The 121,896-nt window shown below is 43.3% G+C and overlaps 5 protein-coding genes and 1 long non-coding RNA gene across 10 annotated transcripts in view; 3 read left to right on the forward strand and 3 right to left on the reverse strand.

Annotated features, from left to right (window-relative positions):
* Window positions 1-9,992, forward strand: part of LOC115144854 (zinc finger protein 160-like) — a 16,690-nt gene extending 6,698 nt beyond the window's left edge. Inside the window, exon 2 of the mRNA XM_029685953.2 lies at window positions 8,403-9,992. Within this exon, the coding sequence (XP_029541813.1) occupies window positions 8,403-9,505 (1,103 nt within the window). The 3' untranslated portion in view covers window positions 9,506-9,992. The remainder of the gene's footprint in view (window positions 1-8,402) is intronic.
* Window positions 9,993-22,636: 12,644 nt separating this feature from the next.
* Window positions 22,637-29,576, forward strand: LOC115144853 (oocyte zinc finger protein XlCOF8.4-like). The gene is made up of 2 exons (XM_029685952.1): window positions 22,637-22,915; window positions 27,646-29,576. Exons 1-2 carry the CDS (start codon window positions 22,738-22,740, stop codon window positions 28,884-28,886), a joined length of 1,419 nt encoding a protein of 472 aa, XP_029541812.1. The 5' UTR covers window positions 22,637-22,737; the 3' UTR covers window positions 28,887-29,576.
* Window positions 29,577-36,250: 6,674 nt separating this feature from the next.
* Window positions 36,251-45,995, reverse strand: LOC115144852 (zinc finger protein 875-like). The gene is made up of 2 exons (XM_029685951.2): window positions 45,747-45,995; window positions 36,251-41,155 (listed from the first exon to the last, which is right to left on the reverse strand). The coding sequence occupies exons 1-2, from the start codon at window positions 45,916-45,918 to the stop codon at window positions 39,891-39,893; spliced, it is 1,437 nt and encodes a 478-aa protein (XP_029541811.1). The 5' UTR covers window positions 45,919-45,995; the 3' UTR covers window positions 36,251-39,890.
* A 9,631-nt stretch (window positions 45,996-55,626) lies between these two features.
* LOC115144857 (zinc finger and SCAN domain-containing protein 2-like) lies at window positions 55,627-64,202 on the reverse strand. The gene is made up of 2 exons (XM_029685955.2): window positions 63,934-64,202; window positions 55,627-57,604 (listed from the first exon to the last, which is right to left on the reverse strand). Exons 1-2 carry the CDS (start codon window positions 64,130-64,132, stop codon window positions 56,589-56,591), a joined length of 1,215 nt encoding a protein of 404 aa, XP_029541815.1. The 5' UTR covers window positions 64,133-64,202; the 3' UTR covers window positions 55,627-56,588.
* Window positions 62,932-67,828, forward strand: LOC115144858 (uncharacterized). The gene is made up of 3 exons (XR_003865877.2): window positions 62,932-63,173; window positions 66,965-67,066; window positions 67,216-67,828. It is a non-coding gene; the product is annotated as an uncharacterized LOC115144858 (long non-coding RNA).
* Window positions 67,829-75,172: 7,344 nt separating this feature from the next.
* LOC115144876 (transcriptional enhancer factor TEF-3-like) lies at window positions 75,173-115,442 on the reverse strand. 5 transcript variants are annotated; one of them, XR_010459418.1, is made up of 12 exons: window positions 115,360-115,442; window positions 98,801-98,865; window positions 97,696-97,767; window positions 86,159-86,335; window positions 85,997-86,019; window positions 83,729-83,790; window positions 83,428-83,558; window positions 82,999-83,172; window positions 78,503-78,643; window positions 76,724-76,876; window positions 75,988-76,153; window positions 75,173-75,642 (listed from the first exon to the last, which is right to left on the reverse strand). XR_010459418.1 is itself a non-coding variant. In XM_065003049.1 (11 exons), the coding sequence occupies exons 1-11, from the start codon at window positions 115,364-115,366 to the stop codon at window positions 76,040-76,042; spliced, it is 1,050 nt and encodes a 349-aa protein (XP_064859121.1). In that variant the 5' UTR covers window positions 115,367-115,442; the 3' UTR covers window positions 75,173-76,039. The 5 variants fall into 5 exon arrangements, 4 of the variants coding, with proteins under 4 accessions (XP_064859121.1, XP_064859119.1, XP_064859120.1 ...); XM_065003049.1 differs by having other exon boundaries at window positions 75,173-76,153; window positions 86,159-86,275; window positions 97,705-97,767; XM_065003047.1 differs by having other exon boundaries at window positions 75,173-76,153; window positions 97,705-97,767.
* Between the last annotated feature and the right edge of the window lie 6,454 nt (window positions 115,443-121,896).

The following is a 121,896-nucleotide window of genomic DNA, read 5'->3' on the forward strand; positions in this document are numbered from 1 at the left end:
CATATTGCATTTTTACTTTCTTCTCCAACACTGTGTATTTGCATTATTTAAACCAAATTGAGCATGTTTCATTATTTATTTGAGACTAAATAGATTTTATTTCTGTATTATATTAAGTTAAAATAAGTGTTCATTCATAAGTGTTCATTCAGTATTGTTGTAATTGTCATTATTATAAATAAATATATATATATATATATATATACACACACACACACACACACACACACACACACACACATCGGCCAATTAATCGGTATTGGCTTTTTTTGGTCCTCCAATTATTGGTATCGTCGTTGAAAAATCATAATCGGTCGACCTCTAGTATCCACCAATCCAAAGAATGGAAAAGCGGGTTTGTGGACAACGACTCCCATTGTTAGGGCGGAGAGATGTATCTTTGCTATAACCCAAGATGTACTCTTAAAGGTGCTGCATAGTCAATCCGACGTCTGCATTGGCCGTGCAGCATTTACAGTGTCATGGCAAAAGTCAGGGCATTCATACTTCTTGCGCTTCACGGAGCAGTGCAGAGCTGTTGTGAAGGAAGTTGTCTTCTGTTACTTTGAGATTGGGTTGGCGGATCGCATCCATTCTTTTATGTGCATACACCACCGTCTACTGTACTGGAGTGTGAGGACAGTCATGGCCTACCTACATAAAATGTTCTTCATCAACAAGCCCTGTTCCTCTAAAAAGGTGAAATAGAGCCCTAAACACCACTCCCCTCGCCCCCCCCCCCCCAAACCCCAACCCCGTCCAGCCTCTCTAACCCTTTCACACAATCTCATACAGTTCACAAAATATCAACACATGTCCACCGTTTCCTCCACTAAACGCTCATCACACAGACCTGTTTAATGTCTCCCGATCATGGCATTCAAACATGTGTGCCCAAACCGTAGTCTAATCCACACAACTTCCTCTGTCCTACATCCCATACTCCTCACCTCTTCCTTTACTGACCGGTGCACGTCTACCCTTACTGCTGCGGCCCAGCAAGACCTGAATATTTACCCCCTCTTGCCTCACCGGACTCTTAGCCACCACACCAGCCTTCTCATTACCCTCTACACCTACATGGGCAGGAAACCAGCAAACGCTTATCACCACTTCCATCCTCTTCAATCCCATTAACAGCACCATCGTCTCTACAAACAAGTCTCCCCTATCCAACATGCCTGTCCTCACACTACTCAACACTGTAGCCCAATCAGAGCAGGTTACCATTCTGAGTAGTTTCAAGGAAGTTGTCACTGAAGTGAGTTTGTGTTTATACAGGACCTCCTGACTCCACCTACCGTCAACCAATCATGTCAATGCGGAGCAATAAGGAGCCCTCCACATTGTTACATTTGGGAGGCGCACAGCGATGCGGTACGGAGCTCAATTTGGCCTCTGCAGGCCTTCGGAGGCTCCGTAATTGCGAAAAACCCTCCATACGGAGCCTATAAATAGGATTTTAAGGAGCCAAACTTTACCTTTACTCTTTAAGGTCCATGGACCTTGTGTTATTTTCAGAGGTAGACTGACTCTGGCAGCCAAATCAGCCAAATACTCCATCTAAACGTGAATCGATTCTCTATTGCGAAACGGTTCTAGAAACATAAAGCCCTTTACTTTCATGTCACATCAAAATCATTTCACAAATGCAAAACTTACCCACTAACCTGCTTTATCACAGTTGTAGCCGATTTCTTCCATTACACACAGATGTTTGGAGCATGCTATAGATAGCTAAGTAGCGCAGGTGGTCCCTCTGTCTTCTGTAAACGCGCTGTAACATGGAGATATGGCCATGTGGGAACACCAACCCTAAACACATACACACCTTTATCAATTTAACTTTTTATGTTTTTTGAAAATGTTTTCTTGCTGTTATGAAAGATAAGGCCCTTATGCTTCCATAACCGTACCGCGAGCGTTGTTAATGTTCAGACCGAGCGCCAGGGCACTTAACAAAACTCCCCTGTACAGAAGACGCCTTCATCCAATGACTCTTATATGTAATCAGAGAGGAAGAGGCAAAGGGAGAGGGATAACTGGGCCCAAAATGGCTCACCAAGCGAGGAGTTTTATATGGAGGTCAATAAGAGTGTTGAATATGGTTCACGTAAAAATGTATGTCTTATTTGATCTAAAAGTTTCGTAAAGATTAGGTTGTTACAAGTGTACTGATATAAGTAGGACACGACATCCCAGCAACTTTGAGAGAAAACTCTTATCAGTAGTGTGCCTAGTCGTCACTAGTTACCACAGCCACAAAGTCATAAACCCCACCTATTTCAACAATGTATCTTCTTAAAATGTGATTTTAAACCGTACCTTAACCATACTGCTAACCTTATGCTTAACCATTTTGACTCTGTGACTGTGGTAAGTATTGGAAACAGTAGTGCCTGTTCATATGTGTATCTGCCCTCTCATTAGCTAGAATGGTCCCACCTGCTCTTGCCTCCTCCCGACTGCCTTCCGTTTTTGAATACATTTTTTTTCATTGTTAGAGCGGCCATTACAGTATCTGGTCAATATAATGGATAATCTGTGGTGTAAGAAACCGACGACGATGAGAGCTTATAAGGAGGAGGTCAGAGACAACGACCTCTCCCTCAAAATCAGCAAGACAAAGGAGCTGATCCTGGACTACAGGAAACAGAGGGCTGAGCAAACCCCATCGACAGTGCTGTTGTGGAACTTAAAGTTCCTCTGTGTCACTAAGGACCTATAATGGTCCAAATACACCAACACAGTCGCAAAGAGGGCACAACAACGCCTCTTCCCCCTCAGGAATATCCTCAAAAAGATATACAGCTTGACTGGTTGCATCACCGCTTGTTATGGCAACTGCTTGGCGTCCAACTGTAAGGCACTAAAGAGTGTAGTGCGTACGGCGCAGTACATCACTGGGGCCACGCTCCCTGCCTCCAGAACCTACAGTTGAAGTCAGAAGTTGACATACACCTTAGCCAAATACATCAGTTTTATACATCAGTTTTTCACAATTCCTGACATTTAATCCTAGTAAAAATTCCCTGTCTTAGGTCAGTTAGGATCACACCTTTTATTTTAAGAATGTGAAATGTCAGAATAATAGTAGAGAATGTTTTATTTCTTTCATCACATCCCCAGTGGGTCAGAAGTTTACATACACTCAATTAGTATTTGGTAGCATTGCCTTTAAATTGTTTAACTTGGGTCAAACATTTCGGGTAGCCTTCCACAAGCTTCCCACAATAAGTTGGGTGAATTTTGGCCCATTCCTCATGACAGAGCTGATGTAACTAAGTCAGGTTTGTAGGCCTCCTTGCTCGCACATGCTTTTTCAGTTCAGCCCACACATTTTCTATAGGATTGAGGTCAGGGCTTTGTGATGGTCACTCCAATACCTTGATTTTGTTGTCCTTAAGCCATTTTGCCACAACTTTGGAAGTATGCTTGGGGTCATTGTCAATTTGGAAGATTCCATTTGCGACCAAGCTTTAACTTCCTGACTGATGTCTTGAGATGTTGCTTCAATATATCCACGTAATTTTCTTTTCTCATGGTGCCATCTATTTTGTGAAGTGCACCAGTCCCTCCTGCAGCAAAGCACCCCCACAACATGCTTCCTCCACCCCCTGTCATGGTGTGCGCTACTGGTGGAGAAGTCAGGTGCAGGAGAGCAGAGTTGTGAACAGGCACACACTTTATTAAGGCAGAGGCAAACAAAACAGACAGACGCCACTGCGTCAAAACCTCCAGCCAAAGGTAAAAGTGCTATGCGCGAAACAGTCACAAAAATATAGCAAATGTTGTACAATAAACATCTCTCGTGAGAAGCCACGGAATAACGGGGAAAAACCCAGCCTGGCGCATACACACGAACATGTAACAAAAACAATTTCACACAAAGACATGGAGGGGAACAGAGGAATAAATACATGCAGTGTGATTAGGGAATGAAAACCAGGTGTGCAGGGAACAAGACAAAACAAATGGAACAATGGAGAAATGGAGCGGCGATGGCTAGAAAGCCGGTGACGTCGACCGCCGAACGCTGGCCGAACAAGGAAAGGAGACGACTTCGGCGGAACGTACCATGAACGCCTTCCAGACCTTCGACGTGAACTGCGGACCCCGATCAGACACTATATTCTCAGGCACCCCGTAGTGCCGGAAGACGTGTGTAAACAAGGCCTCCGCAGTCTGTAGGGCTGTAGGGAGACCGGGCAAAGGGAGGAGACGACAGGACTTAGAAAAATGATCCACAGCGACCAGGATTGCGGTGTTACCCTGTGAGGGAGGAAGATCGATCAGGAAATCTATCGACAGGTGCGACCTCGGGCCGTTTTGGAACGGGTAAGGGTTGTACCTCTGGGCAGGTGGTGCCTAGGAGCCTTGCACTGGGCGCACACCGAGCAGGAGGAAACATAAACGCTCACATTCTTTGCCAGGATGGGCCACCAATACTTCCCAGTCAGACAGAGCACCGTCCGACCAATCCCCGGATGACCAGAGGAGGGTGATGTGTGGGCCCAATAGATCAACTGGTCACGGACAGCAGACGGAACGTACAGATGCCCGACGGGACACTAGAGGGGAGCGGGCTCTGTACGTAACGCCTGCTCAATGTCCACGTCCAGCTCCCACACGACCGGCACTACCAGGCAGGAGGCCGGGAGTCTGATCCATGGGCCACTCCTCTCTGTCATACAGCCGGGACAGTGCGTCTGCCTTCATATTCTGGGAACCTGGTCTGTAGGACATGGTAAACACAAAACGGGTAAAGAACATGGCCCACCTTGCCTGACGAGTATTGAGTCCCCTCACTGCCCGGATCTACTCCAGGTTGCGGTGGTCAGTCCAGATGAGAAAAGGGTGTTTAGCCCCCTCAAGCCAATGTCTCCATGCCTTCAAAGCTTTAACCACAGCTCAACAGCTCCCGGTCCCCCACATCAGACATTATTATGAGCCGTCCTCCCCTCAGCAGCACACTGCTCAACTACCTCGTCCCCCTGCACATTGACTCGGTATCGGTACTCCTTGTATTTAGACTTTATTTGACCATTTTATTTTTATTTTAGCTAATTCTTATTCGTTTTTAATTCTTCATTCTTGGGAAGGGCTCTTAAGCATTTCACGGTAAAGTCTACACCTGTTGTATTCGGCGCATGTAAAATTTGATTTGATTTGTGTAATGGAACTGAGAGTCATGTTGCAGTTTTAAAGCAAATTTCCTGCAATTCTACACAGTTTGCCTTGAGGTAAAGAGAACGTTTTGCAGTTTTAAAGCTAATTTCTTTCAAGTTTACACATTTTGCCATGAAACAGAAATAGAATGTTGCCGTTTAAAAGCTCAAATTATAGTGCATGATGTTTAAAACAAAATTTGGGGGGAATAAAAGACGAATTGAGTTTACATTTTTTTTGTCATTGATGGAGTACTGTGGATACCAATATCCATGTGAGTCTCCCAGGCCCTAACTCATTCATCAACGCTAAATATGATAGTATCTTCTGGCCAGAGTTTTGTTAAGAGCCCCGACGCTTGTTCTGACCACTAAAACGCAGTACAGTTTTGGAAACATTAGTAACATATCTGTCATATCACAGAGAAATAGTAAAAAAATAAAAGTTTAATTACTACACACCTTTTTATAGGGTTAGGGTTCCCACACTGCCATTTTTCCATGTTACAGCGCTTGTTTACAGAAAACAGATAGAATAGAGAGGTGTACCTGTACTAAATTGCTATCTGTAAGTCCAAACACCTGTGTGTAAATGGAAGACAGACACCACCAGACACCAGTCCACCACAAAAGTCTTGTCACTGAAAAATACTGTTGGCTGAAACTGTGTTAAATCCAGTTAAAACAGTGTACAGTCTCAGTATATTTTGGATATGTAAAATTATTTTGATGTGATATGAAGGTAGGGGGCTTTATGTTTCTAGAACTATACCACAATTAAGAATCAAATCAAATTTGATTGGTCGCATATACATATATTGCAGATGTTATTGCAGGTGGCAGCGAAATGTTTGTTTCTAACACCAACAGTGCAGTAATACCTAACAATACAAAACAATACACGCAAATCAAACAAATGTAAATAAAGAAATTAAGAAATATCAGGACGAGTAATGTCATAGTCCGGAATATGAATATACATGTATATAATTTAGTGAATTACAGTATGGACAGTATATGAATAGAGCAGGTGTCTACAGCAGTAGTTATATAGGATGAGCCTTGAATAGAATACAGTATATACATATGAAGTGGGTAAAACAGTATGCATACATTATTAAACTGGCTATGTACATAGGGCAGCAGTCTCTACGGTGCAGGGTAGAGTACTGGGTGGTAGCCGGCTAGTAACAGTGACTGGGTGGAGGCTGGCTAGAAGTGACTATTTAAAAGTCAGATGGCCTGAAGATAGAAGCTGTTTTTCAATGTCTTGGTCCCAGCTTTGATGCACCTGTACGTACTGTCTGCCCCTTCTAGATGGTAGCAGGGTGAACATGCCGTGGCTCAGGTGGGTAAGGTCCTTGATGATCTTCTTGGCATTCCTGTGACACCGTGTGTTGTAGATGTCCTGGAGGGCAGGCAGTGTGCTGCGTTGGGTTGACCGCACAACCCACTGGAGAGCCCTGCTGTTGAGGATGGTGCAGTTGCTGTACCAAGCGGTGATACAGCCTGACAGGATGCTCTCAATGGTGCACCTGTAGAAGTCCGTACGGCTCTTAGGGGCCAAGCTTAATTTCTTTAAGCCTTCTGATGTTTAAGAGGCACTGTTGCACCTTGTTCGCCACACTGTCTGTTTGAAGGGACCATTTCAGGTTGTCAGTGATGTGCATGCAGTGGAACTTGAAGCTCCACTGCAGCTCCACCGATGTGGATGTGGGTGTGCTCTCTCTGCTGTCTCCTGTTGTCCCTGATCAGCTCCTTCATTTTGTTGACATTGAGGGAGACGTTATTTTCCTGGCACCACTCCAATAGGGCCCTCACCTCCTCCATGTTGGCTGTCTTGTCGTTATTGGTAATCTGCATGCTTGATGATTGAGTTGGAGATGCAGTCATGGGAGTACAGGAGGGGGCTGAGCAAGCACCATTGTGGGGCCCCCATGTTGAGGATCAGCGTAGCAGAGGTGCTGTTGCCTAACACCACCTAGGATCGGCCCTTTAAGAAGTCCAGTTGCACATGGTGGGGTTCAGACCCAGGGCCCCCGAGCTTGGAGGGCACTATGGTGTTGAAGGCTGAGCTGTAGTCGTTGAACAGAATTCTACCATAGGTATTCCTCTTGTCCAGATGGGATAGGGCAGTGTGATGGCGATTGTGTCGTCCGTCTATCTGTTGGGACAGTATGCAAATTGTAGTGGGTCTAGGGTAAGTTGGAGGGGATATGATCCTTAACTAGCCTCTCAAAGCACTTCATGATGACAGAAGTGAGTGCTACGGGGCAATAGTGATTTAGTTCAGTTCCCTTCGCTTTCTTGGGTACAAGGAACAATGGGTGGACCTCTTGAAGCAAGTGGGGACAACAGACTGGGATACGGAAAGATTGAATATGTTTGTAAACACTTCAGCCAGCAGGTCTGCGCATGCTCTGAGGACTGTTAACATTCTCTGTTTCACGAAATCATGGCTCTCTCCGGATATACTGTCCACATCCTTACTGCCAGGGGGAGTCTCCATACATTGGCACGGAAAAAGAAAGGTGGAGGTGTATGTTTCATGATTAACTACTCCTTGTGTGTTTATGGTTAACGTACAATAACTGAATTTTGTTTGTTCTCCCTATCTGGAATGCCTCACCATCAAATGCCGACCGCATTACCTCTCGAGAGAATTCTCTTCAGTCATTGTCACAACCATGTATTTTCACATTTAGATGGAATATTTGGCTGTTTTGGCGGCCTGAGCCAATTCGCCTCTAAGAGGAACATATAAGATCCTTGGACTATAAGGAGTAACGTTAGGCTCCTTTAGTTTATTATTGGGCTACCCAGGCCCATGTTGTGCATCTAAAGGTTAAGAACATAAATTGTGGATGTATTGTATTGTATTGTATTGCACCCTCAACTTTTTCCACTGATCCCTTCTCCAATATTCATGTAATCTGTTGTTGCTAGCGATATTCATAAAAAAGACAATTGTATTTATATTTTGAGATCTGGTTGCGGACTCCCTGCAGTGTCGGACCCACTTTGGGAACCCCCGGCTAACTCGTTAAGTTTGTCTAGCTCAACCTTCATTTTTTAAGGCATTGGATGTCAAAGGTAGTTATTTTTGTGACAAAGTTCAGGATTAAAGTTAATTTATTTTAGATTAGTAGATGTTAATTATTGCAGGCGTACCAGACAGGAGGTAGGTCTACATGTCATTGAGTTCTCTGTTTTATCCTTTCTCCTTTCCTCCAGACCTCCAGCAGCGTACTCTTTCTTTCTCTGAAGAGGAGGTTCAGGAGTGGAGCCCCAGTCTGGGACAGGAGGACCCAGAGCCCACACAGATTAAAGAAGAGCAGGAGGACCTCCGGAGCCGTCAGGAGGAAGTGCAGATTCAAGGGCTTGAGGCAGATGCCATAGAATTCATATTCAATCCTGTCTGTGTGAAAAGTGATCGTGATGAAGACCCAACTCAGCCCTCACATCTCTATCAAGCCCAAAACGAGGGAAACAGAGAGAGAGACACTCTACCCAGTACTACAACTGAAAATATCAAAACAGAACCTGATGGAGAGGACTATAGGGAATCAGAACCAACCAGTGTCTCTCAGCCTTTCTTTAGTGTAAATCCAGACTGTTCTGCAGCTCAGAGTGAAAACAGTCAAAGTGTCAGTGGTATGGAGACTGGAGAACCTCCTTCAGGTTTTAAGTCAGTCAAATCAAAAATAAAGATGATAAAAGGACAAATGTCCCACATCAAAACTAAGGGTAGGAAATCTACACAGTTGTCCCTCCTGAAATCACCCAGTCAAAGTCATGATACTCCTTGTTGTTGTAAGGTGTGTGGCAAGTCTTTTCATCACATGGGTACATTAATTAAACACGTGCAAATTCATACAAAGGATGAAGAAGGTATTTGTGGTGTGTGTGGAAAATGTTTTCAGTCTACAGAAAGTATGAAAGATCACTTCCAAACTCACATTGCAGATAGGTTTTGTTGTCATGTTTGTGGTAAAGGTTTCACCTTAAACAGTAATCTAAAAAGACACATGAGGAGCCACACAAGAGAGAAACCATATGGCTGTCATTATTGTGGCCAAGGATTCAGCACTGGCAGCACTCTGAATAGACACATTAGGATCCACACAGGGGAGAAGCCATTTTGTTGCCCTGATTGTGGCAAATCATTCACTCAGAGTGGACATCTAAAAATACACATGAGGACCCACACAGGGGAGAAACCACATAGCTGCCCTGATTGTGGCAAAGGATTCAGCATTGCCAGTAATCTGTCAGTGCACATGAAGATCCACACAGGAGAGAAAAGACAAAAGGATTCAGCACTGGCACCAATCTGAAAGTGCACATGAGAACTCAGGGGAGAGACCATACTGATGTCCTCATAGTAGAAATTTATTTTCCAATCAGGTACATTAAATAACAGACACACCAAGGAAGCACTTTAAATGTGTGGAACTGGCAGTATTTTTCTAAATGATAGAACTCTGATAAAGTAACATGAAGAACAATCACAAGAGGGAGAAAACATGACAGTGTGCTGTTTGGAGGTATGGAGACAGAAGATTGAGAGGCACATTGTACAGTGCCTTTAAAAAGTATTCATACCCCTTGACTTATTCAACATTTTGTTGTGTTATAGCCTGAATTTACAATGACTTAAATATTTTGTTTTCCATGTTTTGAAAAGCATTAAGAAAATTGTTGTGCTCAAGTGGACCCATTCATATACTGTAAATGAACCTTCTGAAACATGTGTTTTTTTAATATTCTAGGGATTGTACATTTTATCTGCCTTTGTATAACAGAATAAATGTTGATAACACATGTTCATTGTGAGGTGTCTTTACCTGCACATTTTTCTTTCCTCTGACTGTCCATTGCACTTTTATGAAACATTGGAGCCATTGAAATGCTTGACAGTTACAGTTCAGAAAGTATTCAGGCCCCTTGACTTTTTACACATTTTGTTACGTTACAGCCTTATTCTAAAATTGATTAAATTAAACAATTTCCTTATCAATCTAAACACAATACCCCATAATGACAAAGCGAAAACAGGTTTCTAGAAAATGTTTCACATTTATAAAACATAAATACCTTATTTACATAAGTATTCAGACCCTTTGCTACGAGATTCAAAATTGAGATCAGGTGCATCCTGTTTCCATTGATCATCCTTGAGATGTTTCTACAACTTGATTGGAGTCCACCTGTGGTAAATTCAATTGATTGGACATGATTTGGAAAGGCACACACCTGTCTATATAAGGTCCCACAATTGACAATGCATGTCAGAGCAAAAACCAAGCAATGAGGTCGAAGGAATTGTTTGTAGAGCTGCGAGACAAGATTGTGTCGAGGCACAGATCTGGGGAAGGGTACGAAAAAATGTCTGCAGCATTGAAGGTCCCCAAGAACACAGTAACCTCCATCATTCTTAAATGGAAGAAGTTAGGAACCATCAAGACTCTTCCTCGAGCTGGCCGCTCGGCCAAACTGAGAGATCGGGGGAGAAGGGCCTTGGTCAGGGAGGTGACCAAGAACCCGATGGTCACTCTGACAGAGCTCCAGAGTTCCTCTGTGGAGATGGGAGAAACTTACAGAAGGACAACCATCTCTGCAGCATTCCACCAATAAGGCTTTTATGGTAGAGTGGCTAGACGGAAGCCACACCTCAGTAAAAGGCACATGACAGCCCACTTGGAGTTTGCCTAAAGGCACCTAAAGGACTCTCAGACCATGAGAAACAAGATTCTCTGGTCTGATGAAACCAAGATTGAACTTTGGCCTGAATGCTAAGTGTCACGTCTGGAGGAAACCTGGCGTGGTGGTGGTAGCATCACGCTGTGGGGATGTTTTTCAGCTGCAGGGACTGGGAGGTTAATGAGGATTGAGGGAAGATGAACGGAGCAAAGTTCAGCGAGATCCTTGATGAAACCTGCTCCAGAGCGCTTGAGACCTCAGTCTGGGGCGAAGGTTCACCTTCCAACAGGACAATGACCCTAAGCACACAGCCAAGACAACGCAGGAGTGGCTTCGGAACAAGTCTCTGAATGTCCTTGAGTGGCATAGCCAGAGCCCGGACTTGAACCCGATCTAATATCTTTGGCGAGACCTGAAAATAGCTGTGCAGCGACGCTCCCCATCCAACCTGACAGAGCTTGAGAGGATCCACAGAGAACAATGGGAGAAACTCACCAAATACAGGTGTGCAAAGTTTGTAGTGTCATACCCAAGAAGACCCGAGGCTGTAAGTGCTGAGTAAAGGGTCTGAATACTTACAGTTGAAGTCGGAAGTTTACATTGACCTTAGCCAAATATATTTTAACTCAGTTTTTTCCCAATTCCTGATATTTAATCCTGATTTATTTCAGCTTTTATTTATTTCATCACATTCCCAGTGGGTTAGAAGTTTACATACACTCAATCAGTATTTGGTAGCATTGCCTTTAAATTGTTTAACTTGGGTCAAACATTTCGGGTAGCCTTCCACAAGCTTCCCACAATAAATTGGGTGAATTTTGGCCTATTTCTCCTGACAGAGCTGGTGTAATTGAGTCAGGTTTGTTGGCCTCCTTGGTTGCACACGCATTTTCAGTTCCGCCCACAAATTTTCTATAGGATTGAGGTCAGGGCTTTGTGATGGCCACTCCAATACCTTGACTTTGTTGTCCTTAAGCCGTTTTGCCACAACTTTGGAAGTATGTTTGGGGTCATTGTCATTTTGGAAGATCCATTTGCTACCAAGCTTTAACTTCCTGACTGATGTCTTGAGATGTTGCTTCAATATATCCACATCATTTTCCTACTTATGATGCCATCTATTTTGTGAAGTGCACCAGTCCCTCCTACAGCAAAGCACCCCCACAACATGCTGCTGCCACCCCTGTGCTTCACAGTTGGGATGGTGTTCTTCGGCTTGCAAGCCGCCCCATTTTTCCTCCAAACGATGGTCATTATGGTCAAACATTTATATTTTTGTTACATCAGACCAGAGGACATTTCTCCAAAAAGTACCATCTTTGTCCTCATGTGCAGTTGCAAACTGTAGTCTAGCTTTTTTATGGCGGTTTTGGAGCAGTGGCTTCTTCCTTGCTGAGCGGCCTTTCAGGTTATGTCGATATAGGACTCGTTTTTACCGTGGATATAGATACTTTTGTACGTGTTTCCTCCAGTGTCTTCACAAGGTCCTTTGCTGTTGTTCTGGGATTGATTTGCACTTTTTGCACCAAAGTATACGTTCATCTCTCGGAGACAGAATGCGAATTGACTTAAATGATGTCAATTAGCGTATCAGAAGCTTCTAAAGCCATGACATAATTTCTGGAATTTTCCAAGCTGTTGAAAGGCACAGTCAACTTAGTATATGTAATCTTCTGACCCACTGGAATTGTGATACAGTGAATTATAAGTGAAATAATCTGTCTGTAAACAATTGTTGGAAAAATGACTTGTGTCATGCACAAAGTAGATGTCCTAACCGACTTGCCAAAACTATAGTTTGTTAACAAGAAATTTGTGGAGTGGTTGAAAACAAGTTTTAATGACTCCAAGTGTATGTAAACATCCGACTTCAACTGTATTACTGCACTGTTGGAGGAACACAAGCACGTCACTACACCCGCAATAACATCTGCTAAATATGTGTATGTGACCAATAACATTTGATTTGATTTTAACAAAATGTGGAAAAAGTTAAGGGGTCTGAATACTTTCACGAATACACTGTACACTTCATCTTCATGTTCTGGTGCCGTTCGGGCAATTTAAAGTTTTGATTGGGGACTTATTTGTGGAGGAATGTAACTATTTTTCTGGGTGATTTGAAATTTTTTCCCACATTTTGTTACCTTACATACTTATTCTAAAATTGATTAAATCATTTTCATCAATCTACACACAACGCCCCATAATGACAAAGCAAAAACTGTTTTTTATTTTTTATAAACTAGCAAAAATCTAAGAACATTTTGGGATTTTTCTTTATCGGGTATTTTGTGTAGATTGCTGCAGATTTTGACATTTTGTATCCATTTTAGAATAAGGTTGTAACGTAACAAAATATGGAAAAAGTCAAGGGGTCTGAATACTTTCTGAAGGCACTGTATATATCGTACTTTAACAAAGACCTTTTCAAAGTCAGCTATGAATATCAGGCCTGGTTCCCCAGATGTTTCATAGTGTTCTATTGTTTCCAGTATTTATCTTATATTATCTCTGATTAGTGTGAGCGTACCAAGTAATTAGGCGTCACTCTAAAGCGGGAAGGTGGAATAAACGAGTCAGGAAAAAGGTTTTTCTGATTGAACACGGTTCTCTATTGAGAGTATTTTGTCAACAAAAACATTCAAACATAATCAATGAAAAATCTTCCAAGGAAAAACACACATCTTCTTCTCCAGATGAAACAAGAACACAATAGGATAATCTTTAAACTACAACAAACATAAATCACGGTTTTGTCACCGTCTTAGTGGTTCTTTCAGCACAGCTTCTCTCTCTCGGTGGCCATCTTCCAGAGATAGTTTCCCCCCCTCTCTTCTGGTTCCATTCTCTCTTTTATAGGGGAAGGAGAGTATCTCATTAGTACCGTCAGCTGTGCTTAATTGACTCTGGTTACCTTGTCTCCCAGGCTCTGTTGGGCAACTATCCATGAGCCCAGCCTGCCCTCTAGTGGTCCGTCCACATACCTTCCCCCAGGACCGAACCGGAGGGTCGGGCGCCAGACGCACCGTCTTGGTCGCGTCGGGACAGCGCGTCTGCATTCCCGTTCCTCGATCCGGCCCTGTGGATGACATGGAAAGAGAATGGTTGTAAAGACAAAAACCATCTGGCTATTCTGTTGTTATTGTTTCTCTTACCAGCCATCCACGTGAGGGGCGCATGGTCAGTAACTAATGCAAACCTCCGACCCAGTAGGTAGTACCGGAGATAATCGAGGGCCCACTTGATGGCTAAGGCCTCTTTCTCTACGGTCGCATACCTCTGTTCCCGATCGCTGAGTTTCCTACTAATGAAGAGAATCGGCTTCTCTGCTTCACCTTTACCCTGAGCTAGTACGGCCCCGAGCCCTGTATCCGAGGCGTCGACCTGCACAATGAACTCTTGTGAGAAGTCCGGAGCCTGTAGAACGGGATCAGAACACAGGCCATCTTTTAACAATTGAAAGGCCTCTTCCGTCTCGTCTTTCCACTCTACCTGGTTTGGCAGGTTTTTCCTGATGAGGTTTGTGAGGGGGTTGGCAATGGTTGCATATCCCGGGATAAAACGGCGATAATATCCTGTTATCCCTAAGAAGGCCCGAACGTTTCGCTTGGTCCGGGGTCGAGGCCAGTCACGAATTGCCCTGGTCTTCTCTGCCTGTGGGCGTATTTTCCCATTCCCCACGGTGTACCCCAGGTATTCCGCTTCGGACAAACCCAGGCAGCATTTATTTGGGTTGGCTGTCAACCCTGTGGCTTCCAAACTCACGAGCACTGCCCGTAATCGCAGGAGGTGACTATCCCAGTCCTCGCTGTGGATGACCACATCGTCTATGTACGCCGCTGCATACTCTTGATGGGGCCGTAGAATGGCATCCATGAGGCGTTGGAAGGTTGCAGCGGCACCGTGCAGTCCGAAGGGCATCCTCACATACTGGAAAAGCCCCTCTGGAGTGGCGAAGGCAGTCTTTGGGCGATCCTCCGGAGCCACCGGCACTTGCCAATATCCCTTCGTCAAATCCAGGGTAGTGATGAACTTGGCCTTTCCTAAGCGCTCCAAGAGTTCATCCACGCGGGGCATGGGATACGCATCGAATGTAGAGATGGCATTCACGCCCCTAAAGTCGTTGCAGAGTCTCATACTACCATCGGATTTGGGGACCAGGACTATGGGACTGGACCACTCACTCGTCGAGGGCTCGATCACGCCCATCCTCAACATCTCCCTCACCTCTTTCTTAGCGATGACTCTGCGAGCCTCAGGAATCCTGTAAGGGCGGATATGCACCTTCTTGCCGGGTTCAGTGTGGATATGGTGGAACAGGACATCTGTTTGTCCTGGGAATGGAGAGAATATTCGACCGAAGTTCATAATCAGCTTGTCTAGCTGTCTTGACTGCTCCGGTAGGAGAGTTTGGCCACGGCGCACCTGTGGTAGAGCCTCCTCTTTTCCTTTGCCCTCCAGGGCCATCAAAGCCACCTCCTCCTCTCGTCCATGGTATGTCTTCAGGAGGTTTATGTGATAGATTTGGACCTTCTTCCTCCTGTCAGGTTGCTTGATGAGGTAATTGACCGGTGAGACCCTTTTCATTACCTCGTAGGGCCCCTCCACTGCGCCAGCAAGCGATGTTCGGCCGTGGGCACAAGCACCATCACTTTCTCTCCCACGGTGAACTCACGGGGGTCGCAGACTTATCATAGGCCCGGCCTTGGGTCCTTTGGGCCTTCTCCATATGCTCCTTGACTATGGGCCACACTGCTGACAGGCGGTCTCTCATCAGGGTAACGTGTTCTATTGTGGATCGAAAGGGGCATGGTTGGGTCTCCCAGGTCTCCTTGGCTAAGTCGAGGATTCCTCGACAGGGTCTGCCATAGAGCAATTCAAACGGAGAGAATCCAGTGGATGCCTGGGGTACTTCTCGCAGGGCAAACATTAAGTGTGGGAGAAGCATGTCCCAGTTTTTCCCGTCTCGGGACACCACCCTTCTCAACATGCTTTTTATCGTTTTGTTCAAGCGTTCACACAACCCGTCTGTTTGAGGGTGGAATATGCTTGTACGTATCTGTTGAACCTGATATAACCGACACAAGTCCTTCATCAACCGGGACATGAACGGGTTCCTTGATCAGTCAAGATAGTCTTGGGGAGGCCCACACGAGAGAACATCAGGAATAACTCCTTGGCAATTCCCTTTGACGACATGTTACGCAGGGGTATGGCCTCCGGGAACTTGGTAGCGTAATCTATAACCACTAGGATGTACTCGTGTCCTCTGGCGGATTTTGGGAGGGGTCCTACGAGGTCCATAGCTATGCGTTCAAAGGGAGTCTCTATGATGGGGAGAGGAATCAAAGGGTTACGTAGGTGTGGCCGTGGGGCTGTACGTTGACATTGATCACACGTCCTACAATACCTGGCCACATCCCGGGTGACCCGGGGCCAATAGAATCTCTGCATGATTCTGTCAATAGTCTTGTCTCGTGCCAGGTGTCCTCCTAGGACGTGGGAATGGGCTAACTGTAGAACTGTATCTCTGTATGGCCTAGGCACCATTAGTAATTCCTGGTTTTCCCCCCTTCGTCGTACGACCCAGTATAAGAGACCCCGCCTGATTGCATAGTAAGGAAGAGGGGGCTCACCTGATCCGTCGACGTTCCTCCCGTCGATCACCTTCACCTTCCTCATGGCCTCCCTTAGGTCTGGGTCTCTATGCTGCGAGGTGCCGAACTGTCCCTTTAATTCCTGGGGCAGGTCGACCTCGGTAGAGGGATGTGGAGGTTGTTCCACATCCCCATCAGGGGTGACCGAGGAGAATCCCTTCCAGGTTCCCTCCTCGGATGGAGCTTCAAATATATCCCTTAGCGCCTGGTTGCTCCTTCCTTCCTGCGTTGTGTATAGCCCTTCACATGTGTCTTCATCGGTGGTTTCTTGGAATATCTGTCGTAAACGTTGGGTCGCTATTTCTTCCTCTGCTGCAGAGGACGAGGACGCGGCTACGTCTCCTTGTAGGACTACTACCTCGGGCTTGGATTTTCTCTTCTTTCCTGTCCCCCTTCTTCCCGTGCATACCGTCATCTGCCGAAGCTCCTTATATAAGGGACAGTCTCTCCCGATCAATAATGGCACCTTCAGCTGCGGCACTTTCCCGGCCCTGACTGTACACCTTCCTTTTGGAGTGAGAATAGGCAGATTCACAGTGGGGTAATAGTGGGTGTCTCCATGGATACAGGATACGGCTACTTTGTCTGGTAGCAGTGTTGCGGAGGTCACCATCCGCTCCTCTACTAACGTAACCATACTTCCCGAGTCGAGAATAGCTACCACATCTTGTCCTTCGACTTGCACCGGAATCTCTGAGGCTGGGGCTATCTCTGCTAACCAACAGTGTTGATCCTGCCCCCTCAAAATGGGATGTGTGGGGGTAGGCAGTGATGACTCCGTGACCATGGGCTCATCCTTGCTAGGACATTGTGGGGCATAATGGTTGGGAGACTGACATTTATAACACCGACCCTGCTGTGTGGTGGCTGACTTCTCCCACCTCCGGGAGGGGCTTGGACGTTTCGGTGGCGAGCGCCAGGGTGAGTCGTGGTACGGGATTGCAAGACTCCTTCCGTTCCTCCTTGTCACTTTTTAACAACTCCCCTGTAGACCGATATGTTTCCACCGCCTGGGCTATGTCGTCGGCTGACAACGGGTTGGCTTGCCCCACAACCCTTTTTAAGTCACTGGGTAATTCTCTCAATATCTTGTCCACTACGAGAGTCTCTATCACATGTCCTACTCCCTTTCCAGGTTCTAGCCACTGTTTCGTCAGTCGTATTAAGGCGAAGATCTGGGCACGGACGGGTTGATCAGCTGTATAGGTCCATTGATGGAACTTTACAGCCCTATCTCTGGCAGTCAGCTGGTACCGGGACAGGATCTCGGTTTTTAGTCGCCCATAGTCCGCAGCTTCGCGGGAATCCAGGTCAAAATAGGCTTCCTGAGCCACCCCGGTCAAAAGAGGGGCTAATGCGCTCGCCCATTCTGTGGGCGGCCACTCTTCCAAGGTGGCCGTCCTTTCGAAGGTCATGAGGAAGGCCTCAATATCATCCTCCTTGGAGAGACGAGGTAAGATGGCGTGAGCAGCCGCTCTTGGCTTAACTCTAGGTTCTTCTAGTCGGCTCAGCTGTTGTTGCAGGAGTTCTATGGTTGTCTGCTGTGCTGTGAACAATTGTTGTAGTAGGGCGTTATCCATCGTTCTTGAATGGTTCCTCCGGGTCTACTGGACGAATCTTGATTTACTCACTTATCCTTGTGTCACTCCTCCACCTAATGCCCGCATCCTCCACCAATGTGAGCGTACCAAGTAATTAGGCGTCACTCTAAAGCGGGAAGGTGGAATAAACGAGTCAGGAAAAAGGTTTTTCTGATTGAACACGGTTCTCTATTGAGAGTATTTTGTCAACAAAAACATTCAAACATAATCAATGAAAAATCTTCCAAGGAAAAACACACATCTTCTTCTCCAGATGAAACAAGAACACAATAGGATAATCTTTAAACTACAACAAACATAAATCACGGTTTTGTCACCGTCTTAGTGGTTCTTTCAGCACAGCTTCTCTCTCTCGGTGGCCATCTTCCAGAGATAGTTTCCCCCCCTCTCTTCTGGTTCCATTCTCTCTTTTATAGGGGAAGGAGAGTATCTCATTAGTACCGTCAGCTGTGCTTAATTGACTCTGGTTACCTTGTCTCCCAGGCTCTGTTGGGCAACTATCCATGAGCCCAGCCTGCCCTCTAGTGGTCCGTCCACATTAGGATGAATAACATACAACAACACCTTTTTAATTCTATGTGCTATGCATTTTGCTAGGATTTTGGCATCACAACACTGAAGTGTAAGGGGTCTCCAGTTTTTTAGTTGGACTGGATCTTTATATTTACCATCTGGGTCCTGTTTCAGTAATAGTGAAATCAGACCTTCCTGCTGAGTATCTGACAGTCTTACATTTTTATAGAAGTGGTTAAAACATGTTAATAACGGACCTTTGAGTACATTTTTTATATTTTTTATATATACAGTACCTTAACTGGTATGCCATCCAGCCCTGGAATTGTCCCAGACTTGAAGGCTTTAATTTAAGAATGATAGTAAAAAGCTTTGGGGCACCCTAAATTAAATTTTGGGGAAAAAGCCAGCTCGGCTCCATCATTCACTGAATCAGATGACTCAATCATCACAAAGCCCACTGATATTGTCAACTATTTTAATGACTTTTTCATTGGCAAGATAAGCAAATTTAAGGATGACATGCCAGCAACAAATGTTGGCACTACACATCCAAGTATATCGGACCAAGTTATGAAAAACAATAATTGTACTTTTGAATTCTGTAAAGTCAGTGTGGAAGAGGTGAAAAAAGTGTTGTTGTCTATCAACATTGACAAGCCACCAGGGTCTGACAATCTGGATGGAACATTTCTGAGGATAATAGCAGACGATATTGCCGCTCCTATTTGCCACATCTTCAATTTAAGCCTACTTGTTCCCTCAGGCCTAAAGTCATTCCGCTACCCAAGAATAGTAAAGCCCCCAATACTGGCTCAAATAGCTGACCAATCAGCCTGTTACCAACCCTTAGTAAACTTCTGGAAAAAAATTGTGTTTGACCAGATACAATGCTATTTCACAGTAAACAAATTGACAAACAGACTTTCAGCATGCTTATAGGGAGGACACTCAACAAGCACAGCACTTACACAAATGACTGATGATTGGCTGAGAGAAATTGATAATAAAATTATTGTGGGGGCTGTCTTGTTAGACTTCAGTGCAGCATTATCGATCATAGTCTGTTGCTGGACAAATGTATGTGTTATGGCTTTACACCCACTGCTAAAAGTGGATAAAGAGTTACTTGTCTAACAGAACACAGAGGGTGTTCTTTAATGGAAACCTCTCAAACATAATCCAGGTAGAATCAGGAATTCCCCATGTTAGCTCTTTAGGCCCCTTCCTTTTTACATTTTTTGTTACTAACGACATGCCACTGACTTTTAATAAAGCCAGAGTGTATATATATGCAGATCACTCAACACTATACACGTCAGCTACTACAGCGACTGAAATGACTGCAACAAGAGTTGCAGTTAGTTTTAGAGTGGATGGCAAGGAATAAATTAGCCATAAATATTTTTTAAACTAAAAGCATTTGCATTTGGGACAAAACATTCACTAAATCCCCTAAACCCTAAACCTCAACTAAATCTTGTAATAAATCATGTGTAAATTGAGCAAGTTGAGATGATTAAACTGCTTGGTGTAACCCTGGATTGTAAATCTTCATGGTCAAAACATATTGATACAATAGTAGTTAAGATGGGGAGAAGTATGTCCAAAATAAAGCACTGCTCTGCCTTCTTAACAACACTATCAACAAGGCAGGTCCTACAGGCCCTAGTTTTTAAAAATGTTTTTATTTCACCTTTATTTAACCAGGTAGACCAGTTGAGAACAAGTTCTCAATTACAACTGCGACCTGGCCAAGATAAAGCCAGGTGAGGTCTCCCATGTGTGAGGTGTGTGACAAAATAACTATCTAAGGCATGTTGAACTGGACTACCAGCTCTAAAGTGAAATAAAACAATAACTAACCAAAACAGCAGAAGACAAGGCATATTGACATTTGAGAGAGGCATATGTAGCCGAGTGATCATAGTGTCCAGTGAGCAGCAATAGGTTAGTCTGAGAGCCATTCGGTAGTCGCTACTATGCTCGGCGATCGGGAGGCACGGCGTTCAGAAAGCTAGCAGGCCGGGGATAGCGGATGGGTCTTCGGTGACATCGCAACGGAATAGCCTGTTGAAACCGCATGTGACGATTACGTCGGCAGACCAGTCATGATGGATCGGCAGTGCTCCGTGTCGGCAATAAAGGGTCCAGGCCAATTGGCAAAAGAGGTATTGTAGCCCACGAATTAGCGGGTATACCTCTTCGGCTAGTCGGGAGATGGGCCTAGCTCGAGGCTAGCTCAAGGCTAACTGATGCTTGCTTCGGGACAGAGACGTTAGCCAGCGGTAGCCACTCGGTTGCAGCTAGCTAGCTGGAATGATCCAGTGTAATGGCCCAGAGCTTGCGGCAGGAATCCGGTGATGTGGTAGAGAAAAGCAGTCCGATATGCTCTGGGTTGATATCGCGCTGTGCAGACTGGCAGGTATTGCCCGAGCTAAAGCTGGCTGGTGTCTGAGCTAAAGGTGAAGACCGCTAGCTGTGGTTAACAGTGACTACGAGCTAGTAGCTAGTTAGCTGGCTTGCTTCTGATGGAGGTTCCAGTTATAACGTATAGAAATCGCAGATCCATACCACATTGGGTGAGGCGGGTTGCAGGAAAGTATATTTAGATCATCGATGGAAAGTGAGATTAAATATATACGGAAAAAAACTATGAAACCGACTATTTACATGGGACAAAACAAACACACGTCCAACTGCTACGACAACCAAATGTTTTCTGTAGTTGCGGATCAGACCTGCACAATGGTCCGGAGGAATTTTGGACCATTCCTCTTTATAAAACTGTTTCTGTTCAGCAATATTCTTGATCTGCAACAACATAAAACGTTTGTTTGAGGTTATTGCTGCCAAAGGAGGGTCAACCAGTTATTAAATCCAAGGGTTCACATACTTTTTCCACCCTACACTGTGAATTTTTACATGGTGTGTTCAATAAAGATATTAACATGTAATTGTTTGTGTGTTATTAGTTTAAGCAGACTGTGTTTGTCTATTGTTGTGACTTAGATGAAGATCATATCAAATTGTATGACCAATTTATGCAGAAATCCAGGTAATTCCAAGGGTACACATAATTTTTATTGCTACTGTATGTGATAGTGGTGGAATAGGGGCCTGAGGGCACACAGTGTGTTGTGAAATCTGTGAATGTATTGTAATGTTTTTAAAATGGTATAAACTGCCTTAATTTTGCTGGACCCCAGGAAAAGCAGCTGCTGTCAATGCAGCAGCTAATGAGGATCGGTCAGAAATACAAATACAGAAATTGGTTCCTCCTTTGTAATTAGGCCTTCACATGAGTCTTTCTGTATAGCTGTTCAAATTACACTATTAATGTAAAACAATCCTTACAATGAACTTCAATTAGTGGAAATGGAGGAGGCTGAAATGAAAACATATAGTATCTATTACTCACACCACTCCTCTCAGGATCCCTCCCCCTTGACCCATCTTTCTCTACTTTTTCAGGAACCTCTCTCCGACACACTGCTGCCACATGCCCATAAGCTTGAGCGCTGTAATAACGTAATGTATTTGGCACAAAACCTCATTCAGGATAACTTATATAGCCTAACATCCCTTGGCAAATGCTATTGAGCAGCGTGCTTTGGCATTGATCAACCAATGATGTGTTAGATACCACCCACATACATTTACTTGACACCCCCTCATTTTCATATTGGAGAAAGAAATATAGAAATCAATAAATTAAGAAATAATATAAATGAATAAAATGAAAAAGTAGATTAATGATTAAATTAATGATGTATCTATTTATGTATGTATTCATTCATTCATTTATGTATGTATATATTTATGTGTGCATTTATTTATTTATTTTTAATTACAGTAGATTTGGTCCGCCATACATTTCCTCTCTTTGAAGGGAAATTAGGTCGAGGGGAGGTACTTCAAGAAGAGGAATTGTAGAAATAGGGGGGATTTAGCCATAATGAAGACTTTGTGGCTGTAGTAACTAGTGACGACCTTTCGCAACCGGATGCTTTTGTCGCTGATGCCGGACGTGATGAAAACAACACAACGCGCTATCTGTCTGGCAAACTACTTAACTTGCATTTTCTACAAATGTCTAAAATAAAATTATTGAGGGTTTTCCTCAACGAGAGATTAACAGCTGCTGCTGAGGAGATATTAGGGGTTGTTGAAAAAACTATTGCAGAGTATGAGGAGGAAGTGTTCCGTCTACAGAGTCTGCTCGACATTGACATTGTTCTTCAACCTGAGATAAACCTACACAGAGCAGGTAGGCCAACCCATTACGTTTGTCTAACTAACTCAACCTTCATTTTATAGGACATTGGAGCAAAGGTGGTTATTTTGTAGATGAAGTTTAGGATTAGTCAATCAAAAAGGGGACTTTTTTTGGCCGCACATTTTTTAATTTGAACGAAACTAAGTTAGCTACATGTTTGTCCATGGTAAAATGGTCAGAATGTGAATATTGGATCAGAATTATCAACCATTCGTTAGGTAAAGGCAAAGATTGTATTAACAGGCGCGGTCCTGGCCGTTCTGCGGACAAAAAATTGTTGCCCTCCTACAACCCCGGAAATGACAATGGGGAAGTGTTGTCTAGAGACTTCGAAGTTAATTTAAATTTCTTGATGAAATGTGAAAATACATTTTCTGGACGTTTAAAAAGCATATTTTCTGGACGTTGAACATCTATTTTCCGGAAGTTGAAATCGGGTTCATTTTTGGTTTTGAATGAACGTTGAAAATATGTAATTGCCGCACCAAATCTGAACCAAACATAGAGATGGAAATGTATATATGTCCATCCATGTAGTGGGCCTACCTTTAGTAAAACAGGCAGTTGCATTGGCTTTATTAGTCCGGATTCCTGTGACTAATCAATTTGGCTTTTTATTTTATTTAACCAGGTAGGCCAGTTGAGAACAAGTTCTCATTTACAACTGCGACCTGGCCAAGATAAAGCAAAGCAGTGCGACACAAACAACACATGGGATAAACAAACATACAGTCAATAACACAATAGAAAAATCTATATACAGTGTGTGCAAATTTAGTAAGATTAGGGAGGTAAGGCAGTAAATGGGCCATAGTGGCAAAATAATTACAATGTAGCAATTAAACTCGAGTGATAGATGTGCAGAAGATGAATGTGCAAGTAGAAATACTGGGGTAAAGGATCAGAAAAGTATAATAACAATATGGGGATGAGGTAGTTGGGTGGGCTATTTACAGATGGGCTGTGTACAGGTGCAATGATGTTAGGCTGCTCTGAGTGCTGATGCTTAAAGTTAGTGAAGGAGATATGACTCCAGCTTCAGTGACTTAAATTTGTATTTATTTATTTTGCAATTCGTTCCAGTCATTGGCAACAGAGAACTGGAAGGAAATGGCTTTGGGGATGACCAGTGAAATATACCTGCTGGAGCACGTGCTAGGGGTGGGTGCTGCAATGGTGACCAGTGAGCTGAGATAAGGCAGGGCTTTACCTAGCAAAGACCTATAGATGACCTGGAGCCAGTGGGTTTGGCGATGAATATGAAGCGAGGGCCAACCAACAAACGCATACAGGTCGCAGTGGTGGGTAGTATATGGCGCTTTGGTGACAAAACGGATGGCACTGTGATAGACTACATCCAATTTGCTGAGTAGAGTGTTGGAGGCTATTTTGTAAATGACATCGCTGAAGTCAAGGATCGGTAGGATATTGTTTGACAGCATGAGTGAAGGATGCTTTGTTGCGAAATAGGAAGCCGTTTCTAGATTTAATTTTGGATTGGAGCTGCTTAAGGTGAGTCAGGAAGGAGAGTTTACAGTCTAACCAGACACTTAGAATATGTGGACAACTACAAATACCTAAGTCAGAACCGTCCAGAGTAGTGATGCTAGGCGGGCGGGTGCGGGCAGCGATCGGTTGAAGAGCATGCATTTAGTTTTACTTGCATTTAAGAGCAGTTGGAGGCCACGGAAGGATTGCTGTATGGCATTGAAGCTCGTCTGGAGGTTTGTTAACACAGTGTCCAAAGAAGGGCCAGAAGTATACAGAAGTGTGTCTGCGAAGAGGTGGATCAGAGAATTCAGTCCATTAACATCAACAAGCCTGTAGTGGAGCGGTTCGAGAGTTTCAGGTTCCTTGGTGTCCACATCACCAACAAACTATCATGGTCCAAACACTCCCTAGACAGTTGTGAAGAGGGCACAACAAAACCTTTTCCCCCTCAGGAAATATTTGGCATGGGTCCCCAGATCCTCAAAGTTCTACAGCTGCACCATTGACAGCATTCTGACCGGTTGCATCACCGCCTGGTATGACAACTGCCCGGCATCATACACCCCCACCCTTATTTTTCCCAGAGGGATGTTTATTTCTGTCGGCGCGACGTACAAAGATTCCCGTTGGCTGTACCGACTCCGACAGCATATCCCGAGAGAGCCATGTTTCCATGAAACAGAGTATGTTACAATCCCCAATGTCTCTCTGGAAAGCAACCCTTACCCTAACTTCGTCTACCTTGTTATCTAGAGACTGGACATTAGCAAGTAATATACTCTGAAGTGGTGTGCGCGCCTCCAAAGTCTGACCAGAAGGCCGCTCCGCCTACCTCTTCTGTGGCGACATTGTTTTGGCTCAGCCTCAGGAATCTGTTCAGATGCCCTGGGTGGTTTGGACAAAGGATCCGCTTCGGGAAAGTCATATTCCTCGTCGTAATGCTGGTAAGTTGACGTCGCTCTGATATCCAGTAACACGTCAAGTTTTCTGGGCTAACAATGTAAGAAATAATACATTAAAAAAACGAAATACTGCAAAGTTTCCTAAGGATTAGAAGCGAGGCGGCCCTCTGTCGGCGCCATCTTGTACATACATTAAAGCTAGCTTGACGTTTTTGCGCCACAAATGAGTTGTAACCCCATCCTTGTGGGTATTACTGCACTGTGTTTGCTATTACTGGACTAGCTACAAATGAAGGAAAAGTACTACAATCCTCGCTCGATTACCACTTCCAAACGCACAGGAGAGGAGGAGATGCAGGTTTTTTTGCATTAATTTATGTGGTTTCTACTTTCTGGATGTACAGTGCATTCGGAAAGTTTTCGGACTCCTTTTTCCACATTTTGTGGAAAAATTAGCCTTATTCTAAAATTGAATAAATACATGTTTTTCCCTCATCAATTTACACACAATACCCCATAATGATAAAGTAAACCGTTTTTTTGAAAATGTATTAAAAATAAACTGAAATACTTATTTACACAAGTATTCAGACCCTTTGCTATGAGACTGGAAATTGAGCTCCGGTGCATCCTGTTTCCATTGATCATCCTTGATGTTTCTACAACTTTATTGGCGTCGACATGTGGTAAATTATATTGATTGGACATGATTTGGGAAGACACACACCTGTCTATATAAGGTCCCACCGTTGACAGTGCATGTCAGAGCTAAAACCAATCCATGAGGTCAAAGGAATTGTCCATAGAGCTTCGAGACAGGATAGTGTCGAGGCACACAAGGGTCACAAAAAATGTCTGCAGCATTGAAGGTCCCCAAGAACACAGTGGCCTCAATCTTAAATGGAAGAAGCTTGGAACCACCAAGACTCTTCCTCGAGCTGGCCGCCCGACCAAATTGAGCAATCGGTGGAGAACGGCCTTGGCCAGGGAGGTAACTAAGAACCCGATGGGTACTCTGACAGAGTTCCTTCATGGAGATGGGAGAACCTTCCAGAAGGACAACCATATCTGCAGCACACCACCAATCAGACCTTTATGGTAGTGGCCAGATGGAAGCCACTCCTCAATAAAAGGTACATGACTGCCCGCTTGGCTTGGAGCCAAAAGACAGCTAAAGATTCTCTGGTCTGATGAAACCAACATTGAACTCTTTGGCCTGAATGCCAAGCATCACACCTGGAGAGAACCTGGCACCATCCCTACGGTGAAGCGGGGTGGTGGCAGAATCAAGCTGTGGAGATGTTTTTCAGCGGCAGGGACTGGTAGACTAGTCAGGATTGAGAGAAAGATGAATGCAGCAGAGTTCCTTAATGATAAACCTGCTCAGGACCTCAGACTGGGGAGAATATTCACCTTCCAACAGGAAAACAACCCTAAGCACACAGCAAAGACAACGCAGGAGTGGTTTTGGGACAAGTCTCTGAATGTCCTTGAGTGTCCTAGCCAGAGGACGGACTTGAACCCGATCAAACATCTCTGGAGAGACCTGAAAATAGCTGTGCAGCGACACTCCCCATCCAACCGGACAGACCTTGAGGATCTGCAGAGAAGAATGGGAGAAACTCCCCAAATACAGGTGTGCCAAGCATCATACCCAAGAAGACCTGAGGCTGTAATCGCTGCCAAAGGTGTTTTTAACCAAGTACTGAGTAAAGGGTCTGAATAGTTATGTGTGATATTTCTGTTTTTATATTTAATAAATGTGCAGCTATTTCAAAAAATATGTTTTTGTTTTGTCATTATTGGGTATTGTGTGTAGATTTTAGAATAAAGCTGTAACGTTAAAAAAAGTAAAGGTAGGAATACTTTCCGAATGGACTGTATGTAGTGTACCTCCAGATTATGTCAAATTGGGTATAAGCTACGATGAAGAACAATCTCACACATTTTTAGATCATTGACTTTAAAGGTTACATTCCCTAATTGTTATTTGAACATTTTCTAAAGAAATTTTAATAATAGTTTTGCAACCCTGTTTGTAAACTTTCAGCTTATATTTTTCAGTGATGAAGAAATATATGTTTGTCCCATGATAGGGTTGGGGTATGCAAAATGGGTTAACTTTGTTTTGGCATTCATGGGCAAAAATGTATGGAATGTTTTTTTTGTGTTAAAATCAAAAGGGGTGCAGTCAAAAAAGTGATTTGAATTCATATGGAAAGACTAATTTCTTTATACTTTACTAGCAGAAGTTAATTATTGCAGGCGTACCAGACAGGAGGTAGTTCTGCAATGTCATTGACTTTTCTATTTCATCCTTTCTTCCAGATGTCCAGCAGCTCAATCTCTCTGTCTCTGAAGAAGAGGTTCCCCCTGAGCAGCAGCAGTGTGAGCAGGAGTGGAGCCCCAGTCTGGGACAGGAGGACTCAGAGCCCACACAGATTAAAGAAGAGCAGGAGGAACTCAGGACCAGTCAGGAGGAAGAGCAGATTCAAGGGCTTGAGGCAGATGCCATAGAATTCATATTCAATCCTGTCTGTGTGAAAAGTGATCGTGATGAAGACCCAACTCAGCCCTCACATCTCTATCAAGCCCAAAAGGAGGGAAACGGAGAGAGAGACACACTACCCAGTACTACAACTGAAAATATCAAAACAGAACCTGATGGAGAGGACTACATAGAATCAGAACCAACCAGTGTCTCTCAACCTTTCTCTATAGTTCAGAGTGAAAACAGGCAAAGTGTCAGTGGTAGGGAGACTGGAGGACATCCTTCAGGTTTTAAGTCAGTCAAATCAAAAATAACAAAGATGGTAAAAGGACAAATGTCCCATATCAATAGTAAGGGTAAGAGATCTACACAGTTGTCCCTCCTGAAATCATCCAGTCAAAGTAATTCTACTCCCTGTTGTAAGTTGTGTGGCAAGGCTTTTCATCAAATGGGTTCATTAATTAAACACGTGCAAACTCATAAAGATAAAGAAGATATTTGTGGTGTTTGTGGTAAATGTTTTCAGTCCACAGAAAGTATGGAAGATCACTTCCAAACTCACATTACAGCTAGTTTTTGTTGTGATGTTTGTAGTAAAGGGTTCAGCAAGAACAGTAAGCTGATAGTGCACATGAGAAGCCACACTGGGGAGACTCCATTTCGATGTTGTCATTGTAGCAAAGGATTCAAACAGAATGGAAGTCTAAAAATACACATGAGAATTCACACCGGGGAGAAACCTTTTTCATGCCCTATTTGTTGCACATGTTTCAGTCAGAATGGAGATCTAAAAATACACATGAGGATTCACACAGGGGAAAAACCATATAGCTGTTGTCATTGTGGCCAAGGTTTCAACCAGAAGGGAAATCTAAAAACACACATGAGGACCCACACAAGAGAAAAACCTTATCGCTGTCATGATTGTGACCAAGGATTCAGCACTGGCAGCGCTCTGAAAAGACACATTATGATTCACACAGGGGAGAAGCCTTTTTGCTGTCCTGATTGTGGAAAAACATTTAATCGGAGTGGACATGTAAAATTACACATGAGGACCCACACAGGGGAGAAATAATATTGCCATTTGTGGCAAAGGATTCAGCACTAGTGTCCTTCTGAGATTAAAAACATTTGGATTTATACTGGAGAGAAACAGTATCCATAGTGACTGTGGTAAAGGATTCTGCACTGGCACCAATCTGAAAGTGCCCTTAAGGACTCAGAGGAGAGAATAGATACCCTCAATTTAGAAAATTATTTCCCCAATCAGGTACGTTAAATAACAATCAGACACAATGAGAAAACACTGTCTTTCATTTAAAATGGATAGAACTGTCACTAGAGGGAGAACTTAACGGTGTGCTGTTTGGGGAAAGGTCTGGAGTCCGAAGATTGAGAGTCGATGTCTCAGAACACTACTCGTGGGTGAATAAGATATGACGGAATTACTGCTTGAATGTAAGAACTCCATCACTATCTAACAGAGAGCAGTTGTTAGTTATAGGATGACCAGACATTTTGGAAACTCCTCCCTTTGTACTTAAAACATTTTTGTTTTTGAAATCTTATGCATTATGTACACTGAGTGTACAAAACATTAGGAACACCTGCTCTTTCCATTAAATAGACTGACCAGGTAAAACCAAGGTGAATGCTATGATGCCTTATTGATATCACTTGTTAAATCCATTTCAGTGTAGATGTTTTGTATACTCTATGCTTTGACGGACTAGCGCTCTCGTGAATAAACGTTTTGACTATCATAGCTGGGCCTCCGTCTGTTTCATTCAACCAGTATCTTACAAATGCTAGGTTGCAGACTGAGTAGTTTAATTGAATTGGGTTTTGAATATTGAGAACATAATTCTCGTGACACAGACGTAGTTTCTCTGTCCTGGCGATGCAGAGAAACCCAGCCAGCTCTATATTATACGTGTCGTTGTTCAGTCACAACTTGGTGAAACATAATACACTGTTCAAAAAATAAAGGGAACACTAAAATAACACATCCTACATCTGAATTAATGAAATATTTTTATGAAATACTTTTTTCTTTACATAGTTGAATGTGCTGACAACAAAATCACACAAAAATGATCAATGGAAATCAAATTTATCAACCCATGGAGGTCTGGATTTGGAGTCACACTCAAAATTAAAGTGGAAAACCACACTACAGGCTGATCCAACTTTGATGTAATGTCCTTAAAACAAGTCAAAATGAGGCTCAGTAGTGTGTATGGCCTCCACGTTCCTGTATGACCTCCCTACAACGCCTGGGTATGCTCCTGATGAGGTGGACCTGGACTAAAGCATCTGCCAACTCCTGGACAGTCTGTGGTGCAACGTGGCTTTGGTGGATGGAGCGAGACGTGATGTCCCAGATGTGCTCAATTGGATTCAGGTCTGGGGAACGAGCGGGCCAGTCCATAGCATCAATGCCTTCCTCTTGCAGGAACTGCTGACACACTCCAGCCACATGAGGTTTAGCATTGTCTTGCATTAGGAGGAACCCAGGGCCAACCGCACCAGCATATGGTCTCACAAGGGGTCTGAGGATCTCATCTCGGTACCTAAAGGCAGTCAGGCTACCTCTGGCGAGCACATGGAGGGCTGTGCGGCCCCCCAAAGAAATGCCACCCCACACCATCTCAGGACCTCTCTCCAGTCCACCTGGCCGTGCTGTTGCTCCAGTTTCAACTGTTCTGCATGCAGCTATGGAACCCTGACCTGTTCACCGGACGTGCTACCTGTCCCAGACCTGCTGTTTTCAACTCTCTAGAGACAGCAGGAGCGGTAGAGATACTCCGAACGATCGGCTATGAAAAGCCAACTGACATTTACTCCTGAGGTGCTGACCAGTTGCACCCTCTACAACCACTATGATTATTATTATTTGACCCTGCTGGTCATCTATGAACATTTGAACATCTTGGCCATGTTCTGTTTTCATCTCCACCCGGCACAGCCAGAAGAGGACTGGCCACCCCTCATAGCTTAGTTCCTCTCTAGGTTTCTTCCTAGGTTCTGGCCTTTCTAGGGAGTTTTTCCTAGCCGCCATGCTTTTGGGAATTTTATTTTGAAGGAAAAGCGCAGTTGTCATTATCTTATTCTTTCTTGGTCTTGTTATTCTTGCTAGCGGAAGGGAGGTGCCAGATAGTTTGCGGCACATTGTTATGTTTCACCATATTGGATCACTCCAATATATTGGTATCACTCCGCGGCGGAGGGATACACCCGAGGTGAGGATTTACAGATTTTCTCCCGTGTACACCTGTGTCACTGCTGGGGTCCACCCCTATATGAATGGCATTCCGGCTCTTTCCAGTGAGCCGGCTCGTTCGGCTCAGCCCACCAAAAAGGTTTGTGATAGTTTGACTATGATTGGTGTTAAAACAACTCTAATTAAATTCTTAAATGAAATCATACTCTACCTTAACCACAATGTATTTAACACAATGTATTTAAAAATGAATTGGTTTGTTATGAAAAAGAATGCTATTAAACATTTGCAACTTTTTAATGTATATAAACAAAGTGAATATAAATCGAACCATTCAAAATGAATACAATCTGAACCGCATAATAGAATATTGCACCATATCAAAGAAAAATAAATAATGTGCAAAACGGCAGCATCCCACTTAAAACATTAAACTGGTCCCTCTCTTCTCTCTCTTCTTTATTACCATGTTATAACCAGCAGCACACAGCAATGCTGACTATATTTTGCATTTATGGGAGATTTACATTCAGAAATGCAAGCTCCCTCACTTTCGAGGGGCTGATGCGGTTTCTTCTCTCAGTAATTATTTGTCCCGTTTTCGAGAAGACCCTCTCAGAGGGAATGGATGTGGACACTATGCAGAGTCTCCCTGTCATGACTTTAGATAGCCGTGGGTAGACAGAGGCTTGTTCTTCCACCAGTTCAGAGGATCTGCAGATCTTTGGAGGGGCTCCTCCAAATAGGATCAGACCTTCATTATGGCATCTGCTGAGGGATTCCTTCGTGCTGCATCCCCAGTTGCTCTCTCGTCAAACAGCATCCAAACAGCAGACATTTGTGGCACTACTGCTGGTGCTTCTGCTCCATCTAATCTCTCTTCTTCCTGTTGCTCTGGTGCCTGAGCCAGCTGACTGCTGGGGCTTCTGCTCCATCTGCTCCCTCTTCTTCCTGTTGCCCTGGTGCCTGAGCCAGCTGACTGCTGGGGCTTCTGCTCCATCTATTCTCTCTTCTTCCTGTTGCCCTGGTGCCTGAGCCAGCTGACTGCTGGGGCTTCTGCTCCATCTAATCTCTCTTCTTCCTGTTGCCCTGGTGCCTGAGCCAGCTGACTGCTGGGGCTTCTGCTCCATCTAATCTCTCTTCTTCCTGTTGCCCTGGTGCCTGAGCCAGCTGACTGCTGGTGCTTCTGCTCCATCTAATCTCTCTTCTTCCTGTTGCCCTGGTGCCTGAGCCAGCTGACTGCTGGGGCTTCTGCTCCATCTAATCTCTCTTCTTCCTGTTGCCCTGGTGCCTGAGCCAGCTGACTGCTGGGGCTTCTGCTCCATCTAATCTCTCTTCTTCCTGTTGCCACGGTGCCTGAGCCAGCTGACTGCTGGGGCTGTCCCTCCCTGCTGCTGAGGTTATTCTTTGAAGAGCCTCATCAATCACTCTGGCATCACTGAAGACTTCTTAAACCTGGGGTCAAGTGCAGCGGTTTCTGATAGCACGTGATTATATTCCATTCTGTGGAACTTTCTGTCCATTAATGAACATAGGGTGTCCATCAACTCTGTCACATGTCCTGTGCTTACATTTGCTTCTTTCTGGTGGCTGGCTGTGATTCGCTGCAGACCCTTACACAGGAGTATCATTTTTGAGGCTGTCATATAGCTGAAAAGAGAGAACTTATTAGTTCAGGTTCATGTTTTGTCTACTGATACTACATTCTCATCTACATATATAATACTGGATGAAATAATGATGTAGTAATAACTGCTTACTGTACCTCTCTCCACTGACCCTCCACAGTGACCTGCTCAAAGGGTTCCAGGACTCTGCACACCTCCTCCACCACCTCCCATTCCTCTTGGGTCAGAGCATCAACAGGGGCATTGACAATGGCCAGGATAGAGATGATGGCATCATTTGACTCAAGAAACCGCTTCAACATTTTGTAGTGCAATCTTGAAAATGGCTGGACATTGGTGGAAATCATTTTAGCCAATGCAATATCAATTTAGCCTTGTTTTGCTACAGACATAGACTGGTCCATAGAAGACTGCGTTGCGTTGCCCCCACCACTATTACTAGCAGGCCCGCTAGTTTCTCGAAGCTCCGCTACAGCTAGCTTCACAGTTGGTTGCACAATTCGCATATGCCGGTGTAGGTTGTGCGTAGAACTGGCTTTATATGAGATTTCTCAAATTCTACACAGTGCTCTAACATTGTCTACATTATTAAAATGCATCCACATGCTACTGTGCTTCAGACTCATTTTCCAGCTGTTGTTTTCACAGCTGTCCTTCCTCTTCCTCTCTCTGACTGTGAGTGAGTTGGCTCGGCCTTCCCTCACTCATCTTTGGTTCATTGGTTGACACTGCGTGTCTGATTGATGAGGCTGTTAGTCTGAGCAGACAGTCAGAACGAATGTGTGTGCGCTTGAGCGTTTAGGCCTATATTATTTTATTTATTTTTCGTTCCTTGAATTAGTTCATTCTGTTCATTTAAATTTTTTGATTACTCATATCTTCATTTTAAAATATTTGTATAAATAGATTTGGCTCTTCTGATATGCGAGTCAGCTCCCAACGTTCACCTATAAGAGCTGGCTATCACTAATATATAGACCCCATGGCTGCGACATGTTCTCTTTCATTTTCTCGGCGGACGTCCATATGGTTTGAGGTACAAACTTTCTGAAGTTCGCTTGGCATGTCACTGGTAAGTATAATATCTTGCGTGGAAGTATACTCACTGTCTGTTTGCAGCCTGTCGCAGCTGGCCTGTCGCAGCGCTGTTGATCTGTATCTTCCGCCCGTGGTTTGTCATGTTTGTGTTTTGTTAGCGTTACTATAACGGTCGTCGGTGGAAGAAAGTGAGGACCAAAGCGCGTGTTCATGATTATTTTAATAGAACACAGAAAAATACAAAATAACAACGTTAAATAACAAAAACCGAAACAGTTCCGTGTGGAATACACAGACAGAAAATAATCACCCACAAATCAAGGGTGAAAACAGGCTGCCTAAGTATGGTTCTCAATCAGGGACAATGATTGACAGCTGCCTCTGATTGAGAACCATACCAGGTCAAACACAGAAATACCAACTCATAGAAAAACAAACATAGACAATCCACCCAACTCACGCCATGACCATACTAAAACAAAGGCATAACAAAAGAACTAAGGTCAGAACGTGAGAGTTACACTACGACTCAGTGTGCCAACTGGCTTGTTCTATGTATGTGTTGTGAATTGCTTAACATGCTCCTCCGTGGGTTCTCTGTTAATTATCTTGCAGGGTTATTTCTTCGCCCCCAGCGATTATGTTTTTAAAATAAATCTCCAATAATGTTCAAACCGCAGAATTCCTTTGTCTGTAAAAATGCAATGGAACAGAGCTCGCTCTCACGTGAACGAGCGCGGTCAGCTCATGGCACTCTGCCAGAGCCCTGACCCATTCCCCTCTCAATCGCCTCCACTTCACAGTAGAAGCATCAAACAAGGATCCAAAGACTGTTAACATCTAGTGGAAGCTGTAGGAAGTGCAATATGACCAATATCCCACTGTGTATTCGATAGGCCAAGAGTTGAAAAACTACAAACCTCAGATTTCCTACTTCCTGGTTGGATTTTTTCTCAGGTTTTTGCCTGCCATATGAGTTCTGTTATACTCACAGATATCATTCAAACAGCTTTAGAAACTTCAGAGTGTTTTCTATCATATCTTAGCTTCTGGGACTGAGTAGCAGGCACTTTACTCTGGGCACCTTATTCATCCAAGTGACTCAATACTGCCCCCAGCCACAAGAAGTTTTAAAGATTTACCATCTCCCAAATTAAACTCTTTAAGGTATACATCTATTACATCAATAAACAGTCACCTTATTAATCATTACCTCTTATCATTTTGAGCAGTGGTAACCTTCTTGAATCTGCAAAAACCCCGGCCTTCCTCATGATTCAGTACTACACAAATTTGTTTAATTATTTATTTACTTGCTAACTAAATAACACAGAATAAACATACCCACTTACTACATGAGACAAAGGTCCCTAGCAGACTGACACAATATGGCTTTTACACAACGACATCAAGAAGGAAAAAGAGAAAAAGACTTATCGCCGATACATTTTCAAAACTATTCTCACAGTAATCATATAGTTTTACTATATGGAACCAGCCCTCCTTAGGAAGGTTGTTGGCCTTTCAGCGGCAAACTTGTAAGGCTCAGATTGTCCGAAAGGGGTGTCCTCTTTCCCATCTTCTACTGTTGTTCACTCTGGAACATAGCTAGCCAACCGTGTCGACGGTTCCCATCCCAACCCATATTGAAGTTTTGGATAGCTACAACCCTGACATTTTCCATAACATCAATAGACTACTAAGGGCCATCATGACTTGTAGTGTTGAGAGACCCTTCTCTACTACAGGCCATATCCAAACATCCATCCAATCTTGCATGCTGACTGCATGTCTCAACAATCTAGCTCTGTTGTTCTTTGAAAACAAACTCAATCAATGAAAGTGATGGGGCCATGTGAGCATGTTACTTAAAGGTGATTTTGACCATTTAAAAAAACAACATGCTCACATGGCCCCATCTCTTCCATAGATGTTTAGCTAGCGGTGGCTAGTTTCTCCTGCTCCATAGACTACTTTCAGGGTGAGTCCTTTAATGAAAACACATTCAGGGCTTTCTATTTATATTCTTCCTTTCTTCTTTGTGCAATAAGCTATTTGCACATATTCCTGTGCCGAGCCCCTGGTGTCCGACCCGCTGACCATGGTCCATCTTCCGAAAACATCTGAAACCCTACCTCTTCTTAAAAAAAGACTTCTCAGTTCCCCCACCCCTTTGCACTTGTCTTTTCCTACAAAACACTGACTTTGCTGATAGCTCTGGATAAGAGTGTCTACTAAATGAGTAAAATGTACAAACGTAATGGAATATACTGAACACTTATTTCTCCATATTTTGTGACAGTATAACTTTTCCCATTTTATCACTGCACTTTGCTGCTGTAGAATCTCTCTCTCTCTGAATTTGTAGGTGTTAGACATTTGTATTTCATTATTAAGTTAGTTTACTGTCGGACTTGGACAGTCGGCCTGAGGGGTCTACTACAAAGCAGAATCAATGAGTTAGCCAGCTAACTTTCCTAAATATTCTGAAATAAGTGCAATTAACAGAGGAAAAATAATTGTGCAGGTAAAGACACCTCACAATAAACATGCGTTATCAACATTTATTCTGTTATACAAAGGCAGATTAAATATATACATTCCTAGATCAAACAAACATGTTTCAGAAGGTTCATTTATATGAATGGGAACACTTGATAGATTTAAAAAAATGATAATTCCTCAGAGTGGATATTGGCATCAAGCTCAGAGGTAACAACAAACATGATAGGAATTGTTCAGATCCTGTGGAAACTGGAAACATAAGCACAGAGTAACTGATATTGTGAAAACTACTGTAGGACAATTCCACGGAAACGGAATTACGCTGAGACTGAATTTCACTTTAAAATGTATGCCAAACAAACATTTTAACAAACAGTACAACTCTATGCACAACGACTCATTTGAACAATTTAAAATATATAATTTACTGTAAAAACTGTGCAAAGTTTGGTAACACATGAAGGTAAAATCTCCCTCAGGTGAATTGTTATCAAACTTTGTACCGGCACAGTTCTTCCTGTAAATGTGTTTTTGTAAAACTTTGCGGAGATTGTTAAAAGTAGTCATTGTGCATAGAAAATGGTTTGTTAAACTTTGAAATGAATGGTTTTTGTTTGGTATACATTTTAAGTGTCTCAGCATAATTCCGTTACCATGTAATTTCCCTTTAGCAACATCAAAACAGATGTCTTGTCGATGTAAAAATTTTCCACATTACATCTACACGTAAAACATGTTTTATGTACAAAAGGGAGGACGTACAGGTAACAGCCAAAATAAAGGAAACACCAACATAAAGTGACTTAAAATAGCGTGGTGAGGAGTCGTCGTGTACCGTGTCCGGAAGACTCCATCATTCATTTCTGGATTCAGGGTTCACTCAAACATAGTTTTAAGCGTTGTTATACTATTGACAACTACAGCTGATTTCAGGATTGTATATCGATTCACTCTCCTTAAATATTTGTAATCTGACATATTCGTTGGTCTCTGAATTGTTTAATCAAACTTTCCACAGCCAGCTCCTTCCTGATAGAGCATACAAACTACAAATCGGTCTCCTGAATTTAGCCTAGTGCGCATAGCTAGATCCTGTCCCGAGCTTGTTTTACCCGGCTAAACTAGCTGAACAATGCTTGTTTATGTCCTCATTGCAAAACTCCAAAAATACTTCACCCCCAACTTTAAAACTCCTTTGCTAGTTATATAATCATGAAAGAAAGACACCACGGATACAAGTTCAGTTTTGAGATCCACCTGCGTCATTAGCGTAGGGTAATTTTGACATTTCTGACAGGTCTTGGAAAGGTGACAACGGGCAGCCTCTCCCTGCTTGGCTCGATGGGATATGTAGTGATTTTACCAACAGACATATGTACAGTCTTGTACCCTTAACCTATTTTAAACTGACTATTGTATTTGTTGATTAAATCTGATTTCTTTCTTTTAAGGGGGTAGATCAGCTTTAATACTGCAGATAGAATCCACAATCTATCAATGTAATTGCATAATTTCCAATCCCATATATATATATATATATATTTTTGCCTTATTATTTTACCCTAATTCTACCACCCCTCCCTTAATTGGAGTAAAATAATTGACTACAATACTTAGGCTTCTACTTACAGCTTATACATACTATATACATTTTATGACACGGTATATTTGACATTAGGTATCTTTTTTTGTTTGTTTTTAGCCCCACCCTTCAGTTACCCTCAACCCCTCCTATCAATCTCTGAAAACCATACAGTTTTCATTTCTAATTGCCATATCTTTCAATTGTGCTGTAATGTTTCACAAAAGTCCCGTACCTTTCTATTCTCATAGTTTCTACAGATTGTATATTAAAGATGAATATTTTTACTAAAAGTACCACTATATTACTGATCAATTGACTATGGCTTTTCAAGTCAACCAGCAGTGGTTTTTGCAGTTAGCTCCAGGTAAATGTTGCAATTCTTCAGCCATTCCTGAACCTGCGAGCAAAAACAAGCTATATACATATGTGCAGTACCAAAACAAGTGATCAAATTATTCTGTCTCTTCGCAGCAAAATCAGCAGTACTGGTATGGTTGTATGCCCCATATACAGTACCTGTCAAAAGTTTGGACACACCTACTCATTCCAGGGTTTTTGTTTATTTGTACTATTTTTTTTTTTTTACATTGTAGAATAACAGTGAAGACATCAAGACTATGCAATAATACATATGGAATCATGTAGTAACCAAAAAAAAGTGTTAAACATAACAAAATATGTTATATTTGAGATTCTTCAAAGTAGCCACTCTTTGCCTTGATGACAGCTTTGCACACTTTTGCCATTCCCTAAACCAGCGTCATGAGGTAGTCACCTGGAATGCATTTCAATTAACAGGTGTGCCTTGTTAAAAGTTCATTTGTGGAAACAGTTGAGCCAATCAATTGTGTTGTGACAAGGTAGGGTTGGTATACAGAAGAAAGCCCTATTTGGTAAAAGACCAAGTCCATATTATGGCAAGAACAGCTCAAATAAGCAACGAGAAACGACAGTCCATCATTCATTTTAGACATGAAGGTCAGTCAATCCGGAAAATGTCAAGAACTTTGAACAGTTCTTCAAGTGCAGTCGCAAAAACCATCAAGCGCTATGATAAACTGGCTCTCATGAGGACTGCCACAGGAAAGGAAGACCCAGTTACCTCTACTGCAGAAAATCAGTTAGAGTTACCAGCCTCAGAAATGGCAGCCCAAATAAATGTTTCACGTTCAAGTAACAGACACATCTCAACATCAACTTGAGATGTTTTGAGATGAGTTGGACCGCAGAGCGAAGGAAAAGCAGCCAGCATGTGGGAAATCCTTCAAGACTGTTGGAAAAGCATTCCTCATGAAGCTGGTTGAGAGAATGCAAAGAGGGTGCAAAGCTGTCAAACGCAAAGGGTGGCTACTTTGAAGAATCTAAAATATATTTGGATTTTTTTTTACACTTTTTTGGTAACTACATGATTCAATGTGTGTTATTTCAGAGTTTTGATGTCTTCACTATTATTCTACAATGTGGAAAATAGTAAAAAATTAAGAAAAACCCTTGAATGAGTAGCTGTGTCCACACTTTTGACTGGTACTGTACATAACATTCTATTGGTTGCAATATTTTCATAACATGCCATTTACACCAAAAATAGAGATTTGGTTGTAAAAAACGTCCCCTTCAAGGAGTACATTCCCCCCGCTAAGTCAGAAATAGTCATATTCTATTAAGACAAGTAAAACCATTCATTGATTACATCAATTGGAAACAAATAAATACTCCTACACCATAATTTTTCAATTCATAAAATGTGTAGGGTAAGCTACATTGCATTGTATATTTGCCTTGGTAAACGAAGAAATCAGTTGTACGGATAGTCAAATAGATAAATGGCCCTTAGTTAATTTAAAATTGCAGGATTATATTGTTACGATGATAATACCCACCATTAGCCATCTTGAAAAATGTTGGTTGCAATCAGGACTAAAAGATAAGCTCGACATCTGCGTTAAAGGAGCGGTAAATCGGTGGCCAACGATGGTTGCAATTGAGATCAGCTGTGCGGGTGATTTTAATGCGTATTGATGGTTTAATGACAGATCAGCTGGATATAGTCTGGTGGCCATAGATGGTGCCTATTGCTATTCAATGTACCCGATTGGAAAATTAATCTTCTACTATAGGGACATCAGTATGGTCTCTCCCCTGTGAGTCCTCGTGTGCACTTTCAGATTGGTGCCACTGCTGAATCCTTTGACTTTTCTCTCCTGTGTGAATCCTCCTCATATGCACTGACAGATTACTGGCAATGCTGAAACCTTTGCCACAATCAGGACAGCTATGTGGTTTCTCCCCTGTGTGGGTCATCATGTGTATTTTTAGATGTCCCTTACGAGTGAATGATTTGCCACAATCAGGGCAACAAAATGGCTTCTCCCCTGTGTGAATCCTAATGTGCCTTTTCATAGCACTGCCAGTGCTGAATCCTTGTCCACAACAATAACAACGATATGGCTTCTCCCCTGTGTGGATTCTCATGTGTATTTTCAGACCTCCATTCTGCATGAAGCATGTACCACAAACAGGGCAGGAAAAAGGTTTCTCCCCTGTGTGGCTCCTCATGTGCACTGTCAGCTTACTGTTTGTGCTGAACCATTTACTACAAACATCACAACAAAATCTAGCTGCAATGTGGGTTTGGAGGTGATCTTTCATACTTTCTGTGAACTCCATACATTTTCCACACACACCACAAATACCTTCTTTATCCTTTCTATGAGTTTTCACATGTTTAAGTAATGAACCCATGTGATGAAAAGACTTGTCACACACCTTACAGCAACAGGGAGTATCATGACTTTGACTGGGTGATTTCAGGAGGGACAACTGTGTAGATTTCTTGACACAGGAGCTTTGTCCTTTCATCATCTTTGTTCTCTTTGATTTGACTGGGTTAAAACCTGAAGGAGGTCCTCCAGTCTCCATACCACTGACACTTTGACTGTTTTCACTCTGAGCTGCAGAACAGTCTGAATTTACTGTAGAGAAAGGCTGAGAGAGACTAGTTGGTTCAGATTCTACATAGATGTCTCCATCAGGTTCTGTTTTGATCTTTTCAGTTTTAGTACTGGGTAGAGAGTCTCTCTCTCCATTGCCTTCCTTTTGGGCTTGATAGAGATGTGAGGGCTGAGTTGGGTCTTCATCACGATCACTTTTCACACAGACAGGATTGAATATGAACTCTATGGTCTCTGCCTCAATCCCTTTAAGCTGCTGTTCCTCCTGACTGGTCCTGAGTTCCTCCTGCTCTTCTTTAATCTGTATGGGCTCTGGGTCCCCTTGTCCCAGACTGGGGCTCCACTCCTGCTCACACTGCTGTTGCTCAGGGGGAACCTCCTCTTCAGAGAAAGAAAGAGTACGCTGCTGGAGGTCTGGAGGAAAGGAGAAAGGATAAAACAGAAAACTCAATGACATGTAGACCTACCTCCTGTCTGGTACGCCTGCAATAATTAATTCTACTAGTCAAATATAATTTAACTGTAATCCTAAACTTTTAATCCTAAACAGTTAGGATTGGAATAAGGTTTAGGTTAAGGTTACGGTTAGTAGATAGATTAAATTTTACTGATGGACTATCCAAATAAAATGTTACTGAAACAGATATTTGCATTCCTGAAACATTATTTTGAAGTATAATTTGATCTAATTGATTGTACTCAAATTGGCCCTTTTAATTTATAGTGTTGATATAATCTTCAATAAATATAGTTCCATCTAACAAAAAGTAAGACATGAGGAATCCAATAAAATGATCAAAAGCCACCAATGATCGAGCCCAGGCTCTGTCGCAGCCGGCCGCGACCAGGAGGTCCGTGGGGCGACGCACAATTGGCCTAGCGTCGTCCGGGTTAGGGAGGGTTTGGCCGGTAGGGATATCGTTGTCTCATCGCGCACTAGCGACTCTTGTGGTGGGCTGGGCGCAGTGCACGGGTGCACGGTGTTTCCTCCGACACATTGGTGCGGCTGGCTTCCGGGTTGGATGCGCGCTGTGTTAAGAAGCAGTGGTTGGGTTGTGTTTCAGAGGACGCATGGCTTTCGACCTTCGTCTCTCCTGAGCCCATACGGGAGTTGTAGCGATGAGACAAGATAGTAACTGCTAACAATTGGATACCACGAAATTGGGGAGAAAAAGGGGGTAAAAAAAAATGTTTAAAAGAAGAAAAAAGCCACCAATGGATCCCTCACACCCCACTCCAGTCTCACCCCAACAACTGCTATACACTGTCAGTTCACTATGTCTCACAAGTATTATGGAGCTGCGGCTTAGAGTATGGTTTCTTCCTCCAAGAGCTGCCATTTGTTGCAGTATACAAGGAGAGATTGGTTTAAGCATTAGGTTGCCTAGAGATGGGTTTCCCAAACTCGGTCCTGGGGCCCCACCTGGGTGCACATTTTATTTTTTGCCTTAGCACTACACAGCTGACTCAGTTTGGGAAACCCTGGCCTAGAGAAGGGCCAACTGAATTACTTTCATGAAGGACAGGCTTGGCTTGTTGTGAGGATGACCATAAGTTATTTTCATCATACGCAAAAGCTACTGGTTTTCTACTCAAAGTTGCAAAGAAAATGTTATGATAAATGTAATAAACACAAGAGACCAACAACACTTATAAAAGAGTGAGGCAACAGCAAAAACAGCAGCATCTAGGAGGCAAAACCTGGTACTTTCACAATTTATTGTAAATACGGGAAGAAACTTCAATGACTATTTTCTCTGAATTGGGGAAGAAAATATAAATCAGATTCACTACTTGTCAAACATAGAGAAGTGATACTTTGTACAGGTGGTTGGAGTGGGATTGGCCGAGATGCACTTTGAAGATGCTAGAACAGTCCATGTTTACTTTTTCCTTGCAAACAAAACAACTAATGACTAGAAAAATCAGACAACCCCATAGCAGAATATGCGAGAGAAATGTTTCTCTCGAGGTGCACTCAAGTTACAAGTACAATAGGGAGGGAAAAATGCTTCTGACAAGCAAACAATGCTCAACAATTCTTGCAATCGTAGGGGAAAACAGCAGTTTTAATGTCCTTTGTTAAAAAAAGGGGGATCCCAGCTTTCCATTGCTACTTTATTTATTTTTTAACTGCTAAATATGTGCGTACTGCACCATTTTAAACTCAAGAGTTTCTAGCAGCGGCATGGTTAATTAAGCAAGTTACTGCTCAGCAATTCCCTGTGAGTGCATATGGGAGAGTGGCGCTGAATGTAACACGGGTCAATTGTAAGGTAACTTGGGGTAAAACACCACCCTACCTCAAAATTGTTTTTTGGGAGTGACTTAAAATTGTGATGAAACATTACATTTTTAGTTGAGCAAGAGTAGTGGCAACCAGGGAAAGTGTTGGGGGGGGGGGGGGGGAGTGACAAGTAGTTTCTGTGACAAGTAAAGTCAGGGGGAGTGTTACCCCGGGTGGCAGGTTAACCCAAGTTACCCTAACAGGCCTACATTATATTCCAGGGAAAGGGGACCTAGGTCAGTTGTCCAACAATGTATTCAACTGAAATGTGTCTTCCGCATTTAACCCACCCCCTCTGAAACAGAGAGGTGCGGGGGGCTGCCTTAAATCGACATCCACGTCTTCGGTGCCCGGGGAACAGTGGTTGCCTTGCTCAGGGGCAGAACGATAGATTTCTACCTTGTCAGCTCGGGAATTCGATCCAGTAACCGAAACACTCTAACCACTAGGCTACCTGCTGCCCCATTCACTGTGTTTATGCATGTTTTCTGCTAAATAGTTAGTTAAAATATCCCATTTGGGATCTGGGTAATGATTAGACCAATAAGGCAGGGGTATTCAACTCTTACCCTATGAGGTCCGGAGCCTGCTGGTACTCTCTTCTACCTGATAATTAACTGCACCCACCTGGTGTCCCAGGTCTAAATCAATCCCTGATTTAGAGGGGAACAATGAAAAAACGCAGTGGAACGGGCTTCGAGGTCCAGAGTTGAGTTTGAAGGCAATAGGGTAAATGGAGATAGGCTGAAACATGGGATTGCCTATTTATTAATAGCCAATATTCTGCATCAGTTTGGCTACAGGTGATGATGCTTATATCTAGCCATTGATCATGACTCTCAGTTCCATTACATTACACATAAGAGTCATTGAACGAAGGTGTCTTCTGTACAGGGGAGTTTTTTTAATAGCCCTGACACCCAATCTGAACATTAACAGCCGTTGCTTGGGTACGGTTTTGCTTGCGGTACGGTTTTGGAAGCATTTTGGAAGTATTCTGTGTGTTAGTGTAACTTGGGTAGTGTAGCTTCATCAGATCGAAGCACACATAGCTGTATGAATCTGTGCTCATTTAAAAATATATATTTAAGATTCTTTCTCGCTGATTAAAGATAAAGGCCATTTTTTTAAAAGCCGTATTGCAAGCAATGATTATTGACATGTTTTATATGTTAAAATACGTCGGGGTTGTAGTTTGCATGAGTCAGTCGTGGGTGAAGTTAATGGCTGAAAACTGCCTAATTTTCGAATGCTAGCTAATAGCATACCTGATAATATGGACCATGCATAGGCTATACGCATGGTCCAACAGGTTAAAATAATAAATTTTATCAATATGTTATTGGGCTCATTTCTGGAAGTGGAATTATATTTTAGATTATGTCAGCATCATTCCCCCATAAATTCATTAGGCCCTAATCTATGGATTTCTTCACATGACTGGGAACACATTTTTTTTTTTTAAAGGTAGGGGCATGGATCAGAAAACCAGTCAGTATCTGATGTGACCACCATTTGCCTCAGGCAGGGTGACACATCTCCTTCACATACAGTTGATCAGGTTGTTAATTGTGGCCTGCGTAATGTTGTCACACTCCTCTTCAATGGCTGTGCAAAGTTCCTGGATATTGGTGGGAACTGGAACACGCTGTCGTACACGTCGATCCAGAGCATTCCAAACATGCTCAATGGTAACATGTCTGGTGAGTATGCAGGACATGGAAGAACTGGGAGATTTTCAGCTTCCAGGAATTGTGTACAGATTCTTGCGACATGGGGATGGCACGACAATGGGCCTCAGGATCTCGTCACGGTATCTCTTTGCATTCAAATTGCCATCGATAAAATGCAATTGTGTTGTTGTTCATAGCTTATGCCTGCCCATACCACAACTCCACCACCACGGGGCACTCTGTTCACAACGTTGACATCAGCAAACCGCTCGCCCACACGACACCTTACATGTGGTCTGCAGTTGTGAGGCCGATTGGACATACTGCCAAATTCTCAAAAATAACATTGGAGGCAGATTATGGTAGAGAAATTAACATGACATTTTCTGTAAACAGCTCTGGTGGACATTCCTGAAACATTTGTGGTGTTGTGTGACAAAACTGCACATTTTAGAGTGTCTTTTTATCGTGCCCAGCACAAGGTGCACCTGTGTGATGATCATGCTGTTTAATCAGCTTCTTGATATGCCACACCGGTCAGTTGGATGGATTATCTTGACAAAGGAGAAATGCCCACAAACAGGGATGTAAACAAATGTATGCACAAAATTTGCAAGAATGGAACATTTCTGGAAGCTTTTATTTCAGCTCACGTTGTATTTATATTTTTGTTCAGTGTAGTTCACTACTCCCAAACCCTGTTTAATGGATATTATGTCAATCCTGTATAAATGAAAAGGGCCAATTTGGGTGCAATCCATTAGCTTAATTTCAGAGATCAAATAAAATGTAAAACAAAATAATGTTGTATGAATGTTAATATTATCTGTTTCTAACTACATAAACGACTTCAAAACGATCAGAGATCGCCATGGCTTGTTCAAACATGGAACGACTCTCATTTAAACTGCAACTTTTATGCTATTTTCGTCGCACTCTGAAGTAGGAGTTGTGTTCTGATATTCAAGGAAGTGCCTGATGAATTTTCTACCACAAAAGGGGTCCCCGGCGCAAAAAAGTTTTGGGAACCCCCGAGTTAGCCTACCTGCTCTGTGTAGGTTTATCTCAGGTTGAAGAACAATGTCGAGCAGCTTCTGTAGACGGAACACTTCCTCCTGATACTCTGCTACCGTTTTTTCAACGACCCCGAATATCTCCTCAGCAGCAGCTGTTAATCTCTCGTTGAGAAAAACCCTCAACAACTGTATTTGAGACATTCTTTGATAATTCAAGTTGATTAGCTAGCTGTGTTTTTATTTTAGTTGTTATCCCTGTCCGTGCGTCATCAACAGAATCCGGGCTCTACTTTAAAAAAAAAAATCCCCTGTTAGTGCATGTTCAAGTTATTACATTGTTGCGCTATAGCCACCTGCTGGACTGGAGTGCAACATGGCATTTCTCTGTCCTACAAAATGAAGATTGGTTCAGTTATATCAGGGGTGTCAAAGTCAAATGGACGGAGGGCCAAATAAAAAAATCAGCTACAAGACGAGGGCCGGACTGTTCGAATGTTCATTGAACATTTTTTAAATGACGCATATAGTCTAGTGAACCTAATTGAACCTACTGAAAACCTAACAAATATATTACAATATGATCAGATAAATAAAGCAATATTTTCTTATGGCTCTGTCAGTAATCTTTAATTTTCAACAGACACAAAAGACAAATTTCCTTTATATAAATATCACCATAACATGAACATTAAATGAAAGAAACCGGTATTCAAGGCACCATCAGTAGACTATATTTTCTATTTTAGCAAAAGTGGGCTAAATTTACTTCAAAGAAAAAACAATAATAGCAATTTTCTATCATCCACTCAACTGAAATATTTTTAAAATATAATTGGATTGAAATACAAAAAAATAAAGTGCAAAAATCTATTAATCAAAAACAACACTTTGTTTAAGGAGAAGTAACATGCAGTGAAAACAAATATTAAATTTTAACTTTTAAACTTGAACTGAGTAAAAACTCTAAATATGTGATTGCACAGTAATGTTCACTTGTTTGAGGTTGAGGGTGATACTTGGTGGTGTCCCATCTTTTCCACAAGTTCATCAATGTTCGGGTAAGGCTCTGAGCTGAAGAAATCCTCAGAATTGAGTGGAGGTGTTCAGCAGTAAGTCGACTTCTGTGTGATGTTTTGTTCAGGTTCATCAAAGAAAACAGTTGTTCACACAGGTATGTGCTGCCAAACATAGACAACGTTTGAGCAGCCTGGATGCGCAGCTGGGGCATTGTGCCGGGAGGAAACGGGCGAACTCCGCAGCACCCACTGCCGCATATTTTGCCCTCAGTGCATCATTGCATTGGAGGTCAATCAACTCCATTTGGAGGTTTGGTGGTGAGCTTTCCACGTCAACAGCAAATGGGTTACCGAGCAGTTCCAACCTGCTTTTTTGTGCTTCAAAGTCAGCAAATCGGCGTCGAAAGTCAGCGGCAAGCATACCTATTTTATCAGCCAACTGTGTGCTCGGGAACGCACTGGTAGAGAGCTTCTCTTTCATGGTCTGGCAGCTGGGAAAGTGGCTCAAATTTTCTTTCCGCATCTGCGTCTCCCACAGAGTCAGTTTGGTTTTAAATGCCTTCACTGTACTGTACATATCAGAGATGACACGATCCCGACCCTGCAGCTGCAAGTTTATTGCATTCAGATGACTCGTAATGTCACACAGAAAAGCCATTTCACACAGAAACATTTCGTCTCGGAGTTGTGTTGTGTCTTTCCCTTTGCTGTCCAAGAACAGACAAATCTCCTCACGAAGCTCGAAACATCTTTGAAGCACCTTTCCCTGGCTTAGCCATCGCACCTCTGTGTGATAAGGCAAATCACCATGCTCCGTTTCTAACTCCGTCAGAAATGCCTTGAACTGGCGGTGATTCAAACCTTTGGCTCTGATAAAGTTAACTGTGCGCGTGATGATGCTCATTACATGCTCCATTTTCAAGGCTTTACCGCACAACGCTTCCTGGTGTATGATACAATGATAAGCTGTCAGCTCACCTGTCGCGTTTTCCTCTTGCATCTTTTCCCGTATCTTCGCCACCAGTCCGCTCCTGTGTCCACACATCGCAGGTGCTCCGTCGGTTGTCAAACCCACGAGTTTTTCCCAAGGCAGCTCCATCTCATTTACACATCTTGACACCTCTTCATACAAATCATGCCCCGTAGTTGTGCCATGCATAGGACGTAAAGCCAAAAACTCCTCTGTCACGCTTAGGTTGGAGTCCACTCCGCGGATGAAAATTGACAACTGGGCAATGTCAGAAATGTCGGTGCTCTCATCCACAGCCAAGGAATATGCAATAAAATCTTTTCCCTTTTTCACAAGCTGCTCTTTTAGATTGATGGACAACTGGTCTACTCTCTCGGCAATGGTGTTTCTGCTCAGACTCACATTTAAAAAGAGTTGCCTTTTTTCTGGGCAAACTTCGTCACAAACTTTAATCATGCAGTTTTTGATGAAATCCCCTCCGTAAATGGCCGGGCTGATTTAGCGATCTCTTCTGCCAAAATAAAACTGGCCTTGACAGCAGCCTGGCCTTGTGATTTGGCTTTTTTGAACAGAGCCTGTCGAGATTTGAGGCCTCGTTTTAATTCCTCTGCCTTTTGTAGCCTTTGTTCCATGTCCATATTCTTGTTTTTGTCCGCGTGTTTCGTTTCATAATGTCGTCTCAGATTATACTCTTTCAGTACCGCCACACTTTCTCCACACAGAAGACACACAGGTTTTCCAGCTACCTTCGTGAACATATACTCCGACTCCCACCTTGTTTGAAACCCCCAGTTCTCAGTATCCACCTTCCGTTTTGCCATTTTTGATGGGTATCTGAAAGTTAATTTTACTGTGATGCTGACGACTGCTGTGCCAATAAATATTGAAATGAAGCAGCCTACTGCTCGGTGCGTCACCTTTGCATTGTGGGAAATGTAGTATTGGTGCGTGTAAAAGATCTGCGGGCTGCCGGCTTGCTGCGGGCCGGTTCTAATAATAAATCAAGATCATCCCAGGGGCCGTAAAAAACCTTCTTGCGGGCGGATGTGGCCCGCGGGCCTTGACTCTGACATATGTGAGTTATATTAACGTTGAGTAAGAAACATGCTCTGTAGACGTACAACTTCCTCCTGATACTCTCCTATCGCCTTTTCAATGAGTCCAAATATCTCCTCAGCAGCAGCTGTTCATCTTTTGTTGAGAACTCCTCAACTCTATTTTAGGCATTTTTAGATCATGCACGTTGATTAGCCATCTAGCTGTTCTGTTTTAATCATGTGCGGCATCTGCGACAAAAGATCATCACTATCATCACCAGCTTCCACACCACAAAGTCATAAACCCCGCCAATTTGTACAATTTCTCTGACCATTTTATTTTAAAAATAACCCTTAGAAAATATGACAAATACAATATGTTTAGGATTCTCTCAACTCCCGTGGACACCAGAGGGCACATAAGCACAAAGTAACCAACATTGTGAACACTACTTTAACAACATCAAGAGATATAATGTAGCAGATTTCAACATATTGAGAATTTTGACTCTCGAAACAAAAAACATGTTTTATGTACAGATAGAGGACATAGGTTCAAATGTCTGTTGCGTCATCCTATAGCTAATGAGTAGGAACTACTGTTGCTCAGAAATCCACTAACTGCTCTCTGTTACACAGTGATGTGGAGATCTTATGTTCAAGCTGTAATACAGTCATATCTTATTCACCCAAGAGTTGTGTCCTGAGGTGCATCTCCTCTCACAGGTGAAAGTTAGTGATTTCTTACCCTTAGCATTGATATGTGACCTTTGTCCTTTTATGATCTCTTCTCTCTTTGTTTTTACTGGCTTTAAACCATTCTCCATACCACGTTGAACTGCAGAACAGACTTGATTGACTGCAGAGAGGAGCTGAGAGACACTGGTTGGTTCTGATTCCCTATAGTCCTCTCCATCAGGTTCTGTTGTGATCTGTTCAGTTGTAGTACTGTATAGAATCTCTCTCTCTCTCTCTGTTTCCTTCATTTGAGCTTGATGGAGATATGAGAGCTGGGTCCTCATCAGTCACTTTTCACACAAGCAGAAGTCAAAATTCAGTATAAAAAAACAAACATTTTTTATGCATTTTTATTTAAGCGCACATAAAGAACATGTATCATACATACACAACATATATGTTCTGTCTTTACAAAGGAGCAAAACTACATTCACATGTTAAGGGTACATTTTGGCTGTATAGAGCATTTCAAGAGTCCGAATAAGATAAAGCCACAGATAAATCCACAGAAAAACAACAGAAACAACAAAAAAAGAAATGACAGAATAAGACCAGTACAATATGTCAGGAACGCCGACCAGACACCTTCATACCTATGCTGTCTATGTTGCAAGGTGATGTAATTCTCTCCATGTCAGCAAGTTCCAAACATAGACCTCACCACATATCTTTTGAGGGTGCATGCTTATTCTTCCAGGATTTTGTTACACATTTCCTTGCTGCTGCTAAAAGATCATCTATCCATTTAAGTGGAAAGGATTGGAGTGTATCCACAGGAACAATACCTAGAGGGAGATCACATGAGTCTGGTTGAACAGTAATACCTGTGGTGTCCTGTATAACATGGAGAATTTCAGACCAAAAAGACCAGATTCAAAATGGAGCCTTTAGTATCAATCTCAATCCCCTTAAACGGCTCTTCCTCCTGTCTGGCCCTGAGTCACAACAGTTGATACAACAGTAGTAGGCTTGATTACCAACAATGACGAGAGAGCCTACAGGGAGGAGGTGAGGGCTCTGGGAGTGTAGTGCCAGGAAAATAACCTCTCCCTCAACATCAACAAAACAAAGGAGATGATTGTGGACTTCAGGAAACAGCAGAGGGAGCACCCCCCCTATCCACATCGACGGGACCGCAGTGGAGAAGGTGGAACGCTTCAAGTTCCTCGGTGTACACATCACTGACAAACTGAAATGGTCCACCCACACAGACAGTGTGGTGAAGGCGCAACAACACCCCCTCAACCTCAGGAGGCTGAAGAAATTTGTCTTGGCACCTAAAACCCTCACAAACCTTTACAGATGCACAACTGTCGGGCTGTATCACCGCCTGGTATGGCAACTGCACCGCCCGCAACCGCAATTCTATTCCTTCTGCTATATTTTGTTGGGCTTCATCGATTGATGTAGACTGGCGCCGTGCTTGGCTCACTACACACAAATGTATGGTGACCAATAAAGTAAAGGAGATCTCCTTTAAGATTAACCATAGATTCTAACTGTGTAATAGCTTTATTTCTAAATATATACCTGATGTTACCAGTGAATTCAGTTTTTGTGAACTAGAAACGGAATCTATTGAACACCTGTTTTGTAATTGTTTACATAGTGAGGTGTTCTGAACTGTTGTGAAACTATATCTTGGCAACAAAATGCATACAGCCATTGAAATATCAAATTTGGACATTATTTTACTACACTGATTTCACAATTGAACGTCAGTATGTCATAAATCTTTATTTTATTAGGAAAATGTTTCATACGCAAATCTAAATTTAAGAAGAATTTAAAAACATCTGATTTGGAAAACTATTTAGAATCATTAAAACGTATGCAAAACAAAATATTTAAAAGATGTATTCCCTACATGTCTGTATTTGATTTGATATTATGTGGATTTGTATTTTTTCTCTTCCTCATTTCTTTGTGTAATCCCTCTGGCTGTTCTGTTTTTTGGGGTTTGCATGTTACTGTTCAATAAAAAAACATATATAATAATAATTAACACTAAAACAAAATTAGAAGAAAAAATATATATACATAGATTTTTTTTTAAAAGAAAGGAAGAAGTGCAAGGGTTTACTCCTCCCAAAATCTGATGTTGAAATTCTGCAAACAAAAAATGTAATTGCTAATTTGCTACGTGAGGGCAGTGGTGACCTGTCATTTTGTGTCCCAACTGCGTGAGGGTTATTTGATTGAGGTTTCCTTTCATTCTTTATCGATTTGTGATTGTTGCTTAGCCCATAGTACTTTGTTCTATATTCCACTTTGTCGTTATCTATAGTTTCACTCAGTGCTAGGGGGTTAAGAAATAATGTAAAGCGCAAAGTATTTTTTGATGTTGTTGCCAAACAGCTTAAAACAGATTTATGTTTTTTTCAAGAGTCTCATTCAGTTGCTACTGACGTCAACTTCTGGAGGTCTCAGTGGGGTAATGATGTAAGGCTCTCTCATGGTTCTGAACGCTCTGCTGGAGTTATCACTCTAAAGAATCATTTCAATGGAAGTATTTTGCACTCCGACTGTGACCCGTTTGGTCACTTTCTTCTGTCTTGTTATCAACTGTAACAACATCATCATTATTGTTCCCAAAATGTATGGTTACAATTCCAAACTTAAAAATGATCACTTACTTGAATCTTTAGAAAAGCATATTCTCCATTGGCTAACCAAGTTCCCGAATGCTTTATTTATAATAGGTGGGGATTTTAATACATCTCCCCGAATAATTTAATTGATAGATGGCCTCCGGGACAGTCCACTTCTATGAACACAAGTTTGAGGCAGTTTATGGAAAGGTTTGATATTATAGATATCTGGAGAGTAAAGTTTCCTAATGACAAGTATTTCACATGGAGTAACAAGGCATGCCCCAGACAATCACGCATAGATTCTTGGCTGGAGTCTAAATGTTTTGATAAACAGGGTATTTCTGTTAACATCCTGGCCACTCCCCTTACTGATCATAGAGCTATTTATATTGACATTCAACTTTTTATCTCTGATAATGGCCTTGGCAGAGCATCCTACTGGAAGCTTAATAGCTCTATATTAAAAACATGAGTTGGTCAAGATGGAGATAAACAATTTAATTACACACTTTTGGAACAAAGCTATAAGTGACAATTCATGTAGTAATAACTGGGAGCTTTTTAAATATGAGGTTGGAAAATATTTAAGAAAATATGGGACTTTTCTTGCCAAGACAAGGAGAGCTGAAAAAGAAAGTGTAATTAGAATTCATCTTCAAAAGGTAGTTTTATTGTCTTCATAGACTTTTATAAAGCCTTCGATACAGTGGAACATGAGTTTCTATTTCTCTCCCTTGAGAAATGTGGTTTTGGGGAATTATTTTGTAGTACTATTAAAACTCTTTATATGAATGGGAACAGTTCAATTAAATTAAATCATGGCACTTCTCCTAGATTTGATTTGAAAAGAGGGATTAGGCAAGGTTGCCCAATTTCTCCTTACCTCTCCCTGCTTGCAACCCAACTTCATACAAGTTCCTTTAAATCCAACAATATAAAAGGGATCTCTATTGCTGACAGAGATATTATCGTAAGTCAACTTGCAGATGACACAACCCTGTTTTTGAAAGATGCTGACCAGATTCCTAGAGTTGTCGATGTGATAAATATATTTTCCAAAGCATCTGGTCTTTGCCTAAACCTTAATAAGTGTGAATTGTTTGCTGTTAAAGACTGTGTGGTAGCCTCTACGTATATGCAATATTCCAGTCAAGGAAAAAGTAACATACTTTGGGATTACCATATCTACGGATCAACAGGAAAGATGCTCATTAAATGTTATACCTATTATTGAAAAAAACAAAAAGAAGGTGAACCATTGTTTGCTGTTAAAGACTGTGTGATACCCTCTATATGCAATATTCCAGTCAAGGAAAAAATAACATACTTTGGGATTACCATATCTACCATATCTACGGATCAACAGGAAAGATGCTCATTAAATGTTATACCTATTATTGAAGGGATTTATCCTTGAAAGGTCGAGTATTGCTTTCTAAAGCTGAAGTTAGGTAAAGCGGTTAACCAGGTGCTTTTCAACTTCATCTGGAAAAATCGTACACATTGTAATAGGAAATCTGTCGTTATGAACTCATGAATATGGTGGAATCAATTTTTTAGATTTTCCTACTTTGAATAATAGTTCAGATAAATTGGGCTAAACATTTTTTAAAGAATCCAACTTCCATTTGGAATTTCATCCATCATTATATCTTCTCCCGTTTTGTAACTGTAACATTGATAAGACTCCTGCAAAATTATCTGCTTTTCATAAACAAGTATTCATAGCATGGTCGTTAATATATAAACATAATTTTTCCTCGCATAGGTATTTAATTTGGAACAATAAGGACATTTTGTATAGAAACAAGTCTTTATTTTTTAAGAACTGGTTCAATAATCATATCCTGCTGGTGAGTCAACTTTTTAATGCAGAATGATTGTTTCTCAATTATGAGGAAATTTTGTCTTGTTACAATATCCCTGTAACACCTAGAGAGTTCGCCATAGTCTTTGATGCTATTCCATCTCAAACTCTCATGTTATTTAGTGGTGTAGCCAGACCTCACCTTCTTGACCTACCCTCAATTAATCCAGTTGACTCTCCAATAGGGTAAATATGTTTATCCTTGCTCCCTCAGAACAACAGATCTATACATGCTTTATTTCAAAGGGATATTGTATTCATTCCTTATATCACAACTTACTGGAATACATTGGTCACTAATATCTGTTGGGAAAAAAGTCTGGTTATTACCACACAAATACTTGTTAACAAGGTCAAGGTCTCTTTCAGAATGATCCATAAGTACTACCCTGAAGAAACTCAAAAAATACATTAACATTGAATATACTTTTTGTGTTGAACATCCAGAAAATGTTGCATTTATTTTGGCATTGTCTATATGTAAAACAATTATGGAAAGACATTCACAGTACATTAAGCAGCACATTAAGACCATTCTACATGATTCTAATAAGAAAGCTGTTAAAACAATCAATATGGTTGTTTCTTTTAAGGTCTTTGTATAATCTGTAATTTGTTGTACCCCCTAGCATATGTTATCATTGTCTATTTATATACTTATTGTATGTATACACACTAAAAACAAAAATAGAAAAAAATAAAGGTTATTTGATTGAATAGAAGTAATGGTTAGGATGTTACGAAAGCACTGATACAGTATAAGTAGAAAAATATAGCATTTCCGCAATTTACATCAGAGTAGTGCCTGTTCACACGTGCATCTGACCTCTCATTGGCTAGAATGGTATCACCTGATCTTGGCTCCTCCTTCCGCCTGCCTTCCATCTTTGAGGACATGTACATATATTGTTGGAGCGGTCACTCAACTATATTGTCAATATAATAGATCATCTTTGCCCATAGTCCTTCTCCGGTGAGAGTTTGGTACCGGAAGTTCCTCCTGCGTGTGTGAGAGATACTGTTTGAGAAGAAATGTTTAGGGTGTGGTCCATTGTTTATGAAAAGGTATGCGTTGTTTGGCCAGCAGTGAGTTTGATGTTTGACAATATTTAATGTGTACAGTATGTAAATATGTTTTCAGTTGGTTTCATTAGAGAAGCTTTGCTGGCTTCAAGGTCCAAGTGATTTATTGGAAGAGCCCTCCCTTACAGTGTTTGTCTTTTTACATTTTACATTTACATTTAAGTCATTTAGCAGACGCTCTTATCCAGAGCGACTTACAAATTGGTAAGAATTTGTAAGAAAAAGTCTTTTGAAGATGTATTTGTATTCGGGCAATTCCATGGTAATGGAATTATACAGACTCTTTTTAAAGTGAGATTATTTGCATGTTAAAATGTGTCAAACAAAAATCATTGATATAAAAACTATATATATATATTTTTTTACAAACCGTACAACTCTCTGGGGACGACGACAATGGAAATAGTCTGGGTAGCCATTTGATTAGGTGTTCAGGAGTCTTATGGCTTTGGGGTAGAAGCTGTTAAGAAGCCTTTTGGACCTAGATTTGGCGCTCTAGTACTGCTTGCCGTGCGGTAGCAGAGAGAACAGTATGACTAGGGTGGCTGGAGGAAAGAGAAATCAGAGGAAAGAGAAATGTGCAGGTAAAAGACACCTCACGATATACATTTGTTATCAACATTTATTATGTTATACAAAAGGCAGATAAAATGTACAATCTCTGGAAAAACACGTTTCTCAAGCTTCATTCATATGAATGGGTCTACATGAACATATTACAACACATTTTCTTAGTTGTCAAAACATGGAAAACAAAATAGATACAAATATTTTCCCCTCAAAGAGTGGATATTTTTTTATTTTACCTTTATTTAACCAGGCAAGTCAGTTAAGAACATATTCTTATTTTCAATGACGGCCTGGGAACAGTGGGTTAACTGCCTGTTCAGGGGCAGAACGACAGATTTGTACCTTGTCAGCTCGGGGGTTTGAACTCGCAACCTTCCGGTTACTAGTCCAACGCTCTAACCACTAGGCTACCCTGCCGCCCCGATGTTCGGTAATAACAAAAATGGTAAGATTCCTTCAGCTCCTGAGACTAACAAAAATCAACTGTTATTGTGAAAACTACTTTAACATCAAACAAGATATAAAGTAGCAGATTTCAACATTTAACTCTAAAACATGTTTTATGTACAGATGAAGGACATAGGTTCAAATCTCTGTAATGAGCAGGAACTGCTGTTGCTCAAAAATCCACTAGCTGCTGTTAGATAGAGATGGAGAGTTCGTATGTTCAAGCAGTAATTCAGTCATATCTTATTCACCCAAGAGTTGTGTCCTGAGAGACATCTCCTCTCACACATGGAAGTTAGAACATGACTCTCAGTCTTCTGTCTCCAGACCTTTCCCAAACAGCACATTATCATGTGTTCTCCTTTGTCATGATTGTTTATGTAACTTTGTAGGAGTTCTATCATTTTGAGAACTCCTGCAATCATTGCACCTATACAGTGGTGCCTTGGTATGTCTTTGATTGTTATTTAATGTACCTGATTGGGAAATGCATTTTCTACTATGAGGACATTAGTATGGGCTCTCCCCTGTGAGTCCTCATGTGCACTTTCAGATTGGTGCCAGTGCTGAATCTGGTTCTCCTTTTTCTCCTGTGTGAATCTTTATGTGCACTGACAGATTACTGGCAACGCTGAATCCTTTTCCACAATCAGGACAGAGATATGGTTTCTCCCCAGTATGGGTCCTCATGTGTCTTTTCAGATCTCCAGTCTGCATGAAGCATGTACCACAAACAGGGCAGGAAAAAGGTTTTTCCCCTGTGTGGCTCCTCATGTGCACTGTCAGCTTACTGTTCTTGCTGAACCACTTACCACAAACATGACAACACAACCTAGCTGCAATGTGAGTTTGGAGGTGCTCTTTCATACCTTCTGTGGACTCCATATGCTTTCCACACACTCCACAAAGTGTTTCTTTATCCTTAGTATGAGTTTGAACATGTTTCATCAATGAGCCCATGTAATGAAAATACTTACCGCACACCTTACAACAAGGAGTAGCATGACCTTGACTGGGTGATTTCAGAAGGGACAACTGAGTAGATTTCTTACCCTTAGTGTTGATACGGGACCTTTGTCCTTTTACCATATCTGTTCTCTTCGATTTGACTTGCTTAAAACCTGATGGAAGTATTTTATTCTCCATACCAATTTGAACTGCAGAACAGACTGGATTGACTGCAGAGAGGGGCTGAGAGACACTGGTTGGTTCTGATTCCCTATAGTCCTCTCCATCAGGTTCTGTTTTGATCTGTTCAGTTATAGTACTGGGTAGAATGTCTCTCTCTTTGTTTCCTTCCTTTTGGGCTTGATAGATATTTGAGAGCCGAGTTGGGTACTCCACACAGTCACTTTTTACACAGGCAGGAGTGAATATGTAATCTTTAGTAACAGTCTCAATCCGTTGAATCTGCTCTTCCTCCCGACTGGTCCGGAGTTCCTCCTCTTCATCTTTAAATTGTATGGTTTCTGGGTCCTCCTGCCCCAGACTGGGGCTCCACTCCTGCTCATAGTGCTGCTGCTCCGGGGGGATCTCCGCTTCAGAGACAGAGAGCTGCTGGAAGTCTGGAAGAAGGATAAGACGGAAAATTTAACAACATGTATGTAACAAGGTAGGAATCAAAGTATTGGTCAGTGTTTCATGTGGGACCCTAATTAGTGATCAACTTGGGAAATGTATAAAAGAACCCCATAGTCCTCCTCAGGTGAGAGAGTTCCTGTATGTGTGTATTTTGAATAATGTAGTAGTAGTCATCGTAGTCGTGTGTCTGCCCTGTCTGCCGAAGTTGGGACTTGGGAGTGTTCAGAATCATTCCGGTTTTACCAGAGTAATTGTACATTTTCATTGAAAATCACTACAATAAAATGTATTTTAGCGGTCACCCTGGCCTGATATTGGCTACACTAGCTACTTCCCTCTCCTTACTGCAGGACAGCAGCCGGCAAGCAGGAGCGAAGGACACACTGTGCCGCGTGTTGTTGTGTTGCCAGGTTGCAGCTCAAACTCTCCCCACTGAGCGTTAGACTGTATCACGGTGACATCCAGAAGATTTGCAATATTACTATTACTGTAGGCAGCTATCCTACTCAAAATATAAAATCAGTGGGATGGAACAAATTGGCTACGTTAGCTAGCGGGTAGTGATATAGCTGCCTGATGAAGCAACTGCTGCCCAGTGGGAACCAACAGTGGCAAGCAACTAGATACTACACCGTTGCACTTGTTCACACCGGCTTGTCGTTACGTTAGCTAATTGTCATGTCACGGTGACATCCAGATGTTGACCAATACTACAAGTTATTTCTCCCTCACCCATTGAAATTTACATCACAAGTTTTAACTAGTGCCATGCTGCTGTTGTTGCCAGCTAGCATAAACTAGCTGAATAAGTGCATCGACAAAGTCGTCCCCGGAGTGACCATGCATAAATATCCCAACCAGAAGCCATGGACTACAGGCAACATCCGCATTGAGCTAAAGGCTAGAGGTGCCGTTTTCAAGGATCAGGACACTAATCTGGACGCTTATAAGAAATCCTGCTACGACCTCAGAAGAACCATCAGTCAAAACGTCAATACAGGACTAAGATTGAATCATACTACACCAGCTCTGACACTCGTCGGATGTGGCAGGGCTTGCAAACTATCACGGATTACAAAGGGAAACCCAGCAGCGAGCTGCTCAGTGACACGAGCCTACCAGATGAGCTCAATTTCTTCTATGCTGGCTTCGAGGGAAGCAACACTGAACCATTCATGAGAGCTGTTCCGAACGACTGTGTGATCATGCTCTTCAAAGCAGATGTGAGTAAGACCTTTAAACAGGTCAACATTCACAAGCCTGACCCAGTCTGTAATACCTACATATTTCAAGCAGACCACCATAGTCTGTGTGCCCAAGAGCGCCAAGCTAACCTGTCTAAATGACTACCACCCCGTAGCACTCATCTGTAGCCATGAAAAGCTTTGAAAGGCTGGTCATGGCTCACATCAACACCATCAGACACCCTAGACCCCCTCCAATTCGTATACCGCCCCAACAGATCCACAGATGACACAATCTCTATTGCACTCCACACTGCTGGACAAGAAGAACACCTAAACGAGAATGCTGTTCATTTAATTCTGAGCTATTGTCAAAACCATAGTGCCTCCATGCTCATGATCCTGGGTCTGAACACCTCCCTCTGCAACTAGACCCTGGACTTCCTGACGGGCCGCCCTCAGGTGATGAGGGTAGGCAACAACACGTCCGCCATGCTGAACCTTAACACGGGGGCCCCTCAGGGGTCCACAGGGGGTTGTGCTTACAGGGGGTTGTGCTTACAGCCCAACACCGTGCAGGACGTTTGGCATTTGCCAGAGAACACCAAGATTGGCAAATTCACCACTGGCGCCCTGTGCTTTTCACCGATGAAAGCAGGTTCACACTGAGCACGTGACAGATGTGACAGAGTCTGGAGACGCCGTGGAGAACGTTCTGCTGCCTGCAACATCCTCCAGCATGACCGGTTTGGCAGTGGATCAGTCATGGTGTGGGGTGGCATTTCTCCATGTGCTCGCCAGAGGTAGCCTAACTGCCATTAGGTACCGAGATGAGATCCTCAGTCTCCTTGTGAGATCATATGCTGGTGCGGTTGGCCCTGGGTTCCTCCTAATGCAAGACAATGCTAGACCTCACGTGGCTGGAGTGTCAGCAGTTCCTGCAAGAGGAAGGCATTGATGCTATGGACTGGCCCGCCCGTTCCCCAGACCTGAATCCAATTGACCACATCTGGGACATCATGTCTCGCTCCATCCGCCAACGCCACGTTGCACCACAGACTGTCCAGGAGTTGGCGGATGCTTTAGTCCAGGTCTGGGAGGAGATCCCTCAGGAGACCATCCGCCACCTCATCAGGAGCATGCCCATGCGTTGTAGGGAGGTCATACAGGCACGTGGAGGCCACACACACTACTGAGCCTCATTTTGACTTGTTTTAAGGACATTACATCAAAGTTGGATCAGCCTGTGGTGTAGTTTTCCACTTTAATTTTGAGTGTGACTCCAAATCCAGACCTCCATGGGTTGATAAATTTGATTTCCATTGATCATTTTTGTGTGATTTTGTTGTCAGCACATTCAACTATGTAAAGAAAAAAGTATTTAATAAGAATATTTCATTAATTCAGATGTAGGATGTGTTATTTTAGTGTTCCCTTTATTTTTTTGAGCAGTGTACATACGGTCCAATACATCACTGGGGCTGAGCTCGCTGCCATCCAGGACCTCTATACCAGGCGGTGTCAGAGGAAGGCCCTAAAAATGGTCAAAGACTCCAGTCACCATAGTCATCGACTGTTCTCTCTGCTACCGCATGGAAAACAGTTTAATGCACCAAGTCTGGAACCAACAGGACCTGAACAGCTTCTACCCTCAAGCCATAAGACTGCTAAATAGGTCGTTTGGATAGCTATTGGTTATCTTCATGGACCCTTTTTGCATTAACTCTTTTGACTCATCACATTCACTGCTGCTATGGTCTATCTATCCTGTTGCCTAGTCACTTGATCCCTACCTATATGTCACTAGCGTAACACAGTTTCTCTGGACCCTCCCGTAATGCTATTGGGTAAATGTTTATTAGTAGGCCTATTTGGTCGTCATTTTCTCATGTTAAGCCTAACATTTCATGAAGTTATTCACTGTCGTATTGCTGACATTTTTAGACTGCTGGTGGCAATTATTCAATTACTTGTTCAGTAATTAAAAGTAGTATATTCAAACATTGTAAAATAAATATCCGATGCAACATCATACTAATCAGCTGCCAATTGATATTTTATCAATTTTATTATATACACACTAAACAAAAATATAATCGCAACATGTAAATTGTTGGTCCCATGTTTCATGAGATGAAATAAAAGATTATTCATATCCACAAAAAAACATGTCAATTTTTATGGACAAATTTCTCTACATCCCTGTGAGTGAGCATTTTTCCTTCGCCAAAATAATCCATCCACCTGACAGGTATAGCATATCAAGAAGATTATCATTACACAGGTGCAGTTGTGGCATAAACAGCATGATCATTACACAGGTGCACCTTGTGCTAGGGACAATAAAAGGCCACTCTACAACGCCACAGATGTTTCAAGTTGAGGGAGCGTGCAATTGACATGCTGACTGCAGGAATGTCCACCAGAGCTGTTGCCAGATAATGTTAATTTCTCTACCATAAGCCGCCGCCGTCATTTTAGAGTATTTGGCAGTATGTCCAACTGGCCTCAACTAGTTGGATGGTCCTGGGCTGGCATGGTCACTCCACATTCGGCTTCTTCACTTGCGCCACCCGGACAGCTGATGAAACTGAGGAGTACTTATGTCTGTAATAAAGCCCTTTTGTGGGGAAAAACTCATTCTGATTGGCTGGACCTGGCTCCCAAGTGGGTGGGCCTATGCCCTCCCAGTTCCTTATATGAACTGTAACTCAGTAAAATCGTTGAAATTGTTGCAAGTTGCATTTTATAATTTTGTTCAGTATACAACTGTCCTGTATAGGCTGCCTGAACCTGCACGACATGAGCTGTCCTCGCACTCTCTCCAAACTTGGATAGAAAGTTGTGTGTAAAACCAGTTAATTTTTTATATATATATATATATATATACACACACACACAAAAGTATATGGACACCCCATCAACTTAGTGGAATCAGCTATTTCAGTCACACCCATTGCTGACAGGTGTATAACATTGAGCACACAGCCATGCAATCTCCATAGACAAATATTTGGCAGTAGAATGGTCTTACTGAAGAGCTCAGTGACTTTCAACGTGGCACCATCATAGGATGCCACCTTTCCAACAAGTCAGTTTGACACATTTCTGCCCTGCTAGAGCTGCCCCAGTCAACTGTAAGTGCTATTATTGTGAAGTGGAAACGTATAGGAGCAACAACAGCTTCGCAGTGACGTGGTAGGCCATACAACTCACAGAACAGGACCACCGAGTATGTGTAGCGTGTAAAATGTTTTGTCCTCAGTTGCAACACTCACTACCAAGTTCCAGACTGCCTCTGGAAGATACGTCAGCACAAAAACTCTTAGTCAGGAGCTTCATGAAATGGGTTTCCATTTGCAAAGCAGCCGTACACAACCCTAAGATCACCACGCACAATGCCAAGCCTGGGTTGGAGTGGTGTAAAGCTCACTGCCATTTGACTCTGGAGCAGTGGAAATGCATTTTCTGGAGTGATGAATTACGCTTCACCATCTGGCAGTTCGACGGACAAACCCTGGCGACAGATGTGTGTTTTATTAAGACAGTATGCATAATTTCCCTGTTTTCTTGCACCGACGAGCCATTAAATCACGTTAAGGAGGAAACACCTTTGCAGCCTGAATGGACAACGTACAAAACGGTCACCGGGGAGACACGAGTGTATTACCGGCTGGGCACATTAATCCCAGACGATAGTGAGGATCAATGGAATGCTCCTCAGAGGAGAAAAGGGAGGACCATCCTCCTCAGTTCATAAACATAAAAATTGTGAAACATTAAAGTTATCCTTTTTAGATCAAACCACACAAAAAATATTAACGTTGCCAAATAATTGATTAAAACACAGTTTTACAATGAAGGTCAACAGTAGTCTCAGCAGCACTCTGTAGGGTAGCACATTGGGGTAGCCGGGGGACAGCTAGCTTCTGTCCTCCTGTGGGTACATTGACTTCAATACAAAACCTAGGAGGCTCATGGTTTTTCACCCCCTTCAAAAGACTTACAAAAGTAATTATGACAACTTCCGGAGGAAGTCCTCCAACCAATCAGAGCTCTTTTAGCATGAACTCATGTTGTCCACCCAATCAAAGGATCAGATAATGAATCTTGTACTGAAAGCATAATCTACTGCTAGCTAGCACTGCAATGCAAAACATGTGGTGAGTAGTTGATTCAAAAAGAGAAAGACTATAGTTGAACAGTTTTGATTAATTTCTTCCAAAATTAAGAAGCAAGAGAGAGAGAGCTACTGTATATTTCGTAGTACATTTGATTTCACTTTCACCTAGCTAGCATCTGGCTCAAACAGAGAGGGATGCTATGTTAGCTAGCAGAATATACAACACTGGAACTTTTCCAAGTCGAGGTAAGCTTTTGGTTTTATTAATTTATTGCAACTGGGGCCTGCCCGTGTAACTGCTAAACTGCTTGCTGCTGACTGTACTGCATGATTGTAGTGGGTTTATTAACTTGTTAGTTCTAGTAGCTACGTTAACTATGACGTGACAACTATGTTGGCTGTGTGCGGTTAGAGGTCATGATATGGAAATGTTGTGCACTGAAGTTCACAAGCAAAGGGAAAAGGTGAGAGGAGAGCACGTAGACAGATGCAAGAAGGAATATATGAAAGTGAACTGTGTTTGCAAGGCGGTATTGCATGTATCACTGTCTGTCACCTTGATTACTCAATTATCTCGACCTGTGCACCTACATTGTAAACTTTCATTCAGAGGCTAGGTTGTAACAACCTCATGATGGGTCCAGGGAAAATTCGAGCATCATGTAGTAGCCTAAACCTTTCGATGTTACATTGAGCTGGGTGAATGGAATATGAATGACAGTCATCCGATATGTTGTAATAGAAATTAGGCCACGCTCATATTTTTTTTTTTTTAACATCCTCCCTCCACTTAAACGGAAATTATCACGAATGGTGAGGATCCAAAGCGCCCACCCTAGCTAGGCTTGTTGAAATTAAATGGAACAACTGCTGGCATTAGGTCATTTAGGCATACCCGATCATTTTCATATTACACTTCCTCTAAAAATAACCAACTCGGGCATTGCTCCTTTAATTTCGTAAAATTGAGTTTGAGTTAGTTAGACAAACGTCATGAGTAACAAACCAGCTCTGTGTAGGTTTAACGGCATCTCAGGTTGAAGAACAATGTCGAGCATCCTCTGTAGACGGACAACTTCCTCCTGATACTCTGCTATCATTTTTTCAACGACCCCGAATATCTCATCAGCAGCAGCTGTTAATCTATCGTTGAGAAAAACCCTCAACAACTGCATTTTAGACATATTTAAAGAATACAAATACATTAGCTAGCTAAGTGGCTGTGCTGTTTTCATCCCATCCATGTCCGTGCAAAAACAACAACATCCGGCATTACTAAGTAAAAACGGGAATCCACTGTTCGTGCACCTTCAAGTTAACAGATTTTGCGCTTTCGCCACCTGCTGGACTGGAGTGTAAACATGGCCAATGTACTGAGTAGCACGTGTCAAACTCATTCCACCGAGGGCGGAGTGTCTCCGGGTTCTCTCTCCTGTGTCTGTAAATTCACTCTGGCTATCTACTCCGATTTCAGGAACTCCCCTGGTTGTCTAGGGGTGCATTCGTAAATTCACTCTGGCTATCTACTTTGATTTCAGAGCGCACTCGTCTGAGTGTGCCAGAGCGCAGAATAACTGATGAATTTACAAACGCTCAAAAGCCGTTGAATATGGCCGGTGTCAGTAAACGTTGGCAAAAAAAAGCGTAATTAAATTGTTGCAAGCAGCACAGTTACTAACGCACGGGATAACATGATCATAGCCTAACCAGCTCTGCTAGGTCGAGTAAAATGGTAAGAGTAGGGGTTCTCTCATTTGTGTCTGGAAGTAGCTAGCAAGCTAGCCAACACCAGACAGTTAACTTGACTAACATTGTGAGGTCAGAGCGCTCGGATCAACCCTACTCCTCGGCCAGAGTCCAGGGTGCGCTCTGAATGCTCCGAGAGCAACATGCTCTGAATTTAGGAACGACCAGAGCGCACTATGCGCTCACTCTGACATTCCAGATGTAATTTATGAACACCCTAGGTCTTAATTGAAAGTAGAAATAAAAAACCATCAGACCCTCCATGGAATGAGTTTGACATCGATGCAGCAGCACATGTACTAGTAGTAACGGTTATCAAAATATTTGTAAATTGATAAAACACAATTCATTACCCTCTCTCCTTTGTAGCGAACTAGCTAACCTTAGATCTTTCTGTCAATCAGAAGCAAAGATGATTATGTGTTATGCACCGCCGGATTGTAACCACTACTTTGATAAGCACACATGCATTTTATCGTTTTCCAAAGTGTCGCTGGAGCCGTGTGATTAGGTAAGCCATGGTTGTTGCTGAGCAATTAGGTTAGGTTAACGCTCTGCAGTTAGCTAGGTTCTTATGAATGTTAGCTAGATACCCACCGAATGTGTTACGTGTACAACGCACAATACCGTCCTTACAAGTAAAACTAAAACCAGCATAGGCTACCATAATGACTTACCTTTTTATTGACAAGTATTTAGTGATTTAGCCAGCTACTTTTTCACGTGGTCACATGCTAGCTAGCGTTAGCCCACCAGGGAAAGGATATTTAGCTAGCTAGTTAACGTTAACTCACTGTTTGTGTAGTCAGACTTGCTAGCTAACGTTAGGCTGGCGCCATGGCAAGAATAGTTGGCCATCTAGCATGTCACCACTTAGAAAAGTCTGAATAGAAAAACGTTAAGCTAATGCTACCTAGCTAGCTAAAGCCTGGTGGGCTAGTTAGTTAGGCACCTTGGTTGGCTAGTTAGCCGCATTAGCTAAAGTTGACTAGTTAGCTGACAACGAATTTATTGGATCAATGTTTTCCCATAAAAAACAAATGTTTTTGTTCCACGAGTGCATCTGTTGTACATGACTGGTGAATTTAGTTATACATGTCAGCAGGGATGGCATTTAAGCTAGCCAGAGTCTAATACTGACACAGCAGTGAAATGTTGCCTTTACAAACATGGCATTCCACAGATGTAGGACCTGAATGTAGAAATTGTTGGCTGCTGGCCAGTGCCCAAAATCCTTTGTTAGATTACTGCATGTCAGTCCCTTTCAGATGATCCCTCTATCACTGTTGGTCCTCCTCAGTGACCACGGCTGAGGGTTTTAATTCTTGATACTACCCACCCCGCATGCGGGAGCGTAATCATCGCCTCAAACTAATTAGCATAATGAGGTGTTTTTCACATATCTATTCCATAATATATCTGTCGGGACAATTGGTTTCTCATTAGAAGCGATTAGAATAATGGCTACCTCAGTACTTTACGCAAGATTTTCTGCGTGAGCCATCATGTGACCACTTGCTCAATGGGGTCCCTTACGGCTTTTCTTCAACATAAATGCGTAAAAATACGTCACAATGCTGTAGACACCTTGGGGAATACGTAGAAAGCGTAAACTCATCCGTAGCCCATTCACAGCCATATAAGGAGTCATTGGCATGCAGGACTTTCAAAATATGGGGCACTTCCTGGTTGGATTTTTATCTGGGTTTCGCCTGTAACATCAGTTCTGTTGAACTCACAGACAATATCTTTGCAGTTTTGGAAACGTCAGAGTGTTTTCTATCCAAAGCTGTCAATTATATGCATAGTCGAGCATCTTGTCGTGACAAAATATACCGTTTAAAACGGGAAAGTTTTTTATCCAAAAATGAAAATACTGCCCCCTAGTTACAAAAGGTTAACTTTCCTCTTGAGAATTTGAATCAGAAGTAGTCGTATGACTCATTGCAATATTTCACCTCTTTGGGCAAATAGGACCCTAGCTTGTCCAGATCATCTAGTTGAGCATTCCAGATAATTCCTCCATTCCAGCAGAAATGTCTCATCCACATAGTCAGATTTTTGATGTGCAGATAGCCCAGTCTATTTTACCAATACAATAATCAAGTCTGAAGAAGCTGTTTATTGGGAAACGAGAACAAACAATGAGGCATGAGGATTGGGTGTTGAGGGACCACTTGTCACATGGTGGGTTTGTGACATGATAAACAATGCATTTTCTGCCATGATAAAGATGTTGATACAGCATTGAAAAAGACCCACCACTGACTAAATCTATATTTGTTTTCCAGACCAACAGGAGTGCATCCCTCAGACCATCTGGTGCATGGACATCCTGTGCCAGTTTGATCCAGTTGTGGAGACGACAGTACATCGAGCCTGTGGACGAACAGGTCAGTAACTCATCAAATATTATACAATATTGTGTAAAACAGAATTTGTATATGCATTGAAAAACGGATTGGAAGAAAACCTCAAAGTAGGAACAAAAACAATGTGCATAAACTATTTACAAGTTATTTACAGATGTTCACTGTTGCAGTGCCAACTTTGGGAGCATGTGGTCCTTGAAAAACTCTGGTGACGGAGGCTTTGGTGGTCCACACAATGAATAAGCAAGTGTCCTTTCCAGTGATGTGGAGCTGCCCTTAACCTGCTGCCAGTAAGGATGGTATTCACGGAGGTTGTAAGACCCTCCCTTCTGGATATAGAAATCCTTCGACTTCACTGCCTCTTCAATGTTAATGATTGTATAATTGATTAAGTGTCTATTTCCTTGTAGGATGTTGACAGCCTTTTAGAAAAATGTTTATTGTAAAGATGCTCAAACTTAACTTAAACATTTTCGGCTAAAATTATATACCCAAAACTAATTGCCTGTAGCTTAGGCCCTGAAGCAAGGATAAGCATATTCTTGGCACCATTTGAAAGGAAACACTGACGTTTGTGAAAATGTGAAAGGAATGTAGGAGAATATAACACTATAGATCCGGTAAAAGATAATACAAAGAAAAAAACAAAAGGTCTTTTGTATTTATTTTGTACCATCATCTTTGAAATGCAAGAGAAATGCCATAATGTATTATTCCAGCCCAGGTGCAATTTAGATTTTGACCACTAGATGGTAGCAGTGTATGTACAACGTTTTAGACTGATCCAATCAACCATTGCATTTCTGTTCCAAATGTTGTATCAAGACTGCCCAAATGCGTCTAATTTGTTTATTAATAACTTTAAATGTTCAAAATTGTACACTCTCCTCAAACAATATCATAGTATTATTTCACTGTAATAGCTACTGTAAATAGGACAGTGCAGTTAGATTAACAAGAATTTAAGATTTCTGCCAATATCAGATATGTCATGGGAAATTTTCTTGTTACTTACAACCTCAGGCTAATGCAATTAGCATATGTTAGCTCAACCGTCCAGTGGACGGGACACCGATCCCAAAGAAGTTTAGCTACACTCACGACACAGAATCAATTTTATCCCTCATGCTGGCCCTGACCAAACTGGTAAGTTTCCCCTCACTATAGCTGCACTTCTCCACATTGCCAGACTTACAGTTGAAGTCAAACATTTACATAAACAAGTTTTAATGACTCCAACCTAAGTGTTTCAACTACTCCACCAATTTCTTTTTAACAAACTATAGTTTTGGCAAGTTGGTTAGGACATCTATTTTGTGCATGACACAAGTAATTTTTCGAACAATTGTTTACAGACAGATTATTTCACTTATAATTCACTGTATCAGAATTCCAGTGGATCAGACGTTTACACACACTAAGTTGACTGTCATTAAACAGCTTGGAAATTTTCAGAAAATTATGTCATGGCTTTAGAAGCTTCTGATAGGCTAATTGACATAATTTGAGTTAATTGGAGGTGTACCTGAGGATGTATTTCAAGGCCTACCTTCAAACTCAGTGCCTCTTTGCTTGACATCATGGGAAAATCAGAAAAAATTGTAGAACTCCAAAAGTCTGGTTCATCCTTGGGAGGAATTTCCAAATGCCTGAAGATACCACACTCATCTGTACTAACAATAGAACACAAGTATAAACACCATGGGACCACGCAGCCATCATACCTCTCAGGAAGGAGTCGCGTTCTGTCTCCTAGAGATGAATGTACTTTGGTGCGAAAAGTGCAAATCAATCCCAGAACAACAGCAAAGGACCTTGTGAAGATGCTGGAGGAAACAGGTACAAAAGTACCTATATCCACAGTAAAATGAGTCCTATGTCGACATAAGCTGAAAGGCCACTCAGCAAGGAAGAAGCCACTGCTCCAAAACTGCCATAAAAAAGCCAGACTACGGTTTACAACTGCACACGGGGACCACAAAGATTGTACTTTTTGGAGAAATGTCCTCTAGTCTTATGAAACAAAAAATAGAACTGTTTGGCCATAATAACCATCGTTGTGTTTGGAGGAAAAAGGGGGACGCTTGCAAGCCGAAGAACACCATCCCAACCGTGAAGCACGGAGGTGGCAGCATCGTGTTGTGGGGGTACTTTGCTGCAGGAGGGACTGGTGCACTTCACAAAATAGATGGCATCACGAGGGAGGAAAATAATGTGGATATATTGAAGCAACATCTCAAGACATCAGTCAGGAAGTTAAAGCTTGGTCACAAATGGGTCTTCCAAATGAACAATGACCCCAAGCATACTTCCAAAGTTGTGGCAAAATGGCTTAAAGACAACAAAGTCAAGGTATTGGAGTGGCCATCACAAAGACCTGACCGCAATCCAATAGAACATTTGTGGGCAGAACTGAAAAAGCGTGTGCGAGCAAGGAGGCCTACAAACCTGACTCAGTTGCACCAGCTCTGTCAGGTGGAATGGGCCAAAATTCACCCAAATTATTGTGGGAAGCTTGTGGAAGGCTACCTGAAACGTTAAACAATTTAAAGGCAATGCTACCAAATACTAATTGAGTGTATGTAAACTTCTGACCCACTAGGAATATGATGAAAGAAATAAAAGCTGAAATAAATCATTCTCTCTACTATTATTCTGACATTTTACATTCTTTAAATAAGTGGTGATCCTAAATTATCTTAGACAGGGATTTTTATTCTGATTAAATGTCAGTAATTGTGAAAAACTGAGTTTAAATGTAGTTGGCTAAGGTGTATGTGAACTTCCGACTTCAACTGTATTATCCCTTTTAATGCTCATCCTTGAAAATTGACATAAGGCCTGAAAATAGACATCAAAGTCGACATACTGTACAAACAATTATCTAGGCTATGTAAAACAAACTGATTGTTTGATTTATTGCTCTGATAACTAGCTAGCTAAAGTGTAGTCTTCTGCTAGCTAAAACAGAGAAAGGAGACGCAAAGTTAATGGGTTGGGCACAAAGGTCTCTGAAGGCGCTCGTGAACTGTAGCTGACAGCGTCGGCTAGAGATGGCGTGCAGGAGCTTCCTGTCTCAACGTCAACAGTGAAGAGGCGACTCCAGGATGCTGGCCTTCTAGGCATAGTTCCTCTGTCCAGTGTCTGTGTTCTTTTGCCCATCTTAATATTTTATTTTTATAGGTCAGTCTGAGATATGGTCTTTTCTTTGCAACTGCCTAGAAGGCCAGCATTCCGGAGTCGCCTCTTCACTGTTGACGTTGAGACTGGTGTTTTGCAGGTACTATTAAATGAAGCTGCCAGTTGAGGACTTGTGAGGCATCTGTTTCTCAAATTAGACTCTAATGTACTTGTCCAAATGAAAGTGACTGCTTTATCTGCCTTTACAATGAAAACTAGTTAGAAAATGTGAACATACACTGAGTGTACAAAACATTAAGAACACCTTCCTAATAATGAGTTGTACCCCTTCCTTTTGCCTTCAGAACAGCCTCAATTTGTCAGGGCTTGGACTCTACAAGGTGTCGAAAGTGTCCTTTGGGGGGTGGACCATGCTTGATACACAAGGGAAACTGTTGAGCGTGAAAAACCCATCAGCGTTGCAGTTCTTGACAAAGACCGATGTACCCATTCAAAGCCACTTACATTTTTTGTATTGCTCATTCAACTTCTGAATGGCACACATACACAATCCATGTCTCAATTGTCTCAAGTCTTAAAAATCCTTCCTGTCATCTACAGGGATTGACATGAATTTAACAAATTACATCAATAAGGGATCATAACTTTCACCTGGTCAGTCTATGTCATGGAAAGAGCAGGTGTTCTTTGTACACATTGTATATTTTATGGAAAAGAGATATATGTTTCTGGATGATGTGCCATGCTGCCTTTTTTATACAAAATGACTGAATGGTGCAGTTTACTGTTCTATTAGAGAAGGGCACTCCTCCCTCACCACTTTTGCCCGGTCATGTCACTGTCCACAGACCGGTGCACCACGGCTCAGGTTAATAGAACTCTCACTGTTTCTCCCGTGTGAGCCCTCATGTGTATCTTTTGATGTCCAATCGGATTGAAGCCTGGCCATAATCAGGGCAGTAACATAGCCAGATTTCTCCTCTGTGTGAATCCAAATGTGCATTTTCAAATAGTGCCTGTAGCTTTTGCCACAATGACTGCAATGGTATGATTTCTCCCCTGTGTGGATCCTTCTGGGATATTTCAGAGTCCCACTCTGATTGAATGTTTTCCCACAATCGGGGCAGTGATATGATTTCTCCCCTGTGTGGCTCCTCATGTGCACTGTAAGTTCATTGTTTAAGGTGAACCATTTACTACAAATATGACAACAAAAGAGAATGCCAAGAATGTGCAAAGCTGTCAAGGCAAAGGGTGGCTACTTTGAAGAATCTCAAATGTGTAACACTTTTTTGGTTACTATATGAATGTGTTATTTCCTATTTTTGATGTATTCACTATTATTCTACAATGTAGAAAATAGTACAAATTAAGAAAAACCCTGAAATTAGTAGATGAGTCCAAATGTTGACTGATACTGCAAATCATTGGTTGAATACAGGGTGGGTGTCATTTCAGTGAGAAATATAATTAATAGAATCAACCTATCCCTTTAGACAACTACAATCATTGAAAATGTAAATTAATTGAAATGTTAAGTTTCAATTCACACCACAAATCTTGAATGGGAATGTCTATTCTATTATCAGGTATGAAGGTAAACCCCAGATGCAGACCACGTCAAATAAACAATAGCTTAATATTCCAACAGGGGCAGGCAATAGTACCGGTCAGCAGACAGGCTCAGGGTACGGCAGAGGTCGGTAATCCAGAGAGGGGCGAAGGTACAGGTCGTCAGGCAGGCTCAGGGGCAGGCAGGCGGGCTCAGAGTCAGGACAGGTCAAAACCAGGAGGGCGAGAAAAGAGAGACTGGAAAAAGCCGGCGCTGCGCCACAAACCACTAGTTGACTTGAACAAACCAGATGAACTGGCAATAGACAAACAGAGAACACAGGTATAAATACATAGAGGATAATTTGATGTGTCTCAACCATAGCAGGCACAACACATACTCCTCAGATGATGTGACATCTGTATGATTTCATACACAAATCATTAGGGCTGTATGTATTTTTAGATATTGGCCTATTGTATAAATGTGTATTATTGAATCATCACCATTTTTATTGCAAAAATAAATACAAATGCACACCACTTTAAGCTACATATTCATTTGAAAGAGGTAATGCATTTCCTATTGATCAGCCCAACAATTTATAAACCATTTATTTTATCTAGTGATCCAACAATCATTTGGTTATTTATTAGCCATAATAAAACCAACTATTCATTCTAAATGTGAAGTGGTAATCTGATCTCTTATTCAAACTCAGCTTGCAAGCTTATCATGATGTTTGCACCTACTCATCATTTCTTGTCTTAACCCAAAATTGGTTTAGGCCTACTCTAATAGCTGCATTGTACACAAACAAATTGACACAGCTTGATTTTAGATTTTTATTTTCAAAATCCACAAGTAAAACATACAGTTTCACAGAAATGTTCTCCAAAATGTTTATTTTTGAAAAAATTTAGATTTTTTGCAGGTTTAATATAAACGGTTTGGCTGACTTAAGAAACTGATTTAAAATAACTACTTTATTTGGCACTTAGGAACTTACTATGGGCATTTATTTATTTAACATATTGAGATGAGAAAACATGTTTTAATTGGAATTGGGCTGCCTGAGTAAACACAGCCTTAGACTTTGACTAACAGTAGGTTGATATACTTTACCTTAAAACCAGGAACACTGATATCGTGGGCCGTGTTTATTATAGCCTTGAAGTCCACCTTTTGGTATTTTTTTGACCAGTTTCCGTCTTTGTACAGCAAAACATGTAATAATTATTGATTGAATTTACATGCCACTGTGATAGAAACCCTAAGCTCTTTACAATGTAAGCAGGAAACACCACCCTAACCCCACTTAGCCTACATACTCTTGAAATAAGTGCACCCATTTCAAGTTCCATCTTCTTCAACTTCATTGAGAAACATTCCATTGTTATTTAGTACTTCAACATTAATGAACTGAAATGATCTGTCTTTGAACATACTGCCTTCTAGTTCATTCCAGCAGCATATTTCTCTTTGGCTTTTGTTTGTCTTTCCCATGATGGCATTCATTCATCTTTGTGCACACAACTTGGGAACACCATTGAATTGAAAACCTTTACTCACCCAACTGTTTTTTTTTCCTGTCTAAGGTTATGCATCTGTTGAAGATCAAGAGTGTGACATATTACTACTAGAATGAGAGGGTTGTAGGGAAACAAACAACTTTGCTCTATCAAATAGAATAACGCTGTGCTTGGAATAGAATCCCTTAGCTAGCTCATTTTAGATGAGAGTAGCAAAAGTTAGCTATTAGTAATCTCGAAAAGAAAAGACAACTCATCCTTTTGCGCCAAACTTTTGTCCTTTTTCAATGTTAGGAACTTTAGTGACGTTGACCATTCTTGTTCCCGAATGTATTTAGTTATTTGGTCCTCTAACGGACTGGGGACAGCAAGGAGTCATCATGCCAGATAGTCCTGAGGTATGGTCCTAGGGCTCAGGTCCTCCGAGAGAGAGAAAGAAAGAGAGAATTAGAGAGAGCACACTTAAATTCACACAGGACACCGAATAGGACAGGAGAAGTACTTCAGATATATCAAACTGACCCTAGCCCCCCGACACATAAACTACTGCAGCATAAATACTGGAGGCTGAGACAGGAGGGGTCAGGAGACACTGTGGCCCCATCTGAGGACACCCCCGGACAGGGCCAAACAGGAAGGATATAACCCCACCCACTTTGCACAACTACAACATTGTAGTTACATTACTGAGTACCACACTCCATATTTTCAAGCATAGTGGTGGCTGCATCATGTTATGGGTATGCTTGTAATAATTAAGGGGGGGGGGGGGGGGGTATTAATAGAATGGTACTATGCACAGGCAAAATCCTAGAGGAAAACCTGGTTCAGTCTGCTTTCCACCAGACACTGGGAGAGGAATTCACCTTTCAGCAGGACTATAACCTAAAACACAAGGCCAAATCTACACTGAAGTTGCTTACCAAGAAGATGTTTCTTAGTGGGAGAGATACAGTTTTGACCTAAATCTACTTAAAAATCTATTGCAAGACATTAAAATAGTTGTCTAGCAATGACCAACAATTAATTTGACAGCTTGAAGAATAATGGGCAAACGTTGCACAATCCAGGTGTGCACAGCTCTTAGAGACTTACCTAGAAAAACACAGCTGTAATTGCTGCCAAAGGTGCTTCTAGAAAGTATTGACTCAGGGGTGTGAATACTTACGTAAATTAGACATATCTCAATTACATTTGTATTAAATTTGCAAACATTTCTAAAAACATGCTTTCATTTTTCATTATGAGGTATTGTGTGTAGATGGGTGAGAATAAAACGATTGAATCCATTTGGGATACAAGCTGTAACACATGTGGTATGAATACTTTCTGAAGGCACTATTTAGATAGGTAAACTGACAACTTCACGAAAACAATACGCACGCTTCAATGGGGCAGAAGACCGATGAGTTGTGATTCTGGATGGCCAGATAGCTACCAACAATGACAAGAAACTGCCATGTGGGTAATCGTAAGTGACTCGTTTAATCTTGTCCTTGATACCATGTCTTGTTTTGAAGTGTTTTATCGGATTTCATGTTCAGTGCTCCTTTTGCACATTTATTTTATATCATCACACTCCCTCATCCGATTGGTCGAGTAGGCGGGCCTTCTGACTTTGTGACTGTGGTAACTAATGACAACCTGAGGTGTCTCACACCATAAATAACTACTCATTATCATTTATAGATCAGTCAGTCACAATTTACCGATGATACATTACGGTTTTACTCGTCTCGAACACGGCCTAATATGGTCAAATAACCGCGAAAGTAGTAGAAAACACATTTTGCTGTATCACCACTCTGCATTGAGATACAGTGCCTTAGACCGCTGCTCCACTCAGGAGTTTAACAACATGGATGCATTTTGTATTGTTATGTTTGAAACTTACCTGAGAACTCATTTGTATCATCGTTTTATTACAGGTATAACAATAGTATGACATGTTCATATATTAGTCTCAATAGATCACATTAAGAACAAAAATCAAGCAACCTGATCAGTTAAGTATGATATGTGAAGGGTATTTCCATCTTAAACTTCAGTTCAGTGCCAAAAATTGATTACAGTTTCTTCATACTGTAGCTAGTCAACTTCAATTACAGATTCAAGCAGAGTTATCTACTGTATGTGAGTTGTGCTCAATTTCATTCAACAATAGTCCAACATTTAATTTGATCATCAAACCAGGCAGATACAATATTTATTTATATCATAATCTTCACTGATTTTCATCAATAGAGATTATTCTTCAGGGGAGATAGTTGTGGTACTGTACATATTTTTACTCAAATAATACAAACATTGGCACCAAAACAATACTATAAATGTGCAGTCTTGCTTTCCAGTTCTCCTTTCGTCCTCTTGCCCTGTGTGTAATATACATTAGAAGTCACTAGGTGGCGGCCATAGACAAAACAAATACCGCTCATGCAGCTGTCTAAAATGAAACTAAATCAAAACAAGCAAGCACTAGTAATATGAGATGAAAAACAACAATTTCTCATGCATTGTCTTGACATTTGGCTCCCCTTGTACATACAGATATACCACAATGAAGGTTCCCACCCTCTGCTCCTCTCTTTCACATAACACAGTGGTATAGTTCACTCCAGCTCCCAAGCCAACTCTTCCACATTAGTTTCAGTGGGCAAGCAACCCGCCCAGTGCTTCTTTGGGTCCTGACAGACAATCGTATTGTGCTTGCAGCTTACAGTGGAGATTATCCATGGTTGGGGTGTTGTTGGTCTATAGTGGTTCTCTGTCTCAGTCTTTGACCAGCCGGTAAATATGGTGCTGGGCTCCATGCTCACTAGTAGACACCTCAAAGACATAGGCTATACACAGCAGGGTCTCCAGTGTGTCCCTGTTGATCACAACCTGCAGAGAGACAGACCCACATGCGCAGTTCTTTTACACCACTAACTAGAATACTACTACACACATTTATCAAAAATATACATTTTTAAGCAATACAAAATGAGTTTATTTTGCATTCAGTTCGGTTTCATCTCTCACTGACAGAGTGGTACAAGCAATTACACAAAAGCGAACTGTCAAAATGTATGAGCTCCTTTTGAGAACAATACTTTCACCATATCATTGTTCTATCCCTAAAAGAAGCACTTGTTGCATAATCCATAGCATTGATACACGTGTGTGCAGCTCATGTTTAATATGGGCTAAATCAGCCCATTGAGAACCTAATAACATGTGATCTGCTGTGTGGTTTCAATATGGTCATTGTGTCTGGACTGCAGTTGCCAATGGAATGGACAGTGACTTGAACCCTTATACTGATGACCACATTGTTACTATGGTGGTACTCTCCTTGCTCTCAATCTCTTCTTCTTCTGTATTGAAAACTCTTCAAGCAGGTGGTTGACAAGTGAACAGTTGTCTGCTAAAATATTTTAATGATAGATGGTAATTGTGTGCGTGCGCCTTTACCTGTAGGATGGTGAAGTTCTCCAGTACACTGTTCATCATGTACTTCTCTGGCAGGTGTTTGAGCTTGTGGATGAAGTTGATCATGTATTCACACAGTGGGGACCGGTGGATCCTGAACACATACCGCCCATTCTCAAACCGTGCATACTCCGTCTGGGGACACACACACAATGTATCCAATATATGATATACTGTATGTTCAATATACCAGGACATGGTCCTAGAGATATCATATTAAAACTATATTATAGCCCTCATAGATGCAATTAAAGGCATGTCATATGTACCTGATAGATAACACTAATTATAAACTGGGTGGTTCAAGCCCTGAATGCTGATTGGCTGACAGTCGTGGTATATCAGGCCGTATACTACGGGTATGACAAAACGTTTATTTTGAATGATCTAATGACGTTGGTAACCAGTTTATAATAGCAATAAGGCACCTCGGGTGTTTGTGATATATGGCCAATATACCACAGCTAAGGGCTGTATCCAGGCACTCTGCGTTGCGTCGCGCTTAAGAACAACCCTTAGCCGTGGTATTGGCCATATACCACAAACACCCCAGGTACCTTTTTGCTTAAATATAGTCTATAGATAATAGCTACCATAATGACTGTTGAATGTTATTACATTATAGTAGATGACTGGCCTGGGTTCCCCTCAATATCCATGTGAATATGTGTATGTGTTTGAGTGTTGTACAACATCTCTGTAGGGATAACAGTGATGCTGTGGTGGACAGGCAACACAGAACAAAGGTGTTCTGTCCCAAATGGCATCCTATTCGCTATAGTGTGCACTACTTTTGACCAGAACCTATAGGGCTGATCAAAAGTGGTGCACTAACTAGGGAATAGGGTACCATTTGGGACATGCTCAGTGAGTCAGGGTGAGGAATGTAAGTGTTGTCTTGTGATGTCTGTTCTGGACCACAGAGCAGGAGAATAGTGAGTTGAATCCATCACAGCCACTGGTTGGGTTATTATTCATTCGCAGAGGGATAATAATCACAGTCATTGACCTCAAATGTTGACCCCGCCTATCAGTTCAACTGTCAATCATTCAAATCCCCTTATATTTTAGTACCAGGTCAAATACTTACCTAAGTCTACCAGCAAACTAGAACCTGTGTTCTATCAGCAGTCAAGAGTCAGTGAAGTGTGGAGAGATAACAGGTCTAAAATATCTATTTTTTATGCCAATCCTGGACCCAAAGCTCTACATAATCCATATCTGTTACTGTATCTACTGTACCTACATCAGTCTTTATCTACATCTATGGTATGGATTTCTTCATTGTTGTTTTTTTTTACAAGTACTTTTTAGTCTCTACTGATCAAATCAAATTGATTTATAAAGCCCTTCTTACAGTGCTCAAAGTGCTGTACAGAAACCCAGCCTAAAACCCCAAACAGCAAGCAATGCAGGTGTAGAAGCACGGCGGCTAGGAAAAACTCCCTAGAAAGGCCAAAACCTAGGAAGAAACAAGGCTATGAGGGGTGGCCAGTCCTCTTCTGGCTGTGCCGGGTGGAGATAACAGAACATGGCGAAGATGTTCAAATGTTCATAAATGACCAGCATGGTCAAATAATAATAATCACAGTAGTTGTCGAGGGTGCAGTAAGTCAGCACCTCAGGAGTAAATGTCAGTTGGATTTTCATAGCCAATCATTAAGAGTATCTCTACCACTCCTGCTGTCTGTAGAGAGTTGAAAACAGCAGGTCTGGGACAGGTACTGATGGAGCTAGAGTAATCCTTCTGGTGTCTCTCACCTCTACTTTCTCCACCACTTGCTTTCCAAAGGAGCAGACCTTGGTGGAGGAGGTGATTATCATGTTCTCAGAGCTCTCGTACTGACTGGACACGCCGTAGAAGAAACCTCTGTCTTCCTGCAGGTTGGCACTCAGATCGGCCTGCAGAGAGAGAAAGGAACCACACAGTCAACAACAACCTCCCCCCTCTCTTTTATTGAACAGAGGACAGTACAGGAAAGACAGGAGGTCCACACAGGCCACACACACAACCTGTCAGTCTTAACAAGAGGATAAGGCACTGTTCGAACAACCTGCCAGTCTAAGACGAGACACATTTTTAGTTCTGGACAGTTCAATCAAAAACCTCAACAGAAATCTACTTCAGTCGTTATACATCAATCTTTCTTTCAGTAATGTCCGGTCCTTCTAATTTAATAGACTTTGTTTCATGGAACAGGGCAAAGTGTGTGTGTGCTTCTGTTGGCTTCCTGAAACATGTTACCCAAAATGTGTGACGGCTCAACAAAGCCTGCAACTAACGCTCTGCAAAGCCAAGCAGCATCTATTGGCCTGGCCTGTGTTGACTTAATTTAGGCTGCCAATCCAGCCTCTGCATTCCCAAGATGCTGTGTCTAGCTGTGGCGTTAGTGCCAGACGGGACTCTCTTCGTCAGGTGCATCCCACCTCATGTCTGTCTAAGGCAGAATCTGCTCCTAGTCACTGATACTGGGTCAGATATATTTTTATCCCTCCTAATGGTTAAGGGAATGATGGGGGTGAGGGTAATCTGATGCTATATAATATTTTACATCGAGACGAGGCGTCATCTCTGTCATGGTAGAGGAGTACAGACACAGAGGGCTTTACCTTTTACCCTCTCAGGCCCTTGTCTCCTAATGGGCCATTAATACAGCGCTCAGCCTCTCTCCATCGCCCCGCTCCTCGTCTTCATCCCTCGCTCCTGTGATTCTCTCATTTGTCTTCATCCCCAGGGCCCAGTGACCCTCCCCGAACCTGCGCTCCCCACTTCCCTAACGGCCTGCGAGGGAATTCATCCAATTATAATCAACAGCCCTCAATTGGCTGATTAGATCAGCCAGGCCGGGCTCCTGTGTAACAATTTACAAGGGCCGGCTCAAATCGGATTCTCCGGGCACTTCAAAGGCGCGAGACAATCCGTTAGGACAGGGCCACGGGCGCTGTGGGGAGAAGGCAGGGCCGGTCGGGGAGCTGGAAATTCAATCTAGAATGCCATAGCTTTGGAGACGGGCCAGCAGCCTGTCACAGTCGCCATGACAACTAGCCTCAGGACGCCCCCAAGTCATGCCCGGGTGGCTGGTTGGCCGCCTCGATGGAACTGGGTTTTCTTTCTCACTTTATGAAGGCGGAAGAAGGAAACGAGGTATAAGTCACCTCAGATAAGGTTGCTTTTTATTTCTTTTTTGTACTCAGCGTAGCTGTTGAAATGTCCAGATGTTGGTTGGTTGTTTGTCTGTGTGTGTTTTGTCATGGGTGTCATGAGGGTTGGAGAGCCCCCTCAGGACAATCAGACCCACTATAATAAGATATGTTGAGGTGATGCATCTGGCACTAGCAGCAGTCATATGGGCTAGTTTCTCCAGTCAGTCTGGGATAGCTGCATACAGTGCCTTCAGAAAGTATTCATAACCCTTGACGTTCCACATTTTGCTGCTGCAGGCTGAATTTAAACTGGATTAAATAGATTTCTCTGTCACCCACCAACACACAATACCCCATAATGACAAAGTAAAAACATGTTTTTAGACATTTCTGCAAGTGTATTGAACATGAAATTCAGAAATCTCAGATTTACATAAGTATTCACACCCCTGAGTCAATACATGTTAGAATCACCTTTGGCAGCGATTACAGCTGTGAGTCTTTCTGGGTAAAGAACTATTCAAGCGCTGTCAAATTGGTTATTGATCATTGCTAGACAGACATTTTCAAGGTCTTGCCATTGATTTCCATGCCGATTTAAGTCAAAACTGTAACTAGATCACTCAGGAACATTCAATGTTGTCTTGATAAGCAACTCCAGTGTATATTTGGCCTTGTGTTTAAGGTTATTGTCCTGCTGAAAGGTGAATGTCACTTAGTGTCTGTTGGAAAGCAGACGGAACAAGGATTTTTCCTGTGCTTAGCGCTATTCCATTTATTTTTATCATAAAAATAACTCACTAGTCCTTGCCAATGACAAGCATACCCATAACATGATGCAGCCACCATCATGCTTAAAAATGTGAAGAGTGGTACTCAGTGATGTGTTATGTAGCATTTTCCCCAAACACAACACTTTGTATTCAGGACAAAAAGTGTATTTCTTTGCCACATTTTTTGCAGTACTACTTTAGTGCCTTGTTGCAAACAGGAAGCATGTTTTGGAATATTTGTATTCTGTACATGCTTCCTTCCTTTCACTCTGTCAATTAGGTTAGTGTTGTGGAGAAACTACAACGTTGATCCCTCCTTAGCTTTCTCCTATCAAAACCATAAAACTGTTTTAAAGTCAGCATTGGCCTTACAATGAAATCCCTAAGTAGTTTTCCTTCCTCTCTGGCAACGAAGTTAAGAAGGATGCCTGTAGCTTAGTAGTGACTGGGTCTATTGATACACCATCCATAGTGTAACTAATAACATCATCATGCTCAAAGGGATATTCAATGTTTGCTTTTTTCAATTTATATCCATCTACAAATAGGTGCACTTCTTTGCAAGGCATTGGAAAACCTCTCATCTTTGTAGTTGAATCGGTGTTTGAAATTCACTGCCTGACTGAGGAACATTTCTGATAATTGTATGTGTGGGGTGCAGACATGAGGTAGTCATAAAAAAATCATGTTAAACACCATTATTGCACACAGAGTGAGTCTATACAACTTATTATGCGACTTGTTAAGCACATTTTTACCCCTGAACTTATTTAGGCTTGCCATAACAAATGGGTTGAATACTTGACTCTAGACATCTCAGCTTTTCATTTGTAATTCATTTACAATCATTTATAAAAACTTAATTCCACTTTGACATGAGGTATTGTGTGTAGGCCAGTGACAAAATCTAAATGTAATCCATTTTAAATTCAGGCTGTAACACAACAAAGTGAGGAGTGAAGTAAAGGGGTGTGAATACTTTCTGAAGGTACTGTATGTCATGGGTTCTGGAGTCTATCACAGCTCTGACATGAAGTAAAGGGGTGTGAATACTTTCTGAAGGTACTGTATGTCATGGGTTCTGGAGTCTATCAGAGCTCTGACATGAAGTAAAGGGGTGTGAATACTTTCTGAAGGTACTGTATGTCATGGGTTCTGGAGACTATCAGAGCTCTCACATGAAGTAAAGGGGTGTGAATACTTTCTGAAGGTACTGTATGTCATGGGTTCTGGAGTCTATCAGAGCTCTGACATGAAGTAAAGGGGTGTGAATACTTTCTGAAGGTACTGTATGTCATGGGTTCTGGAGTCTATCAGAGCTCTGACATGAAGTAAAGGGGTGTGAATACTTTCTGAAGGTACTGTATGTCATGGGTTCTGGAGTCTATCAGAGCTCTGACATGAAGTAAAGGGGTGTGAATACTTTCTGAAGGTACTGTATGTCATGGGTTCTGGAGTCTATCAGAGCTCTGACATGAAGTAAGCGGGTGTCCTATTGATGAATGGCTTATCGGACACAATGGGTTTCTGTCACTCACTAATGTCTTTTATCTCTCTACAATAAATAACATCACAAAAGAGCATGTGAGGGTGACTAACACATCATGTACAAGCCAACTGGGGGAGAGATCATAATGGAATATAGAGTTGGAATGTAAAGGTGTGACTGGAAACATGATAATCAAGCTCTGAAAATCTCTATTCTGTAGAATAGAGCCTGTATGAGTTGTGTTTCTGAAGTAGGTTATCCACATGGGAAAGAAGTGATCAGAGGAGATGGACACAGTGGACTCTGTTCTCTCTCTCATGTCATTTTCTCACTACCCCTGCATCCCAGCTCCTCGTAACACTACACACACACTTCTCCCTTACACTCTCTCGCTCTGAGGGACCTATAAATAAGTGGATCCAGCCTAATAGCGAGGGGACAGGTGCCCAGGCTCAGATTTCCCCAGTGAAAGAGAAGCCCTGCCACTCTCGCACCAAAGGCTGCGGTCACACACGCTACAATGTGCCCTCTACCCACTGTACCCATGAGCAGAAAACAGCCAGATCTTAATCAATGACTTCATATGCTTCAAACTGAAATCGTTACTAAATTCCTTTAGATCCAGTGCTAAAGTTATCCCAACACCTAACACATTTAGGTCATTAACTACTGAGGAGAGTGCTACAAAAACCTTTACCTTACAAAATACTCTCAGTTCCCCTTTTGTGCTGCGACTAATTCTTTGTTTCGAGTCCCTTTCCATTATTCTATTCAGAAAGCAGAGACTCACCCACACACACTACAATGTGCCCACTAACACACACCTCTGATTTGATTCTGCTTGGACTCACCCAGAACTTGACAAGAAAGAAAGTGTCTGGCTGCCCCTTCTCAAACAGCTCCTTCAGCCCTCCCTTCTTCTCAGGGAACTTATCGTAGATTTGACGGATGTCCACTGCCTCCAGGTACGGGTCACTGAAGGTGGGGTTGGACTGACCGATGTGCACAAACAGGTGCTTGTTAAACTGGAAAACAGAGAGAGAGATGTTGATTACTTTCAGAGCACTGATTCAGTTCATGGTCAAGATGCAGTCATGGTGTGAGGAAGTTCACATTACAGCTTTAGGGAAAGGGTTGGATGAAAAGGAAGAGATTGTTTTTCTTTATGTCTCAAACTTTTACATTGATGAGCACTGAAAGGGTCCCTATCAACTAAGTGAGATGAATATGAATGTGGAGGCTTATTAGGCAGGGCGAGTGGCTACTAAATTACTACTCACGGTCTCTGGGTCCTGAGGCTGCTCCAGGAAGGCAGAGAACTCCAGCATGCGGAGTTTGGAGCTGGCGATACTCCGCCCCTGCCACGGGGGGGCGCCCGGTGACATGGACAGGCCTGCCATGCTCTCATAGCCTGAAGAAGAGGAGGGGGATGGCGCAGAGTAACAGAACATACCATCGGTTTGAAAAATGTTGTTGCATACTGTCAGTTTCTCTGAGCTTTTTTGGAGCTCTTCGTCACTTGCAGACCATGACAACGTCTGTCGACACATGGGGACATGAAGGGAAGCTGAGAAAACCCACCTGTTATGGGGGGTGGGCCGGACGTCTGCATGGCGTAACTCTGCTGGGAAAAGGGCTTAATGCTGGAGAGACAAGACAGGCAGTAGACACATTACACCCTGACCCCTCGCACACACGACTAGACCGGCAGACTGTTAAACACACTGGGGGCTCGGGTTCATTAACGAAAGTGCCATTTAAATAAACGTGTTAAGATGTTACTCTGTCACATTCAGTTTTGACAGATTGTGATTTCTATTTATTCAGTGGCAGTAGGCCTATGCCTTTTTACTGACAGTCAGAGAGGCTCACACGCAGGCATAGGGGATCATTCCATTTTGTCAGCTGGTTATGGTCATGAAAATGACGGTAATTTATTGTTAATTAATATAAACATGTTTAGTATCTCCAGGCCTCCACACATACAAGCCTCTGATGTGCCTTTGGAACAGCTACAGTTTAATACAGTCTAATAATATAAACCACCACAACAAATCCATTATTTATTTTAGGCAGGTTTAAAGAAACATGATATGAAGGAAATGTATTTCAGAAGAACAGAATATGATTTGGCCTTCTGTATGTTATCTGGCTATGCACCATGATATAGGCTGTAGGCTAGTTCATTTAGCTGACAGGATATGCTTATAAGTCCCTTGCCATTACTTTATAGTAAGAAGAATATATTTGAACGTAGCTTAATGAAATAGAAATAATATTTCTCCCATTCCAGAGCAAGTGCGCATATGAAGTGGTTATGTTGAGCGGAAAAGCGACCATTTGAAATAGGTCCTATACGCTAGATTTAGAGTTATTTGGCAACTTTAGTGAGATGACACAAACCTGAGAATGTCTTAGAAGTCAAAACAGTGCTCGAGGTCGCTGGTCTACTAATCACCGGACCTGGCAACCCATCATTACTCACACCTGCGCCTCATCATTAGTCGCACCTGGACTTCATCACTTCCCTGATCACTCCCCCTTTATCTAGCACTCCGTTGTTGTCACCCATCAGGTAGTATTGTTTCATGTCGAGATGCAACGGGTGGTTGTAGTTTCACTCTATGCTCGGTCGGTTGTAGTTTCACTCTATGTTCGGTCATATTAAACTCACCAAATGCACTGGTTTCCTGACTCATTGCGTCTTCGTTACATCTTATAAGAATGCATGTTTTACTCCACGCGTCAACCCCCTTTTGAGGGCTTGCAGCTGATATTCTGCCCAATTTGGCCAAACTCTGTATGCCATTGGTTCTCCAACCCTGTTCCTGTAGTTACCCCGTACTTAATTTGGGGAACAAAGTTAAATCTGTTTGGAAACATTAGTAACACGTTTTCACAAAAAAACATATTTAATTAAACAGTTGACAGACCCTCTCTGTGCGCTTGAGAAAGGAATGGAGGAGATGGAAACGCACAGGGGTGAGATATTCTGTACTTGAAGGTAACGTTTCAGCCTATTAATTTAGAAAATAAAAATAATCACGGCATTCAAAATCAAATAAAAACTCACTATAATTTTAGGCTAACTAAGTCGCACTGCACAATCAATTTACCAACAGCATTGCCAAGGCCTATACGTTCTCTCCCAGACTATACAGCACGTTTGGAGTGTAGCAGAAGGTAACATCCAGTATGCATAATAATACAGTTCACACTCAAAGGCCATTACTAGAATTGTTTACATTTTGGAGCATAGGCTAGACCAATTATGTACCAAATACATCTTAAATCTGTGTTTTAAAAAGAAATCCTGCAGTGGGTAATATGCTGTAATTCCTTTTTTTAAAACGGAAATGGGCTCATATTTTGGCCAATGCATAAGCTCTAATAAGCTGTCCATTTCGTTGGGTTTGGCTTTGAAACAACATCCACAACGATCATGTTTTCCACTGTTTCAACCTGTTGTTTAACTTCTTTCTTCAAATTGATCGATCACAGTAAGGTGAGTTTCAAAAGCACATACTGTTTTGATGATAAGTGTTTGATGTGATTTTGCATTGATGTCAGAGTGGTTAAAGGGACAATAGAGCGCTGGGTACCAGGCCATTAGTGACCTGACAGTCGTTAGCAAGTTGGATAGTACCAACGCATGTCCAGAGTGCATAAGAGGAGATTACCGTGGCTTACTGGTCATGTGGAATTTTACTACGGTCATGACTCATGACTGCCGGTCTTGCAGAAATATGGTCACCGCAACAGCCCTACACACACACACACACACACACACACACACACACACACACACACACACACACACACACACACACACACAGGGTTGTAACTTACTCTTCAGGACCGCCATGCCAAAACTGGGAAAAGGAAAACATGGAAACATATTTTATTACATACACTCTATATGACACCACCTATCTTTCTACTGTATATGTATCCCCCAGTGTTGCTCAAGGACAGGGTGTGTGTGTCTGTCTGTCTGCGCACACTACTCACGCCACCAGCAGTGGGGTACGGCGGCCTGGACAGCCCCTGCAGAGCCATCTTGTTCTGGAAGGCGGTGGCGGAGATGGTGGCCATACTCTGGAGGGCCTTGTCTTTGGCAGCCTGGTCCTGCAGACACACACAGCAAGGCCCAGGGGTCAGGTCACGCTCTCCATTATAGTCAGCACCCTGTGGGAATACTAGCCTCGTTATGTTGTTTGTTGGGTGGGAAATGAGGGGTGAAAGCCAGGTTGATCATAGGGGCTGGGCTGGGAGGATGGGTAATATTGCAGTCAAGATCCCCGAGGTTGAGAGTAAGGTTTATTGCTTTGGCAGAGGCCGGGGGGTGTTGACAAGTGGCCTATGTCTCTGCTAGAGGTCACAGTGGGAGCTGGGTCGAGCATGTCGGAGGGCTAGCTCTATGCTAATGGTAATGATCAAGCTAGTTTGTGGCTAAATGTTAACAGTAAACAGGTGACATGGTGGCTACCAGAAACAGCAGTCATTCCTGTCTATGATATAACGTTATTGTTCTGTTGTGCGTGTGTCCATCATGCCGACTTGAGCAGTTTCCAACTCATCGAGGACTACCAACACTCTCAGCCACATAATGCTAGGCCACACGGCACAATCTTGTTCCCAGAACCAGCTGACACAAGGGCATAGCTGAAATATGGGGAGTACATTTGGTAGTGTTCTCAGTTACAAGAAAGATGTATTTAAAAAGGCCTGTCGGAGGATGCCTTGTGACCAATGCTGGGCCCTGCCAGCTGTGGCCCAGTGGCCACCGTCCAAGGTGACGGAGAGCTGTGCTGTGTTGTGTTGTGTGTTTGCGTGCATGTCTGCGGTAAGAAACGTAAACTAAGAAAGTGCTAGGGGCGGACGGTGTTAGGAAAGCTTTCACCCACCAAACAGGAACACTTTTATTGAGATACTTACCAAATGAAATGCCTGGAAGGAACAATACAAAAATTAATTTCTCTCCTGACAAACGCATTTGTTCATATCGTGCACAGCAAGCCTCAGGCCAGGGATGCTGGAGCGTATCCACATTTACTGTGGTCATTTGTAGATATGCATCACAGGACTAAGCATTCCATATAACACCCACATGAATTAAGGTGGTGCTATTAAATACAACCCACTCTCTGTTTGTCATTGTTTTGTCTTTCCATATTGTTTGTACTGAAATGTAGGAATGGGAACCATTAGAAATTCCATATCGAATTCATGGCTATCAAGGCCATGGTGTATTGAGTCATTTATTTCATGGAATCAAACCTAAAAATGAGAAGAGAATAACATGGCATGAAGGTCACAGGAAGCCTTCCTGATGATCTGCACTCTGTGGCTTTAGAACAACACCATGGCTACAGCCTCCCCAACAACACAACAACTTCACACTTTAAAATAGGCTTTTTAAACCTTTTCTTGCCCAGGAAACTGAGCAAAACACATCTTGTTTTATCAGGTGAATGGCAAGGAGAGGTAATCAACATCTTAAAATGGACGGATTTGATCATTTGTTATTATTATTTTGACCTCCCACATCCATATAAGTGGAAGAGGAAGTGTAAACTAACATAGCCTAGTAGCTAGAAAGGTAACTCCAAACACATTTTCACTAAGAACAGCTGTTTAGCTGGTTAAATGAAGGTTAGCTGTGTGCTGGCAAAACATTAATCAAGTCAAGAAAGCTTAGCAGCAGCCAGCGGCACTTGCTGCACTGGTAGCGGGTGCTTTTTCAAAGCCCATGTCAGATACTCCATTGAGTGTAATTGAATCAAATCAAATTCGATTTGTCACATGCGCCGAATACAACAAGTGTAGACCTTACAGTGAAATGCTTGCTTACAAGCCCTTAACCAACAATGCAGTTAAAAAAAAAAGTGTTAAAGTATTTACTAAAATAAATTGAAGTAAAAAATTTTTTTTTTTAAAGAGTTTTAAAAATAACAATTAAGGAGCAAAAATAAAAGAACAGTAACGAGGTTATATACAGGGGGTACCGGTACAGAGTCAATGTGAAGGTTATATACAGGGGGTACCGGTACAGAGTCAATGTGAAGGTTATATACAGGGGGTACCGGTACAGAGTCAATGTGAAGGTTATATACAGGGGGTACCGGTACAGAGTCAATGTGGAGGTTATATACAGGGGGTACCGGTACAGAGTCAATGTGAAGGTTATATACAGGGGGTACCGGTACAGAGTCAATGTGGAGGTTATATACAGGGGGTACCGGTACAGAGTCAATGTGGAGGTTATATACAGGGGGTACCGGTACAGAGTCAATGTGGAGGTTATATACAGGGGGTACCGGTACAGAGTCAATGTGGAGGTTATATACAGGGGGTACCGGTACAGAGTCAATGTGGAGGTTATATACAGGGGGTACCGGTACAGAGTCAATGTGGAGGTTATATACAGGGGGTACCGGTACAGAGTCAATGTGGAGGTTATATACAGGGGGTACCGGTACAGAGTCAATGTGGAGGTTATATACAGGGGTACCGGTACAGAGTCAATGTGAAGGTTATATACAGGGGGTACCGGTACAGAGTCAATGTGGAGGTTATATACAGGGGGTACCGGTACAGAGTCAATGTGAAGGTTATATACAGGGGGTACCGGTACAGAGTCAATGTGAAGGTTATATACAGGGGGTACCGGTACAGAGTCAATGTGAAGGTTATATACAGGGGGTACCGGTACAGAGTCAATGTGAAGGTTATATACAGGGGGTACCGGTACAGAGTCAATGTGGAGGTTATATACAGGGGGGTACCGTACAGAGTCAATGTGAAGGTTATATACAGGGGGTACCGGTACAGAGTCAATGTGGAGGTTATATACAGGGGGTACCGGTACAGAGTCAATGTGGAGGTTATATACAGGGGTACCGGTACAGAGTCAATGTGGAGGTTATATACAGGGGTACCGGTACAGAGTCAATGTGGAGGTTATATACAGGGGGTACCGCACAGAGTCAATGTGGAGGTTATATACAGGGGGTACCGGTACAGAGTCAATGTGGAGGTTATATACAGGGGGTACCGGTACAGAGTCAATGTGGAGGTTATATACAGGGGGTACCGGTACAGAGTCAATGTGAAGGTTATATACAGGGGTACCGGTACAGAGTCAATGTGGAGGTTATATACAGGGGGTACCGGTACAGAGTCAATGTGAAGGTTATATACAGGGGGTACCGCACAGAGTCAATGTGAAGGTTATATACAGGGGGTACCGGTACAGAGTCAATGTGAAGGTTATATACAGGGGGTACCGGTACAGAGTCAATGTGAAGGTTATATACAGGGGGTACCGGTACAGAGTCAATGTGGAGGTTATATACAGGGGGTACCGGTACAGAGTCAATGTGAAGGTTATATACAGGGGGTACCGGTACAGAGTCAATGTGGAGGTTATATACAGGGGGTACCGGTACAGAGTCAATGTGGAGGTTATATACAGGGGGTACCGGTACAGAGTCAATGTGGAGGTTATATACAGGGGTACCGGTACAGAGTCAATGTGGAGGTTATATACAGGGGGTACCGGTACAGAGTCAATGTGGAGGTTATATACAGGGGGTACCGGTACAGAGTCAATGTGGAGGTTATATACAGGGGGTACCGGTACAGAGTCAATGTGGAGGTTATATACAGGGGGTACCGGCAGAGTCAATGTGGAGGTTATATACAGGGGGTACCGGTACAGAGTCAATGTGGAGGTTATATACAGGGGGTACCGGTACAGAGTCAATGTGGAGGTTATATACAGGGGGTACCGGTACAGAGTCAATGTGGAGGTTATATACAGGGGTACCGGTACAGAGTCAATGTGAAGGTTATATACAGGGGTACCGGTACAGAGTCAATGTGGAGGTTATATACAGGGGGTACCGGTACAGAGTCAATGTGAAGGTTATATACAGGGGGTACCGGTACAGAGTCAATGTGGAGGTTATATACAGGGGGGTACCGGTACAGAGTCAATGTGGAGGTTATATACAGGGGTACCGGTACAGAGTCAATGTGGAGGTTATATACAGGGGGTACCCGGTACAGAGTCAATGTGGAGGTTATATACAGGGGTACCGGTACAGAGTCAATGTGAAGGTTATATACAGGGGGTACCGGTACAGAGTCAATGTGGAGGTTATATACAGGGGGTACCCGGTACAGAGTCAATGTGGAGGTTATATACAGGGGTACCGGTACAGAGTAAATGTGGAGGTTATATACAGGGTACCGGTACAGAGTCAATGTGGAGGTTATATACAGGGGGTACCGGCACAGAGTCAATGTGGAGGTTATATACAGGGGGTACCGGTACAGAGTCAATGTGGAGGTTATATACAGGGGGTACCGGTACAGAGTCAATGTGGAGGTTATATACAGGGGTACCGGTACAGAGTCAATGTGGAGGTTATATACAGGGGGTACCGGTACAGAGTCAATGTGGAGGTTATATACAGGGGCACCGGTACAGAGTCAATGTGAAGGTTATATACAGGGGGTACCGGTACAGAGTCAATGTGGAGGTTATATACAGGGGGTACCGGTACAGAGTCAATGTGGAGGTTATATACAGGGGGTACCGGTACAGAGTCAATGTGGAGGTTATATACAGGGGTACCGGTACAGAGTCAATGTGGAGGTTATATACAGGGGGTACCGGTACAGAGTCAATGTGGAGGTTATATACAGGGGGTACCGGTACAGAGTCAATGTGAAGGTTATATACAGGGGGTACCGGTACAGAGTCAATGTGGAGGTTATATACAGGGGGTACCGGTACAGAGTCAATGTGAAGGTTATATACAGGGGTACCGGTACAGAGTCAATGTGGAGGTTATATACAGGGGGTACCGGTACAGAGTCAATGTGGAGGTTATATACAGGGGGTACCGGTACAGAGTCAATGTGGAGGTTATATACAGGGGGTACCGGTACAGAGTCAATGTGGAGATTATATACAGGGGGCACCGGGTACAGAGTCAATGTGGAGGTTATATACAGGGGGTACCGGTACAGAGTCAATGTGGAGGTTATATACAGGGGGTACCGGTACAGAGTCAATGTGAAGGTTATATACAGGGGGTACCGGTACAGAGTCAATGTGGAGGTTATATACAGGGGGTACCGGTACAGAGTCAATGTGGAGGTTATATACAGGGGGTACCGGTACAGAGTCAATGTGGAGGTTATATACAGGGGGTACCGTACAGAGTCAATGTGAAGGTTATATACAGGGGTACCGGTACAGAGTCAATGTGGAGGTTATATACAGGGGGTACCGGTACAGAGTCAATGTGGAGGTTATATACAGGGGTACCGGTACAGAGTCAATGTGAAGGTTATATACAGGGGGTACCGGTACAGAGTCAATGTGGAGGTTATATACAGGGGGTACCGGTACAGAGTCAATGTGGAGGTTATATACAGGGGGGTACCGGTACAGAGTCAATGTGGAGGTTATATACAGGGGGTACCGGTACAGAGTCAATGTGGAGGTTATATACAGGGGGTACCGGTACAGAGTCAATGTGGAGGTTATATACAGGGGTACCGGTACAGAGTCAATGTGGAGGTTATATACAGGGGGTACCGGTACAGAGTCAATGTGGAGGTTATATACAGGGGGTACCGGCACAGAGTCAATGTGAAGGTTATATACAGGGGGTACCGGTACAGAGTCAATGTGGAGGTTATATACAGGGGGTACCGGTACAGAGTCAATGTGAAGGTTATATACAGGGGGGCACCGGTACAGAGTCAATGTGGAGGTTATATACAGGGGGTACCGGTACAGAGTCAATGTGAAGGTTATATACAGGGGGGTACCGCACAGAGTCAATGTGAAGGTTATATACAGGGGGTACCGGTACAGAGTCAATGTGAAGGTTATATACAGGGGGTACCGGTACAGAGTCAATGTGGAGGTTATATACAGGGGGTACCGGTACAGAGTCAATGTGGAGGTTATATACAGGGGGTACCGGTACAGAGTCAATGTGGAGGTTATATACAGGGGTACCGGTACAGAGTCAATGTGGAGGTTATATACAGGGGGCCGGTACAGAGTCAATGTGGAGGTTATATACAGGGGGTACCGTACAGAGTCAATGTGGAGGTTATATACAGGGGGTACCGGTACAGAGTCAATGTGAAGGTTATATACAGGGGGTACCGGTACAGAGTCAATGTGGAGGTTATATACAGGGGGTACCGGTACAGAGTCAATGTGAAGGTTATATACAGGGGGTACCGGTACAGAGTCAATGTGGAGGTTATATACAGGGGGTACCGGTACAGAGTCAATGTGAAGGTTATATACAGGGGGTACCGGTACAGAGTCAATGTGAAGGTTATATACAGGGGGTACCGGTACAGAGTCAATGTGAAGGTTATATACAGGGGTACCGGTACAGAGTCAATGTGAAGGTTATATACAGGGGGTACCGGTACAGAGTCAATGTGGAGGTTATATACAGGGGGTACCGGTACAGAGTCAATGTGAAGGTTATATACAGGGGGTACCGGTACAGAGTCAATGTGGAGGTTATATACAGGGGGTACCGGTACAGAGTCAATGTGGAGGTTATATACAGGGGGTACCGGTACAGAGTCAATGTGGAGGTTATATACAGGGGGTACCGGTACAGAGTCAATGTGGAGGTTATATACAGGGGGTACCGGTACAGAGTCAATGTGGAGGTTATATACAGGGGGTACCGGTACAGAGTCAATGTGGAGGTTATATACAGGGGGTACCGGTACAGAGTCAATGTGGAGGTTATATACAGGGGGTACCGGTACAGAGTCAATGTGGAGGTTATATACAGGGGGTACCGGTACAGAGTCAATGTGAAGGTTATATACAGGGGGTACCGGTACAGAGTCAATGTGGAGGTTATATACAGGGGTACCGGTACAGAGTCAATGTGAAGGTTATATACAGGGGGTACCGGTACAGAGTCAATGTGAAGGTTATATACAGGGGGTACCGGTACAGAGTCAATGTGAAGGTTATATACAGGGGGTACCGGTACAGAGTCAATGTGAAGGTTATATACAGGGGGTACCGGTACAGAGTCAATGTGGAGGTTATATACAGGGGGTACCGGTACAGAGTCAATGTGAAGGTTATATACAGGGGTACCGGTACAGAGTCAATGTGGAGGTTATATACAGGGGGTACCGGTACAGAGTCAATGTGGAGGTTATATACAGGGGGTACCGGTACAGAGTCAATGTGGAGGTTATATACAGGGGGTACCGGTACAGAGTCAATGTGGAGGTTATATACAGGGGTACCGGTACAGAGTCAATGTGGAGGTTATATACAGGGGTACCGGTACAGAGTCAATGTGGAGGTTATATACAGGGGTACCGGTACAGAGTCAATGTGGAGGTTATATACAGGGGGTACCGGTACAGAGTCAATGTGAAGGTTATATACAGGGGGTACCGGTACAGAGTCAATGTGGAGGTTATATACAGGGGGTACCGGTACAGAGTCAATGTGGAGGTTATATACAGGGGTACCGGTACAGAGTCAATGTGAAGGTTATATACAGGGGGTACCGGTACAGAGTCAATGTGAAGGTTATATACAGGGGGTACCGGTACAGAGTCAATGTGAAGGTTATATACAGGGGGTACCGGTACAGAGTCAATGTGGAGGTTATATACAGGGGGTACCGGTACAGAGTCAATGTGAAGGTTATATACAGGGGGTACCGGTACAGAGTCAATGTGGAGGTTATATACAGGGGGTACCGGTACAGAGTCAATGTGGAGGTTATATACAGGGGTACCGGTACAGAGTCAATGTGGAGGTTATATACAGGGGTACCGGTACAGAGTCAATGTGGAGGTTATATACAGGGGGTACCGGTACAGAGTCAATGTGGAGGTTATATACAGGGGGTACCGGTACAGAGTCAATGTGGAGGTTATATACAGGGGCACCGGTACAGAGTCAATGTGGAGGTTATATACAGGGGTACCGGTACAGAGTCAATGTGGAGGTTATATACAGGGGGTACCGGTACAGAGTCAATGTGGAGGTTATATACAGGGGGGGTACCGGTACAGAGTCAATGTGGAGGTTATATACAGGGGGTACCGGTACAGAGTCAATGTGGAGGTTATATACAGGGGTACCGGTACAGAGTCAATGTGAAGGTTATATACAGGGGGTACCGGTACAGAGTCAATGTGGAGGTTATATACAGGGGGTACCGGTACAGAGTCAATGTGAAGGTTATATACAGGGGGTACCGGTACAGAGTCAATGTGGAGGTTATATACAGGGGGTACCGGTACAGAGTCAATGTGGAGGTTATATACAGGGGGTACCGGTACAGAGTCAATGTGGAGGTTATATACAGGGGGTACCGGTACAGAGTCAATGTGGAGGTTATATACAGGGGTACCGGTACAGAGTCAATGTGAAGGTTATATACAGGGGGTACAGAGTCAATGGTACAGAGTCAATGTGGAGGTTATATACAGGGGGTACCGGTACAGAGTCAATGTGGAGGTTATATACAGGGGGTACCGGTACAGAGTAAATGTGGAGGTTATATACAGGGGGTACCGGTACAGAGTCAATGTGGAGGTTATATACAGGGGTACCGGTACAGAGTCAATGTGGAGGTTATATACAGGGGGTACCGGTACAGAGTCAATGTGGAGGTTATATACAGGGGGTACCGGCACAGAGTCAATGTGGAGGTTATATACAGGGGGTACCGGTACAGAGTCAATGTGGAGGTTATATACAGGGGGTACCGGTACAGAGTCAATGTGGAGGTTATATACAGGGGGTACCGGTACAGAGTCAATGTGAAGGTTATATACAGGGGGTACCGGTACAGAGTCAATGTGAAGGTTATATACAGGGGGTACCGGTACAGAGTCAATGTGGAGGTTATATACAGGGGGTACCGGTACAGAGTCAATGTGGAGGTTATATACAGGGGGTACCGGTACAGAGTCAATGTGGAGGTTATATACAGGGGGCACCGGTACAGAGTCAATGTGGAGGTTATATACAGGGGGTACCGGTACAGAGTCAATGTGGAGGTTATATACAGGGGGTACCGGTACAGAGTCAATGTGGAGGTTATATACAGGGGGTACCGGTACAGAGTCAATGTGGAGGTTATATACAGGGGGTACCGGTACAGAGTCAATGTGAAGGTTATATACAGGGGGTACCGGTACAGAGTCAATGTGGAGGTTATATACAGGGGGTACCGGTACAGAGTCAATGTGGAGGTTATATACAGGGGGTACCGGTACAGAGTCAATGTGGAGGTTATATACAGGGGGTACCGGTACAGAGTCAATGTGAAGGTTATATACAGGGGGTACCGGTACAGAGTCAATGTGAAGGTTATATACAGGGGGTACCGGTACAGAGTCAATGTGAAGGTTATATACAGGGGGTACCGGTACAGAGTCAATGTGAAGGTTATATACAGGGGTACCGGTACAGAGTCAATGTGGAGGTTATATACAGGGGGTACCGGTACAGAGTCAATGTGGAGGTTATATACAGGGGGTACCGGTACAGAGTCAATGTGGAGGTTATATACAGGGGGTACCGGTACAGAGTCAATGTGGAGGTTATATACAGGGGTACCGGTACAGAGTCAATGTGGAGGTTATATACAGGGGGTACCGGTACAGAGTCAATGTGGAGGTTATATACAGGGGTACCGGTACAGAGTCAATGTGGAGGTTATATACAGGGGGTACCGGTACAGAGTCAATGTGGAGGTTATATACAGGGGGTACCGGTACAGAGTCAATGTGGAGGTTATATACAGGGGGTACCGGTACAGAGTCAATGTGGAGGTTATATACAGGGGGTACCGGTACAGAGTCAATGTGAAGGTTATATACAGGGGGTACCGGTACAGAGTCAATGTGGAGGTTATATACAGGGGGTACCGGTACAGAGTCAATGTGAAGGTTATATACAGGGAGTACCGGTACAGAGTCAATGTGGAGGTTATATACAGGGGGTACCGGTACAGAGTCAATGTGGAGGTTATATACAGGGGGTACCGGTACAGAGTCAATGTGGAGGTTATATACAGGGGGTACCGGTACAGAGTCAATGTGAAGGTTATATACAGGGGGTACTGTACAGAGTCAATGTGGAGGTTATATACAGGGGGTACCGGTACAGAGTCAATGTGGAGGTTATATACAGGGGGCACCGGTACAGAGTCAATGTGGAGGTTATATACAGGGGTACCGGTACAGAGTCAATGTGGAGGTTATATACAGGGGGTACCGGTACAGAGTCAATGTGGAGGTTATATACAGGGGGTACCGGTACAGAGTCAATGTGGAGGTTATATACAGGGGTACCGGTACAGAGTCAATGTGGAGGTTATATACAGGGGGTACCGGTACAGAGTCAATGTGGAGGTTATATACAGGGGGTACCGGTACAGAGTCAATGTGGAGGTTATATACAGGGGGTACCGGTACAGAGTCAATGTGGAGGTTATATACAGGGGGTACCGGTACAGAGTCAATGTGAAGGTTATATACAGGGGGTACCGGTACAGAGTCAATGTGGAGGTTATATACAGGGGTACGGTACAGAGTCAATGTGGAGGTTATATACAGGGGGTACCGGTACAGAGTCAATGTGGAGGTTATATACAGGGGGTACCGGTACAGAGTCAATGTGGGGGAGTAAAGGTTAGTCGAGGTAATTGAGGTAATATGTACATGTTGGTAGAGGTAAAGTGACTATGCACAGATAATAAACAGAGTAGCAGCAGCGTAAAAGAGGAGGGGGGGACAATGCAAATAGTCTGGGTAGACATTTGATTAGCTGTTCAGGAGTCTTATGGCTTGGGGGTAGAAGCTGTTAAGAAGCCCTTTGGACAGACTCTGCGCCAATGAGTGTAATTTGCTCAATATTTGGATTGATAAATAAAGTTGACATAATTAGAAAGAAGATTCTTCTCTTTTCTACTGTAGGTCTGTAATTCAACATTCCTTTATTCTGTTGTTGCTAGGGATATATTTTTATACAAATATTTTTGCGGACCCCCTGCAAGTCCCCTCAGTGGACTCTTAGGGGGGAGGCAGACCCCAGGTCGAATACCCCTACCTTAAAAACATCAGCCACCTGCTGTAGCAGTCATACAATTGGAATGGGTAGAATGGTAGACATTGACATTCCCATTGAAAGCAAGGTCCCTACTGTAACACCAGGGTATGTGGCATGGCAGACATTGACATTCCCATTGAAAGCAAGGTCCCTACTGTAACACCAGGGTATGTGGCATGGCAGACATTGGGGAGGTTGTTCAGAATGTGGATGACTTGTGTTCTAAAAGGTCGAATTGCTCTGTTATATCGGTGGATCCATGTAAATCTTCCAGAATTTCGAACCTGTTTGATTCGTTTTTCTACCCATTCCATTGCTATGGTACTAGCCGTTCAAGCCAACCCACAATGCAGTGCACAGGTTCAAGATTCAAAAAGGGGGGAAGACTCACGTAGCGTACCTTCAGCTTCACCTGGATCTCCCGGGCCTTCCGTCGCGCTAGCACCTGGATGTGACTGGACACCTGGAGGAGAGAGAGAGGGATAGAGAAAAAGAGAGAGATGAGATCTGATCAGGTCTATGGCAGATGTGCTGTACAGGGTTCGGCCAACTATCCTCCATGTTGGCACCAAATGTACAACAAACACTAATATTCCTTTTCTCATTCTATGATGTCATTGTCTTGAGACTTTTGGTAGCAATATGTCACTTATTAAGAACGCCAAACTGAATTGTTCATGGCCCTGGCCACTGCTAGACCAGCAGGTGTCCCCCTTCCCCTCTCACTCTACCCTTCCTCAACTCATTGTCAACTCCAACCCCTCTCCCCCTTTCCCCCCCATCACATCTTCACATAAAGGGACACAGATGGACCCCTTTCCCTCTCTCTCTATATAATGCAACATCAGTCAGTGCCAATATGTCAGTCAGTCCCTCCATATCAAATCAAGAGCTTGGAACAATAAGGTTCTCTGCATTTTTGTCAAAATGTTATTGACATAGCCTTGTTCAGTTCAATGTTCTTTGCCTATATAGTACTCTAACTACTAATGAGGGTTTGGAACTTTAAAGCCAATTATCTCAGAATCATCTTTTGCAGATAAAACCTTATAGTCTCAATCTCTCGAAATCCCATGTCCCAGATAGGGTCCAAATCTCTGCCCCATCCAGCCCTCTACAGTGTCCTCTCTGCCGTAAAGATCCTGTATTCCTCTGCTTCTTGCTCTCCTAATGAGGCTGGGCCACGTGCTAGGTGAAGTGGTGAAGAACACACAGTCGTCTGATCCTATAGCATCTGTGCATTGGGCCCCGGCCCTCTAAATCACTCAAGAGAGGCCCATTTCAGCATGTGAACAGGGTTGGGGCTCGGGAATGTGTCGGAGTGACAGCAGCATCATTTCCTGCTGTCATGGCTTTCCCCTAGCCCTCTCTGGGTTTTTTCCAGCTCCTGATTGGAGACAGCGTGGAGTGAGTGGGTTGTTTAAGGGGTGCACATGGTTTGGGAGAAAGGGCAGGAAACATATAGGGGAAAAGTGGAGTGGTGTTACGAAACCCACCTGCTTTCTTGTCCGCGTCTTCCCTGTGCGTAGCTTGATGTACCGTGCTATCAGCTCGTTTCGTCCTGAAAGAGCCAGCACATTGACATTAAAAACATTATTTGCATTAAGAAAATGTAAAGTTATTCAATATATAATGAGATATTTGTGGATTTGTTTACATGCAAAGTTTGATTTAGTTTATTAGTTCATAGTGATATGTCCAACAGTGTAAATCCTTGTTGAATGTATGTAAATGCAACAGGCTTGGCATGGTGTCAGTTGGAGGATAGGTCAGCTAGGGGATGATGAGGTACTGCTAACTTATCATCAGCATGCTGGACGTGGTTGGCTAGGAAAATCAGCTGCAGAGGTGGGAGGGGTGTCTGAGTCTGTGCTAATGTGTCCTGTATGTGTTTGTATTGGTGTAAGTGTGTGTGTATGTAGATGTGTTATCAGTAAAAGTGTGTATTTGTGTAAACGCAAGTGTGTGGGTGTGTATGTGCAAGTACGTACATGTGTGTGCAACCGCACTTGTGTGTGTGTGCTTGCCCTGATCTGTGTACCCTGTGGGGCTGGTGCTGCTGAAAGACAGGTCACATTGGCTGAGCAGGTGAAGGGGTATAGCAGCCATGCGATCCCAGGCCGGGCTCAGAGGAGACACCACAGCCACAGAGAGTGACGAAGGAGGCCTGGCCTGGAGAGGCCGCTCGGCAGCTGGTCTGCGTGTGTCAATGTTTATAGAATACGCCTGCAGTAAATCTTAGGCTTGTTCCTCCATCAAGGCTTTGGTTACAGGGCAAAGGACTTGTTTCAATGGTCATGTGGCCTCTCACCTCTTTCCCTGGCCCTGTACACACATGCGCACACACATACAGTACCAGTCAAAAGTTTGGACACACCTTCTCATTCAAGGGTTTTTCTTTATTTTTATTATTTTCTACATTGTAGAATAATACTCAAGACATCAAAACTATGAAATAACACATATGGAATCATGTAGTAATCAAAAAAGTGTTAAACTAAAATATATTTTAGATTCTTCAAAGTAGCCACCCTTTGCCTTGATGACAGCTTTGCACACTCTTGGCATTCTCTCAACCAGCTTGAGATAGTTTGGGATGAGTTGGACCGCAAAGTGAAGGAAAAGCAGTAAACAAGTGCTCAGCATATGTGGGAACTCCGTCAAGACTGTTGAAAAAGCATTCCAGGTGAACCTGGTTGAGAGAATGCCAAGAGTGTGCAAAGCTGTCATCAAGGCAAAGTGTGTCTACTTTGAAGAATCTAAAATATACTTGAACACTTTTTTGGTTACTACATTATTCCATATGTTATGTTATAGTTTTGATGTCTTCACCATTATTGTACAATGTAGAAAATAGTACAAACAAAGAAAAACCCTTGAATGAGTAGGTGTCCAAACTTTTGACTGGTACTATATGCACACACACACACACACACACACACACACACACACACACACAGCGTGCCTCCCAGCTGTAGAAGAGTCGAGTTTGCACCACCTCTTAAACACTGTAATTTTTCCCTGTCACACCACATCTCCATGTGAATTAACACAGAGATCAGTCACGCAACGCAATGTGGAACAACCAGCATAATATTTTCCTCACATAGTGATGCTTGGGTCAGAAAACCCTACCCCGTCTGACCAATCAGAATGCCCAGTTACGTCTAGGAAGAAGCCCAGAAACACTGGTAGGCAATACAAGTGATAAGATTCAGCTTGAACTCCAAAGGGTACCCTATTACCAGAGCCCTGGTGAAAAGTAATGCACTATATAGGGAATAGAGTGCCATTTGGGAAGCAACCTCTGAATGGAATGCAAAACATAGTTTCTCCAGCTCTCTTCTGAGCCTCGCTGCTGGGGATAAGGTTCTAGCGGACGGTGTTTGTTCCGACATACAGTAACTTTCCACTAATCAATCCCTAACAGTGTTAAAGTTTAATAGGGGACTAGTCCACTGCAGGCAAATTTATGACTTATGAAAGTGGCAGCTGTTAGCATTAGAGGCCATTGCGGTGAATTTGGCGGTGATGGTTTTCTGTGAAGTGGCGACATGTTCACAAAATAGTTTAAATTAAGGAGGGCGATTGTAACCTCTTTATGCACACAAACACACACACACACAGGGCTCCCTTTGCGTCATGCTTTTATGGACTTAAACCTTTCTCTCAGTCTCCTTATGTCTCCACACACAGCCCAGTCACGGCACTCATTCACTCTGAATCCTATTTTCATTTCCGGGCTGGAACTGCTCAAGCGTTGAGTGTTTATCAGAAGGTGCACTCGCTCGCCAATTGTTTGAGCACCTCAATGCATATTTCTTTAATCCCTTTGGATTAAAAAAAGTGTTCCACATTTCTTGTGCACTTTGCAGTTGCTGACTGAAAACAGGCAAATACTTTTTGCGAGGTCACTGTGAAGACTTGGCAAGGTCTCTGTGAAGACTTGGCGAGGTCTCTGTGAAGACTTGGCGAGGTCTCTGTGAAGACTTGGCGAGGTCTCTGTGAAGACTTGGCGAGGTCTCTGTGAAGACTTGGCGAGGTCACTGTGAAGATTTGGCGAGATCACTTATGAAGACTTGGCGAGATCACTTATGAAGACTTCGGGAGGTCTCTGTGAAGACTTGGTGGAGGTCTCTGGGGTGACTTGGGGAGGTCTCTGTGAAGACTTGGTGGAGGTCTCTGGGGTGACTTGGAGAGGTCTCTGGGGTGACTTGGGGAGGTCTCTGTGAAGACTTGGTGGAGGTCTCTGGGGTGACTTGGAGAGGTCTCTGGGGTGACTTGGGGAGGTCTCTGGGGTGACTTGGGGAGGTCTCTGGGGTGACTTGGGGAGGTCTCTGGGGTGACTTGGGGAGGTCTCTGGGGTGACTTGGGGAGGTCTCTGGAGTGACTTGGGGAGGTCTCTGGGGTGACTTGGGGAGGTCTCTGGGGTGACTTGAGTGGAATCCAGATTTTTGGCATTGTGCTTATAAAATAATTTGAGCCAAGATTTGGCATTATGTTCACATACTGTCACACAAAGTCTCTACACACATGACATCCTCCCAGTCCACTCAGCCCATTCAAAATTAGCATCCTGTATTTGTTACCATTAAACCTAGTCATTAATGAGCTGTTAAAGAGGCTGGTGTTCATGTGTTTACAATGCAAAGTATTTGGACCCCTTGACTTTTTCCATATTTTGTTACGTTACAGGCTTATTTTAAAATTGATTCGTTTTTTTCTCCTAATCAATCTACACACAATACCCGATAATGACAAAGCAAAAACAGGTTTTTAGACATTTTTGCAAATGTATTAGAAATACAAAACTGAAATATCAAATTTACATAAGTATTCAGACCCTTTACTCAGTACTTTGCTGAAGTACCTCTGGCAGTGATTACAGCCTTGAGTCTTCTTGGGTATGACGCTACAAGCATGGCACACCTGTATTTGGGAAATTTCTCCCATTATTTTCTGCAGATCCTCTCAAGCTCTGTCAGGTTGGATGGGGAGCGTCGCTTCACAGCTATTTTCAGGTCTCTCCAGAGATGATTGATCGGGTTTAAGTCTGGGCTCTGGCTTGGACACTCAAGGACATTCAGAGACTTGTCCCGGAGCTTCTTGTGTATTATCTTGGCTATGTGCTTAGGGCCATTGTCTTGTTGGAAGGTGAACCTTAGAAGCTTAGACTGGGGCTGAGTGCTCTGGAGCAGGTTTTCATCAAAGATCTCTCTGTACTTTGCTCCGTTCATATTTACCCCCGATCCTGACTAGTCTCCCAGTCCCTGATGCTGAAAAACTTCCCCATAGCATGATGCTGCCACCACCATGCTTCACCGTAGGGATGGTGCCAGGTTTCCTCCAGATGTGATGCTTGGCAATCAGGCCAAAGAGTTCAAGCTTGGTTTCATCAGACCAGAGAATCTTGATTCTCATGGTTTGAGAGTCCTCTGGGTGCCTTTTGGCAAACTCCAAATGGGCTGTCATGTGTCTTTTACTGAGTAGTGGCTTCCGTCGGGCCACTCTATCATAAAGGCCTGATTGGTGGAGTGCTGCAGAGATGGTTGTCCTTTTGGAAGGTTCTCCCATCTCCACAGAGGAACTCTGGAGCTCTGTCAGAGTGACCATCGGGTCACCTCCCTGACCAAGTCCATTCTCCCCCGATTGCTCAGTTCTTCCATTTAAGAATGATGGAGACCACTGTGTTCTTAGGGAATGCTGCAGAAATATTTTGGTACCCTTCCCCAGATCTGTTGTTCGACACAATCCTGTCTCTGAGATCTACAGACAATTCCTTCGACCTGATGGTTTGGTTATTGCTATGACATGCACTGTCAACTGTGGGACCTTTATATAGACAAAGTGTCTGAATACTTATGTAAATAAGGTATTTGTTTTATATTTTTTTATAAATGTGCAAAAATGTCTAAAACCCTGTTTTCGCTTTGTCATTATAGGGTATTGTGTGTAGATTTTAATTTAATTAATTTTAGAATAAGGCTGTAATGTAACAACATTTGGAAAAAGTCAAGGGGTCTGAATACTTTCCGAATGCATTATATATCAGATGTCCCTGGCACTCCCAGAAATGGACCGGTGGTATGATTTTAAAATGATCTAGACAGATCAGAGACACTGAGAAGTAGTCATTCAATAGCACAATGATGAGGTCATTATCGTGTGATCGTGTGACTGTGTCAACTGAATGGGTGGTGTCTAGACTCCAGAGGGGGCGACGGAGCAGCAGCCTGTCCTTGGCCAACTCAGTGGTTTAGGTCAGGTAGGTTAGAGACTGGGATCAGGAAACAGGATCCAGTGACCGACTCTGGGAACGCGGCTGGTCTAGAGATCATCTGGGAGCTCCAAGAAACACCCTTGGTCCCCTCACCCTCACATCCTCAGGGAAAGGTCAGAGGGGTTAGTGGTGGGTGCAGGATGTGTCACGCGTAGGTGCAGGTGCAACCCTCCCCTCCATCCCTGTCATAAATCTGCCTCCTCTCAAGGCAGGGTTCCTCTCTGTCCCCGAACGGTCAGTCCCTGCTCTCCCTGCTCTCTGTGTTCTCTCCTTCCCAGAGCATTCCTCACATACCAACACCCTGACTGCCCTGCCTGCTGCAGCACTGGGCCTGCATCTGTTCTCTCTGCTGCCTGCCCCATGGGGGCGTACTGGATTATTATGTGTGTATGTGTATTTGTACTTGTGTGTGCGCACGCAGCTACACCACTTGACCTCTGTGTACAAACACTCACACCCTCATGACGCTAGAGGACATCCACTCACACCATAGCACATAGCCATCCCAGCCTCGCTAGCCACTCCAGACTCCAGCACAGATGACAACAGAGGACCTAGCTTCTTACTCTCCATCTATTCTGAACAGTGGCGTTCCATGGGATTGACATGATTAGGCCAAACATGCCAGCCACTTTGTAACACACAAACCATCTCTGTTAGACAGAGAGCACACGTGCACACACACAGCAAGCCACTTTATGAACGCACATCTGCCAGCCGTACGGCTTCCGACAGCCTCTCTGTCTCTGGGCGATAACTAAGGTCAGATTTAGGCCGCAGGCAGGAATGTGTTGGCAGGGTGCGATTTCCCCTCGGATAGGATAGCTAGCCGAGAGATTTGGAGTGGTGGCGTGGAGACTCCTGACACAGGCCCGTCTCTGAAGCCACTGGCTAGCTCACTTCTCGCTTACTGACACTATCTGCTATGGCGTTGTCCATGCAAAGCTGTTCACTGTCAGTCCTGGAGGGCCAAAACACTTCTGGTTTTCATCCTCTTCTTCTAATAAGGGACTGATTCAGTCCTGGGACACCAGATGTGTGCAATTAACCACCAGGTAGAAACAAAAACCAGAAGCGTTTTGGCCGTCCAGGACCGGAGTTGAACAGCCCTGCTGTAAAGACCGGGATACAGGATGTGAACATTGCGTTTCAAATGTGAAATCACTGTAACAGCAGCAGCTGACTGTTTACTCTGTTTCATTTGAATCCATACAGAACCTCTCCACCGGTTACATAATATTATAAACTGGTTGGTTCGAGCCCTGAATGGTGATTTGCTGACAGCCGTGGTATATCAGACCGTATACCACGGGTATGACAAAACATTTATTTTTACTAATTACGTTGGTAACCAGTTTATAATAGCAATAAGGCATATGGGGGTTTGTGAAATATGGCCAAAATACTACGGCTTAGGGCTGTGTCCAGGCACTCCACATTTAAACTCAGTTTTTCACAATTACTGACATAAATTCCATGTCTTAGGTCAGTTAGGATCACCACTTTATTTTAAGAATGTGAAATGTCAGAATAATAGTAGAGAGTGATTAATTTCAGCTTTTATTTCTTTCATCACATTCCCTGCGGGTCAGAAGTTTACATACACTCAATTAGTATTTGGTAGCATTGCCTTTAAATTGTTTAACTTGGGTCAAGCTTTTCGGGTAGCCTTCCACAAGCTTCCACAATAAGTTGGGAACATTTTGGCCCATTCCTCCTGACAGAGCTGGTGTAACTGAGTCAGGTTTGTAGGCCTCCACGATTTTTCAGTTCTGCCCACAGATTTTCGATAGGATTGAGGTCAGGGCTTTGTGATGGCCACTCCAATACCTTGACTTTGTTGTCCTTAAGCCATTTTGCCACAACTTTGGAAGTATGCTTGGGGTCCTTGTCCATTTGGAAGACCATTTGCCATGAAGCTTTAACTTCTTGACTGATGTTTTGAGATTTTGCTTCAATATATCTACATAATTGTCCTGCCTCATGAAGCCATCTATTTTGTGAAGTGCACCAGTCCCTCCTGCAGCAAAGCACCACCACAACATGATGCTGCCACCCCCGTGCTTCACAGTTGGGATGGTGTTCTTTGGCTTGCAAGTGTACCCCTTTTTCCTCCAAACATAACAATGGCCATTATGGCCAAGCAGTTCTATTTTTGTTTTATCAGACCAGAGGACATTTCTCCAAAAAGTACAATCTTTGTCCCCATGTGCAGTTGCAAACCGTAGTCTGGCTTTTATGGCGGTTTTGGAGCAGTGGCTTCTTCCTTGCTGAGAGGCCTTTCAGGTTATTGCAATATAGGACTCGTTTTACTGTGGATATGGATACTTTTATACCCGTTTCCTCCAGCATTTTCACAGGGTCCTTTGCTGTTGTTCTGGGATTGATTTGCACTTTTCACACCAAAGTACATTCATCTCTAGGAGACAGAACGCATCTCTTTCCTGAGCAGTATGATGGCTGCTTGGTCCCATGGTGTTTATACTTGCGGACTATTGTTTTGTACAGATGAACGTGGCACCTTCAGGCGTTTGGAAATTGCTCCCAAGGATGAACCAGACTTGTGGAGGTCTCCAATTATTTTCTGAGGTCTTGGCTGATTTCTTTTGATTTTCCCATGGTGTCAATCAAAGAGGCACTGAGTTTGAAGGTAGGCCTTGAAATACATCCACAGGAACATCTCCAATTGACTCAAATGATGTCAATTAGCCTATCAGAAGCTTCTAAAGCCATGACATAATTTTCTGGAATTTTCCAAGCTGTTTAAAGGCACAGTCAACTTAGTGTATGTAAACTTCTGACCCACTGAAATTCTGATACAGTGAATTATAAGTGAAATAGTCTGTCTGTAAACAATTGTTGGAAAAATGACTTGTGTCATGCACAAAGCAGATGTCCAAACCGACTTGCCAAAACTGTAGTTTGTTAACAAGAAATTTGTGGAGTGGTTGAAAAACAAGTTTTAATGACTCCAACCTTAGTGTATGTAAACTTCCAACTTCAACTGTATCTATCCAGTCATGTCAGATCTTGGGATACATAATGAGAGAGAGCATTCGATCAGTGCCTTAGACAGAGGTGAGATGCATGTCAGAGCCAAGCAGACAGCCATGTCTGAATTCTGGAGGCACCTTAGTGGACATGCAGTGATGATTCCTCAAAGTCCCAGGGAGGATCCAATCGCATGTGAGAGTGAAGGTCAAGACAGGGGCTAGGGCTACAGAGCCGAGGTCAGGTTCAGACTCAGGAACTCCCCCATGTGAGGGCTCAGGTGTCGCCACTACCCACTCACTACCCAGCAAACCCCTGACCTGGCCATGCCTTCAAGTACTCTCTCTGGAGACAGCAAACAGTGACCCCACTGCAGTAGTACTCAATAATGATATGGTGACCGTACTGAGAACTCTGTCCTGTCTCAGCTGCAATTACAAAAGAAACATGACACAGGAGCACTTTATCAAAAGGCTACTAGCTACACACAGCCTTCTGTCAGTGAATCTCTCACTTGACTGGAAAGGTTGGGACCTGGGTGAGGAGGATAATTATTTATTTCCATTGGGCCTTTCCTTTACATCATACACTGTTATTAATGAGGGTTGACAGAAAAAACTGCTGCTCTCTGTTTGCAGGGCACGTTGGCGTCTACACAAGAGAAACAAACATGTCAAGATGTTTGTCGGCAATAAAACCCTTGCAATGAAGGCCAGAGAAAACAGATGTTCACTATAGGAGGTATAGCGGGAGAGCAGGTGTGAAAGAACATGATGACTGAATAAAATATTATATTATATTATTATAAATAAAATATTATAGTTATTTTTGCATAAGGCATAAGACTATTGCCTTTTTCTGATTATGTAAATAATAAAAGTGATTACAAGAAGAGTTATGAGTGATTATCCAATGGGTGGGTCTAATCCTGAATGCTGATTGGTTAAAACCGAGCTTCTCGGGTATTATCACTTAATTATTCAATCACTGTAAATAAACAACCAACATTTCCACTATCAAATTTGTTATTTTCATATACGGCCTATATGGGTATCCTATAACTTGGGGCAAAGCACTTATCCAACTGTCCATCCCTCCTCCCCTATAACACACATCATTTGTCATCCCAGCTCTGAAAAGCCTCTCTACTCGGTGGATCCCTGCTACTTTACACGCCGGATGTTAGTCGGATGGGGCAAAGCACAACCGGGACCCGTGGAAGCCAGGAAATGTTTTCATTGGCACTGCAGGTCGAATGACTGCCACACAAAAACCTCCACAATATCCGTGACACTGTCTTAATAAGCAAGCTAATAACTGCAGTGAGTAATAAGCATGACGGCCAGACTATTGTGAGAAAAATGCCATGAATGCATGAGGAAATATGAGACAAAAACATTCCTCCCGATATAAGAAATTACAATTGGATGAAGAGGATCTACACGCATACTACACAATTAACGGTTCCCCATCTCAATGTGGCATTGTTGCCTCTGGAATGGCACTTGTTCAGTCTTATAGACAGGAAATGCAATACAGTGCATTCAGGAAAAGTATTCAGACCACTTGACTTTTTCCACATTTTGTTATATTAGACTTATTCTAAAATAGATTGATTAGGGTGGAAAAAACTATTTAATCTACACACCATATCCCATAATAACTAAGCAAAAACAGATTGTTAGACATTCAGATCCTTTACTCAGTACTTTGTTGAAGCAGCTTTGGTAGCGATTGCAGCCTCGAGTCTTCTCCCATTCTTCTCTGTAGATCCTCTCAAGCTCTCTCATGTTGGATGGGAAGTGTGTGCAAAGCTGTCATCAAGGCAAAGGGTTGATATTCAAGAATCTCAAATATAAAATATATTTTGATTTGTTTAACACTTTTTTGGTTACTACATGATTCCATATGTGTTATTTGATGTCTTCACTATTATTCTACAATGTAGAAAATAGTCCAAATAAAGAAAAACCCTTGAATGAGCCGGTGTTCTAACACCTTTGACTGGTAGTGTATTTCCATAGGTTTTCCTCTCACTTCATGTAATGATATACTTCAATTTTAAAAGCTCAACCTGAGAATGAAATTAACATAGCTTTAGGTTGAAATGAGTTGAGTTGTAGCAATGTGTCGAAAGGTCTGTCAATGACCCTGACAGGGCTGATTAAACATGGTGGGGGGTCAGTGTGGGGGGTGGGCTTAGCTGTTTAGGGGCTGATGGGGTGCGGGTTGGCAGCGGGTTCAGTCTTGTCTCTTTTCTCATGTAGTAAATTTTATCTGGCCGTGAGGCTGTGGTGAACTTGGGGAGCAGTTGGAGGTTAGCTGAAAGGCAGACAGACCCGCTGAGAGACTGACGGACTGACGTACAGATGGGGGGGGGGGGGGCAGAGTGCATGATAAATCCCAGAAATAGCAGCGAACAGAGGAGGGAAGCATAAAGACACACACACACACACACACACACGAAACAGGTGCAGAATGTCCCGGAGCCGCACAAGACACCGCCACTGCCTTGGTGTTTATTTGTTTCCCTCCCCTCACTCCAAGCACTCAAAGGGTAAACGTCTATTCTGGTATAGGGTTACAGCGGAGCTGCCTTGAACCCCGGTTCCAAGCGCATGCCATTCCTTACGGCCCATCGTGCTCCCTGGCACGCATCACCCGCCCCTGACCCCCGTGGGGAGGAAGGGGCACCTCAGCGCGCCCCCCCAGCTCTCACCACCCTCCCTCCCTCCCCAGCCTCTCTTCCCCTAAAACAGAATGTGACACCTGCCCCCTCTCCTCCGTCCCATTATTGCAGGCTTTATAAGGGGTTAGAGTTGATCAGGGGCCGGCTGTGAACTCGCCGGGCCCAGATAGCCATTAGCCACATGCTAGGCTAAAGGAGCTCGCTCAGAGAGGGGAGATGACAGACCTCCTCTGAAAAGCACACAACCACCTGCTCCGTTTGGACCCAACGCTTTTCCACCACCAGCAGACAAGCTATCGTTATCGCAAGCCATCTGTTAGCAGATGTCTACCAGCAAGACCTAGTGTGTCCTATCAAATCAAAGTTTATTGGTTGCGTACACAGATTTTTTTTATTTAACCTTTATTTAACTAGGCAAGTCAGTTAAGAACAAATTCTTATTTACAATGACACTCTACCAAGAGGCAAAAGGCCTCCTGTGGGGACGGGGCTGGGATTAAAAATAAAAATGTAGGACAAAACACACATCACAACAAGAGAGACACCACAACACTACAAAAAGAGAGACCTAAGACAACAACACAGCATGGCAGCAACACATGACAGCATACAACCTGGTAGCAGCACAAAATTGGTATAAACATTGTTAGGCACAGATAACAGCACAAAGGGCAAAAAGGTAGAGACAACAATACATCACGCAAAGCAGCCACAACTGTCAGTAAGAGTGACCATGATTGAGTCTTTGAATGTAAAGATGGAGATAAAACTATCCAGTTTGGGGCCTCCCGAGTGGTGCAGCGGTCTAAGGCACTGCATCGCAGTGTAAGAAGCGTTACTATGGGCTGTGTCACAACCAGCCATGGCCGGGAGTTGGGCGGGTTATGTTTCGGAGGACACATTACTCCACCTTAGCCTCTCCCAAGTCAGCGATTAGCAAGATCAAAAAGAGGTTAAAAATACTAAATAAATAAACTGTCCAGTTTGAGTGTTTGTTGCAGCTCCTTCCAGTCGCTAGCTGCAGCGAAAAGAGGAGCGACCCAGGGATGTGTGTGCTTTGGGGACCTTCACCAGAATGTGACTGGCAGGACAGGTGTTGTATGTGGAGGATGAGGGCTGCAGTAGGGTCATCTCAGATAGGGGGGAGTGAGGCCTAAGATGGTTTTATAAATTAGCATCAACCAGTGGGTCTTGTGCCGGGTAAACAGAGATGACCAGTTTACAGAGGAGTATAGAGTGCAGTGACGTGTCCTATAAGGGGCATTGGTGGCAAATCTGATGGCCGAATGGAAAGAACATCCAGCCGCATGAGAGCACCCTTACCTGCTGATCTATAAATTACATCTTCTAGCATGGGTAGGATGCTCATCTGAATCAGGGTTAGTTTGGCAGCTGGGGTGAAAGAGGAGCGATTATGATAGAGGAAACCAAGTCTAGATTTAACTTCAACCTGCAGCTTTGAAAATGTGCTGAGACAAGGACAGTGTACCATCTAGCCATACTCCCAAGTACTTGTATGAGGTGACTACCTTAAAGATCTAAACTCTCAGATATATTAATCACACCAGTGGGGAGAGGGGCATTTTACAGATGTTATCCCATATGTAAGAAATATCAGAACAAGCAATGTCAGACTCCAAAATATGGAAAAAGTCAAGGGGCCTTTTTACAAATGTATAAAAAATTTAAAAAAACTGAAAAGGTACACATTTACATAAGTAGTCAGACCCTTTACTCAGTACTTTGTTGAAGCACCTTTGGCAGTGATTACAGCATCAAGTTTTCTTGGGTATGACGTGACAAGTATTTGGGGAGTTCCTCCCTTTCTTCTCAGCAGATCCTCTCAAGCTCTGTCAGGTTGGATGGGGAGCGTCGCTGCACAGCTATTTTCAGGTCTCTCCAGAAGTGTTCAATCGGGTTCAAGTCCGGGCTCTGGCTGGGCCACTCAAGGACATTCAGACACTTGACCCAAATCCACTCCTGTGTTGTAATGGCTGTGTGCTTAAGGTCGTTATCCTGTTGGAAGGTGAACCTTTTCCTGAGTGATCTGGAGCAGGTTTTCATCAAGGATCTCTCTGTACTTCGCTCTGTTCATCTTTGCCTCGATCCTGACTAGCCTCCCAATTCCTGACGCTGAAAGATATCCCCAAAGCATGATGCTACCACCCCCATGCTTCACCGTAGGGATGGTGCCAGGTTTCCTCCAGACGTGACGCTTGGCATTCAGGATACATTTAAGACATTTAAGTCATTTAGCAGACGCTCTTATCCAGAGCGACTTACAAATTGGTGCTTTCACCTTATGACATCCAGTGGAACAGCCACTTTACAATAGTGCATCTAGGTCTTTTAAGGGGGGGAGGGGGAGAAGGATTACTTTATCCTATCCTAGGTATTCCTTAAAGAGGTGGGGTTTCAGGTGTCTCCGGAAGGTGGTGATTGACTCCGCTGTCCTGGCGTCGTGAGGGAGTTTGTTCCACCATTGAGGGGCCAGAGCAGCGAACAGTTTTGACTGGGCTGAGCGGGAACTGTACTTCCTCAGTGGTATGGAGGCGAGCAGGCCAGAGGTGGATGAACGCAGTGCCCTTGTTTGGGTGTAGGGCCTGATCAGAGCCTGGAGGTAGTGAGGTGCCGTTCCCCTCACAGCTCCGTAGGCAAGCACCATGGTCTTGTAGCGGATGCGAGCTTCAACTGGAAGCCAGTGGAGAGAGCGGAGGAGCGGGGTGACGTGAGAGAACTTGGGAAGGTTGAACACCAGACGGGCTGCGGCGTTCTGGATGAGTTGTAGGGGTTTAATGGCACAGGCAGGGAGCCCAGCCAACAGCGAGTTGCAGTAATCCAGACGGGAGATGACAAGTGCCTGGATTAGGACCTGCGCCGCTTCCTGTGTGAGGCAGGGTCGTACTCTGCGGATGTTGTAGAGCATGAACCTACAGGAACGGGCCACCGCCTTGATGTTATTTGAGAACGACAGGGTGTTGTCCAGGATCACGCCAAGGTTCTTAGCGCTCTGGGACGAGGACACAATGGAGTTGTCAACCGTGATGGCGAGATCATGGAACGGGCAGTCCTTCCCCGGGAGGAAGAGCAGCTCCGTCTTGCCGAGGTTCAGCTTGAGGTGATGATCCGTCATCCACACTGATATGTCTGCCAGACATGCAGAGATGCGATTCGCCACCTGCAGAGAGTTCAATCTTGGTTTCATCAGACCAGAGAATCTTGTTTCTCATGGTCTGAGAGTCTTGAGGTGCCTTTTGGCAAACTCCAACAGGGCTGTCATGTGCCTTTTACTGAGGAGTGGCTTCTGCCTGGCCACTCTACCATAAAGGCCTGATTGGTGGAGTGCTGCAGAGATGGTTGTCCTTCTGGAAGGTTCTCCCATCTCCACAGAGGAGCTCTGTCAGAGTGACCATTGGGTTCTTGGTATTATGGGGTATTGTGTGTAGATTGCTAAGGAATTTGTTTTGATTTAATCCATTTTAGAATAATGCTGTTACGAAACAAAATGTAGAAAAAGTCAAGGGGTCTGAATACTTTCCAAAGGTACTGTGTATATATGTATATATATATATATATATATATATATATAGCCTGCTGTCCTGTACCTTTGCCCCACTACTCTGGATTACCGACCTCTGCCTGACCTGACCCTGAGCCTGCCTGCCATCCTGTACCTTTGCCCCACTACTCTGGATTATTGACCCCTGCCTGCCTTGACCTGTCGTCTGCCTGCCATCCTGTACCTTAGCCCCACTACTCTGGATTACCAACCTCTGCCTGACCTGACCCTGAGCCTGCCTGCCATCCTGTACCTTTGCCCCACTACTCTGGATTACCGACCTCTGCCTGACCTGACCCTGAGCCTGCCTGCCATCCTGTACCTTAGCCCCACTACTCTGGATTACCGACCTCTGCCTGACCTGACCCTGAGCCTGCCTGCCATCCTGTACCTTTGCCCCACTACTCTGGATTACCGACCTCTGCCTGACCTGACCCTGAGCCTGCCTGCCATCCTGTACCTTTGCCCCACTACTCTGGATTACCAACCTCTGCCTGACCTGACCCTGCCTGCCATCCTGTACCTTTGCCCCACTACTCTGGATTATTGACCCCTGCCTGCCTTGACCTGTCGTCTGCCTGCCATCCTGTACCTTTGCCCCACTACTCTGGATTATTGACCCCTGCCTGCCTTGACCTGTCGTCTGCCTGCCATCCTGTACCTTTGCCCCACTACTCTGGATTACCAACCTCTGCCTGACCTGACCCTGAGCCTGCCTGCCATCCTGTACCTTAGCCCCACTACTCTGGATTACCAACCTCTGCCTGACCTGACCCTGAGCCTGCCTGCCATCCTGTACCTTAGCCCCACTACTCTGGATTACCAACCTCTGCCTGACCTGACCCTGAGCCTGCCTGCCATCCTGTACCTTAGCCCCACTACTCTGGATTACCGACCTCTGCCTGACCTGACCCTGAGCCTGCCTGCCATCCTGTACCTTAGCCCCACTACTCTGGATTACCGACCTCTGCCTGACCTGACCCTGAGCCTGCCTGCCATCCTGTACCTTAGCCCCACTACTCTGGATTACCGACCTCTGCCTGACCTGACCCTGAGCCTGCCTGCCATCCTGTACCTTTGCCCCACTACTCTGGATTACCAACCTCTGCCTGACCTGACCCTGAGCCTGCCTACCATCCTGTACCTTTGCCCCACTACTCTGGATTATTGACCCCTGCCTGCCTTGACCTGTCGTCTGCCTGCCATCCTGTACCTTAGCCCCACTACTCTGGATTACCGACCTCTGCCTGCCCTGACCCTGAGCCTGCCTGCCATCCTGTACCTTTGCCCCACTACTCTGGATTATTGACCCCTGCCTGACCTGACCCTGCCTGCCATCCTGTACCTTTGCCCCACTACTCTGGATTATTGACCCCTGCCTGCCTTGACCTGTCGTCTGCCTGCCATCCTGTACCTTAGCCCCACTACTCTGGATTACCGACCTCTGCCTGCCCTGACCCTAAGCCTGCCTGCCATCCTGTACCTTTGCCCCACTACTCTGGATTATTGACCCCTCCCTGCCTTGACCTGTCGTCTGCCTGCCCCTGTTGCTGTAATAAACAATGTTACTTCGACACAGTCTGCATTTGGGTCTTACCTGAAATGTGATAGTATGTCCGAAACACATTGCTTATCTAAATATTTTCCCTTATCATGGCATATAACTTTTTTCTTCACCTTTATTCCAAAGTGTTAATTGGACTGCAACACTTAAAAGCCAATGATGTAACATAGGTATGAAGGCCAACAAGGAATGAAGTAATGTATGTCTGACATAAATGTATGACTGATAATGAGATATGGCAAAACAGGGTAAACAACATGTCCTCGCCATAGTTATGTAATCGAATAGAGCGGTAGGTAACCTAGCGGTTAAGAGTGTTGGGCCAGTAATCAAAAGGTCGCTGGTTCGAATCAAGGCACTTAACCCTAATTACTCCTGTAAGTCGCTCTGGATAAAAGAGTCTGCTAAATTACAAAAATGTCCATGAATATTAGTATAGTACAGAAATGGCTGAGGGAGAGAGGGAAGGTGAGCGCATTATGTCAAGTATCAATCAGAACGTGAGTAGCAGCACGGAGGCGTGTGACATCCATGGTGCCATTACACGCTACTCAGCCACGTGGACAGAGGGGAGGGACAGCTAGGCAGAAACTCAGCATGGTGTGTGTACCAGAGTGCTGTGAGTGGTGGTGGTAGTGAGAGGGTGTGTGGAACTATGTGTGTACTCTAGGATACTGCCATGTATCACTCACAACGCATAAGAACTATGTGTGTGTGTGTGTGTGTGTGTGTGTGTGTGTGCAACTGTGTGTGTGCAACTGTTTGTGTGCAACTGTGTGTGAAGTAAATGTGTGTATACGTATGAAGGCCTTATTTGTGAGGGAAAGTGGTCAGTGCAGATACAATTGGCATATCTTCAATTTCAAGGGACATGGGTCCATGAGAGTGTATGTACATGAACGTTTGAGGGGACAGCATATAGTCAGTCATCATATAAAGCCAGGGAATAGATGGGAAAAGGGTAGGGCATACCATACATCTTTCCCTCGTCGGAGAGGATAATCTTCCTGCGTCCGCAGGGCGGGTAGATGGACAGGGCCTCATGGAAGCTCTGTTCGATGTCAGGGCTCCACACGCCCTCCGCATCGTTCTCCAGAGCCTTGTCCAGAGGCTCGTTCTGCTCCTCACTGCTGCCCCCAGGGGAGGCGGCCGGCACCCACTCCGCAGACGTGGTGGGGGCAGGGGGGGACCACAGGACAGGGCTGGGGTTGGGGGGGTAGACCCAGGAGGGGGAAGGGGGTTGGGGTGGGGTGTAGATGGTGTCTTCCAGGGGCCAATGACAGAACAAGACAGGGGAGAGTGATCCTGAGAAAGCAAAATACATAACATTTAGGTCAGGTGAGGTTGAGTCAAGGAGTGCTGGCTAGAAGAATGTTAGGCCAAGAACAAGAGCATAGGAAGGCAATACCCATCGGAAACAGTGAATGACCATATGATATGCTTTAAAGGATAACAAGGATTGCTTTCAAATATTGATTATGCTGCTAAGTATTTGATACTTTGAATTGTCTTGGTATCCATAGTTATGTACTGTCTGCGACTATGTATGATAAGCTATTCCCATGCTAAAAACTTGCCAGATCTCCCTCAAACCATACGTTCAAACATCAAGAAACGTCCTGGTAAAATTAAGATGAAACAAAAACCACAACAGAATTCTGGTCATTTGATGTCAGCCCAAGGAGGTCGAACTATCTAGGAAAGCGATAGCTATGTCAGCTGAGTGTGGTCATATGAAGAGCGGCGTGCGCGCCAATGCTGTGAAATCTTAGATCACATCAATGGGGAGTTGCTAATACTACTTGGATAAAGCACCTCGGACCAGAAATTAGATTATGGAGCCATGAAAACAAACAGCATGGCACCTAGAGGCCAAGGAGATGGCTGAAGAGATGGCTGACGAGAGGGCCGGAGAGAGAGGGCCGAGGGAGAGGGCCAAGGGAGAGGCAGAGGAGTAACAGACTGAGAAATACATTAAACACACCGCCATTGACATTTTCAAATACTTTATCTGTGCTCGATTGAGCTTTCCTGGCTTAATGGACCAATAAAATAGTACCAAAAGTGTAAACTCTGCCCATCTGGCAGTCTACAGGCAAGCTGAAGCAAACGTGCAAGGTAGAGGTCGACCGATTAATCGGAATGGCCAATTAATTAGGGCCGATTTCAAGTTTTCATAACAATCGGAAATTGGTATTTTTGGACACCGATTTGGCCGATTTTTAAATTTTTTTTTACATTTTATTTATTTTTATTATTTTATTTAATCTTTATTTAACTAGGCAAGTCAGTTAAGAACACATTCTTATTTTCAATGACGGCCTAGGAATGGTGGGTTAACTGCCTCGTTCAGGGGCACAACGACAGATCTTTACCTTGTCAGCTCGGGGGATTCAATCTTGCAACCTTACAGTTAACTAGTCCAATGCTCTATAACCACCTGATTACATTGCACTCCATGAGGAGCCTGCCTGTTACGCGAATGCAGTAGAAGCCAAGGTAAGTTGCTAGCTAGCATTAAACTTATCTTATAAAAAACAATCAATCATAATCACTAGTTAACTACACATGGTTGATGATATTACTAGTTTATCTAGCGTGTCCTGCTTTGCATATAATCGATGCGGTGCATATCGTTGCTCCAATGTGTACCTAACCATAAACACCAATGCCTTTCTTAAAATCAATACACAGAAGTATATATTTTTAAACCTGCATATTTAGCTAAAAGAAATCCAGGTTAGCAGGCAATATTAACCAGGTGAAATTGTGTCACTTCTCTTGCATTCATTGCACGCGGAGTCAGTGTATATGCAACAGTTTGGGCCGCCTCATTTGCCAGAATTTTACGTAATTATGACATAACATTGAAGGTTGTGCAATGTAACAGCAATATTTAGACTTATGGATGCCACCCGTTAGATAAAATACGGAACGGTTCCGTAATTCACTGAAAGAATAAACGTCTTGTTTTCGAGATGATAGTTTCCAGATTCGACCATATTAATGACCTAAGGCTCATATTTCTGTGTGTTATTATGTTATAACTAAGTCTATGATTTGATAAAGCAGTCTGATAGAGCAGTCTGAGCGATGGTAGGCAGCAGCATGCTCGTAAGCATTCATTCAAACAGCACTTTCGTGCGTTTTGCCAGCAGCTCTTCGTTGTACTTCAAGCATTGCACTGTTTATGACTTCAAGCCTATCAACTCCTGAGATTAGGCTGGTGTAACCGATGTGAAATGGCTAGCTAGTTAGCGGGGTGCGCGCTAATAGCGTTTCAAACGTCACTCGCTCTGAGACTTGGAGTAGTTATTCCCCTTGCTCTGCATGGGTAACGATGCTTCGAGGGTGGCTGTTGTCGATGTGTTCCTGGTTCAAGCCCAGGTAGGAGCGAGGATAGGGATGGAAGCTATACTGTTACACTGGCAATACTAAAGTGCCTATAAGCACATCTAATAGTCAAAGGTTAATGAAATACAAATGGTATAGAGAGAAATAGTCCTATAAGTCCTATAATAACTACAACCTAAAACTTCTTACCTGGGAATATTGAAGACTCATGTTAAAAGGAACCACCAGCTTTCATATGTTCTCATGTTCTGAGCAAGGAACTGAAACGTTAGCTTTCTTACATGGCACATATTGGAATTTTACTTTCTTCTCCAACACTTTGTTTTTGCATTATTTAAACCAACATGTTTCATTATTTATTTGAGGCTAAATTTATTTTATTGATGTATTATATTAAGTTAAAATAAGTGTTCATTCAGTATTATTGTAATTGTCATTATTACAAATAAATAAATAAAAATCTGCCGATTAATCGGTATCGGCTTTTTTGGGTCCTCCAATAATCGGCATCGGCGTTGAAAAATCATAATCAGTCGACCTCTAGTTCAAAGTATGTGAAAGATTTCAAATAGTATTTGAACCCAGGTTGGGGATAGACAGAGACACTTGGTCAGACACATCAAGGAGGAGGTCATATCATATCAGGGTTATTTAGGTAATTACACTTCGAAACACTCAAGGAAATTATCAGGCTAGATGTTTGAGAACTGGTCAGGACATGGGGTCAGGGAAAAACTCCTAGATCTCCAAACGTCTCATCACAAGAAATTGATAAATCTCAATCATTGTTTGTGTTCCTCCAGAGGCAATCTGGGCTGCCAATTAAGGCTATTGACAGTGTTAGTCAGTATGAATCATGATTTGCCTGGTTGTATTCAGCCCTCCTGTTCGCCACAGTGACAATATTTAGCTTAAGGCAAATGTCCTGCAATTCTACACATTTAGCCATGTGGCTGAGATAACATTTGCTGTTTTAAGTTTACACTGAAAACGTTTTTCCATTCCGATCTACTGTTTGGATAAAACAAATGCTTAGGCAGCTCCCCCATTACTTTTCTGTGCAGAAAAACCACGAGTGAGTACCGATCTCCATCCAGCCAGTCACCCTCTCTTACTCTGAGCCCCCTGACGTACCAATGGGCTTTCCATAAATGAGTTGGCCAGTTAAACATACACGTACACACACACACACACACACAAAACGAACACACACACATGACCAAGATAACTAAAATACACAAACCAAACAAACACATGAGACAATGTATCTATTCAGAGGCCATGGGGCAAACTGACCACACAGATCAACATCCATACACAAACAACAGGTAGTGACTAGAGGTTGACCGATTAATCGGAATGGCCGATTAATTAGGGCCGATTTCAAGTCGGAAATCTGTATTTTTGTTACGCGAATGCAGTAAGCCAAGGTAAGTTGCTAGCTAGCATTAAATTTATCTTATAAAAAACAATCAATCATAATCACCAGTTAACTACACATGGTTGATAATATTACCAGATATTGTCTAGCGTGTCCTGCGTTGCATATAATCTGACTGAGCATACAAGCATACAAGTATTCGACTGAGCGGTGGTAGGCAGAAGCAGGCGAGTAAACATTCATTCAAACAGCACTTTCGTGCGTTTTGCCAGCAGCTCTTCGTTGTGCGTCAAGCATTGCGCTGTTTATGACTTCAAGCCTATCAACTCCTGAGATTAGGCTCGTGTAACCGAAGTGAAATGGCAAGCTAGTTAGCGCTCGCTAATTGTCGTTTTGTTGCTGTTTCTCCCTCCCTCTCTCAATTTTTGCTCTTTGTTTTTCTCTCTCTGTTTCTCTTTCCCTCTCCCCCCTCCCCTCGTTCTCTGGACTCTCCATACTGAACTATAGTTTAGTGAGTTAACAAAAGAACCCAGGAATGTACAGGCTACATGGACACTATATTAACCTAATTGAAAACCCTGAATGATGGGGATAACACTACGTTGGGGTATAGTACAAGGCAGGATCAATGAGTTAGCCAGCTAACTTTGATATACAACCAGAAATAACTGCAAATGTTATGGTTCATTAAGAAAGCTAAACTTAAATATGTGTTTATCATTGTTGAGTAAACTGGATCATTCCCATTTCAAACTTATCTTTCTAAAAAATAAAAAGTTATGTCAGAATATTTAGGCAAGTTAGCTGGCTAACTAATTGATCCTGCTTTGTAGTAGCCCTCTGGTAGAATTCCGACTATGTCTCATTACTATTGACTGACCCTAAAGAAGCACTGAACTAAAGCTCTGTCAAGCACACCATACTGAGTGTGACAGTGTTTACTCCAATCAGTTTGTTTAGGGTGGGCTTTCTGGAATAGTTATGAAACTTGTGGTAATGGAATATCTGTCTCGGCCAAACCCCTGCTAAGGCCTTGTCATAATAACACCAAGTAAAACAACTGAGTAGGGCAAACTTACACTGTAGAGCCCCTTTCGTCGCTCTGGTGGTGAACCTTAGTAACTTTTTAAATAAGGGGTCTATGGTGAAATGGTTTTTGTGGTCATTGTATCTTTGCTGTGCTTCAAGAGAGTATGTTTCAAAACTTTTCTCACAAAGTAACCTGGAGTAAAGGACAACTGTAATTAGAATGTAATAGTCCAATACTGATAAAGAAAGAGAATGTTTAGTGCAGTGAGATCTGTGGGGCATAAGCCATTAGAGTGCTGGTTAGGTTCCTAAGTCAAAGTGTCCAGCAGGGTTAATTGACCTAAGCCCCTTAAACCAGGCGGCCCCTTCCACGGCGCCCTTATCCCCTACCTCGGCCCCTCTCCCCTGGGCCTGCTCAGCGGGATAATCCCCCAGCTGGTGCTGCACTCAGGGGCCCCTCCCAGACACAGACACACACACTTTCATTATGAAAACTGAAATACACATAGGCCCACTTATTCAAACTATTGTGTGTTGCCCACTCAGTGTGCTGTAGGTTGGGAAGGTCTATGGGTTGCAGGGGGCACCAACTGATGCCCACGCCAGAGAGGGTTGGCAGGTGGAGGGGTGTATGGGGGCAGCAGAGAGGGGGAGGGGCTCCGCTGGACACAATCTCCTCTAATCGGGACCGGAATGTAAAGCTTGAAAACATACTCCCATATAATGCCGTGGCCGTTATCCCAAATGAAAACATACTCTCCTATGATGATCAGGAATCAGGCTGGCGGGGAGGGGAAACGCATCGAGAGAGAAAGGAACGTATTTGTATGGCATGTTTTCTGCTGAGAGCACATGGTCTCTGACACAGTGTCCCACTGTGCTGCCCTGTAAGGAGCAGATCAACCTTGCTCTCTGAACCCCCCCCCCCCTCCCCACACACACACACATACAGACTCATGTGCGCACAAACACACACAAACACACCAGAGGGAAAATAATTCTAGATCACCTGAACACACACACAGACACGTACAAAGCTCTCCCTCGCCCTCCATTTGGTAAATCCGACCACAACTCCATCCTCCTGATTCCTGCTTACAAGCAAAAATTAAAGCAGGAAGCACCAGTGACTTGGTCTATAAAAAAGTGGTCAGATGAAGCAGATGCTAAACTACAGGACTGTTTCGCTATCACAGACAGGGAACATGTTCCGGGATTCTTCTGATGGCATTGAGTACACCACATCAGTCATCCACAGTGACTGTATGTACATACACCAACCAAAAGCCATGGATTACAGGCAACATTCACACTGAGCTAAAGGGTAGAGCTGCCGCTTTCAAGGTGTGGGACTCTAACCTGGAAGCTTACAATAAATCATGCTATGCCCTGTGACGAACCATCAAACAGGCAAAGCGTCAATACAAGGCTAAGATTGAATCACACTACACCGGTTCCGACACTTGTCTTATGTGGCAGGGCTTGCAAACTATTACAGACTACAACGGGAAGCACAGCCACGAGCTTCCCACCTGGACAAAAGTAACACCTATGTGAGAATGCTATTCATTGACACCATAGTGCCCTCAAAGCTCATCACTAAGCTAAGGTTCCTGGGACTAAACACTTCCCTCTGCAACTGGATCCTGGACTTCCTGACGGGCCGCCCTCAGGTGGTGAGGGTAGGTAGCAACACATCTGCCACGCTGATCCTCAACACTGGAGCTCCCCAGGGGTGCATGCTC

The sequence above is a fragment of the Oncorhynchus nerka genome, linkage group LG17, assembly GCF_034236695.1.
Source record: "Oncorhynchus nerka isolate Pitt River linkage group LG17, Oner_Uvic_2.0, whole genome shotgun sequence".
NCBI lineage: Eukaryota > Metazoa > Chordata > Actinopteri > Salmoniformes > Salmonidae > Oncorhynchus > Oncorhynchus nerka.

Excerpts from the sequence above, each read along its gene's own strand:
- LOC115144853 (XM_029685952.1), top strand. The coding sequence starts at position 22,738 with ATGTCTAAAATAAAATTATTGAGGGTTTTCCTCAACGAGAGATTAACA. Across the intron at positions 22,916-27,645 it reads GATAAACCTACACAGAGCAG|ATGTCCAGCAGCTCAATCTC; the intron begins GTAGGCCAACCC and ends CCTTTCTTCCAG.
- LOC115144852 (XM_029685951.2), bottom strand. The coding sequence starts at position 45,918 with ATGTCTCAAATACAGTTGTTGAGGGTTTTTCTCAACGAGAGATTAACA. Across the intron at positions 41,156-45,746 it reads GATAAACCTACACAGAGCAG|ACCTCCAGCAGCGTACTCTT; the intron begins GTAGGCTAACTC and ends CCTTTCCTCCAG.
- LOC115144857 (XM_029685955.2), bottom strand. The coding sequence starts at position 64,132 with ATGTATTTGTATTCTTTAAATATGTCTAAAATGCAGTTGTTGAGGGTT. Across the intron at positions 57,605-63,933 it reads GTTAAACCTACACAGAGCTG|ACTTCCAGCAGCTCTCTGTC; the intron begins GTTTGTTACTCA and ends TCCTTCTTCCAG.
- LOC115144876 (XM_065003046.1), bottom strand. Across the intron at positions 83,173-83,427 it reads AGCCTCAGGACCCAGAGACC|TTTAACAAGCACCTGTTTGT; the intron begins GTGAGTAGTAAT and ends TCTGTTTTCCAG. Across the intron at positions 76,877-78,502 it reads AAGTGGTGGAGAAAGTAGAG|ACGGAGTATGCACGGTTTGA; the intron begins GTGAGAGACACC and ends GTGTGTCCCCAG.